This window comes from Rhipicephalus sanguineus, chromosome 1, assembly GCF_013339695.2.
Source record: "Rhipicephalus sanguineus isolate Rsan-2018 chromosome 1, BIME_Rsan_1.4, whole genome shotgun sequence".
NCBI classification, from domain to species: Eukaryota; Metazoa; Arthropoda; class Arachnida; order Ixodida; family Ixodidae; genus Rhipicephalus; species Rhipicephalus sanguineus.
In genome coordinates this window covers 175,515,390-175,659,568 of record NC_051176.1, presented here as the reverse complement: position 1 = coordinate 175,659,568, position 144,179 = coordinate 175,515,390, and the positions used below count along the sequence as shown (strand labels likewise).

Here is a 144,179-nt window from a genome sequence, read left to right as displayed (position 1 = left end):
TTCTGCTCTCTTAACCCGGAAACCACATTTGATCTACATACACACATGATATACATGAGCCAATCGCGCCGATAATCCGATAATTCTTCGATAGATGACATGGCTGGCGTTTAGTCTGCCAGATTTGTTTTTCTCTTGTACGCAAACGCAGCGACAAAAAACTCGCAGGGTCCCTTATGCGTTCGCCTAAGACGACTCGAAGGCGAAAGCCATTTTATTCTTCTTTTTCTTCTCAGTCGATGTATTCATCTTCCACCGCCCCCCTCCGAACGCTTTCTTCACATAACGTGGTTTTGCACTGCCTCCGGATCGCAGGTATTGCAGCCTTTCTGCTCCTCACTTGGTTACCTGGTTTCGCACTGCCTCCGCGATCGGCCCCTCCTTTGACCAAGCGGTGATGTCATGTGATGACGTCATAGTGACGTCATAAAATTTGACAATCTGTGACCTCATGATGACGTCATATGGTGACGTCATCACTTGATGACGATCTTTTGCATCACTCGTGTTGACGCCGTCGACGCCGCCGGTCAATTTTCGCGTTTGATAAGTCGTCTAAGGCTTACGCCTTAATAATAATCGATGAAAGTACTCGCACAAACCCTGAAACCCGAACCATGTACCCTAATGCTTCCTGCAGTGCCAGTCTGCGAAGCCCGAGAAGTGTAGAGGTAAATTTTCGCAGCGCCGCACAATTTGAGACCACAGCTGCGTACGAGTGCCGAGTCGTGTGACATTTCACTATTCGTCGCTCCTCTCGGTAGAGCTGCCGGCAAAGACATTCGATCCGCGCCCGCGTGACGTGCTACGTGACTCGGATGCCTTCCTGGAGCCTTCATACTGCACCCAGTAGATCGCGTGACGTGATGTAATGTGCCAGGCGAATTCAATGCACTTCTTGGCGTTCATGCAAACCAAGCGTGTCTTCGGGTAGTGTGCTGCGTGGAAGCAGAGCTGAAAAACGCTCACGTATCTCCGCACGACACAAGCCGAGCCCAGCGCTTTGAATTTTTCATCTTCGTTAGACGAATACATATCCCAGGCACGTCTGCCGAAAACGCTTTTTTTTTTCTTTGTTACTGTTTATTCGCTCTCAGGTCGCTCCAGAACAAAATAGCGAGTCCAATGCGAATTACTGCACTACGATAACAAGACAGACAGTAATTTTTTTTTCAAAAATTGTTCATTTGTTTGGTGTGTTAAACGCAATGTTTTGACTATTGACAGCAGCGTCTCAAGCGGACTATATACTGCACGCACGCCTGTCTCGATAACACATCGTTGGGTGCTTCGTAACTAAATTCTTGGATTTTGCGTGAGAAACCGACGGCGGCCCCGAGCGGGATCGAATTGGCAACCTCGCGTTGTGCTTGCGCTACACGAGCCCTTATTAAGGCGAACGCCTTAGATGCGTCATTAAACACGCAAGTTGACTGTCTTCAGCATCAACACGAGGGATGCAAAAAATCATCACGTGATGACATCACTCTATGACGTCATCGCCATAACTAAGACGACCGTATGACGTCATCATGACGGCACATAACGTGTCGTCACATGACATCGTAGCCTGGGCAAATGTGGGCCAATCACGGAGGCAGTACAAAACGAGGAGAGGTGCAGATTTCAATGCCTCCGATCCTGGAGGCAGCGCAAAACAGCTTAAGGTTCAGAAAGCTTTCGGAGGGGGGCGTGGGAGGATCAGTATGCCGACTAAGAAGAAAAAGAAGCAGAAGATGGCTTTCGCTTCGTCTTAGGCGAATGCATAAGGGACTCTGTGAGTTGTTGGTCACTGCCGTTTTGGAAGCCACACTGGTGAAATTCTACTTAACTCATCGGAAAAACGAATTGTTGGGTGAGCTGGTACTACATTGTAAAAAAAAATCGAACGCCAAAAACGAAGACAAAAGAGCGTCCTTCAACACGAGCGCTAAAAAGTATGAAAAATCCCGCGCTAAATCCTGCGCTAACGTCGTTCTTGTGTAGCTCTTGGTGTAGTCCTAAATCCTGCGCCTAATGCAGCTCCCCTACCGTGAAACCTGAGGAATTGCGTAGTAAGGGCAACCCGGCGATTCCCTTGGCAATCTCGCGCTTGCCACCACCTCGGCAAGCGCGCGATTGCCGAGGCGGTGGCGCCCTCTCTTGCGCGGCGGGTATCGGCCGGATGTTTCAGAAGCGTTTTTCACGATTGTTGGCCTGGTGTGCGACCGATGGCGGCGCTGCGAACGGCGCCTGTATGACGTCAGAGCGAGGATTCACGCGCTTTCGTCTGCTACGTAGGCCCATCGCCGTGTTGAAACCACCGTTGTGGTAAATGTCAACAAAAAGGCAGTTCAATTGGTTATCTTGCGTATGGTGGCTACTGACGCTGTTCGAACAACCGTGGGTCTGCTTTTAACGTTCATTTAGAACTACAGCTCTTTGTTTCGTAGAACTGCGGCCGCCTGTCTCCGCGGCGAGTGCTGCGCAATGGTGAAGTACTGCTCTGTGCCTCAGTGTACTTCGTCCGCTCTTGAAAAAGGCGTTAGCTTTCACAACTATCCCAAGGACCCGAAGCTGAAGAAGAAGTGGATAGTCAAGCTCAGAATGGGAAAGCGCCCCACGCCTTCATCGACCGTGTGCAGCAAGCACTTCGCGGACAGTGACTTCTGCTACCCACCGTACACGCCACTCTTAGGTAAGCTTGTGACCGCGTTTAAGCGCCTCGCCAATACTTAAGCCGTTTATTGCACGCGGGCTATAAGCATAGACACTAGGCGCGGTGCCGTCCCACAACCTGCCGCGAAGGCCCCTAGACAAGGAGCCGACGACGCGGCCTCCGAATCGCCTCGCAGGAAAGCGCGCCTCGTGAGGTCAGCTGAGCGGCGCAGGATATCTGGGACTACGGCTGCATTTGGATGCTGTACATACGTATTTTACTTATGAAGGCAAACGCGCGCCTAGCGGATTGCTTATCATAAATGCATGTCTAACATATTGCGGCTGTTTGGAGCACATTCTCTAAATGTTTTCACCTGAGGCAGTGCACTTTTTTAAAAGCGGAGCTCTTTAAGCTTTTTGTTAGGCTGCGTGGCGTGAAACTCGATCCAGCTTGCCTATGCCACGGTAATCTTTGTGGCCCTGTGCGTGGTATAATCAGCGATCAACTATTTCTTATATTCTAATACCCATGCGACGGCCCTATATGAACTACGACGTAATATCGTTCTCACTGAACCAACATTACGGGACAAACTGCGGTCATGGGCATCGGCAGGGGAGTGTGCAACAAGGCGGCACTTGCGCACTTGTTTGCAGGACGAGAGCTGCGACGGTGATGCGATCTCCGTTGGCGGCCTCGACCGCGCATTCAACAACGTGGCGTGCGTCGTACACCGCCTCGCCCTCTATTAGGCACAGCGACCTTTCACAAGCTTTATCTACGTACTTGTAGATGCTGGAGAACGGCACGCTTACTGAAATATCGAGAGAGACACCCAAATTATTTTTTTCGTACGGCGGAATAAACAAGATAACGAGCGACAACACTCACACATAGTTTCACTTTCTTACCAGCAATGCGGTCGGTAGCATCGGCGCACTCGTCGGCCATCCGAAGGATTACTTGGCCCTGTCGATTGGGCCGCAGCTAAAACAAGTTCAAGATTACACTCGAAAACATTCGTTGCAGGCGTTAGTTGACCGTCGCGAGGCTGTTCGTTCGACAAAGTTCCCGCCTGAAGCAGACGATCCGCATACAGGAGCAGCGGCTGCTGCAGCGTAGTTGAGAGTGGAGTCCCCGCTCTGACGTCACACGCGAGAGGGCGCCACTCCAAGATCTCGAGGCCAATAGGTAAATTATTGCGATTAATTCTCGGTTATTTCTGTAGTTTATGTTAGTTTAGACCTTGTTAGTACATTGTACGTACTGGCTTTGCTAGCCTTTCTTTAGGCCTGTATTGACCACTGCGTGACCATGCGACATGAGGCAGTGGATGGCCGACAAGCCGGGGCCTTAAGGGGCTGCGCACTTAAAACAAGTATGCAACACAAGTATAACACGGTAAATAATATTGAGCGCGAGTAAAATTGAAGTCGCCATGAAACTTCAAGTGTGCTACCGTTGCGGACCGACGAACCACCGCGTTGCCTACAGCGAGGTATGCGAAGTGAGTGAGTGGAAAGGAAATCTGCACTGCAAAATGGGGCACTTACATGTATTTATGCGACGCATAATACCAGACACGCATACCAGGCACCCTACGGTAGGCAAATAGCGCTTCCGCAGCTTTCATCCAGCCGTCCACGAGAAACTTCTCGCAGGGTTCCTTAATGCATTCACCGAAGGTGACTGGAAGGCGAAAGCCATCTTCTTTTTACTGCCCCCTCCGAAATCTTTCTGCACCTAACGTGGTTTTGCATCGCCTCCAAGATCGGAGACGTTGCAAGCTTTCTGCACCGCATCTGGTTTTGTACTGCCTCCGTGATCGGCCCACTTTTGGCCAAGCGACGATGCCATGTGATGACGTCGTTATGTGACGGCATGAAGACGTCAGAAATTCTGGCGATTTGTAACTTATGATGACGTCATATGGTGGCGTCATCACGTGATGATAATTTTTTGTATCACTCGTGTTGACGCCGGCGACGCGGGACGCCGCCGACGCCGACAGTCAAATTTCGCGTTTGATGAGGCATATTTGAGGCTTTCTTCTTAAAATTTGTCCAGCCGTCCACAAAAAAAGATTATTGGGGTGACGTGTGACAAACTGTAGTAGCTAGGTAAGTACAGGCGCTCTCATAATAATTCGGAACGCCGGACACGCAGCAGCGCGCCGGCGGAGTATGCGCGCAGAAAAGTAGTACCATGGTCTGCGCGTGCGCGGTCTCCCTAGCAAGCAAACGTTGCTCAGTATTGCACCTAGATTCGCATTATGTTGCTACAAAACGGTGCCCTATGTGTCCCTTAGCGTTTTGATGAGGGCAGCTGGGTGGGTGGTGTCTGTGACAAGCCGCGGGTGCTCATGCACGCGCGTTGGAGCAGGAGTCGTCGTGCGTGCGTGTGCCTGGATGACTTTGCTTCCTACTTATCATTTGATCAGATTATTTCCGGTACGCGACTGTGACTAGCGCTCGCAACGGACGGTGGTTTCATCTGATGCAACCGTGAGTATATCGGTGGCCAGGTTGATAAAGAGATACGAATATATTTGAATAATGCCAGTGACACGAAGTTCACCGTTTTCCTATCGAGGCAGCATGCCGAAAAGAGTGCCGATCGATGTGCGGATGAAAATAACTGAGCTCTGGTTACAAGAGAAATCTCAGCGCGAGATATGCCACCTCACAGGAAACTCTGCAAGCGCGGTCAACCGCATTATCCAAGCATACAGGGATGAAGGCGGCTGACTAAAAGATGCACCACGATCCGGAAGACACAGATGCACGTCGGAAGAATGCGACCTTCTCTTTGTTGCTGCAGCAGTCGCCGATCCTTTTAAAAGCACCGGCCAGATGAAGACAGCACTCAACCTGCAAGCCAGTGAGGAGACAATCGGAAGACGCATGCGAGAAGCTGGTTTTCGTGGATTGGGCGCGGCGCAAAAGCCACACCTGACAGATCGATAAAAATACCAACGCCTTCAGTTTGCCAGGGCATATGAGCACTGAACTACGGAAGAATGGACGCAAGTGATATTCTCGGATGAATCGACATTTACGTCGCGGTGGGATCAAGAGCGCCGCGTATGGAGACCATACAACTGCAGGCATTTTCTTTTATTGCGATAGCAATTATATGGACAGTCTCGGCTGGAAAATGTCCGTCCCCGTCGCCGTCATTCACCGTATATGTATAAGTATGTGTATATATAGAAAAGCCACAAAGAAAAATAATTCAGAAATTCTTTCCGACGCGCGGACACGAACGGGCGACCTCTCGCTTTGCAGCCCACCGCGACGACAGCACCGTCTTTCAGCCTGCTAACGGCGAGCTATTTATATACCCCAGGTAATTCAGCATGCTTTCTTAGTGGCCACATAGATGGCGCGACATGCGCGCGTGTGGCGCGCTTTAAAGATCGTCGCCTCGCTCCTGCGAACACCGTTGCTCTTCGCTCTACAGGGCGTGGTCGCTTTCGTGCGCTTATCTCGAGGAAAGAAGGGGCGGCCGGTGGGGTGCTTCGCTTCGCTCGCTGCAGCGGCTGCGTTTGCGAAAGGAGCGCGCTGTTCAAGCAGAAATAAGTAACAACTGTGACAATTAGTTCGCGCTCGTCTTGTGTGTACCTGTTCGTTTCGTGCGTCCTGCTTTATGTTTGAGCAGTGCGCTTCAAGTGTCGAGCTGTGACGCATTAGTTCGCGCTCGTCCTGTGTGCGTTCTTTTCGTGCGTCCTTTGGGCTCGAGCGACGCGCTGGCAATTTCGAGCTGCTTTCCGTTCTTCGCGTTACATTACAATTTATTGCTATCGCATTCATTGCTTCGCCGTTGCGGCGAAACTGACTTTTTTATCTTTTCCACAAAAAATATTAGGGCGCGCAGAAGGGTTTCATCTAGAAAGACCAATATTTATTTTTTTCTCATCATGTAGGTACGAACCCGGGTATGTTTCTGAGACCTACAGTAGCGGCCGCTCTGCTGTCAACGTGTGGGGAGCAGTCAGAAAAGAGGGCCTCGGTCCGCTAGTCTGGCTGTCCCCATCGTTCACAGCTGACGCCTACAGTGAAATTCTGGACTGCCACGTGGACGGGCCATTTAGAGATGGCTAAGACCTGAGCCCGGTGCGCACCGCCAGAGCTGCGCATAATCTGCTTCAAGAGCGTGTTGCTTGTGTCCTTGACTGGCCCCCGAAAGGTGCAGACTTCAATCCGATAGAGAACGCGTGGGGCGCAATGATGGAAAGTTTGTCCCACATGAATCTGGGAGGTGCCAATGATGACGAGCTCTGGCTCGCCATAACCCGAGAGTGGAAGCGCCTTGGTGAGAAGGACTTCGTAGGAGCGCTATACGAGTCTATGCCACGTCGGCTGCAAGCTGCAGTTCGCGTGGACGGCGAATTCACGCGATATTGAAGTTGAGAATAGCAATCCCTTCTTTTGATCCTTTTGTTTTCTATAGGAAAATAAACCCAATGTTCTTCCTGATCTTTAATTCTATTTATTTTGCATTCCGCTCGCGCAGCCTACTCTTTCTGAGCGTTGTGAACTCCCTCTGAGCAAAAGAAATGAGCTGTCTGCGCCAACAAATAAAGACATGTGATCAAAATGTAAGAATACTCGCTACCAAACAGCCAGATTCCGTAATTGATTGGTGCACAAATATACGCAAACATCCTATATATATAATGTGATGCGCAAATAAAAGATTGTGGTGTCGTGTGGAGCTTAGTACCTTTCCGATGGCGACGAAAATGCCCGAGGCCCGTGTGCTTAGATTTAAGTGCACGTCAATGAGCTCAGGTGGTCGAAATTTCCGTAGCCCTCCACTACAGCATCCCTCATAATCATTTCGTGGTTTTGGGATGTTAATCCCGAACAGTTACGATTATAGTATGCAGTCACTTCGTCTGCATGAAAGTGGACTTGACGAACAAGCGGCGTTATTTAATTTCGTGAACTGTTTTATTACCGCGATCGCCGACACACCTGTAAGGGAGCGGTCGTGCCCAAATTGTCCTCTTATTACCAAGCTAGTAAAGCAGGAACGAATACTTCTTAGCAGAACAGCTGAAAAGAAGGCAGGGATGACCTTGTGGCCTTGCCGTTTCAATCGCAAGTAGTATCCCAGAATGGATGCAGATAATGACGAGAAGACGCCGCAATGAATCGACAAGCCTTTATAGATTGCGGTGCGTAGTATGATACAGGGCCTGGTCCGTCCAGCCCACCTTGTCATAATGCTAAAGGGCTATTTATAACTTTTCAACTATTTTTGAAAATAACAAGCTGTTACTATGAGATGATGTAGCATTATACACCTTCCTTGTATCTGTACCGCGTTTTGTGTGCATGCGTCCAAGGTTGCCTGCGCCTGTTTCATGGGTGGCTTGTCCCGGCGTCGTTACTCTCTCGATGCACGAGCCAAGCCAAGTCATCGAAAACGTCACTACGCATATGCGCGGCCACGCCGAGTAGCAGCGCGCGTCATTTCTGAGACGAAGTGTAGGTAGAAAAACTATGTTGCTCCAAAATCTTAGCGACCTGGAAACTGCGTGCATGATTGCATGGGCACGCTGAAAAGTTGCTCAAGACGCGCTGACGAGCATGGGATCATTACGTCACGCGAAGGCAGCGCCACTTTGATTCATACTACTAACTCAGGCCTATATGTGTACCTTTTAGTATAAAGAAACGAACAATATTTCAATACTAACAAAAAAATCGTCGACCGCGTACAGCAATCAACGGTCAAGTGGCCGTCTTCATCGGATCATTCATGTTTTTGCCTCCAGAGGCGTCACAGGTCATTTTTCGCGACTTTCAATTAAGAAATAAAAATATAAATTCATATCTCACGAAAAAAAAACAGGGTTGGTTTGAGTCAATGCGACGGACAATCGTTACATCAGTGGAGTCAACTCATTTCATTTTCTGGGCAGTTGCCTGTCCCTTGCTTAAAGGAGCACTGACATCAAATTTACGCTTGTCAAGATTTTTGCATCCACGAGTAGTTATCGACCCCCCAGTGGCGATTCGCGACCCAAAATGCAACTGAGGGACGAATAACTGTCTGTTTTATTGATTTTTATCACCGCTATCTAGCACGATTCAAAACGGCCGGCAAGCCCGCCATTTTTTAGCGCTGGCAGCGCTTCCTCGCGGTCAATTCCAGACAGTGCCCCAGCTGACCACTTGTCCACAGAAGGGAGTAAGGTGGGGCTCAGCTGCTCAGCTAACATTTCGTCTGCTAGGTGCGCACGTTCAGTCATGCTTTGTCACCAGCGTCGCCGTCGTCGCCGTCAAAAGTGTCGATAGTGTTGAAGACGACATTCTGGAGCTTGGAATAGCCGCGAATCATTTTCGCTTCGACCCTTTGCAAAACAGATTAAAAAATGGAAGCCGTTCCAAGCAGCAACGACGAGGTGCCCGGGGACGCACGCTTAGGCCATGCTCGCTGGTATGTCTCAGTTAGCTGTATCAGAGAATTTTAGCATGCACGGTATTCCGGTATACGCGAAGGGGTCTATGGAATATCGGCATAGCGAATGCACACCAGCGGAGAAATAGAATATGATAGGTTTCTACAATAACAATTCTGTGTCACCATTCCCCTGTCAAGATCGGACGCCGCAAGAGAACTTCGTACGCTAGCTCGTCGCATAACGTTGGACTTGTGGAAGTCATCATCTACATTTACAAGTGCACGACTGCATGCCTTGGACCCTGATCTTGAATTACGCATCCCGTCCACCTTATCACGACGTGACTCTACCCTGCTGGTCCGTCTATGGCTTGGAGTGGCCTTCTCAAATGCCTATTCGTATATTATTGGAATGGCTGAGAGCCCGTCGTGTGAAGTCTGCGGGTGCAGCGAAACAGTCGCGCACCTTCTCTGTGAGTGCACCCGCTTCAGCTCCGAAAGAACGGCCCTCTCAGCTGCATTAGGCCAGCTGGACAACCGCCCTCTCACGGAGAACAAAATCCTAAGGCCCTGGCCTACCCGGTCTTCAGCGCAAGCCGCTCTGAGGGCGTTGTTGAGGTTTCTCCACGCAACCGGACTCAATGTCAAACTGTGACTGCTGGAAGAAAATGGTGCTGTGTAGTACTTGGACTGCGGTTATGACTTCGTTTTGTTTTGTTTCGTTTTGTTGTTGTTGTATTTTGTCGCGTGCTGTCGTCACAAACTCTTCTTCTTCTCTTTCACTCTTTTACATCCCCTTACCCCTTCCCACGTGCAGGGTAGCAAACCGGAGACTGCTTCTGGTTAACCTCCCTGTCTTTCCTTTCTCCCTCTTCTCTCTCTCTGTGCTTGCCAGGTTCTTCTTTGTGCCGCCAGATGGCCCCACCTATCCGGCCTCTCACGGTTTCGGCTGCAGTAACCCGGTATTACGCTAGCGCAAATAAGGCTACGGACGAACCAAAATTCACTATTAACGCTACCTGCGTGTTACATGTTAGCGAAGATATATATTTACACCACTTTGATAGCTTGTGGTCATGTTGGCATGTAATGAAACGACTCACTCATTCCGCGCTTCCAACGACACAACTGCAGCTCACAACGGTTCCCCGACATGAAGAACACACGTCGAATCTTTACTCTCTTTTCTTTTAATTTCATGAAATCATTCAAAGCCGAAGATCAGGAATGAAGAGTGAGATCGTTTCCAGGCACGATAAAAACACTCGAATCGTCGACGTCATCGCTACTAGCGCATCGTCACTCAGGATGGTATGCGCCACACCGAGCACGTCACAATAGTGTCGATGTCGCAGGGTGCTGAAAGCCCCTTTGAGCTTTCGTACGCTCTTTGCCCTCGAAATAAAATAACTTCCATGTGACGGACGCCATTTAGGTGCCCCTTTAAGCCGCTCCCAATTCCAGTGACAGTGCGTCCACCGAACGACAGTTTCCTCGTTAACAATACATAGGCTGACAGCGAACAATGAGGCGTGACAACCACAGTAATTTTTGAAAAACGCATTTGTGGTGTTGGGGTGCCTTCGCTGGAATTAGAAGGGGCAAAAGCCCAACGAGCGAGGAAGGAGGACCGGCGTGGTAATACCGTACCGCAATTCCGCACCGTGTTTCCTTAACTCGCTAAAAAGACTCTAATGTGAATGCGCACAGTCCTCTAGGACCTGTTTGTTGATCATCATCCACCTCGATTGTACGCGAACGGAGCGAGCGCAGGTCAGCGTAACTGCACGTCTTACTCCTACAGGATCTGGCCATGGCTAGGGTTCCTAAACCACCTCCGATAAAATTTTTTAAAGTTTCAAATAAACTCACACATTGAGTTCAGAAGGCCGTGACGATAAACAATGCCAAACGTGGCAGCGCTACGAGACGCGGGCGCCCCACAATTTTCAAGAAACGCTCCCTTCTCCTCTCCGGCACTTTCGGCAATCCTCAGTCCCTTAGCGTTCGCCGTGACGTCAACATTTTCGTCTGCTCGTCATCCACAATACCTGTTTGTCTGCTCGCTGCAGGTACGTACGCTCGCCGCTCTTCCCCCTCGCAAGGTGAGAAGGAGAGACGAGCCGACGAAAGGAGCATAGCGAAGGAAAAAGCGAAACGAGTGAGGGGCTCTTTTTAGGGGCGAAGCTCCTTAGGGTGTGGGTCGTTCCCTCCTCTGTAGTAGTAGTAGTAGTATGTGGCCAGCTCTAGTTTAATTAATTGCTCACTAGATGAGCAATTCACTAGATATCATAATTTACAAGACATCGTAGTGTTCCTTGATTTAATCACATTAAAAGACATACTTTGCGGGCGATATACTCTAGTAAGCTTTCAACTTTTCGTCTTAATGTACATGATAAAGAAATTATTTCTACGAAAAACGCAAAGCACACCTTAAGCAAGATGTTTGGCTAAATGGGACCATGAGGCGATGCGAAGCCGGAGCACTTGCTCGATCGCGTTCCGTTGGCTTTCGTTGGGCACGCTACCGACCTCGCGTCGTAAAACGCGAAGAGGAACGCTGCGCGCGTCGTGTCTTCCCTCTAGCCTTGCCGTTAATTCTCACAGGGCGAGCGGGGAACGCGGTCGCTCTTGGCGCGCTTTCTCTTTCGCTCGGGAGCGGACACTTTCCCTGCATTCCACCGATCACAAAGCGGTGGTAATGAAGGGACCACGTAAGCCAACAGTACAATAAAAGTTTGATGTTTAATATATATACGGCGTTTCACACTCTTTATATGACGTACTGGGCGAATTTGACGGAAGAGTTTCTCGGTTTACCGTTGATTCCCTCCGGAGCTTCGCCCCACTCATCATCATTCACCCCGTGGATATGCTGTGATTTTTTTGTGTCATCAAACGCGTGTAACTCCGCTATTACGGCCCCATTTCGAAAAATTCTCACGGCTACGTGTTCGTTGTAAATTCCTGCACAGCTGCAACACCACAATTAAATTCCGACCTGTGGGTAGTTTTGGGGCTCTTTAAAACCCCCTAAAACCCTTACAGCCTTTAAAACCCTTTAGGCTGACGTGTCCGAACGCGTCGGCGCAAGCGAACGCTGAATGAGGGGAGAGTAGCGGAGGAAGCCGAGGAGGGCTAGGGTGCCTTGATGCCCGCGCTCTCGCGCGCATCGAGGCACTCTGAGGGCGCGATGCGAGCCCCGTGCCGTTACGAGGGAAGAGGAAGTGCCGCACGCTACGAGCAGGTGCAGCGAGTGACGTCACCCTTTCCTTTACCCAAGCGCACTATACTGTAGTCTGATTTTGTGCATGTATACATACGTACGCCCCCAACCCTGTCTTCTAGCACCATTTGCGGCGAAGCTATAGTCTTTCTACGGTCCAATGAAACCGGTATGCTTGGCTAGGATGGCTAGAATAAAATAAAACCGAAGAAGAAAATAAAACGTTCAGATCAATTCACTTATCACTTGCCCGTACTTGTCACACACGCACGTAAAAACTTCTGCAGCACTTGAGCGGACTCAGTAAATTCACAATTGTGTCAAAATGTTCTTTTCACAGATGGCCGAATTCTCCTGTATCGCTCTGTCGGCCTTTGGGATGGCCCGCTTCCAAACTGCAAATCTGTCTGCATGTCGGCGCACGGAAAAGTGACACCTTTTCCGCACATGTCCTGTACCTCGAATTGCAGCGCCTGGCACAAAACACGGTCCTTGTGTATATCTTTTTTGTCTCCGTGCGTTTGCGCGAATCCGTTAAGACGGTCGCTGAGTTTTCTTCTTTTTTTGTACACGCCATTCCTCTCAGGAACACTAACACAAGGAACTCGTAAAACCACGTGGAACGCCAACGAATCTGACAAGCTTCCGTCGCAAGCGGCTTGCACTGCCATCTCTATTCAATAAGAAAACACAATATATACTCGCTACAACTGCACCTCATGATCACTGCGCATGAGCAGAACGGCATAGTATATTCCTTTACACAAAAAACCTAAAAACCTTTAACAGACACGTTGCACTATCACATCTTGTTTAGCAAGACAATTTCGTTGTCATTCAGCGCTGCTAGAGTGTACTAGAACAGGGGAGTGCTCGGAACGAGCTTCGAAAAGTCAAGCCCAAACAGGGTCAATCCGCTTGCAGCACTGCAAGCGAAAGCCTATTGAGGAAAATGAAATCCGTGGGGAAAGAGGTGCAAAGAAGCCAGGATGCTAAGAAAATTTCGGTGATCCCCTACATGCATGGTTTTCTCCATAAACTAAAGAAGGTGGCGGCTAAGTATGGTGTCAAGGCCTTTTGAGTGGGAAGCGGGCATTCTACCCCTGCACCACTTTGGCGGAGCCGCGCGCAACTCTCAAACGACGACACATTGCAGACTACCGATCGCAGCGCCGCAGGTTTATTGACCCTGTTTGGGCTTCACTTTCTGTACATTGGTGCTGCGGTCGTTCCGAGCACTCCCCTTTTCTAGTACACTCTAGCGCTGCGGATGGATGACTGACACACATGCCTTGAAGTCTAGAGATATGCCAAGGTTCTACAATATCTCTTGTTGTCTGATTAGGATGAGCATACAAAACATCGGTTTGGTTACACAAAGGGCTACACAAACCCGAAGAACAACACGCACAATGCATTGCTAAATGCGTTTCCGGTCTTCCCTTCAAATTCGCCAAGTGCTCTTTTAACCTAACATTCAAGCATCGGCCAGTCTGACCGACATAACACCGGCCACACCTTGAACGGAATCTTATAAACTTCATTTCTTTTGCACTCAACCACCCGGTGATCAGTCCGCTTGGAACATTTATTATTGATATCTCTAGGCCTGTCTTCACACAGATTATTTACAGCAGGACACACGCCCCCTACTTTGTTCTTTGCCGAGAAAACTACCTTGACACCATACTTAGCCGCCACCTTCTTTAGTTTATGGGGAAAACCATGCATGTAGGGGATCACCGAAATTTTCTTAGCATCCTGGCTTCTTTGCACCTCTTTCTCCACGGATTTCATTTTCTTCAATAGGCTTTCGCTTGCAGTTAGCAGAATCGTGGTAGGGTATCCAGCCTTTTCAAGCCGTAACTTCTGCTCTAGGAAAGATTCATTTAATTTGTGCTTGCACGTTTTCGTTAGAGCTGAATGAAAACATTCCATTGCGATCTCGTTTTTTATTATTCTTGAATGGGTGGAAACATACTGTAACAAAGGCCCTTCTCCGTTCTTGGGGAATACTTCCAGCACAAATGGTCTTTTTCAAAAATGAGCTTCACGTCTAGGAACTGTAGGAAGTTATCAATGGGCTCTTCATATGTGAAATTCAGGCCTTTGGTTCTTTTTCTGAACGTTTCCATCAGACTTGAGGTGAACGTATCGCATTCCGTGTTAAAGCCCAAAATCAAATTATCATCAACATACCTGAATATTTTTGACACTTTGTTATCCAAATCTGAATTCACAAGTCTGTCAATGTAGCTAAAAAAAACTGTGCTTAGTACAGAGACTACTGTAGATCCTGTGCACACCCCATATTTTTTTTTTGACGGAACATTCTATCTTCAAACTGTACAACCGTGCTTTCCAGGTACACTGTCAATTTTTATGAAAGGGAACACGCGAGCGTGTGGCCCGCGAGCTCCGGCGGCTGCTTGCAGCGCCTTCAGGCGTGCGCGAGAGCAACCACGATCTCTTTTCGCGTCATCTAGTGATGAATAAAACAACCAGTCATGGGTAATATGCAGCCAGCTGCAAGATTGCAACCCCCTCCCCCTTCAAGCCGATTACGCAAGAGGCCGGTCCAGCGGCGTGTCGTCTGCTGCTTGTAAACTGTTTGGCACGCGGGAGCAATCGAAACGCCGAAGCTCTGCCGCTTGGCTTTCGCGCGTTGCACTTCGGCCGATTTAGAGCGATTTAAGCGACAGCGGTGCAGTCAAGTGAACTTTCGTTCCTGGTTTCCGGTTTTCAAATCTCGCATCGAATGCTGTGGAAAACATTTTTCTGAGTAGAATCCCACTTGGCCGAGAACGTGTCACCTGTCGTTAAAAAATGTACTGGCATGTCTGAGCTCGATGCTTTAAAGTCATGCATAGTGACTTACGCTGGGTTCGTGATGAGAGCGCGAAATGGCACTGCACATCAAAGAGAAGTATAAAAGGCTTTGTCATGGTTGTAAAGATTTTGATCGATAATTATCAGTAACATAAATGACGTGAGCATGAAACATGAAAAAAATTTCAATGCGTTTATTGAAACTGGAAAAACGTCGTCTTGCTTTTGACGTCAACATTAAAAGTAAAAACAGATTATGAGAATTGTTAGTACCTGGTGGCGTCACCGTTTGCGGCCCTGACAGCTGCCATTCTAGCTGGTAGGGATTGATAAAGAGCGGCGGTTAGGGACCTGTCTCTTCTCAGCTTCTCCCACTCCTCTTTAATGACAAGCGGCAGAGCTTCGGCGTTTCACCAAAAGCCAAGCGGCAGAGTTTCGGCGTTTCGATTGCTCCCGCGTGCCAAACACAGTTTACAAGCAGCAGACGACACGCCGCTGGCCCGGCCTCTTGCGTAATCGGCTTGAAGGGGGAGGGGGTTGCAATCTTGCAGCTAGTTGCATTTTACCCATGACTGGTTGTTTTATTCGCCACTAGATGACGCGAAAAGCGACCGTGGTTGCTCTCGCGCACGCCTGAAGGCGCTACAAGCAGCCGCCGGAGCTCGCCGGCCACACGCTCGCGTGTTCCCTTTCATAAAAATTGACAGTGTACATGCAGATTAATTCAAGAAGCGTTTCTAGCGACATTATACTGCTATTACGGAAAGACACTTCATCGTTATCCCGTTCAATGCACTCTTTTACTGACTGTAGTAGAGAATCTTGCGGCAAAGAATAGTATAAGTCTTGAATTTCAACACTGAAACCTTTGTAGCTGCCTTCTTTAGGACCAGATACATAAAGTACCACCTCCTCAGAATTGTTCATGAAAAATGAGTCGTTAGGTGTCAAGGACGCCAGTATTTTTATTGCGATAGCAATTATATGGACAGTCTCGGCTGGGAAATGTCCGTCCCCGTCGCCGTCATTCACCGTATATGTATAGTATGTGTATATATAGAAAAGCCATAAAGAAAAATAATTCAGAAATTCTTTCCGACGCGCGGAATCGAACGGGCGACCTCTCGCTTTGCAGCCCGCCGCGTTAGACGTTAGGCCACGACAGCACCGTCTTTGAGCCTGCTAACGGCGAGCTATTTATATACACCATGTAATTCAGCATGCTTTCTTAGTGGCCACATATATGGCGCGACGTGCGCGCGTGTGGCGCGCTTTAAAGGTCGTCGCTTCGCTCCGGCGAACACCGTTGCTAGGGTGGCTAGAAGGGGAGGTGTGATGACCGGGCTGCAAAAGTTGGCCACCATTCGCGTGAATGCCGTGGGGCGGCGCTGTCGTCAGGGGCGCCGTCAGCGAACGTGGCCGTTATCCGTTCTCGGCAGGGAGAATGCTTCAGTAGAAATGCGTTACCAAATTATATAAAACTTTAGCTGATAATGCATTTCCTTGGTCAGCGCATAGCTTGTAGTGCGCTACTGTTATCATGCGGTTTTGAAATACGGGATACAGAGCCGAGTTATGTTCCGACGGAAAGCAAAAAACTACTACTGGGAGAGCGGGGCTTAATTATTCTCCAATGCGCTCTGATCATTTTATTCGTGCGCCTCATTACGTGCGAAAGCAGATAAGATTTGATTTACGCCAACAGAATCAGGATTAGTCCATGGCATACATGGTAATACAACGTTCGGTAGTCTTTTCAGGCTCAATTCAGAAACCAATTAAGTAAATGCAACATATTACTAGGTAAAGAAACTTTATTGTGTAGAACAGAATGCACTTGATCGTTTTCGTGGCTGGTCTCGCATCACGCAAGGCTTTATTAAATGCGAAGCATTTCTTAGCGAACTTTTGGCACTTTGAGCGTTTCTATCTACGTATCTATCTAGCCGCCTACGTCTGGGTGCTCTCATGATCGCCTCATTAACTTGGTGTAGACCAAAATTGGCATGGGAGGGTAAGAGGATTTGACGAATATGACGGTGGGGCCATGATATGAATAACGTGGAAATCCTGTCGAGTGCGTCGTCAAACCCTTTCCTCCAGACACGTGTGGCACATACCCGCTTACCACGGGCCACGGTGTACGGGTATGCGCCACAGGTGATTGACAGTTTATATACCCAGCGGCGGCGAGAACAGACAATGGTAATTTAAATGCGAGAGCATTAAGAAAAACCGACGTCGGCAGCGTTGACCCGACGAATGAAAAGAATAAAAATTAGGATCCCAGCAGGAATCGAACCAAGGTATTTTGCGTGGCAATCAGGTATTCTACCACAGAGCCACGCCAGGTCTATAAACTGGTTTGGAAAAACAGCCTATGCCGGCGTAATGTCGGTGCAACGTCGATTGCGGTTGTGGTGCGGGCTATCTAATTTTACAAGAAAGCAATAAACACTACATATGTACTCCTACGATACATGCGTCATATCAGATTAACGCCGGTGGTTCCAGTGTCGGCTCCGCTATTATAGCAGTCTAATAAACATTACATTTGTATTCCCATGATTAAACAAGCTGTATGAAACATTGTTCGACCCCGGACGAATACATTAACAAAAGTTACGTGTGATATTCACATGACTGCACCATAAAGTGCACTTAATTAGTTTCGATAATGGTGACGTATATGGTCTAACTTGAGGGCTGACGTTACGTCGTACCATAAGTTACCCTTTAAATGCCGACGTATATGGTCTAACGTGAGGGCTGACGTTACGTCGTACCATAAGTTACCCTTTAAATGCCGATGTTGTGGACGTGCCTGGTAAGCCCACGATGTGCACACCGCTACTACACTCGCGAGAACACGTCGATCCATTTCGTAACGCTTGGCTTAAAGCCCATAAAATACAGCATAGAAGTACTCGCTGACTGCTTCGCATGAAACCGATTCCCACAACGCGTGGGATCTGTCGAAACTTTTTCTTTTGACTTTTTTGTCATTCATTCCGCTGTTTCCCGAATGCTTTGCGCAAACAGCGGAATTCTCTTGAAGCGGTTTGTCAGCCCTCGGAATGGTGCGTGCCCATTTAAAGAACAGTTCTTGGCTAGTCGGTGCACGGAAAAGGGACACTGTTTCCGAAAAGATCTGTAGCCGGAATCATACCCTGGCACGAAGCACCAACGCTGAGTTTTTTTCTTTAAGGTAGACGGCATCTTTGCCAGCACACAGCACTCATGAAACAACAGCACACGCCAACAGTTCACATCAAACTACACAACTACAAACCGCCGGCCAGCGGAAACGCTGACGGCGCCCCAGACGGCAGCGCTATGATGTGCCCTAGCGGCGATCACGCGAAAGAGGACCACCCTCTCCTATTGGCCGCGAGATCGAGCGGAGTCGCCGCCTGGCGGCTACTGGCTGAAGCACGCCTAGTGTGGATTGCTCCATGCGTCGTCTGCTATAGCCGCGTTGTGTTTGCATGTGCGCGTACGTCATGCAGGGCCTCAAAAGGCGGTTTGTTCCGTTGCATTGATGCAACTTTAACCGCTCGTACATATGCTTAACACGATGTAAAGAAGCATTTGGCCTTGATCGGCTGTATATGTACTGTAATAAGATCAGTGAGTGCACTTGTCGAGAGTGCTGTGTGTGGTCGTCGTACAGTCCGTTCACGAGAGTCATATCAGTGTAGGTGCCGCTCTGTGGTTCAAGCGCATTGCAAAGTGCACTTGGCGTTGTCCTAAAGGTGAGAAGTATTAAATCTCTTGTGAATATAGCCTTTTAGCGGCTCGGTGGTTAAACAAAAAAGGCTCTCATGCACTTGCGCGTTGTGGTTAGGTGTATAACTTCGGGACTGTCGTTTATAGGTTACGCGACGAGCTTTAGTCGTGTACGGTCCTGGTCCCACTGCAGAGAAATATTTCTGTCAAGTCACGTCTGACACTTCGGTACTTAAATTGTCCCCTAAACAGAACAGAAAATGAAATGACACAAAAATCGCAAAACTGAGTTGCCTTGCGCAATTATAACTTGTGGCGAAATGTATACAAAGACACCCGTGTACTTGCGAGGTAGCTTATGCCTGTCAAATTTGCGCTTTGGCAAGTTCAGGGTCGGACGTGCGTCAGGCCTCAATCTCTTCCGCGAAAACCCTTAAAAAAAGAGAGAGCGAGCGAGAAAAATATATTCATCAAGATTAGCAGTGGCGATAAACTCGCTCACACATTTTCATCGCTTACGTGGCGAGTGAGAGCTCATAAAACGATACCCTTTACTATGCACCAGATCATGCATACACATTTGCCGCGTTTCGGTGCACGTACTTGCCCTGCGGGACACTGAGAACTGTTCTCGCGGCCGTGTAAACACAATGGAACATGCGCGAAATACAAAAGGGCTCGGGGTCTCTCGTTTAAACAGACTCATAGCCAAGCGCGAACAAACTTTGCATTCACAGCGCAGACGGTACATGAATGACACAGAATAAATTCCATGAATTAATTTTCTTCTTTCTCGATTGATTCTCGCTTAATTTTCCTGCGGAAGTGTAGGAAAATCAAAGCACAGGGAAGCTTCCCCGAGCGTTCGCTTACTGCGACCGTCTTCACGCTCGTAGTGCACAGCAGCAACAAGCATATAAATGCACACGTTAGCGAAGTTATCGCTGACTACTCACCATTCTTTCTCGTCTGCGAATGCGAATGCACCGTCGTCGAAGCGCTTGCTGCACACCATCGCGTACTTGGAAGGCGTCTTGCCGTTACGAAGCCTAACGAGCCACAGTCGGCGACGTTCCGCGTCGGTGGGATCATGGGTGGGATAAAAATGGAAGCTTATCCCTGGCTCTGTGCAGTATGTGCGGCATTGTGGCACCGAACAAAACCTCACCATCGATAACGAAGAGTTTTCTGCGGGTACGGAACACAAAATCACGATGTGAAAACAGAAGCCCCGTGCACTTCCACACACACCACAAGAAACCAGTATCCACACTAGCGGGGTGACGGCGGTGACGGTGCTGCCACCCAGGCACGTAGCGAGGATTTTTTTTTCGGGGGGGCCCAAGGCCTAATTATTCGAAAGAAAGTCTTTTCATGGCAAAAATAGAAAAAAAGGTGCCCCGGAATATAAAAGGCTGGACGAATTTCGGGGGGGGGGGGCCTCCCGAAGGCAAGGCCCCCCCCCCCCTTGCCTACATGCCTGCTGCCTATAGGTCGATCTCGCCGCGAATGGCTGGCCGCCGCGCTCAGCACACCTCCCCTTCTAGCCACCTTACCGTTGCTCTTCGCTCTACAGGGCGTGGTGGCTTTCGTGCGCTTATCTCGAGGAAAGAAGGGGCGGCCGGTGGGGTGCTTCGCTTCGCTCGCTGCGGCGGCCGCGGGATTCGCTCGCTGGATTTCAAGCAAGACGGACGTGCCGGCCGCGATGTCCTGGATTACACCTCGTAGCTCTCGCTGACCGGCGCCCCGTGACGGACTCCTCGCCCGCTATGCCGTGCGCCGCTCATCGACGGGGCCTTCGCCGATGTTGTGCACCGTGCCTCTAGCTGTGTTTCGCGGACCCGTCCCTGAACTCCCGTGACCGTTTCCCCATCTTTCCTGTCCTCTTTTCTCTTCGTTGGATGGATGTGCTCCTATCACTTTTCTCTCTATTTTCCTACTATTCTTTTATTCCCTCCTTACCCCCACCCCAACAAGGCACTGCGCCGTGTCGCCTATAGGCAGACAGAAATTAGGTGCCTTTTTCCTTTCCTTAATAACCACAGAAGAAGCGGCCGCGTTTGCGAAAGGAGCGCGCTGTTCAAGCAGAAATAAGTGACAACTGTGACACTTAGTTCGCGCTCGTCTTGTGTGTATCTGTTCGTTCGTTTCGTGCGTCCTGCTTTATGTTTTAGCAGTGCGCTTCAAGTATCGAGCTGTGACGCATTAGTTCGCGCTCATCCTGTGTGCGTTCTTTTCGTGCGTCCTTTGGGCTCGAGCGACGCGCTGGCAATTTCGAGCTGCTTTCCGTTCTTCGCGTTACATTACAATTTATTGCTATCGCATTCATTGCTTCGCCGTTGCGGCGAAACTGGGACCTTTTTTTGAGAAACCAGACACAATTAACTGCCATGAATTGTGTTCCGACGCTATTGCTCTGAACGGTACTTCTAGCTCATGCATATTTGCCGCGAAAAACACTTCCAGTGTGTGATCCTGTGAAAGAAATGTAGTTTATAAGATTCCGTTCAAGTGTGGCCGGTGTTATGTTGGTCACACTGGCCGATGCTTGAATGTTACGTTAAAAGGACACTTGGCCACTTTGAAGGGAAGGCCGGAAACACATTTAGCAATGCATTGTGCGCGTTGTTCTTCGAGTTCGTGTAGTCCTTTGTGTAACCAAACTGATGTTTTGCATGCTCATCCTAATCAGACAACAAGAGAGATTGTATAAGCTTGGCATATCTCTAGACTTCAAGGCATGTGTGTCAGTCATCCATCCGTAGCGCTGAACGACAACGAAATTGACTTGTTAAACGAGATGTGATAGTTCAACGTGTCGGTTAAACGTTTTTTGGGGTTTTTTTATGCAAAGGAATACACTATGCCGTTCTGCTCATGCGCAGTGCTTGTAGCGAGTATATAGTACTGTGTTTTCTTATTGAATGAAGGTCAGTTGATAGTCTGCGCTGGATCCTTGTGAGCTTTTCGTTTGTGTCTTCGTGTTCTGTGCGCAAAAATTTCATTATGCAGCAATAGCCCGCGTTTACGTTTTACTGCCGTCTCCCCCATGATAGCAAGCAGCGCCTCCGACTGTCGCGCGCTATATATCGACCTAGCGGAGGGATCGCGCAACGCGGCACTTTCGGTAGAGTGTACTAGAAAATATTCTAGTACACTCTACTTTCGGGCAAGTGGAACACGGCTCGCTTTTCACACCTCCCCATTCTAGCCACCCTAGACTGGCTGCACGATTCTTGTATTTTTGCTTTACCTCTCCCTGTTTGCAAGCAGTGTGACGTCACTGCGAGTGCCCCACCCTCGGAGCGGGCGCTGGTTGGCAAAAAAGTTGCGCCGGCGGGATCTTTCTGTATGGCCTGGTGTGCGACCGATGGCGGCGCTGCGAACGGCACCTGTATGACGTCAGAACGGGGATTCACGCGCTTTCGTCTGCTACGTAGGCCCAGCGCCGTGTTGAAACCACCGTTGTGGTAAATGTCAACAAAAAAGCAGTTCAATTGGTTACCTTGCGTATGGTGGCTACTGACGCTGTTCGAACAACCGTGGGTCTGCTTTTAACGTTCATTTAGAAGTAGAGTTCTTTGTTTCTTAGAACTGCGGCCGCTTGTCTCCGCGGCGAGTGCTGCGCAATGGTGAAGTACTGCGCTGTGCCTCAGTGTACTTCGTCCGCTAGTGAAAAAAGCATTAGCTTTCACAACTATCCTAAGGACCCGAAGTTGAAGAAGTAGATAGTCAAGCTCACAATGGGAAAGCGCTCCACGCCTTCATCAACAGTGTGCAGCAAGCACTTCGCGGACAGTGACTTCTGCTACCCACCGTACGCGCCACACTTAGGTAAGCTTGTGACCGTGTTTAAGCGCCTCGCCAATACTTAAGCCGTTTATTGCACGCAGGCTATAAGCATAGGCGACTTACACCAGGTGCGGTGCCGTCCCACAACCTGCCGCGAAGGCCCCTAGACAAGGAACCGACGACGCGGCCTCCGAATCGCCTCGCAGGAAAGCGCGCCTCGTGAGCTCAGCTGAGCGGCGCAGGATATCTGAGACTACGGCTGCATTTGTATGGTGTACATACGTATTTTACTTATGAAGGCAAGCGCGCACCTAGCGGACTGCTTATCATAAATTCATAAGCGAAACCTGTTGCCGCTCTTTAGGGCACATTCTCTAAACGTTTTCACCTGAGGCAGTGCAGAAACTTTTTTAAAAGCAGAGCTCTTTTAGCTTTTCGTTAGGCTGCGTGGCGTGAAACTCGACCCAGCTTTCCTTTGCCACGTTAATCTCTGTGGCCCTGTGCGTGGTATAATCAGCGATTAACTATTTGTTATATTCTAATATCCATGCGACGGCCCTGTGCGGTGTTAATATGAACTACGACGCAATGTCGTTCTCACTGAACCAACATTACGGGACAAACTGCGATCATGGGCATCGGCAGGGGGGGGGGGGTGCAACCAACAAGGCGGCACTTGCGCACTAGTTTGCAGGACGAGCGCTGCGACGGTGATGCGATCTCCGTTGCAAGCCTCGACCGCGCATTCAACAACGTGGCCTGCGTCGTACACCGCCTCGCCCTCGATGAGGCACCGCAACCTTTCACAAGCTTTATCTACATACGTGTAGATGCTGGAGAACGGCACCTTTACTCAAATATCAAAACACCCATACTAATTAGTATCGTACGGCGCAAACAATATAACGAGCGAGAACACTCACACATAGTTTCTTACCAGCAATGCGGTCGGTGGCATCGGCGCTCTCGTCGGCCATCCGGGGGCTTTCTTGACCCCGTCGATTGGGCCGCAACTAAAACAAGTGCAAGATTACACTCGAAAACATTCCTTGCAGCCGTTAGTTTGCCGTCGCGAGGCTGTTCGTTCGACATAGTTCCCGCCTGAAGCAGACGATCCGCATACAGGAGCAGCGGCTGCTGCAGCGCGGTTGAGAGCGGAGTCCCCGCTCTGACGTCACACGCGAGAGGGCGCCACTCCAAGATCTCGAGACCAATAGCAGCGCTGCGTGTCTGCACCCCTTCGATAGAAGTTTCTGCAAATTGCTATTTTCTGAAGTCACAGCTTTTAAAGGAAAGAGTCGCTGCCTATAATTACCGATTCTAATAGGTCAACATATGCCGATTTGCTCGTCGTAGATGACAGTCATAAAAAAATCTTATGCTCTTCGAAAGCAAAGGTTGTACATTTTCACGATGACTGGTGTTAGGAGAAATGTCTGCGTTGCATGGATGTGAACGTACTCAATTTCCGTTACGACATCTGCACTGCACTATTAAACGATGATGATGATGATGATGATTGATGATTTCTGTGGCCCTTCCCTTTGTAGCGGGCGATCAACGGTGTTTCCGGATCTTGACCAATTAAAGAAACTAAAAAAAGAACAAAAAAAGTAAAAAAAAGGCCGCGTATCTGCGTGCTTCGCTGCAACTGTCGTCTAAAGACGATAGAAGAGGCGCTGCGTGAGATATGGACGCCATCTGGCAATACGTCGGGAAACATGAGTGCTGTGTTGCGGGCTCGTAGCCCTGGCGCAGCAGCAGGTGAAGACCGGCGGTGACCAACGCGACCGGCGGGGACGCCAGCCAGCCCGAACACGTGGTTTGGCGCGAAGCGCCGAAGCAGAGGAAACATCCGCACTCAACGAGTACTCTCCACACACTCTTTTATTTACACGTCGCCTGGATAAAACAGGAATGCCAGAACGGCACCCCCATAGCATTCGTACAGTGCAATACGGAACCGAAATCGAAACACAACAATGAGCTCGTGCAGAGGGCACGAAGGAAGGCAAGTTTCAGCGCAGTCTCATTTTCAGCGCAGCTTAAGAAACTAGGGTCTTTAGAATTACGTATGTATGCATTTTCTATTAAAGGAACACACCACCTAATACTTACCTAGTGATGTTGCACCTCAGATATGCTTAATATTTGCTTTTTGATCAACAATGTACACAAGTATGAACCTAGTCAGCCGTTCAAGATGGCTGGCCCTTGGGCAAGTGGTTCAACTTTGGCCGGGTGGCTGAATCTTTAGCTGAATCGAGGTACGTGCCGACAAACAGAAAGACAGACCAAAATTTCTGCGTTTAAGTTCCCCAAGAAAGACTATCGTATTTAAAAACCACACGCAGAGTTCTGTTTGGTGTGACTAAAGTGTCTGCATCTAAGGTGTCACTTTTCGCTGCCGCTGCACCATCGAGGCGCTTGCCTGTCACCATCTCTCCAGTCGCCTTTTCGTAGCAGCAACATTGGCGGTAACAAGGTTTTGAGCTGCTGTGCGTGACGTCACGGATTAAGTTCTCACTCACGGCGCAAAATTTTGATCTGAGATGAATGAAAAAAAAAAGAAGTACAAGAAGGAAACACTCGTTGCCGTGCGTTGTGTCGAGGTTAACAAATCCACATGAAAATGAAAGCGAAGTTCTCACCTACAGCGTTCCTCTTAAACCACTGAGCAGCTTTGCGATGTTAAACACGATAATTTAATTATGTACATAATCTATGCACGGTTACTTCGCTGTATCTAATGCTTAGAACGTGTTTGCATGCTTACCTTGCTGATTTAGACTTGATACGCAAACTTGGAAAGTGCATTGTCACTTCATAAAGATCGAATCGTAAAGGTAAGCCAACAAGAATATGACATACCAGAACCTCCACTGTTTCCATTAACACGTATGAGATCTCCGATAAAACGCGATAACTTTAATCGGTTTTCGTATTCACCGAGTCGAAGCGTATACATGCGGCTTCGGCAATGTGAAGACATGCTGGGAGCTCATGCGTAGTCTACCTTTCTGCCTGGAGATTATGCACTTTTTAGAGCGCAGCACTTAGGCGCCCGTTCCTGCGTTGAGCGGCGTCGCCGTTGTTGGCTGGCGTCGACGTAACCGATGGAGCGAACGAGGACAAAAGAGAGCGAACGCGCAGTCTGTAGATATCACGAGCCACTGGCCTCTATAGACTATTTTACGGGAGGGTTTTGGTGCCACCATTCTGGGCTGCTAACCTTTCCGTTTTGTAGCTTTAAGAAATAAACGAACAGGGCTACGGTTGACGTTGGTGCCTTCGACGGTTGAGTTGGTGCCTTCGACATTTTTTGACCTTATCAGCTGACGTCGCAAAATAGAAAAATAAGAAAACATCCATTTAACAGCCCAAGATGGTGGCGCCCACATGTCTTACGTATCGCTTTCTTCCTCCGTCATGCGCGCTGAGCCCTCGGTCGGAGCTCGTGCGCATGCAGGGCTGGCACGTGCACTGTGGCTGGCTCCGCTTGTCTTAACGGGGCTGTCGGCGTTTCGCTTGGTCCGCGACGCCTGCAATGCACAGAGTAGTGTGCGTAGCACTCGAGCGCTGGCAGTTGCTGTGGCAATACGTAACGAATGTTACATTGCTACAACTGCGGATAGCCAAAACTTCAAACACAGTTGGCGTTGCCCCGACACGAAGCTGCGCTCAGAATTCGCATTAGGCAGTGTCGTAATCGTCGGTGATTTTTTTTTTTCTGCACACAGCGCAAACGCTGAAACGTACGCACCCGCCGGTCATCACGTCAAATTCATTTTTACCTTCACTAAAACGTCGAATCCTGATGTTCTGTCGACAACCGGTCACTGCCGCTGGCCCTGCTAGACACAACACGCGCCACTGTTTTGCAAACAAGATGTATCGTTTTCGCAAACAAGATGTAACTCTCACAGTGATGCATTCCTTCTCTCGTTTGTCCTCTGAGCGTAGTTTGGCGCGCAAGCGGAGCTCATCCGCAGTCGAAGCGGCACTCATGTAATGTGAGTGCCCGCAGCATCGAGCGGCCGCTGCTGCGGCTTTGTCAAGCGGCTGATCGCAAAACAAAGCTTGCTGAACCATGACAGCTGGCTGCGCATTTGTTGGTGTGGAGCTGCTGATTTGTGATTATGTCACGTACAAATATATTTGTAGCCACCAACTTGATTGGGGAGCCTCCGGCCCACCTCAATCTTTTTCTTCAGGACTTTTCAATAAAAGTTCTTGTCACTGTCACAAAATGTGCACATGCGTAATAACTTTCTCTCCCTGGCTCTTAAACTTGCGCGTGTATATGCGAATGACATGCGCTCTACCATTACCATTCCACTGCTGTTATAAATCGCTTTACAAATTTCAAATACAAATATATATATATATATATATATATATATATATATATATATATATGTGTGTGTGTGTGTGTGTGTGCGTGTGTAACGTTATTATAACACTGCTGTTATAACAAGCAGTTTTTTCATTATAAAAAACTGCTGATTACTTATACACTACCACTATATGATACAGGGTGCTTCACGTTACAAGAATCAAGGACGCAAACAAAAACGTGGTTAACCCCAACTAAACGAAACCAGCGACATATGGTTAGCCGTCTCGTAGCGCTCATTACGGATTTTTTTTTATATTGCTCTTATATGGTTAATAAATTGAGATCAGTAATGCAATATTTTGAATATTCACTTTAGGGCCAAATGTGTTTCATTACGTTGTAGAGGGCATTCCAAAACGACCGATCCAATTTTTTTATGGCAACGTATATGCTGCGTGGTAATTTTTTTACCCGCGTTTAAAGAAAGCCCGCGAAATATAAAATGAAACCATGTGACTGCGCTCGTGCTCTACCGTGTTGCAGCGCTCTCAATCATACTTCGAGCGACATTACCGTGCACGCGGCGCGTACCACGGCGAAATGAGCGGCTGCGGCTCTAGGCATCGGCTCCACAGCGCGACACCATTTTGACGGCGGCCCACGGCAAGGAAGTCCCTGATAAACGATCGGTTAACGGTCCGCCCCACCGCTTTGACCCCATGCTAACGCACCCTTGGCTCGAAAATGCCCGCATGAATGTCCCTAAGTTATTCTTTATCTTTCAAAGCTTTCAGTTATTTCTCACATTCAGCATTTACTCGAAGCTGTTTTTTATTTAATAAACAGCCGACGCCTCAGTATATTGGTCTAGTACGCTATCGTATGCCAGCTATAACTGCAACCGGTACTGCGAATGTCATTACACCTTTCATTACACGCGCTTTACACCGGATTTCAGCAACGCATGCAGGAAACTCACGCTTCCACTACGTACGTGAATGCGCATCACATAATTTTACCGGTATAATGTACACAATAATCACTAAATGCGATTCTAAGTAGCGAACGCTGGCCTGCGGAGACAGTGCCCAAATCTTTAGCTATAGGAGAACCACAATCGCACACTTACAGGATGCATCGATACGGTGCGACAAAGACACGCGCAGCGCCACACCGACCGCACCCTCAAAAGCGATAGAAACTCGTGAAGCATAGTGACATGTTCGCTGTTACTATTCACCAGCTGTTCATTTTCATTGCAATTCTTGAGCACGACTAATACTTGCACTACCCATTCGTTTTACATTCAGCAGAGTCGTTTCATATGCTTCCACTACGTCAGTTGGCTAAAATCGTGGACTTCCATCGGGGGAGGCAAAAAATCTAGGCGAGGCGCCACCATAGCATTCGGTCAGAACCACAGTCCTACCACTTATAAAGCCGTATCATGCCTTACTGAAACTTTTCACACCAATATTCATTCTACTTTTACACTTCTCCTGCACTGTTATTGTACGCGGAGTGCACTCGCGCATAATGCGATCAGTTCTCTTGGAAATTGACAAAACGCGAATAAAGTGTCACTTTCTGTAATAATTGAAAGCACTTGAGCGAGCGTTCAATACCAAAAAAATGCACTAGGTCCGACAGCGCTGGCGTCGTTTTAGGGAAGTTCTTGCTCGATTCTTTGTCCGGATGAGCGGTCGACTTCCGTTACGCCCGAACGCTGACCAAAGCGCCACGTTTTCCCAGTGAATGAAGGAATTCGTAAAAACTAAGTAATAAGTCCACTCTGAATTAATGCGTTTAACAGAAAAATTGCTGACATAACTTTTGGGAGATCACTACAGTGTTAAATCACCACATTGAGTCGCTGAGACGGTGCGGAATATTCGCACAAAATGAGTGCGGCGCTTGGGTAGCAATCAGACCGCTAGAGCAGCGATTGCAGCGCCAAAATAAATTCTAGTGTGGAGCATAATAACTAAGGCTGTATTCAGTTTGTGCACTGAAAGTGCTCCATTACTGCACTAGGAGCGCTCTTGCATTGAATGTGGTCAGTTGTCTTTGGTTGTGCTCAATCTTGAACGGAGTCGCCACTTTCACGAATAAATGACAGCGCTCGTAAAGACGAGAACCCATTAGAATGCTTAGGTGCAATAGGCGCTGCAGTCGCTTTGGGTACATTTCCGTTCCTCTGCCAGCGGTGGCGAAGCAGAACTGACTATGTTACTTGCATAGGTTGAATGCGCATACACGGTATTGACAGCGAGAGTAATTAACGTACTGTTATTGTTTTTTGTCTTCCCGACACACGGAAAAGCGTTTTTTAAGATAGGTCGTGTTACTCGACGTGTATCAGAAGTGAGGGCCCGGTCGCATAATATTAAAGACTTCAAAGATATTTCAAGGTACGCGTTAAAGATTTGACAAAGGACATGTATCGGTCAATTATTTTGCATAATGACAACTGGAAGCTCGTTGACTCGCCAGCTTGTAAATGGACAGGTGAAAGGTAACCGCAGTTGTGGGCGCTAGGAAACATTGCCGTTCCTCTGCTAGCGGTGGCTAAGTGCATGGACCCCTTTTTCATCATCTGGCTCACGAAATTGTAAGCCCGTATATTCTGCCATAATCAAATATTCGAAGAAATCGAATATCAAGTTGTCGAATCGGGTGCTTGATTTGTAAAAGCGCTCAATTCGTATTGAAACTCACGTATGGTCGCACTCCCTCATTCACTCGCTATCGCTTCGCATGCGGAAGATATCAGGAGTTTAATTACCATTCAAAATTACATTAACCATCATGGTACCCTCATCTAACTCTGGCCTTGTGGCCGCACACTGAAGGATCCGCTTGCGTCCCTACATCACCGAGGTTTTCCGCATTACAGCGAAATGTTTTAAAGCATGTGAAGTTACATTAACTAGTCTGCGGCATAGCACCTACGTATTAACATTTTATAGATTATATGTCATTTCGCCCATCGCGCAAGTTCTACAAAACCCAACCCAATACATTAGAGTTCGGCTGCTAAGTTCCCAAGCAAGCAAAGCAAATTCCCTTGAAGTCTTCAACAGAAAGGTGCAGATGAGAAGAGCACAAAAATATTGTGCGTACGTATAGATGCATTAAAACCCATCGAACCCGGTACAACAGAACAGTAACCACGAACTATGCACCCTTATTCTGCATTGCTTTACGTCCAGTTATACATTGTACAAGCATTAAGAAGAAATCCCTTCTAACATTGTACATCTAGGTTTTTCGGTATAATGGAATCGGTTTGACTCGCACCTATTAACTGCCCATGAGCATAGATCTCCGTGTATAAGCGCCGCTTGGGCCGCTACCAAATCGCCATGCCGTAATTAAAACGGCCCGGGTATGCGTTGATCAAAGCAGTCGAATATTCGAGTAAATCTAATATGCGCGTCTCGTCGTGCACGTAAACTGTGCGTTTAGCCACCATAACGCCGAGTGGTCTTTGCAGACTACAGGAAAACTTACAAAATATTTTTGACACTAGTATACTTACCCTCCTTACCATTTCCAGTACAGCGCACGTCCTCTTGTTGCAAAAGTCAGACATTCCACCGTTTGTAAGTAGAAATCTTTTATTGGTATACTTTTATTGGTAGGGTGTCTGTACCTGCTACTTACCCTATTGCTTACCTTTGCTGCAGCTGAAAAAAAAAATCACACGAGTACGTACACTGCGCTCACCGAATGTCGATACCACGATTCCTTCCGCTGGCGCACGATGCAGTCCAACGCACACGATTAAAATGAACGGAGTGCTAACTTCCAATTAATGTACTTCCAGTTCCACTGCTCGTGGGTCACTATTCACAGCGCCCCACGCACCGCCCACCCAAATCTGCAGAATTCCTCTTCTGCCCTTTCCATGGATGTGTCCCCACATCACAGCACAACAACCGGTTGCAGCACACACAAACTGCTCCACATCCAGCTTGGTCTTCACTTGTCTTGGTTATGAACAGCAACGCAACACTCGCCGTCGATCTCACGGCCAGTCGCTTTCACATGCACTTCTTTTAACAGCTGGTCTCCACTGAACTCAGCACAAAAACAGCACTTGCTATCACGGATTCACTTTCACCACACTTCCACGTAACCACCACATTTTGCACTACACACACACACGTGCCACCACCACAAGTGCACCTCATGCATTGCACATTTCACCACTTTTGCGTTCATCTCGCATCCCTGATGCTACGTGCACGTGTCGAACATGCGTATCACAGGCACACTCGATATATTCTGAAGACACGACGTTGACGACGCACACGTTTCACGGCTCTGTATAGCGGTAAACCTCTTGCGAACACGCACTCGCTAATTGTAGGCCACCACTGATGGTGCAAGCACGTGCTTCTGGTGGACCTCTGCTTGGATTGCGCAGCACAAACCACCAACAACGCAACACGCCTTCTAATAGGTTTACTAAAAAACAGAGAGCGATTTAGCACGCCATTCCTTCATGCGGCACCTCACACTCGCGTATTTTCACAAGCACGACTCCACTGCACACTGCCACTTTTTCACCACTACACTTCACCTATTGTAGCAGCTCACACAAAGCACGCATTGCATACGCCGTGGGAGGGAAGAACACCAGGACGGAGCACACAATGCACTTCTTGAGAACCTGGGCAAGTTTCGCGACACGGTCTCTCCTTCCTGTGGCGTTCCGCGTCGCGAACTCGTCACCGGCTACCACACACCATGCTACACGGCCAATCCATTACACCAACGCATCCCCCAGCACGCCTTTTTAAACACAGTTGACCCAACCACTTCACACCACAATGATCCACTTTCAGGTTCCTCTTTACCACAAATCTTGCAGCAGAAGCATTTCACCACATCACTGCACACAATTAAACGAGGCGACGTCACTACGCCACTTCACATCACGTGCAGATGCCACGACGACCTAATTCACCACCACACCGTCACGCACCATATCACAGCACTTTTTCACATTCCCGCAATCATGGGATTCACACCACACACCATATAAAGTCACTCACTTTTACTTGAAGGCGCTCGAACAATTGATGCACCCCACTTATGCAGGTAACTTCACAGTGCTTTCAAAGCCACGTGACAGCGAGAGATCACCATACAAATTCACCTCACCAGACGTTCCACTCGAAGCCACTTTATAACACACCAGGCCGATGCACATCACAGCGTGAAATCACCGCGCCAATCCACGTCCCATGCACTTATCCTGAAGCCGCTTAATGACGAACCAACAGACGCACATCACTATGCTTTCGCAGCCACGTCACAACACAAAATCAGCACGCTAATTCACATCACCTGACGTTCAACCTTGAGGCCACTTGATAAACCTGACGAACCAAACCGATGCACGACACTTTCCGGCCACGTGACTGCACGAATTAACAACATTCACATCACCCGCGAGCACCAGCCATTCGCTTCACCACACCGAGGCACGTACACCCTGATCGCTTCACAACTTCGCAGAATCACCACACGAGTCACGACAATGGCCCACCTCGCCTGACGTTTCGTCTGAACTGCGATGACACAAGCACTACACGATGGTTTTTATACGAGCCCACACACACGCACGTACACTTCACCAACATTAGTGCACAATAGCCCAACATTTCTTCCTGGCGATGGTTAAAACGCGCACTCCCGTCGACAAAGCGTTGTTCAGGCGCCACCGCTGACACCGATTCTGCAAGGCTGCAGCCCGACGGTCTACAAGACGAATGCCAGCTGCTTGATACATCGTTGCTCTCTGCGACAGTTGCCTCCCGACATCTCGTTTTACGGAAAGAATGCATTCTCCAAATGGTGGTCGTGGGTGGGGGAGTCACTACTTGCCGGCGTAGGTATAGATCAGCATGAACAGGTCCTGACCATTCATTTGCCAAGGCTGTGCGAAGGTAACAGCGGCTGAGAAGTGACGTCGGTGAATTGGCCTCCTTTTTGTAATTATATCAGCGCATACTTATCCTAGGCACTGATCAGAACAATGAAGGTTTCCTTCTTTTGCTTTTTAGTCACTCCGAAAACCTTTCTACACCACCCAAAGCCCGTTGCGACACTACTCGACATTACACGTTACATTGTAAATTGGCATGGCCATCTGAAAAAGAAAGAGAAAAATAATAAATTACCGTAATCTTCACTCAAATGTTACTTTAGGATAATACTGACAGCTTAAGCATTCTGGGCTCGGCTGATAACATCGCGGGCATATAAATCATATTCGCTACATCTGTCCTTAAATAACATCCGCAAATAAAAAGTTCGGAAATGATTTCCTTTACTTTCAATCTTGCTGAAAAATTAGGCGTAATAATAATTTTAAGTTTTCTAACCAGCGGTCATGAACAGTCGTTTGCCGTTTCGTCCTCGCGAACTGAATTATTTTTCTGTCAATCAACACTTCACATTCACCAGAAGCTCTGCGAAGCAACATATTTTTACCTTAACAGACACTATTCGCAACAATAAAACTGCATCATAAAAGTCCCGTGTGGAAGTTTACGCATACACGCAGCAGTACAGAACAATGAGCATGGCCGATCCTCTCGGCAATTCGCGGACACGACGAGCCCAAAGAGCTCACGTGACTAAACATCAGCTGACGGCCACTTTAATCATTCGCTAGAAGAGTCCGACAACTTGTTTTTCAAGCAAACCCATTCTCATTTCCGACTACATAACATGAATGAATGCGTCAGTACCCTCTCGCAGTTTTCCAAAACGGAACGGCACTACACGGAAGTCCTGTCAACTCCACTGACAGCTATGGCGCCAAGCAAGCGTCTAGGCCTAAGCATCCGCTACACTAAGCAGATTCCTACGATTACCAGGTCGAATTTATTTGGCCGCTTGTAAAGGGTATCCGCCTCACTTCTTTATCTATTTCAGTTACGGGCGCTGCGTTTTAATATAGCGCTAAACTTGTACAGTGCCGTCCACTCTTAGGGTGAACACGGCTCAGCGTGGCCGCGCTCTGCGGAGCGCCAGTGCATCCAGCCAACGCCGGTGCTGGCGCGCCCGTGATTGCTTCCCTGTAGTACAGCAAGAGGAGCACGTTCCCAAGCGTCTGCGCCGTTTCGTTTCGATGCGCAGAGCGCGGCCATGCTGATCCGTGTTCACCCTAAGAGTGGACGACACTGTACACGCTGACGCGAGCGCTAACCATTGGCAGACAACGGCGGGCCATTGTAACTGACGCCATTCTTCAATGTTGACTAGAAGACGTTTACAAACATTAGTTTATTGCCAACAAGTTTTCCTTTCTCGTACAACACGCAGACGCACATTTGATACGTCTATCATACATATTTAAGCGCGAAAATTGCATTCAGGTTCACGCGGTTAATAACCCAGCTTCTATGAACTTCCCCCTTGTTGACCGAGAGGAGACGACGCCATTTTGAACCCACTCAACTCCCTACCGATGCACGGGCCAACAAACGAAATCATACAGCACGACGGTGACACTCGATAGGAGGAGTTTATTTCATGGTCACTAAACATTACCGAGGCGAGCCTGACGTTCCAATGCAAACAAGTAGTAATCGTCAACGAAAAAGCAAGCACTAAGGAAACGGTCAACCTACCTGCATCACGTCGTCGCAGCGAATGGTGCAATGGCAGCAATGGCGCATTTGCAACGTCTTTCATACCTCGGATGTCCCCATACTCTACCCAAACTCCGTAAAACTCCCTATCCAGTTCAGATCTCCCCTTGTTTTCCTGGCCTCTGAGGCTCGTTCGCCACACTGTAAACGGTAGACTGCATTTATTGTTTCACTGCAACGTAAGTATGGCTTGTGAATAACTTCTTATCACTCGTCTTCAATGCCTGAGTAAGTTGGTGAGCACAATACTGACCCTCACTATCTTACGCCGTGCCCTCACTGTCCGAGGTACACACACCAACTCTTCCCTATATGTCATAGATGCTTTAGTAATAGGGAACGTTGTGAAGATATGTTTTTAGATGGCCTGTTATTTTGCCAACATAAATCTTGCTGTTTTTAGTGCCTACATATTTCGTTCATTTAGCTTTAGGCATAAACTTCGGCCCGTTGGCGGAAGCCTCCTCGCGTTTCCGAAAACACGACTGGTCTAGCCTAGGGCACTTTCCATTTCTTTTCTTCCCCAGAAACGTCAAGCATTGCTGCCAATGGGTATTTGAGGTTGCTGTTTGCTTCCTTTTTTTTTATGTGAGGAGCAGATTACAAGCGTTTGTTCACCCAAATTGCTGTTAACACGGCTCTGTTTGACCTCTGAAGTATGTGGTCTGTAACGCGACATTGAGATTGGAAAACCGCAATCCAAACTTTCGAGCTTGGATCGCTATCCAACCGCGATTCGAACCAAACAACTGTGCACGCGGACCATCAACCTGCCGCTTATCAGGGACGTCGGCGCTTCCTTGCCGAGTGCGGCCGTCAAAAATGCTGACGCACTAGGAAGCCGATGCCTAAAGCCGCGGCCGCTCATTTCGTCACGGCCCGCGCACAGCATGACGTAGCCAGGGGGAGGGGGGGGGGGAGGTTGGGGGGCTTAAAACGCCTCGAAATTTTAGAAATTTGCACGTATATATTCACGCGCACATATAAACCTACGCACGAACATACACAAAGTATGGTTGGGCTCCCCGCCCCCCTGAAAAAATTCCTGGCCACGCCCCTAGTCAACGCGCCGGTCGTTCCGCTCGAAGCACGTTTGAGAACGCCGCAGTACGGTAGCGCATAGGGTAGAGCCCAGCACGGGCGGTGATTCTTGGCCCGGGCTCGGCCCAGACTCGGCCCGGGCCCGGAACTCGTTCAAGTTTACCCGCCCGAGCCCGGTCCAGTGACTCAAAGCGAGACCCGTGCCCGGCCCGAACCCGAGAAAAATTTTTTTCTACCCGGCCCGGCCCGGCCCGAACGCAGATTGGGCCCGACAGGGGCCCGATTTACTAATCTGGGTGGTGTTGCCCGAGCATGGAATCGACAGCCAGGTGTTTAAGCGGCAAATATCTACGCTTTGTTAGCGCATGTTTCGCTAACAATTATACTTTAACCTACGGTAATTTCTCGTTAAAGGGGCTCACGGTGAAAACAGTTGAGCGGACATACTAGATACAATGAATGTTTGTTCAGCAGTGGTATACTGTACCTATTTTTTCTGCAATTACAATGGGGATCATCAAGGGCGTTTTGTAGCAGATAATATTGTGGCAAGGAAAGTGATTTGCAGCATCAGTTCAGTTTCGATAGGGAGCGCAATAAAAACAGAAGACACAGAAAACAGAACGCCGTTTTCATTTTGTTTTTATTGCACTCTCTGTTGAAATTTAAAGCATGCTCTAACGACAAAGCCGATCGTGCACCCTTCTGGATATGTAGCCTGTCTTCAGCATAGTAGCACCTTGCCACAGGAAGAGAAATAAAGGAAGAAAGCCGAATTTATTACCTTGTTGTAAATACACAAACCTATAGATAAAAATTATAATGAACCGCATGCACCACGTGTACTTTTAGAAATACGTATGAGCAGCCAATAGGAAGAAAAAAAAAACAGAACTGCTAGAATATACAGTCTATAAGCTTTTGTGGCGTGTTTTATAGTTCATTTCTTCACATGTTATTGTGCAAAAAAAAATCTAATTATGAAGAGATTCCGGCTTTAAGCACACCATGCGCTGTTGCATCACATATCCTGCCGCGCTAAAGTTTCTCGCACTGCTTGCGCTAGCCGCAGGGGTGCACCTACCTTGCGAATTCTGAAGGTGTCGTAAGTCGTTGTTCTTCCACCACTGGAGCAAATTTAGAATATCTTTGTGAACCTCTGTAGAATAAACATAGCTGTCCAGCTCATCTCTTCATTTGTCTCGTTCTCGAACGTCGTTCCACTCTTCATTGTCATCTATAAAACTCTTCTTTGAGGGCTTCTCCTTGCCGTTTTCAGCAGTGTATATTATGCACGGTTGCCACCGTGCTCTTTTTTTTTTTTTCATATTATAATGGTGTGTGCCTTCCTAACGATGTTGTACGGGTAGATGGTGGTCATTAGACTCCGCGGGTAAAATTGGCATGAGATGCACGAAGCGATTTCGATCAATTTTCGGGGTTCGTTACCAGTTTGGTAATAAAGGCGTGAATAAGCTTCTCGTCGCTTACTCATTGGATGCATATGGTTCGAGGTAAAGGGACACCACCCGGCACGGAATTCATAATGGTCTTTTTTCAAGCAAGTTATTTCGTCAAGTGAATATACTTTGCCTCACGTCTTGTTTAACGGACCTATGCTATTCCTGCACATTCCAACGCTGTTGCGGCAGTATCATGTAGCTGTCGCACTATATATATAGCGCAGGGGTCTAAAACACGCGGCCCGCGACCCGCACATGACTGTCTTCGTCCCATTTTTTTTCTTTATAACTACGTTTTTAAGCTACACAGGCATGGCAGGGCTAAATGATTTTTTTTTCGTAAGGCACCTCTTGCGGTCACCATGAGTTGATACATAACCGTTAAACAAAACTCTACATTTCAGAACCAGCGTCCAGATTTTAGTCATTTTTGGAGATAGGTATCCCGATGTTGTTTGAATTCCGCCGCCGAATACCCTTCAGAAATGACCCATATAGGAGATATGAAAAAGGTCTTTCAAATGGTGGTGGTAGTGGTTCGAAAGAAAAGGAAAAAGGCACTTATTTCTGCAGCCCAATAGGGAGCACAGCGCAGTGCCTAGCTGGGTAGGGGATGGGGAAAAAAGGAAAAGTAGGAAGAAATAGAAAATGAAGTGATCGGAGGTCGACAGAAGGAGGAGAGATAGGAAAGATGGGGGAGCGGTTTAAGGCAACGTTAGCTGACATTTGGTACGACCAACCCCATCCACCCCCTTCCGCTCTTATCTTCATCACTGTCCTTTCCCCTGGGGGAATAAATTTTCGTGAATGCGGCCCGTTAGCTGAGGTGAGTTTGAGAACCCTCCCACATGAAAATGGGATGTGAATTCCCAGCTGGAAATCGGGTTTCCAGCCTGGTTTTCAGCTGGAAACGGCTCTTCAGGCTGGGAATTTTCCATTCCCAGCTGGAAATGGTATTTCCAGCAGGGAATGAAACCCATTCCAGGCTGGAAATGGTATTTCCAGCATGGATATGGAAATAATTCCCGACTGGAAAGCCATTTCCAGCTTGAAGTTTCCAGTTTCAGTTGGGAAGTTATATTTCAAGCTGGAAATTTTTCCGGCTTCAGTTGGGAAATAATTTGCTCAGCATGCAGTTTTCCTGTTTGAGCGAGGAAGTAGTATAGTTGACAAAAGGAATTCCAGCCGCCCAAAGATTGATCTTCATACAAGCCCAGGTGAAAATTTGCAACTGGGAATGCAACTGGTCCCAACTGGTCCCAGTTCAAATGGTTTATGGAACAATTCCCAGTGGGGACCAGTTGGGTCCCCACTGCAACTGGTCCCAGCTGATCCCAGTTGGGTCCCCACTGCAACTGGTCCCAGTTGCTTCCCCACTGTAGCTGGTCCCAGTTGTTTCCCCACTGCAGCTGGTCCCAGTTGTTTCCCCACTGCAGCTGGTCCCAGCTTGTCATTGTTTTTTGCCCGCTTGTCCTATTGTCCTTTTTTGCCCTATTAGAATTAGCCTTGAGTGTTTCATGGGTGTCCCGTCGTCATGCAGAAGGCCTGCAATATAGCAGCGCCCATGCAATGATAATCACAGTGGATGAATGAGGCATACGTTCAAATATATTTTCATAATCAAAACTACAAATGCTTATGCTGGCCCTTCATGATGTCGGCGACCATTTTGCCAAGGCAACTATGTCTTGTGTCACTTTCTTCTGGGCAGCTGCAGCGGCACTCGAGGAAATGCCTTCAAAATTCTGAAAATAAACAGAGCCATGAAATCAGAAAAACCGTAACACTTCTTTATTGAACTTTAACTTTGATAGCAATGTGTACAAAGTTGGGGGTACAGTGAAAAATTATCCAGACCTGTGATTCACCGCACATGTTCACAATGTTGCGAAAGGCTGAGTGAAATATTACACACCCAACTATGGCTTATTGCGTAAAAGAACACAGCATATCTGCAAAATTTTGCGGCAACCGAGGAAGGAAATTAGAAGAGAGGGCAAAAGAAAAAAAATGAGTGGTGCCTTATCCTGTCTACATGCTTGCGTCCTGTGTTCTTTGAGATTCACCCAAGCATGAACTGCAAACTCGCCCAAGCTTATACATTATGTGGTTAACACTGAATTACTGCAAACTATTTCAATAATCACTTACAATCTGTATGGTTATCTTTTTCGGGATGGTGGTGACTATTATGCATAGAGCATGCCACTAAATGTCAACTTAAAGATGGCATGAAGTAATTAAATTAAGCTATGGTAGATTCACGATGAGGCAGTCAGAAAGATATAACAGACTGTAGTCAAGGCAGCCTAGTTTCCATATCGTTGCAAGCCCAACACAGCAGTCAGGCTGCAATGAGTTGGCTAAAACACGTGCTGCACGTTACATGCTTATGCAATTAAGCCAACAGCATTAATAAACCGCACCAATGAACATATGTTACGCACATTTTGTAACGAATTATATCGTTCTTATGATGTTATGTTGAACAAGTTTGATAAGCCGATTGGTGCGCACGCCAACGCACACACCGCATCGACTAGAGCGTTTTAATTAAGAGGCGATAAACGCGTTTTTGGCTCAACACGCACGCTGAGCATAAAGTACACAAAGGGTTTGCGAGACTTCAACTACACTCACGAGCAGGGCACCGGTCCTTCAGCCCTGATCTACGCTTATGTTTCTTTGTGCATAGAGTCAAACACAACAACAAACTGCAACAATATATGTGTGCAATAATTCAACCTCCATTAAAGCGTCTGAACTGAAGCGTCGCTGGTCTCGCTGTCATCAGATACCAGAGACGGAGGACGGGGGACTTGTTTTCCCGATCTTTCTGCTTCGTCCCACGTTTTTAATACAAAAAATAAGGGCAATATCAAACAGACTAAATAAGAGTAAATACCATGCACTCAACTCACCGAACAATCGGAGCACATGGGCCTTGACGTAAGCTTGTCGTCTTGCCATTATTCTTGGTGCCACTTTGTAGAGTCATAATCCAAGACATTTGTGGCTGAGTTCTTATGGTGCACGTTGAACATAGCCTTCACGTTCTCGTCGCGGAAATACACTAAAGCAAACACCGTGTAAGCAGGCTTACGTGTAGAGATTACACAAAGCGTGCGCCGAGTTAACTATTTGGCTTAGCTTGGCTGGCTTGGCCGCAAGCTCGGCTTGTCTTCGTATCGGGCGAGCGCGGATGGCGCGCCGGACGCACGACGTTTGCACCACATTATTTTCGCCTGTATTTTTATAGCGCTACTTGTCTTGCTTAGCATAAATTGCTGTAAAATTTAAATATTATTCAAAGCTTCTTTTAAAGGTTAGGACATTCTGTAGAAGCAAGGAACGTGAAAAAAAAAAAAGTTCATAACAATTACCACGCAGCATCTCTGGCGCCACGTCGCGCACCGCTTCACTTTTTTGGTCAATCGGCTGTTTCTATGCCGGTTGCGGTCTCATGGCAGTTTCTATGTTATTATTCTATGGTGTTTAACACGCCTTCGCTATTTAGGCGCTGCTGTGTTGTCGATTCATTCGCAAGCATCGTGCGTTTGCACATTTTTCTTTAGCGTGCTTTACCAGTGCCTGTTTACCGCAGGGCAGGTACGGAGACACTGTACTGTCGGTCGACACGCAGTTTTTCTATAACATTATAGCCGCGCGAGTTGCTGACAGCGTACGTTAACGTGATTAGATTATCAAAGTGGCATGATTAGAAAAGCTACGTGCTAACCACGACGGTAAATATTTCCGAACGGTAAAGCGGCGCTGAAAAACCCTTTCGTTGCGCCACGTGTGTCTCGTCACCCTCGCTCGATCATGATCTTGGTTTTAACATGAGAAGCCGATCGAGTGCTCTGCTCAACCGCGGTTAATGAAGCGGAATCACTGTTTATTTGGAGCCTGGATATCAGGCCCGTAGCCAGGAATCTTTTTTTTTTTTTTTGGGGGGGGGGGGCACTTGGTGAAGGCCTGACTATTCGAGAAAGACACCTATTTTCATTATTTTCGGTAAAACACCCCATTAGGCAGCGCACAATTGGGACCACTTGCTTCCAATGTAACTGGTTAGGGTTTCCAACTGGGACCAGCTGCTTCCAGTTCAACTGGTCATGGTTCCCATTGGTGGCCAGTTGAGTTGTAACTGGGACAGCTGCTAACTGGAACCAGTTGCAACTGGAATCAACTGGGACCAGTTGAGTTGTAACTGGGACAGCTGCTAACTGGAACCAGTTGCAACTGGAATCAACTGGAACCAGTTGAGTTGTAACTGGGACCAGCTGCTAACTGGAACCAGTTGCAACTGGAATCAACTGGGACCCATTGGTTTCCAACTGGGGCCAGTTGGACTGCAACTGGGACCATTTGATCCCAGTTAATACCAGTTGAAACCAGTTGGATTCCCAGTTGCACATTTTCACCTGGGAGTGACAGCAGATTAAATGTATAATGCAGACCGTGCATTTAGACATGACTTAGAACAGTGGTTCTCAAATGGGGGTCCGCGAGGTCATTATGGGGGGGGGGGGAGGGGTCTGCAAAACTCAAGTTTGCAAAAAAAAAAAAGTTTTTTGAGGGCACACTATGTCCCATGACAGCGGCCCCTTCTGGCTTTTGGTATGCTTCACCGCATAACGTGTCTGCATTGCGACGTAGCTGACTTATGTTTCTTCCTCATAAGGTGACTGTAAAGTTTCTGTTGCAGTTTTCTGCAACTTATGCGAGCATGATTTTTCCAGGCTTGCATATTTGAAAAGTAAACATCGCGATGAAGAGGTTCAATGTGGCTGCAGGCTAAACAATTTATGGAAACATTGCCACGTAGAAATAAAGGGCACCTGCATATTGCGTATTCACACGCTGCATATTGCGTACACCCCCCCCCCCCTCTCCCACTGACTCATTTTGCAACCGTGATCTTCCGCGCCCCGTACGGCTGGGTTGCAAAATAATTAAAAAATAAACTTTTATTTGACCTTTCCAGTAGTCGTGCGCCCGGTCGACACGGCATTACAACCAGGTGCTTGTTCAGTTGCTCATTGAGCCGTTGCGCCAATAGCTAGTGTTTGAACAATATTAGTTACTTCCTTGTGAAAAGGAGCCTTATTTTCAACATTCGCCATGGACTGTCACGATCGAATAGCAGTGAACTTTGCTAACTTGCTCTGTCCGACACCGCGGCCATGAAAAACGCCGCACTGCCGCGATGTTTGTTGGCATCTCAGGAGCTCTATTCTCGTATCATTTCTCGGTGACTTATGACGTTAATGCTAAATAATAACCTACTCTGTATTATAAATACGGTATACAAAAATTGTATTCCTTTTTAAGGTTAATACCGTTAAAGACAACGGTCCAATAGACCGCATAAATTATTCTGTCGCCGCAGTCAGCCACAGTTTCGAACAGCACATGGCGGCCAGTCGTGGTGATATCTGTACGTGTGTGTGCTCGGTGTTCGCTAGTCTAGGGTGTTTCCTTGATGAATATCTGTGTGACAGTTACATTAAATGGTTATTTTTGGTCAGGTTTATCTCTGGAAAGTGTTACTAGTGATGACCAGCATGTTCGAGCGGTTTTTACTGCCGTACTGTGTGCGATGTCTTGGATACACCAGCGTTGATCAAGGGACAGCGATTTTCTCAGCTCTGATTGTTTCATTTGGAGGTAAGTTGCACTTATATATTTCAAGTGTAAGTGAACATTTGTCCCGAATGTTTGTGGGCTTCGTTATCACAGTGTCATGTTACCTGGCTGTGTGTAATGTTTATATATGCGCGAAGTACACTACAGGCCGGTTTGCGAAAGCAGCCTTTGTCTCCAATGGCCCTGTGCCGTGCACTGCTTGTACCTAATGGTGCGCATGCGTCTATGCAACAAACGCCAATAATTACATATGTTCGAGTGAATTCATTGGACGTCTATTCGGAGTAGTTGAAGGTCGATATAAATAATCGTTACATAGCACCTACAGTATAAACCGCAGTGCTCATCAGATCTTGCTCACCTTTGCTTTGCACTGCATTGACTTTGTATTGTGGTACGGCTTTTGAAAGCGGTATTGATGCTGTTCATGTGATTTGGTAAAACTATACTTTTGCTAGAATTGCGTTTTATGGGTCATTGTGGTTTTGATGTTCCCTCACTATGTATAAATATTCTTTTCAGGTGGTGTACAAGGACTCGTTCCACATCTCGAGATATGTTCCAACATTTGCTACAAGCGTTTAAATAAATGCTGTTAAATTTCACCCCCATGTTCGTTGACTGTGTGCAGTTCACTGGACGAACAGGTCCTGTAGGAACCATGCTAAGACGCATGCGATGTAGCAGCGAGGTGAAATCTGGAAATTCTTCCATTTCTAGCTGGGAATGAAGAATTGCAACTGGAAATTTTGCCATTTCCTGCTGGGAAATATTTGCTGGAAATATTTCCATTTCCAGCTAGATTATGGAACTGGAAATTTTTCCAGCTAGATTTTTTCCCAGCTGCAGCCTTTCTGCTTTCCAGCTAGATTATGGAACTGGAAATGTAATCCAGCTGGATTTTTACCAGCTCCTTTCCCAGCTAGAAAAAGGTCCAGCTGGGCAAAATTTCCGGTTCCATAATCCAGCTGGAAGTAAAAACTTTTTCATGTGGGCTGATATAGCGGAACAAGACGAAAGCTCAGACATTAACAATGCGGGCACACAAAGCAGACTGCACATGTCTATCTCGCGTCACATGACCACTGGGAGCCAAGACGGAACCACGGAAAAAAAAATGTAACGAGGCTCCGTGCAGTCCTTTCGTTTAAGTGGAGGGCTGGAACTTCATGAACGCTTCCCCACTTTGGAGCTCTGTGATCGCTCTTGCAATGATGAGTTAGAGGAATAAATTTATTATATTACATTTAATGCTGCGTATACAGAATAACATTTGGAATATAAAATAATAACGAATGCAAATAAAGCACGGAATAGCGATATGTTAACAATAGAGCGCCTGGTCTGTTTGTTTTAGCTCGCCTGTTCCAGATAAATCAAGTAGCCCTAAATGCAAGGAGCAAGAAATGTTCAGTAGGTACTTGTCCCTCATAAAGGTTCTCCAAATAGCTTGCCCCACATAAAATGAATAAATGAATAAACTTTAAGTCCGGCGGTTCAAAGGCGTTTTTTTTTTCGAGATAAAATGTGAAACATATGAATGCACAATTTATGTGGAACAAACTTAAAGGGACACTGAATTGAAGAACAATTTCACTATTATCAGTAAACTACTCTTTTACAATTCCAAAATCACGACGCCCGCTGTGACAAGACTCTTGTTAAGCGATAAAACACACAAAAAGAAAATGCGGGTGGCGACGCCATCTTGAAGTTCGCGCAGCAGACGCCGTGACGTCATAGATTCTGACAGTGTCTACTGGGGCCTACGTAGTTCCTAATCGGTAAAAATGAAGTACATTGACCTCTCAGGGGGCCACAGACTTAACATACTAGGTCTCAGGAAATTTCGTTGAGCCCAAAGTACCCAAAATACGACAAATACAGTTTGAAATTCGTGACGTCGCGCGCGGAGTGTCGAGGGCGAAATTTAAAAATGAAACTTTGACCTTGATTTTCTCCTCAATTAATAAACTCATGATGGTGAAATGGATGACATTCGAGTTATCAGTCTAAACCAATTCAGCGTTTCACTTTGGTGTCCCTTTAAGAACGGAACAAAGTCCAAGCCCGGCCCGACCCGAGCCTGGCACCTCAAACCCGGGTCCGGCCATAAGCCCGGAGCTTTATACCCGAGCCAGGCCCGGGCCCGCCGTGAAAACTACTTTACCCGGCCCGGCCCGGCCCGTGGTTTTCGGGTAGGCCCGAGCCCGTGCAGTGCTCTATAGCATAGGGCGCCTCGATGATAGCGTTCATTCGCACAGGGTGGTGACACCCATAGAGTTTCCTAAAATTAACTAGAGGGGACTCTGGCGCTGCGATCGTTCAGCCACGGGAATGATGGGTAGTACACGGATTTGCCTAGTCTTCGTGCTTGCGGGCTTCGAACGCACTTGTGGCGTTGTTTATTGTTGTGTTTTGGTTTCCTTTCGGATAAAAGATTGGATCGTTGTGAACTTCGTGACCAGATTTGAATTGGTGAGCCTAAAAGGGTTCAAGTAGTGAAGTGGAACTGCTGACTTTTGCTGAAGTTCGTTTTGCACAAAGCGGATGCAGGCGACGCGGAGCCAAACGGAGCCGAAAGAACGAAGTTTAGACAAATCCGTGTGCTACCCATCATTCCCATGCTGGCTGAATCGCCATGCGTTGCATCTCCCATAGGCACTATAACGCCAGAGTTTCCTCTAATAAGTATTGTAGGAAACTCTATGGTGACAACCATTGACCGCCCCGTCGCCATATTGGATCAAACAGTGGAGCTATCGCGTTGTGTGATGTTGCCATATTGGGCCAAACAGTGGACGATGTCACCACCCTGTACGAAGGAACGCCGGCATCGAGACGCCCTAGTAGCGCCTGAGCGCAGTCACGTGGCTCTTGGAGTGCGGGTCGCTACACACACACACACACACACACACACACACACACACACACACACACATATATATATATATATATATATATATATATATATATATAGATAGATAGATAGATAGATAGATAGATAGATAGATAGATAGATAGATAGATAGATATTAGCACATATGCACACCGCTTTATTCGAAAATTTGTCAGCCTCCACTAGCACTTTATTATGGACAGAGGACACCGGGAACACATAAGGTAAACAAAAGAGTAGTAGCGGTGTGCATATGGATAGCAAACCACTGGCGACCATGAGTAAAAGCTCGTAGTGTGAAGCGGTCACTGCGCCTAAGTATTTCAGCTGACTGCGTGCGTAATTTACTTTTAAGTGCGAATGCACTTTATAAGCGACCCTGAATCCGCCGTCCCATAGCAACGGCGCGAGGAGCGGCGAGGAGCGTCTGTAGCAACGGCGCAGCGACGTCACGCCCCACGTGACTGCGCGCGCTCCGCCCTCCGCTCCGTGGCTGCGCGCGCCCCGCGCATTGCCTGTGGTGACGAAGGCCGGCGGCGAGACGCCGAACGAAAGCGTGCGAAGCGAGCCGAGCACCCCGAAGCCGATCTGGCGCGGGGACGCGCGATGCGTGAGCGAGCGCGGGCCCTCGAATTCGATCGGCCGGACGCGCGCTTCAAGCGAGACTTCCTGGACTGCAGCTTCGGATATAGCTGCGCGGTGTGCGATCGACTGTGGTTCGACAACAACCTGAGCCCCATCTCGGGCGTGCGCAACGCCGCCAACAAGTTGAACGCGTTGCGGGTTCTTTGGAACGAGTTCGGAAGACAGATCCGTGGGTCGGCTGGCGCGTGCTCTCTCGCTGCCGTCTCCTTCGCTCGGCTCTGCAGTTTAGTCGCGCGCGCCCCCTCATAGCATCACCCCGTGCTTCGCACTTCCTCATACTCCCCTTCGGGGAAATGCGGGTTTTTTTTTATTACTCTTAATTCTTGCATGCGTGATGCTATTGCCCGTGCGAATAAGATTTTTCGTTCTTTGCTTGTGCGTGTTCGTTTTGCACGTTTTTACGCGCGTACCAACGTTCTCGAACATATCACTGGAACTAGGCCACGCTGTTGCCGCTTGACACATGATTCTTTGCATTCTGTTGTTGCCCCAGCACTAACACAACGCTTATTAAAGGTGGATAAGCTCCATTTCGCACCGCATTATTAAAGTTAAGTAGACTTCAAGTGCACTGTGTGGAAACTCAGCGCAAAAGAAATTCGCGAAGCTTGCACTAGGCCGCGCAAGGCTTCAAACAGCGTAGCTGGGCGATTCTGGAAACTAATCTGGTTGCTTCTAGGTTGTTTCTAGGTCTTAGAGGTGATGCAGGTTGTTTCTAGGTTGCTTCAAGGTCGTTGCTAGGCTTCGAGCTAGGTGATGCTAGGTTGTTTCTACGTTGATTCTCAGCGTAGAGAGGTTCGAGTTAGACCATAGGCGTATCTACCGGGGGGGGGGGGGGGGGCAAGGGGGTCTCTAGCCTCCCCAACTGAGGAAAGTAGGGGAGGGGAGCGGAGCCCCCCCCCCCCCCGCTTTCGACAGTGGTGACTGTCGCCTGCATACTGGGAAAACCACTGTGGCGAAGTTTTTTTTCAACGCAACGCAGCAATCGCGTCCTTATATTAAGAAATTTGTCCTACGCTTCTGCTGTGAAAATTGTCTTCCGCGTCGCACGACCACGAATTATATATATATATATATATATATATATATATATATATATATATATACACACACACGGCCGATGGTGTGGGGGACGCTGCCCCCCCCCCCCCTTCGCGAACAAGTTGGCACGCCGCTGCCATAGTAACAGACACGACACGGATGTCCAAACTGGACAGACAGAACCTCGCGCGGAAAACAAGCGTGCGTGCGCACCTCTCATAGATCTACGCACACGTCGTCGTCGGCGTAGGCCTTCCATCGCATCAGGTCTTCTAGGAGCCGCCGTTGCCTTTCCCGTTCCCTAGTATTCTATTGTTGTCGCCCCGTCACGGTGGTCTAGTGGTTATGGCGCTCGACTGCTGACCCGAAGGTCGCGGGATCGAATCCCGGCCATCGCGTCTGCATTTTCGATTGAGGCGAAAATGTTTGAGGCCCGTGTACTTAGATTTAGGTGCACGGTTAAAGAGCCCCAGGTGGTCGAAATTTCCGGAGCCCTCCACTACGGCGTCTCTCATAATCATATCGTGGTTTTTGGGACGTTAAACCCCAACAATTATTATTATTCTATTGTTGTACGTACTGGGGGTCTTCGGCTCGCCGCCGTCGCTCGCAGTCATTTGTTGGGCTAACTGTTGCCGTTTTCACTTTTAGTGGACCATATTTACCGAATTTCTGTGCCACAGTTTATGACGATGACAGTTTTTTGGTTCGCCGGACAAGGAACGATTTGCTAAACAGCTTCGCTGTTAAAAACTACAGCGCGTAGCAGACGCCGCGCGCTTCCCGAGCGCGGAAAGCCCACGGATGGATGGATGGATGCTATGAGCGTCCCCTTTATAACGGGGCGTAGAGTCACTGTATATGCTACCTTCATGTAGCAGAGTTGCGCATAGGTCTGGCTAGCAACCGCAGCTATGCGGCGAAGCTGCACTCTCTTTTTGCAGGCGACATGCCTACCGTGTCGCCGATTGACATGCTTGGCGTGTCGAAGACCGGTGATTAACTTGACTGTCGATGGCAAGTGTCAATCCAGTTCACTGCGGCGGTGTCGTCAAAAAATACAAAATTTGGCCCGAGCGTCAGCTTCTCCGCAGCGCATGGTTGCTCGCGGTGTTGGAAGACAGATGCGCAGCTCTGTTACCTAAAGGTAGCATATACAGTAACTCTAACGGGGCGGTGACAAGTGTGCCACCTGGCTCGACAAAAAAATCTCTTTCCTTTTTTTTTATGTTGGCCTAGTGCCTCTACTTCGATAAAATATATCTTACTACAGGAAAAAAAAAAAGAAACGTCAATTCCCAGCCAAGTTCTCTGCCCTTTACGGCAGACTGTTCTTATTTTTTTCCCAATCATTTTATTTTTGTCCTTTCTCTCTAATTTTCTGCCACCAATACTCTAACCGTCTCTTACTTATTTCAATCGCGGGTGTGTTCAGCTTTCCATTGCTGTCCCTAAGACCCAAGGCTTCATGTAGGCTCGTGGCCAAACGTACGCCTGGGTGGATATCTCCACATTCAATCAGAACATGCTCCGCCGTTTCCTTATCTTTCCCGCAGCATGTGTATTGTTCTTTTTCTTCGGCGCAGCAGCGGCGCGGCGCGGCGCGGCAGTTCACCGCAAAAGGGCCGCGCCGGAGCCGGCGCTTTGGACACTCCCCCTGTACTATGTCACTCAAGCTGAGGGGGACGTTGGGGCTGCTTCGATCGCGCGGGGCGGGAACTGCAAACATTGATCAAGCGGGTGCGGGCGCGCGCTATCTCTGCAGGGATCAGCAGACGGCTCATACCTTTGTATGTGCTGTACTCTCTTCGCTTACTTCGTGTTAAAGTTACAGACAGCACGAAAACAGCTTCGCTCGCTGTAGCGGCCGTATTCGCTTGTTTTGTAGAGTTACGCCAGAATGGATCGTAGAATAGTTTCCTGGTCACGAAACTCCCGGCTCAGTTTCAAGTATATCTATATACAAGGCGGCCCAGCTATCATGCAGCATGATTTCAAAAAAAGAGGAACAGCGTTACGCGAAGCAAACCGAGTACATATTGTTCGCAGTAGACTGGAGTAGTCACCATTTTTTCGTTAATGAGGTTTAATTAGTAATAGTTGTACTGATAACTCGACAAGTACTCATGTAATTATCAATATGTCAATGAGGCATATGTAGGCATGCTCAAATGGCATCTAACTGCGCTATTTTCCACAACGTACTAATTGCGTGCTCATTTTTTTCCGGCTGATAAAGAAGGCTCGCGAGATATGAAAAATAACACGTGAATACGCTCCCGCCCGCAAAATAAAGCAGCGCCCTCGAATAAGCACACTTCAAGCGACCGCTTTGCCCATTGTCCGTTGCCAGCTAGGGACAGCGTTTCGCACTTTGGCAAGGTTACAGGTCGGGTGCCAGCATGCATCGCAGTCTTGCGGGGATTCATTCCACTCGATTGTACGCCATTGTGATTATCCGGCTCTCACGGCCGACTGTTCTCACTCATAACATCGTAACGCCATTCCTATTTTTTAAACCGTGCTGCATGATAGTTAGGATAGTGGACATTGCTTGCAGCCACGGTGTAAGAAAAATAATTTAGGTGTGGACACTCTCCGCCCGCCGCGAAGGAGAGCGCGTCCAGATAATGTTCGCCTTTAATACATGCGCCGGCCGCAGTTTCGTGGGGGGCGCTGCGACATGGGGGCTTAAGAAACCTATTGCGACGAGGCGAACGCGCGTTTTTCTTCATTTTTTTTTTCACCTCATTGCATTTTTTCACGGCGAGTTTTCATACGGCCACGGTGTAAACGGCGCACCCGACGCACATAACGTCCCTAACAGCGTTGCGTACGTAAAAGCGCGGCGTCTTGCTTAGAGCGCGTGAGCAGTCTTTCTGCTCGCTGACTTCTCATGTGCGCAACGCCGTTACGGACGCTACGCACGCAGCTCGTCTTCTATAGTACATGCGCCGGCCGCGGTTGCGTGGGAGGCGCTGCGACATGGGGGCCGAGAGGAGGAAAGAGGCGAACATTATGTGGACGCGCCGTCGGCCGGAGTGTCCACACCTAAATTATTTTTCTTACACCGTGCTTGCAGCTAACGAAATACATCTCGACAGACCAGGGTGTCGGAACGAAATGTTTTTCGTTTCGGTTTTAGTTTCGTTCCACCGCAAGGAGTTCCGTTCTGTTTATAGCTGTTCCTGATCGAAAAAAAAAAAAAAAAACGTTCCGTAACGGTTCGTAACGGTTTCTTTTTGTATGCAAAAATTCGAAGGTAATCATAAAAAAACATTGGATTTGTGATGTAGTGCTTGCCCTCCTCTTAAGAAAGTGGGACAAGGGTAAAACACCTTCTTCAGAGGAGTGGAAGTAACTGTACCACGAATTCCAACCAACTAGCGCAAACCAGTATCAATTTCAAAGTCATAGTATTATTTTCTCAACAGACAAATTTTTTTAGTGGGCTCAATGCTTTGTGTCAAGGGAGTGAGCACGATCTCAGAAGCAGCACGTCATTGAGTACTCTCTGATGTGCGAGACCGCTTTTCTGATAGAAAGATAGCCAGGCCTGCGCGGAATACGCAGCACAATCACAGCGAAAGCTGGTAGAGCGGACTTTGTAGAGCCTATTGTAGAGTCTCTTGGGGCAACTAATACAAGTACACATGCAAGGTACCCACAACGCCATAAATCATCGCAATTTTTCTGAAGTAGCGAAGTTCCCACTATACCATTTTTTGTCATTCTTCGGATAATCGTGGTACCCGCTACACATCTGTATGGCATTATGAGCCCTTTGTGCAGTGGCTGATGATGATGAAGTGTTATGGCTGGGCACTTTGCAGTGGGTGGGAAGCAGTGTTGCAGAATGGGCGCCTCCATTCCATTCCAATTCCATTCCGGGGAATTAGAACTTGCCGCGATTCCATTTCTTTCAATTCCTCGGAATGAAAAAAACAGCCCATTCGGACACTGGGAATGGCCGGGCAGCTCAATTCCGTTCCTGCAATTCTTCAACGTAGGAAAGGCATCTTGATAGATTTATCGAATGAACGCCCCATAAAGCTGATGTCATCAGATGCATTAAGAACTGCAAAAATACGCAAAACACGTTACCAAGGCCGAGGGACAGGGGCGTAGCCAGGGGGGGGGGGGTTGAAAACCCCCCCGAAATTTTGCAGTTTTGCTTGCATATATACACACGCACACATACAAATGCACGCACGAACATACATAAAGTATGGTTGAACCCCCACCCCCCCCCCAGAAAAAAATTTCTGACTATGCCCCTGTCGAGGGATAGAAGCTTGGTGACATATCTCGTGTAGTACAACTACCCTACTAATTCCCATAGGGGCAGTTCTCCCACTACCTATAGTATTTGCATGGTCAGCGTGTTTGAACGAATGGTGGTGTTTTAATATTGTTTAAGCTTAAATGTGCTAATGCTGAAATGACAACATAGCGTATTTTTTTGCTGACAAACGTAGTATTCAAGGAGGCTTAGCAGTTTTGCCACGCGTCTGGAGCGGTCGGGAATATGGAATAAACTAAGATTTGGTTAATGGGGAAGAAAACCCTCTAGATCTGCTGGCATTAATTGGAACAGTGCACCGCTCGGGCACCTTGTGTCTTTGCATCGAATACGGAACGCTGGGCCGCACTGCTCGTCAGCACTCATGCTTGTCAAGCGTGCCTCGCAAGCATGGATGGGGTGAAGATAACTTTCTGTGTTCACCTGTACGCAGGTATGCAATGTCTTCCTTGTCGCAAAAGTTATTTACGTGTGTCAGGTCGTGAGATAAAGCTCAGGCTGTGCATAGAGTATTCGCCCCTTTCGTGCAGGGGTATCAATGGGAACCAACGCACAGAAATAATTTGTTTTCTCCCTTACATATCTGCTGGGATAGTGCATTTGTTTGTACACTAACTTATGCCTCGGTTTGTTAGGTGCGTTGCTTAAAAATGCATCGTGCTTGTAATTAGCCAAGCCATTTTAAAAATACTGCTTTATTGTTAATTTCGAGGCTCTGACTTACTAATGTTTGAAGTTTGAAAAACAGGACGTGGAAGAAAACATGCTCTATTTTCGGAAAAAGACTTAATTCTACTCCCATTCCATTCCGTGCAAAAGGCGTTTAATTCCCTTCTCATTCCATTCCTCCAAGTGTTGTCCCCATTCCATTCCGGGATCGGGAAAATGTGGAATGATTCCGGAGTGATTTTAATTCTGGTGGGGCAACTCCGCAACACTAGTGGGAAGCATTAAATCAGGGCTTAAAGTCTCCCTTCATTGGAGGGGGGGGCCCTCAGAGGGCGGCGACCAAATACATACACACACACACACATACAGCCCCTCCTTAACAAACGGAAGGGGGGCCGGGCCCCCCCCCAAGCTCCCCCTGACTTTAAGCCCTTATGCTCTATTAGCATTGTCTGATGACTGGATGTTATTTTCCTCTTCTGCCACGCTATATTACATATGTTAACACGATTCCTTGCCCGACATGACGCCTGTATAGAGTGTTTTTTGAAGGAGCCACATGCCATCCTGTAACCATCACGTACCCCTTACCTCTGCTCCGGCTGCCACCTTCTGACACTGTAGACATTCACAAAGAAAATCTTCGGCGCAACACGCGAGCTCTAATACCTCCGCGTGGTCATGACCTCCCGAGTGGGCTTACTCGTCAAGAGGAGGTATCACTCCGAAGAGTTCGCGTGAGTGCGGCTGTGACACCTTCAATCCGCGCTAAGTGGGGCTACACCGACACAACTTCAAGCTGCCCATTTTGTCCTGCGCCGGTGCGGGACGCAGACCTGAACCACCTCTTATAGACATGCCCTGGGCCACAAGCGGCGCGTCGACGACACCTGCGGCGTGCAGCGCTTCAGTACACCAGGCCACCGGACTTGCAGCGATGGATATACGGTCCGAACCATAGGTCCCTCCTGGACTTCATGGAGGAAACACAACTACACCATTTTGTGTAATGTGTATTGATGCCGCAGGGCAAATAATGCAATTAAAAAAAAAAGTACATATTTTGGAGCCTTTTGTAAAAATTATCCAGCCAAGCAAAGCCATTTTAATTAAACAAGCTGCAATGCACTACAAAGAAAAATAAAGAGAACACTCAACACTCTACAAGTATAAAATGCCACACGATGATGCAGGCATTAGGGATGAAAACTGATGGACAGGAACTTCCATGCAACATTGAACCGGAATCTACCGTAAAATCACCAGCAAGCGCCCCCCCTCCCTTTTTCAGGAAATTTGAAATATGTGCCAATGAACGAGCAAGACCCCCCCCTCCCCTCTAGCCATTTTCACTGTTTCATTCACTGTTTTTATTCGGCCGATGAGGGCGAACAACGACAGTGAATGCATGCATATTCAATAAAGCATTTCACTGAAAGCACGTGCAGCTTTTCCGCCACCATCTTGAATTTTCATCCGTGACCAAGCAAGGGCTCCCCCTCCAAATCTTGTCGGATTATCTTTCACCGCGGGGGGGGGGGCTTGCTCGGAGTTTTATGGTATGCATTTATGGAAAAAAAACTGCACATTTACCTGAAGTGGAGAAATCGACTAACAATTATGAAGGTGCAGATATGACCCATGTGCCCGTGCAATTAAAGTTCAGTTATAATGTCCATGCTCATGGACAAAGGCTTTAGTTTAAAAGTTAAACCACAAATTATAGGTTACTATAATAAACTATAACCTAAAGCTAGGTGCAGGGGATATCCTATGTCAAGCTTGCAATTTTGTTGCCATTGGATTTCAAGGAAAATCTACATTTTGGGTGAGACATATTGCTCCATATTCACCGTCAAAAAAAGATTAATGTATTGTCCATTTCAAATGCACAAGATTACATGGCAATCCAGGAATGAAATGTAAAGGTAAGTAATTGCAGCGTGGTGTTAAACCTGTATTCATCTGTGTAGAATACCAGGGTACACATTTACTAGAATTGGAGAATCATGAAGGAGTGGCTGACAACATCAAATGCGGCAAGCTGGGCAGGTTGGTAAAGATGCACGACTTCAATGAGTAGCGCATGTGCAATGAGTGGCGCTTGTGCTGTCTATGTCTCAGTCTTTTACCTCCGTTTTTTATGCGCTAATGATTCGATGACAATAACAGTTTATAAAAAATGTGCAACTTGGATTTTCCCAGGTGTGAGGAGGTTAAAAGGTTTTGTCACTAAAATTTTGCTGTGTCCGATTAAAGCCATGCACATACACGAGTTGCATGTCTTCGGCTTCACATCACCAGGAACACGAACAATGAACGGTGTATGTACACCCAGGTTAGAGCACTTTTGATGCAGCTAGCAAGCAAGATGAGCGGCTCAAAAATTAATTTCACAAACACTGTTTTGCTGTTCCAAGTACTTGCACCTATTCTTTCTCACTTTAAGGGCTTGCACCACAGGGGAGATGACGGCAGCAAATATTCAAACGCCGAGTAGTGCAGTGCTCTATGAAGTCTTTTCAACACCATGACGACATTGTGTCTTTGGGGGGCATGCATTAGAGTGGGCATGTGAAAAAAATATATATATGTCGCCCTTCCCACACCGCCCGAGGCACAATGGGCTTTTCGGGGGACACATAGGGAGCCACATATGGAAGTAGCTTGTCGCCTTCACACCAGGAAGAGACCTGCTAAGTTTCAAGACTAGCCAGAAAGGTCTGCCATTGCCCAAGATAAACCACCTTTTTCTTTTGTTTGATGCAATACTTCACAAAACGTGCTTATATGTGACATGAATTTTATTCGTGGGCCTGTACCGAAATTATGCCAATAAGGATCTTGGTGGCTGAGGAAGCCAGGACGCACTCAAAGGAAAGACCACCGTTATGACATCTCTTTTGCTTTTGTTTCAGCACCTATAATGTGAGCATACAGATTAGAACAAGAAAAAAAAGATGGAGAAACTATAGAAATCGGCTTTGTATAAGTTTTATAAGCAGGTATATTTAGACATATTCAAGGTATTCACATCTTGCCAGCTGCTTTTGCCTTGGATTGCTGGATCTGTTGTTCTAGCTTGTGGATGGTGTCCCTCTGGGCATCTTGCTTCTTTTCTAATTCCTGGAGCAGGGAATCATGCCTTTTCCTAGGTTAAAGAAAAAGTAAGTTAAAACATGCTGAATAGTCAACATATGCAAATCCTGAGCATAAGTTTTTCATGGTTGGGATAGACATCCCTTTCTGACCATAACAACAGTTCTGTGAAGTAGCCTTGATCAGACACATCCAAACACCAAACTGAACCGCACAGGCACTGTAGAAAGTGAATAGAGCACATGATCAGGGGCCCAACTGCATCTCTAAGCGCTAAAAGCATCACAGCGCAACAGAGCATGTAGAAAGGAAATCTGTGGCACCCTGTGATGCACTTTTTCACCATCTCATCAACAGCTCTGGCAAGGGAGCACTTGTAAAAGTCGACACTGGGGAAACCGTTAGCGCTCGTAACACAGAAAGAAACACCTAGTTGGCTGTGCTATGATGTGGCAATATTTTCACCCATTCTGCAAGAAAAATGTACTAATAAAAAGTGTGCGGTGCAATTGATAATGGTGAGCATCCAATTCCCCATTAAAGAGAAATTGCACAATGATGTGCACTGTGCGCGTATCAAGCCTCAGCTGCATTGAAACACTAAAGTTCCAGCATGGCCGAAGGTAGGCAAATGCTCCTGACAAGAGGCTGTTGCAGCCGATAAATAGTGCCATAAGCAAAGAAAGCTTCCCTAGTGAAGATTGTTGGAAGAAATGTTCCTTTGCCAGTACCTTCGAAGAGACAAGGGAGAAAACAGTATCACACGGCCACTGCCAATTGCCGCACATGCTTTGGACACCACACATGGTCTGCAGTGTGCACTGCAGTCGCTAGTGCTCCAAGATGCATCTTGGTCACTGCTTGTGGGCTGTTTACTTTCTATAGCATCTGTAAAAATTAGCACTTTCTTTTCGGTAAAGTTAAAGCAAATTTCTAGCGAATGAACTACTAGCTTTAACGACAGAGAGAAATAGATGAAAAGGAAGAGGCAGGGAGGTTAACCTGGTGCGAGCGACCGATTTGCTACCCTGCACAGGGGTGGGGATATAGGCACCACACAGGCTATGACATGCTGACAAATGTGCACGTGCGGTATGTAAGGTATGTTTTGGGTAAAAATTTTGCTCAGTTCAACGTCCCCCGAACTACAGTTGATGCCTCAAGAGTGTCCATTTATGTTTTTTTTTCTTTGAATTCTACGTGACTACCATCCAGTACCTGAAAGTGGCATACGTGCCCACTGTCTCTTTGTGAATGTAGGTGTGTGCTCCAGGTCTTACTCAGTCCCTGAAGCTGTGGTAGCAAGGCTCACTGTGTGCCTCCCCAACCATTACCATATATGCATACAGTGGCATGAAAAGGCAGTATAGTGGCCTACCAGTCAGTCTGCTTTGAGAGAAACGGCGCCAAGCTACTCCTGGGAACACAAGCTGTTGACCAGATCAACATTGTCAGCACAAGCATTATCACCGAGGGCCATTCTTTAAGCGTTGTCGTGGTGAATGGACTGCTGCTGCTCCCCGATCAACAAGGTATTGTTCCCAACTTTCGTGATTTTTTTGTAACTACCACATGCAATATAACTTCCCACTTCTTGACCTTATTGCCAAGTTGTCAATTTACAATAGGGGATATTCAAAATGTGCAGCGCCATCTGTCGACAATCCCATAAGCTCAATCCACCATGTTTTGTTGGGCATGAAAATGAAACCAGTCGCATATCGCAGCCTTTAAGGTGCTAGCTACTGGTTTTTCATCTTCGTCGTGCAATGACTTCCCAATGCTTCGTGCGCTGTTCAGGCAACGAGGGAGCCCTGACAATGCCGGGAACAAGGTAACACTATTTTTAATCAAATTTATCAATTACATGAACGAAGACAAAGAATGTACCGACGCGAACTTGTTTCGTCAACAAGATCGGCACTGTGCTTTCGTGTGGAAGTTCTCGGCACACGCAAAAGCGCTCTTCAACCTCCGTTCTTATTTCTCCGTGCAATTTAGTTGCTTGCCTGCAACATAACCTAGACTTGCAGAACAATATATTACGATATATGCATTTTAAAAGAGATGGCAGACCGCACACAAGTGACAGAGCATGATTGTTCAATATTAGCTTGGCCGTGTTACAGATCGACGAAAGCAATGATTTACGTATATAAACATGTGTAGGAAGTGCCACAGACGTTGCTGCGCTTGTCTGTAGTAAATCACTCGATCAGCACAAGACTTGACAAAGACTCGATCGACGAAGAGATTCCAACAGGCATAGTCTGCATGCCACGTCTGCCCTTCACTTTACACCCCATTATCTCTCTCCTTTTATTTTTCTTTTGCTTTGTTCGGTCAGCGCGTGCTGCGAACATGGCGCGAAGAGTTACGGAGCCATACAGTAGATGGAGCTGTTTGTTCAGTAGATCATCGCACTCATCTTTTCGCTGATCGAGGGACCTCGCATGCTGTTCGCAATAGTGCGCGGTTATGAACGCATTCGTGGCATGCGGAAGCAAAGAGCGCAGTATTTTAGAAAGATATGTCAGTAAACGCACACGTATAACATTAAAGAAAACCAAAACGACAATACTAAATCCGCGTGATAGATTACGATCACAAAACATTACAAACAACCAGGGTGCAGTAAAAGAGCATTACTTGGGCCGCTGTCTTTGTATACAGTTGAAACGCGCCATCAAAATTTCTGTTTCATTTGCGGCGCACCACTCATGCACATGTCCATGCCTTGTTTATTTTGAAAAAAAAAAACTACAGCACACGTTACTGTGGAGGGTGTACAGACACTTGTGGCTAAAGAAATGAGCCGACGAAAGCAGCAGTGTTGCACAGGTCATGTAGAAACAATGTGGCGTCGAGTATTTATGACGCATGTATAAAATCGCAGTGGGAAATACGATGGAGATGTATTGTAGCGCAATGTTATCTTAGAAGTTTCGACAGTCACATCTCCTCTGCAACAGACACTTTTCTTGAACGCCTACCTCAGATCGGAAGCGCACGCCACTAGAGAACAGAAGTTCGGCTTTGCGAAGCGGTGCGCCTCTTGCAGCTGCCGTTTGGATGAGTTTTTAAGTGTGCAGAGTTTCGATATTGAGTCCTCGTTGATTTCTGGCAGCACAATGAGGTCCGCTGACCGTTCGGCACTGGATGACAAAAGAAACAGCCGCATTTTCTTGGTCCGAAAGCTTCGCCAACGACTGCGGCTCAGCGTCTTCGTGGCCTCTCTTTATTGAGACGCTAGCAGACGATTCCGCGACAGCGCCCAACAAAAAATGGCGGATGCGCCCAGTGTTGCTGGAGCGCCAAGCATTATGAATATCCCCTATTAGTCTCTGCATTGTCATATACATATGTCTACAGTACATTTGTTGTAGAAACCCACTTTTACTGATTCATATATTCCCTGGTTTCTGTTCCCTTGACACTGACCCATTCACTGTGTTTGCCACCGACCAAATCAAGCATCAAATGTCTACCCCTTGGTCACTTCTTGGTTACGAGCTTGTACCAAACAGAGGGCATGGCACAGGACAAGTCTAGTTCAGCTGCAGTGCATGGCTACAGATATGCTGCAGCAAACTGGTTTGGACATGCTTGCATCGCAGCTAGTCAACAGTGCAGTCAAAAACAGTCTCTTTCCTCTGTGTGAATGTTGGCAAGGAGAGGGTAAAGGTAGCAACAGTGGCTTGCTAGTGTCGGTCATTTGTTCTCAAGCACAGTCAGCTACAGCTTCGAAGCAATCTACGAAACTAGCTCCAGGTGTTCAGGAGCAGCAAGGCTGATGGAGATGCTATAGCAAAGCCATGGTGACTCTTTACAGGTTGGAGATGTTGCTGCATGGCTGCCATGACAGCTGTGTCCCAGTATACATCGTTATTGTAGAGCAGGAAAATCTTTCCATTCACGAGCGAAACTGCCATCGGCCTTCGAATGGCAAACAGCACGCAGCATGTTGCCGTGCCTAATTATACACTGCCAAACATGAATGCATTAGGGAATAATGGTACTTGAAACATGAGCAACGTGAGGCTACAAATTGCAAACCGACACATGCAACCCTTGTGTGTGCAATAAGCAAGCAACAATGAGGAAGAGCAGGCGTGCAATCGACCACATGGAGGCACACTAGCAGGCGAACTGGGACTTGTTGGTTGACCAATTAACTGTGTTTATTCCTAGTGATGTCACCAGGAGCAACAGTCGACAACACGATGAGCGATAAGGCTAATGCAAAGGCCGGGGAAGGAGCACGGGACAGTTCTTAAAAAAAATCTGCGGCATTCCCACAGTATGTATAGTGCACTTCCGCATTCATCAAAAACCGCAGCATTTTATGCACAATGGGAGTCTTTACTTGAAACATGTCAAAAAAACGATGGGGGTGGTTCAGGGTCCCTTCACGTTACACAATCTGCTCTGTTCAAGCCACCAATTGCCATTTGATATGTGCGAATTTGTCAGAGTTAGAGGTAACAGCAGAAGCTACTTTTGATCGGCAATAGTGTTACGGTTTATGGTAGGTGTGGCGACCACTGCGCACAGACCTACGCAGCCTCCGTCACGTCACTGATTAGCCCGGCGTGACACAGCTACTTGCTGCAACACGCTTCCGATAAAAGACAGCGCCACGCAGTTTCACCGGAGGCTTACGTCACCACTGCTGGCTATATAACCCAAGCTACCAAGCTTGGTTTCATGTTTTGTTTCTCTAACCTTCCGAAGTGCAGCATCGGCATGCTTGCCCTGCTGCTGCTACTACTACGTTAATGAACATCGTTTCGTTTTATGTTGGGATCCATCCTTCACCGACTCCGCATCCCACATCTGGTGACCCGAAAATCGAACTAACCGCACCGCCATGGCCGACTCAGAAGACCTCACCGCTCTCCGCCATTAGGTACAACAACTCCAACAGGAACTACTGACCCAGCAACAGCAGCAAGCTCGCAACACTTCCACAAACGAGGCCGTGCCCACCGGCCCCGCTGAGGACGTCAGAAGTCCTACAGAAGCCACCCCGCACGCTGCTTCCTGGCGTGTTGCTGTCAAGCTTCCGCCATTTTGGGCGGACTCACCCGAGGTCTGGTTTGCCCAGGTTGAGGCCCAGTTCTCCCTGGCGGACATCAACCAAGACCGGACCCGCTACGACTACGTCGTCGCCCACTTGGACGCACGTTACGCCAACGAGGTCCGGGATATCCTCGCAAACCCACCAACGGCTAACGCTTACGAACACCTGAAGACCGCACTTATCCGTCGCTTATCACTCTCAGAAGAACAAAAGATACGACAACTGCAGTCCGCTGAGCTCGCTGAGCGCAACCCTTCGCAGCTCCTGCGCCACATGCGTGCGCTCGCGGGCAACATGCACGTACAGGATTCTTTCCTGCGATTGCTGTGGCTCCAACGACTCCCGCCGCACGCCCAGGCAATTCTGCAGGCACAGGTCCGGCTACCTCTCGATGAACTTGCGGAAATTGCTGATCGCATTGTCGAGGCCTCCTTACCACAGTGGTCGCCCACCACCCGCACCGCTGAACACCACAGAGCTTGCGCGCCGTATCGACGACATCGATCGACGGCTCACCTCCATTCAACAACACCTGGGTGAACGTCTTCCGATGCAACAGCGCCGCCATTCGCCAAGCCGCGACCGAAACACCACCCCACTGCCGCAACCTGACATCAACGGTCCGTGGTACTACCACCGACGCTTTGGCGACAAAGCCCGGCAATGTCGTTCACCTTGTTCCATGGGACATGCGGAAAACGACAACGGCAGCTCGTAGAGACGGCCGCAAGCTGCCAACCCGGAGGCCGTCGCATCTTCGTCACCGACCAGATCACGAAGCAGCGTTACCTGGTCTACAGCGGTTCTGACATTTGCTGCTACCCGCGATCTCACCTTCAAGGCCCTCACCCGCCAACATCTTTCGAGCTCAACGCGGCAAACCGGTCCACAATCAAGACGTACGGCTCGCTGCGCCTGCACATCCAGCTCAAGAACTCACGGCGCGACCTTCACTGGAACTTTGTCATCGCCGACGTCGCCAAGCCAATCATCGGCTCAGACTTCCTGGCTCACTGCAACCTCCTTCCGGACTGCCGCAACGATCGGCTCATCGACGCGACAACGGGACACTCCACACCAGGCCAGCGAACGACCGCCCAACAGCTAAGCATCAAGATCCACAGTGTCGATGATCACTCGCCGTACCATGCCATCCTCGCCGAGTTTACCGGCTTGACGCGCCCAAGCGGACTGCCATGCAAAGTGCAGCACACCACCGTGCACTACATCCGGACCTCTCCAGGCCCCCCGGTTTTTTGCCGTGCCCGTCGCCTGGCCCCAGACCGCATGCGCATAGCCAAGGCAGAGTTCGAAGCCATGCTCCGAGAAGGCATCGCCCGTCGCTCCGATGGCCCATGGGCCTCGCCACTTCCCCTTGTCCCGAAGAAGACCACTGGCTGACGACCATGTGGGGACTACCGCACCCTCAACGCACGCACCATCCCGGACAGGTACCCAGTACACCACATACACGACTTCGCCCATCACATTCATGGCTGCCACGTCTTCTCTGTGCTAGACTTGGTGAAGGCTTACACGCAGATACCCGTCAACCCGGACGACGTCACGAAAACTGCAATAATCACCCCGTTTGGCTTGTTCGAGTTTCCCTTCATGAGTTTTGGCCTTAGGAACGCTCGGCAAACCTTTCAGCGCTTCATCGACGAAGTCGTCCGTGGCCTCGACTTCTGCTTCGTCTATCTTGACGACATATTGATCTTTTCACGTGACGCCGAAGAACACCACGGGCACCTTCGTCTGTTGCTCCAACGCCTCGACGACCACGGCCAGCTCGTCAACGTCCAGAAGAGCACGCTCGGCGCTTCCACCGTCCATTTCCTCGGCCACGAAGTTTCGTCAGAGGGAACTCGACCCCTGCCTGATCGCATCTCTGACTTGCAAAAGTACCCTCAACCCACCACCGCTAAAGACCTTCGCCGTTTCCTCGGCATGCTGAAGTTCTATAGACGCTTCTTACCGCACGCCGCCGACTACCAGGCGCCCCTTCATGATGTCCTGGCTGGTCTACGTGGAAACCAACCCGTCACGTGGACACCGACTTTGGTGCAAGTTTTTGAGGAATGCAAGACTGCTCTCTGCACCGCTACGCTCCTCTCCCATCCCGTCCCAGACGCTCCCTTGGGACTCTTCACGGACGCCTCTGGTTTCGCCGTCGGCGCCACCCTGATGCAACGCGTGGACAACACCTGGCACCCCTTGGCATTCTTTTCAAGGAAACTCGCAGCTCGGAAGGTGAGCCCTTCAATGGCCAGTTCCACCGACGAAACCACGACCGCTGCCCGTACGAGTTCGCCAGCTTACTACAGAGAACTTCTGGCGATATACGAAGCAGTGCAGCACTTTCGCCACGTTCTCGAAGCGCAGCACTGCACCATCTATACTGACCACAAACCTCTAACGTACGCCTTCTCTCAACGTCGCGATAAACTCCCGCCTGTTCAGCAGAACCAACTCTCGTTCATTGCACAGTTCACCACCGACATCCAACACATCAGCGGGAAAGGCAACATGGTCGCCGACGCGCTTTCACGTGTGGCCACCATCAGCTCGGTGCAAATACCAGCAGACATCCTCGCCGAGACTCAGACCACGGAGGCCGAGCTGCAGGAATTTCTCAAGGGCACGTCCTCACTTCAGCTAAAAGAAGTCCCCATTCCAGGGTCGGCAAGAACTATCTGCTGCGACATGTCGACAGGACGAAGCAGGCCCTACGTGCCCCTGTGCCATCGCCGTGGTCTTTTCAACCAGCTCCACAACCTCAGCCATCCCGGCATACGTGCCTCTACACGCCTCGTGGCTGACCGCTATGTCTGGCCCTCCATGCAGCGGGATTGTCGCACGTGGGCGCGCTCCTGCATTCACTGCCAACGTGCAAAAATCACCAGGCACGTCACGTCCCGACTCGGAACATTCGCTCAGCCCTCAGGTCGGTTCGAGCACGTCCACCTTGACATCATAGGACCATTTCCCCCGGCAGGACCCTACCACTACTGCCTCACCGCCATCGACCGCTACACTCGATGGCCCGAGGCATGGCCTCTCAAGGGAATCACCGCGGAAGACGTCACCTCGGCCTTCTTCTCCGGCGGGATTGCCCGTTTCGGCGCTCCCTGCCGTGTAACCACCAACCAAGGGCGACAGTTTGAGTCTCACCTATTCAGGCTCCTGGGATTGACCATTGGGTTTGAACGCTTGAGGACCATGAGCTACCATCCCTGCGCCAACAGAATGATCGAGCGTTTTCACCGACAGTTCAAAGCCGCCATTATGTGCCACCCGGACTCAACCTGGCTCGAGGCCATCCCAGCTGTCATCCTCAGTCTTCGCGCCACCTTCAAGCTGGACATCCATGCTACGCCAGCAGAGCTCGTCTACGGGGAACCACTCCGTCTGCCAGGTGAATTTCTCGCAGCTCTTCCATCCAGCACTACGACGTCAGACCCCACCGACTTCGTCGCCCGGCTCAGACACACCATCGCTACCTTACGCCCGTCCTCTGCAGCCCACCATAGCAAGCCCACACCTTTTGTGTTCGAAGAGCTAGCATCGTGCACGCATGCTTTCCTCCGCGACGACATCGTCCGCCGGCCCTTCCAGCCACCCACAGCGGACCCTATCTAGTCGTCCATCGCGACGACAAGAACTTCACCTTGCGCTTGAACGGGAACGACGTCCGCGTCTCGATTGACCGACTCAAGCCCACATACATCGCGGTGAACGAACCTGGCAGCGCCACTCTTTCAACTGGCGTCCTTCCACAGCCACCGACGTCGCAGCCCGCTCCTTTCACGACACGCTCCGGACGTTTGGTAGGCCTCCCAGATTTCTACAGACCCTGAGGGCTCTGCACTCCGCGGGGGGGTGATGTGGCGACCACTGCACACAGACCTACACAGCCTCCGTCTCGTCACTGATTAGCCCGGCGTGACACAGCTACTTGCTGCAACACACTTCCGATAAAAGACAGCGCCACGCAGTTTCTCCGGAGGCTTACGTCACCACCGCTGGCTATATAACCCAAGCTACCAAGCTTGGTTTCATGTTTTGTTTCTCTAACCTTCCGAAGCGCAGCATCGGCATGCTTGCCCTGCTGCTGCTACTACGTTAATAAACATCGTTTCCTTTTATGTTGGGATCCGTCCTTCACCGACTCCGCATCCCACATAGGCATCTAAAGGATAAGGCAAAATGAAAATTAGCTACAGTTTGCCATAAATCTAGGCATCGTACACTGTGAAATCCCATTACAACGAATTTGCAGGACGTGTGAAAAGGTTCATTGTTGCAGAATTTCGTTGCAGTGAAATTTCATGTATAGACCACAAAACTTAAAATATGATGATTGTGACTTGTCCTCTGGTCCCGGCAAGCATATGCATTATTTTTTGTATAGAACTCTCGCTAACTCAGATATATTTGGCCACACACAGTTATTCAGATGACCCTTGGAGCATGATGAGTGCAATGAGCTGTGTGAAATGTGTGCGTTAAAGCTTTGCTACATGCTGAAGTATGCATCACCACAGTCACAAGCGAACAGGAAAGCGGATACGCTTTGTGCCTTTACACGACTTTACTGCCTTTAATCTTGTGCTGTGTTAGCTGCTTGCCTTTGGAGCTGCGCAGTTGCTATGGATGATCATGACAATGGTGACCACCGTTTAATGAGCAGCACTTGCAGCGAACAGTAGCTCCGTTTTCAGTAAGTGTGCACTGGCTGGACACATGCCTTCAGAACTGAGTCGTTGCTATCTATAATGATCGCGTCTACTGCAGTTTTGTCCGTAGCGGTTGTGGCAAGCATCATTGCCTTGACCCGGTGAGTGCTGGATTTTTATGTACTTATGGAGTTTTGTTGTCGCTATGCATGGTCGTGGCGACAGTGACCGCGGGTTCCTTCGCAGTAGTTCTGGCTAACAGTAAGCTCAGTTTTCGCTCTGTGTGCGTCGGCCGCACATGTACTTCCAGAGCTGCGTTGTTGCCATTCATGGTCGTGGCAACCATGCTTCTGTCTACAGTGGCTGCGGCAAGCAAAGTATCGATTTTACAATCTGCGCATTAAATGCGTGCATATTTTCAGACTTCCGTGGTCACCTATGATCACGTCGACACGACTGTGATTCTGTTTGCAGTGGCTGCAGCACAACGTAGTCTCGCTTGGACTAAGCGCACACTGGCCATGCTGTGCCTTCATAATGCTGCGGTCGTCATCCACGATTGCAGGACTAGTGACGACGAGCAGAAGCTTCATATTGAGCGCTATGTCACAAACATAGTGGGAGTCCCGAAGAATGATTCTACTGTGGCCTGCACATGCATCAAACCCGCTGGCTGCATCGGGGTGGATAGACAATCTCTCGCTGAGCATCTCAATGGCGAAAAATTCATGAAGATGTGTGTGTGCTAGCAGAAAGAGTGTCTCAGATGAAGACACAGGTCTTGCAATGCAGTTGCACTGCTCTGGAAGCCACAAGCCAACGAAAAATAGTCAAGTTGCCATTGGTGTGTTTTCCTTATGCGGTAGCACTCACGAAAGCTTTGCTGAAGTGAAGTACCCAGGAAAATTATTCGTCGTGATGAGACACTTTTTGCGTTGTTTTCTCTGGACGGCTGATAAAGATTTGAAAAATTTTAGTTGTGGTTGAAATTTTGTTGTAGTAGCGTTTGTTACAGCGGATTTGACTGTATTAAATTATAATCATACAAATACATGCAGAACCTCTTTTAGAGTATCTTTTCTTTCCACCTTGTAAAATTTTTTTTTTGCACTCTGTTATAAATAGTAAAAGAAGCAAAACTGTTATACTAACAATTCTGTGCTGATGTATTCCAGCCTTTTTTCAACATTTTGTTTGGCCTCTTCAAGACCCTGCTTGATAAGTACAGGGCCAATTAACTTGTACACCCCTGCATCTGCTTCTAGAAGAGCCAGCTCCTGCATAGAAAAAAGAAAATCTTGAATGTGTCAATTCTATGAGCACCTGTACTAAGTTAACAAAAAGGGATTTCAAGTTCTATGCCTACAGACAAAAAAGAAAGGAATATACACAAACTCACTATAGTGCTAAATGATCAACTCATCATTTATGCACGCATCACTTTATTATATACTTCAATTCCTGGCCATGGCGATTCCATCAAGAAGCTGAACAGGGTTGACAACAATGGCATGCTCACTTCCACTAATGCCTTACTGCTACTGATACCACATAATGTTGTTGGGAAAGTGAAATGCTGCATCTAGAACCATGAAAATTCAAGTTTAGGAAAACTCATTTTGCTTGTGTTTTGAAATTTGTGACCAATAGCTTGGGTTTGCGTGCATTGGTTCTAAACAGGTGCCCTTGCATTTCAGCCCCACTAAAATGTGGTGCTGTGGCCAAGGATCGAACACGCATCCTCGAGATCAGCAGTATGCCACTTTACCTGCCAAGCTACCATGGCAGGTTCTTACAATTCCTTCTGCTTTTTGTTCTTGTACATGCTGGGAAGGAACCTAAAGAAAATGTGGTGGCATGGCCCCTTTACCAAGCTTTACGGCAAAATGCATCCTGACATTCGCAACAGTGATCCTTCTTTCCCTTTCATCAGTGAGAAGTGCAACAGACCTTTTTCAAGCACACAAGTGCCACCAACAGGCGCCCAAGCGCTCATGGGAAAAGTGTGTACGCCGCGCAGCCGTCGCGACAAGCGCGCGGGCACGTGGGCCCTCACGCTTTAGCTTTCCGCCTACACCATGCCAGCACTGCTCAGATCAAGTGCATCTGATAAGGTGGAACATATTACTGTGCAATTCAATTATGAAGTTCTTCTGTGTTTAGCTACGACGACCTCTCTACGATTTGTGTTCCCGCGTGCCACAGTTGGAGCAGCTGAGCGGTTCCAAAGCGTCATTTTTTTGTTGTTGATGTTGTTTTGGCGCCAGTATGCCCTACAGCATAAATAAAACAAAAGGATACAACTCAGTTTCGTAGACGAATTTCACGTGCGGTCAATGCAATTCGTGTTGATCCATTTGGAATCAGTGTCCGCCGACACTGTTGACGAGCACAAAGTGAGGCTCTGAGATTTAACGATTACGCGAGAGAGTACAGTCGGCCTTTAGTAAAATAAGATATACTGCTTAGACAGCGTTCGCGTGGCTCGCACCGCAGGTAACAAAGGATGAGCTTTTATCACTATTCGTTGATACTAACTGCAGATGTTACATTTGACAAACCCAAATTTTGATTTAGCGTGTTGGCTCACATGTGAACACACTGTAGATATGTATAGTCGTACTCGTGAGCAATACGAGATTACATTTTAAAGCTAACATTGGTTTGAGCAGCGGAACTTAAAAACGAGGGAGAAGAAGAAGAAAGACACGGACGTCGCTGTCCTAACAACTGAAATTTTATAATCTATGCGCGCAGCTAAATAAATAAGTAAAACACGCACAGTCACCAACAGGTGACCTTTTAAAGATGACAACAGGTGACATTTTAAAGGCCATAGTGGCTAAACACAGTTGGCAAGCGCAGGAGTGTTCTTGACACTAAATGCTATCTCTCACATTTCGGTATGTCACATTCTTATCATTACGTGCATTACAAATAATCGTTGAATGAACATGAATTCACTGTTCCAGCTCATATTGCTGTATGCCTTGACGGCGTCGGCATGCGATACTGTACATGCTGCTTAACTGCTGTATTCAATACATATCCACTCGGTAATACATACACTGCACTGCGTTAATAGTCTTAGCAAGTTACTGAAATACTGCACGGTATTACGGTACTGCTCCTCCTTTCCCACTCGTTGTGCTTTTGCCGCTCCTAATTCCAGTGAAGGCACCCCGACACCACAAAACCTTTTAAAAATTACTGTGGGGTAATTGTCACGCCTCATTTGTACCTGTCAGCCTACGCATTGTTAATGAGGAACCTGTCGTTCGGGGGACTGACTGTTACTGGAACTGGGAGGAGGCGAGAAAGGAGGAACGCTGTGGTAATACCATAGCGTATTTCCGTAACTTGCTAAAAGGCTCTAATCCTTTCACATTTCATGCGTAGAGATAAGTGCAGATGCGTTTGGATTTACGATGTAAGGATGCTCAAGAAATGGCGACGTGTTCTTTTTGTTTGGTGCTTCCACAGCGCCAATGAGCAGCCGGTGACCGAACAGCTGGCTTGCTCGGAGTATACACTTTCCCCACAGAGCTCCGCGCGCCCATGGGGCATTCTGGGATTGCTTGAAAAAGGTCTATTATTGTTCTGTGTGATGTACCTTTTCTTTGATTTTTTTTTCTCGTGTTAACTTGGCCTTGAACGCTTTCCTACTTGCCACAAGCCCGCGTGTTTCAGTTACCTAAGTAACTGAAACACACGCTCATCCTTTCTGTGCACAGGCTCGTCCTTTCTGTGGTTCATTCATTTTCCACTAGACATGTAAACAGTTTACCCTGAATCATGGTTTCAGAGGTCTAGCCTGAATGACAAATGAGTATGTCATCCGACATGAATCTCTCTTTCACAGCAGGTATCCACAGTAACACAGTTTTCCCTAAATTGCTTTGACTTTAAAAGTTTGGCTTTCTATTTTGTAAGCACTCACTACTAAAGAAAGACAAGTAGAAATAACACTGCCTTGACTTCAACCCATCTTGTGGTACTGTAGTTGCTTGTGGCTTTTCTTTTTCAATTTTAACGTTTTACTATGATTCAGTATACCATGTTTACTCGCATGACGCATGCACCCCTGTCTTTAGTCAAAACATTTTTTTTTCTCTCCCGCATAACCTACTTTAAACCTCTGCAGTTTCATGAAAGGTCGCACTGTAGCTTTCTTACTTCACTTGATCCGGCTGATGTCATGGCAACAGGAGCAGCAGCCGCGCAGCGCCTCCTCTTCCTAGCACTCTTTTTTTGTATTATGTCAACCCCCTCCCTCCAATGGCTTCAAGCAACCCCCTCCCTATCACTTTCCTATGGCTTCAAGCAAACTTCGCAATGATAGCGCAACACGTACAAAGCTATGAGCCATCTGCTGACCCGCTCTAAAAATACGGGGTACAGCACGAGACCACGTGTGACAGCGGTCAGTTAAAGTATGCATTTCCTGCCAGACACGCGTACAGACCCCTTCCCCCCACCCTGTCTCCCATCTCCATGCGTCTTTTGCATGATGTAGACAGCAGCACTTGTGCGCTTTCACTCCCACATAAAACATATGACGTGTGGAGCAATGTCATCGATTTGGACTTTATACGGAGCATGAAGGCGACGATGATTGCAAAAATGTGCCTGGAGGGTCCAAAGTGGTTTGAAAATTGTGTATGCACAAAAAAAGAACAAGCTTTCATTACACAAGTAAATACGGTACAATTTATTTAAGAAGTCATTATAGCAGCACAAGAAGATATGGCACAATATTTTCACTACCTCAGGGATGCAACAGCCAAAATAGGATTTGGAGCAATTTTTGGAGCAGCAAAATGTTGCTTTTGGAGCACAGAAATCTAAACTTGGAGCAGGTTACGAAAAAGAAACCTGAATTCTTTAGCCCGAACTCCCAAGTTTGGAGCAGCATAACAAAAAAGGCTTATTTTTAGAAAAGAAAACAAAAATATGTAAAAACTATTCAACATCAGCTAACTCGTGCACAGTGCACGAATTTCAATAAAAGCAGTGTGTTGAGCCACCCCACAGTGTGAACAATGACTAAGTCCACGTTAGCATTTGCAGGACCTGTCAAATAATTCGACAGGCACTGGAAATGCTAATGTGGACCTGCGAACCTGGCAACCTGGAAATTTGGGAGATTCGTAAAGCAGAAGTAAGTGGGGGTAGCGAAAAAAGAAAACTGGCATACGCTTTTGTCTATTGTTTCTGAAGGCCGCAGAAACGCCATACACAGCAGCTCCAAATGATTGCCAACAATTTTTTAGACGTCAGCGATCATACCAGTACTCGTAATTACACGGCGCGTGCACGAATGAGTAATTATGGAACAAAATGCGCTGTGTCCCTGGCAGCTAGTACTGATAGCCCCTTCTAAAACTCAGTATGTTTTTCCGCAGGACACCAGTGTACTGCGGTAAAAGTGGCTTAAAAAGCGTTCTCCACGCAATAAAACAAGCATCAGGAAATCTGAGAACTATACTGTCCTTTTCTATTGCGATAGCAACTATATGGACACTCTCGACGAGTTTTTGCCGTCATATCCCGTATAAAGTCCAAACTGATAACATATTTCTGCAGGCACGTAGGCAATAAGGGGGGGGGGGGGCAAAGGGTGCCCGCCCCACCCCCCGAATTTGTCCAGTTTTCTATATTCCCGGGCAGCTTTTTTCTTTATGCCATGGAAAGACTTTCTTTCGGACAGTTAAGCCTTGCCCCCCCCCCCCGGAAAAAATCCTGGCTACGTGCCTGTATCCCTGTGCATAGTATTTTCTACCGCGGGTAAAAGTGCGCGAATGCGGGCGACGAACACGGCTGAAGCAGATATCAAACGAGCCAGCCTATCTCCGTCACTCGGAGGGCGCATGCGGTAACACCACTCCGCTCGGGAAGCCTGCCATCAAAGCATAGAGGAAACGCCCCGCCCGTCTTGAACGAGCATGGAAAGATGCGAGAGGGGGCGGGGGAGCTGTCGCTCGAGTAGCAACTTTGAACATTAATTCTAAGGCCACGGTCGCGATCGCTGGCGTGCGCGCTATCCCGGCAGCCATCAGCGGGCTGCTCGTATATCCTGCTACATGCTGCGCTCTCAATGCAAAGACACTGTGCAGAAAGAGCATCTTTCCCTGAAGCAGCCGTATTCTCTTACACCAACGTTTTGTAGAGTTACGCGAGATCGGATACAAGAGTTTGCTGCCAGCCTCACTTCGTATAACGTTACAATTTGCTGCATTCATCGCATTCATTGCTTCGTCCTTGCGGTGAAACTGACTTTTTTTTCTTTCGCGAGGGGTTAGGGTCTGCGCGTCTGTATTGGATGCCGATGCACACACTGCAGATGACCAACGCGGCCTCCATTTCTTGCTCAAATTTGCGCAACTGAGAAAATTTTAAGCTGGTCGGGCGTTTTGGCGCAGCGTCGCACAATTTTAATTAATTTCACGGTTTTGGCTCAGTTTGGAGCAAAAATAAGAAATTGTATCAAATTGGCGCAATTGGCGCAGCTGTTGCATCCCTGCTACCTGCAAGTGAGGGAGTAAACAGCAGTACAAAACACACATGAAACAAATGAGGGGAGTGTTGTTGCTTCATACCCAACCACCAATAATAAAAAAGTAAACAACTTAAAAAAGCCTAACAAAAAATTCAATGTTCACAGAATTAAGCAATGACATTACCTCTTTGACAACAGTGTTCTCATTCAACTGGGAGTCCAGCTTTTGCCGCAAGCTGTATGTCTTCTGGAAGTCTGCAGGTAATGAAATATTATTAAATATGGCAATTTTCACTTATACAGAATTGATGATACCCAGTGAAGCATATTACAATAGGCAAACTCAATATTTTTGTGCATGTTCCCTTCTGTATAGCTCATTTAGCCAAAAAATTATGATGGACTGTCAATAAATGTATTACATTTATTTAACCTTATTTCAAGGAACTCATTACACAGTGATGTAATTGTTTTTTAGTGCATTTACCAATGAGTCATCTTAAACAGAGAGTAATTCGACATCTATTTATTGTGCCCTCAGGAATTCTCCCACTTCAATAAAATTGTTTGTATCACAGTTTTGTACCTGCACAAATTATTGTCTGAATGCATAAAAATAAAATACAAACATTTTATACATTGCTACCAGAACCCATCTGTAGCAGAGTTGTGGAGTGGCCCCCTCCATTCTACTCCTACTCAATTCGGGGGAGCAGAAATTTATATATTTTAACTCTTCAGAATCATAGAAGTTGGACCATTGACGCTCCTGGAGAGGCTCAGCTAATCTGTTTCATTCCTCCTATTCCCCACATATTGCAGTGAATTCCTTTAATTCCCCACACGGCACAGTTCAATTCCAAATCACATTTTGTCAACTGTCAGCTCTGCAGCCTGCCGGCTGGCTGACTAAAATATGCTGTTTTCAAAAGAAGCCTTTTCCAATCTTGATTTAGGTGAAAATTGATATGCCTTTGAGCAGTGATAACCTTTAGCCCTCAGAAGAAACAGTGCATAAAGACTCCAGTGGCAAAGCAAATGGATGATAAATAGGGCATCTATACTTAATCAACTCTAACAATTTTCAAGCTGTCAATTTTTATTTGTGGGTTGTGCGTGCACTGGACAGATAAATAGTACAGCAAGAGTGACTGTGATAGGGGCGCAGAGTCCAAAGTTATTCAGCTAAGAAAATTCAAAATACAAGGACAAAAATGTCCACCCTAGGCTTAAATCTTTAGCTCACCCACTATCATGCAGCGCTGCCAATAGAATGAGCAGGAAGTGGCTATGCAGGGTACGTTTGCACTCCATGGTTGCCTACAGCAGTGACCAAATGCAAGAGCAGTGGCAAAACAGCAGCCAATACCTTTGCCATTTTTCGTAGTTGTCGTGAACTTTTAGTTACAATCGCGTTTGTTTGGTGTTCAATTACAAGGTACACAAGAGACAAAGAAAACCTAATAATATTCCCTGTCTGATGTAATGCCGTGATTACCTATAATATTACTTTTAACCAATTAAAGGCTCGGTGTTGTCATTTCTGTCAAATTGTCCTGGTGAGCAGCACTATGCAAGGATGAGGTCGGCAACGATATAGTGATTTTTTAGGACGATTAAAGTAGCATATCTATTGAAACCAGCGCTTTGACTCATGCTAAAGGTATCCCCAGCCACCAGTCTATGCAATCCGTGAATGAGGGCTCTTTAAGGAACTTAATTTTCCTGATGCATGTATGAGTTCCAGGACCAGACAAAATACATGAAACTGAACACAAAAGACAAGCATAACTATTCTCACCAAAAATAAGGCCAGCAATAACAGACATGAAAGCCCTATTGTGCTCTCATTATTACTGATAAGTATTTCAAAGACTGCATACTCAAGGACCGCTGTGTAATTTTAGCGCAAACTACACAAGTCAATAATGATGGCGCTATTGGTGTACAAGCAGTGCCCTGCAGAAAAGAACCACAATGTGTTGACGTACCAAATACCACACTTTACTAAGCCAATAAAAAAAGCATTGTAAATAGCTGTAGAAGAAATGAAAATAGGACAGCCTAAAGTTATAACTGTGGCACTTCAATACCATCAACCACTTGAAACAGACATCTCAAAGATGACCTTTTTGTAGTCTGGCTATGTGAAATCCCATAGAAAAGGCACGCTCTATACCATCGTACTAACTGAAAAAAAAAAAAAACTTTTGCGCGATTCAGGAGAGTAATGAGAAACCTAAAAATATTGAACATACAGTGGTTTCACATGAAAAAATAAACTATAGTTATGAGACATGTACTCTGGGTTTTGGGAAAATTTTGACCACCTGGGGTTCTTTTAACGAGCATCGAAATTAAGTATACAGATGTTTTTGCACTTCACCCCCATGAGGATGCAGCCACCGTGGCCGGGAATGGAACTCGTATCCTTGTGCTTAGCACCGCAACACCATAGCTGCTAGGCTACTACACCAGGTGCCATGGGAAACCATGGATGGACTTTAAAACAATGATGCCACCTCATCACCATTTGTAGGTTGGAACAAATAAAAAGAAAGTTCTCTTCCCTGCACTGGTGTCAATGCCAGGACGAATAGATTCCATGTCTCTGACTCACCTAAAAATTAGTCTACTAACACACTTGCAAACACAAAACTGAAAAGCACTAGTGTGAGATTGCAAGGCAATCTTTTTATGATGAAAAGTGAGAGCTACTTACTGTTCTTCATAATCATTTTAACAAATTTGAGACACTTCAGACTGCGTTAAACCAGCTAGATCGTTGAGCTTTTTAGAGAGAAAAGATTCTTGATAGCAACTTGTGATGCAGGCTTACAAAACAATGCGGGCATTACCACTGCTTTTGAAAACTGGCTTCTGTAGGCGCAATGGCACCTATGAGATTGCCGTGCTAGCTAATGCTGCTCCATTTATTTTCATTTCTAAACCCCGTTCTCCCTTCATGAAGTGGCAAACTATACTCGGGGACAACTTTCTGTGGCAATGAAGGGAAAGCTACAGAGCCACAATGCACGTATCCTACCGCTAATGAATGTAGTCCCACAATTCCGTCCGTATTTTTTTGTGAGAGATACATAAAATACTCCTTCATTTTCTACATGTAGCTTTTTGAGACGGAACGCAGTGCACACAAGCGAGATATTTGTATTTCTTTTACTTTATACGTTATCACTTTGTGTTTCTGCGTGCTTGAAAAAGTCGCACCTTATACCCGTACCTTAGACGCTAAGCAGTGTTTGCGTCGAAATGCAACGCTAGCCATCACTTTCCACAGCGTTACGAGACGCGTGCCAAACCGGACTACTTCGCTCAGCAGTACATGTGCAGACGCTCTGCTCCCGTAGCTTTCCCTTCATTGCCACAGAAAGTTGTCCCCAAGTATAGAGGCGCATCTGCTAGACCTGGCTAGCCTTCTTCCTCAATAATGAAAATTATCAGTACGAGTAAAAATGTGTACGTAATGCAGCAGGAAAATAGACATTGACTTATTCCAAATTATCATCTCAATAAGCTACTATATCTACTGCAGTTACTCATATAATTTGTGCCCTCACATAATTTTCGCACCCCTAACAATTAGCCAGGTTTACAGGGGCAAAAAGTTGGCTGCATATTTCGCACTTCGCCTTAAGCAGCTGCGCGCGTGCGCATGAACAAGCAGATTTTGGACGATCGCACTGTCATTCATGAAACAGGTTGCGAGTGCATAGTCCTTTTTACGAATCAAGCAGTGATGGAGCTCGACACTGTCTGGACCATGGCCTTTGCTGCAACTGCCATTGCTGAATCAGAGGCTGGGTCCAAGCTAGTTGGTACAGTGACATTATGAAACCAGTAAACGCACGAAGATGGGCACGAGACTGTTTGTACTGAATCAGAGGCTGGGTCCAAGCTAGTTGGCACCGCGACATTATGAAACCGGCAAATGCACGAAGATGGGCATGAGACTGTTTGTACTCGCCCAACAGTTTCAAAGGCCATCTCATGGACAGCATGAAGAAAAAGTTGCGATGATGTGAGGACCCATTCGGCTGTTCTGCAGTCCTTGGGTGTGGACATCTCGTTAAATAAACCCTTTAAGTCTGCACGTGGATACTCTCAGCGTGGGATCTGGCTTCTCCCAGCATAGTAGAGAAGAGGTTCAAGTAAACGGGGCCATCGAACACGCACGATGAAACCGAGAAAGATGCCCTCTGGGAGGTCAGTGACAGCGGCCACGACATTGATCCTGAGACGGACTTTTCATTCAATGATTCTGACTAGACCGAAACCGGATATAGATAGTGCAAGTGCGTGTTCTGTAAATAAACAAGCACCCTTCGTTCGTGCTATGATACATCATTTTGTTCTTAACGTATATTCCGCGTTATGACTATATACTGCACGTTATTTCATGTGTTCGAGAAATCTCCATGTAATATGCACACCCCCGTTTTCTTGAAGCCCTAAATTCGCGAAAAAAAAAAAAAAAGAATGTGCAAATTAGGCGAGTAAATATGGTACTCTCGCAGAGAGGCATCCCAATGGCTTACAACTGCGTAGCACGCAAATGATTCCATTCTTGACGCAATACACAGGTTTAGTTTAGCAGAGCTAATGCAATATTTTTCTGTTTTTTATCTCTATAACAAACAGACAGCTGCTCACGTCATTTTTAGCAGACTAACCGACTTTCTCACAACCTTGAGTCACCCGTTAATTGTGCAGCAGAAAAAAAAAATACATACATATTCTCTGCAACTTATGAGGCCGTGGGAAAGTTCCTTATACAACAGAGTTAACATAAAAGGTGCATCATACTGGAAGAAGTCAAGCCACCTGTTAAAGCGCGTGGCAACTTGTGCATGAAACCTATGCGCGCGTTTTTAACGTCCCCGAGAGAATAAGAAAGAAAAGCGATGCGTTACACTTCAAGGCTGATTTCCGGACGCCTCCATGTTTCGTGAAGCGATTAATACTGACGGATGGCATGCCGACTACACCAAAGCTGCCAAAGTGCATGGTATGTCATTTCCCTTTTTACAACCATGTCATTCCATACGTGAGAAAGGTTATATTATTTTGCAGCAAATTACGTTACCCGTGTGTAGTTCAGGCAGGTAAAACACTGGCCACAACAAGAGGCAACAAAAGTGGCCTGTTCCAAGCATCACTACAGGACACTGACATCGCGAGTGGGTGGTCACTAATTAGTGTGCCCGTCCAGTGACGTCTAATGAGCCAGTAAGCCGCCCGTAACCAAGTACGCTGTTGTGTGAGACAGAATACTGCATTCCACTACTTTCCAAGCGGTACTATCACCAAAAAAAAAAAAAAATCTGGATCTCTCATGGAGCTATTTTTGTTAGCTTTCGATTACCACGCCCCGACAAGAAGGCTATTTGCTGTATTTATCGGGTGTTGTGAATATGATTGAGAACAATCTTGTTAAGCTTGATACTGGGAAGTATTTTCGGTTATACATAAATTCACACATTTTAGGCATAATTTTAGGCATGTCCCACTTTCAGTGCAATGCAGAGCCAGGCGCGTGCAGGAGTAGTCAGCGGTAAACGAGCAAGACTATACAAATGCTGAATTTAGAATACTGCAGTATTTTGTCGTTAATCTGCTCAAGCAAGAGTCCCAGGGGAGCTTACCTTTCTGAACAGCCTTGTATTTTTCGACTTCTTGCACCAAATTTTTGTGGAGCGCTTCCATTTTGACTCACTCTGCGATTGATGCTGATAGCGATGGCGTTTCCGTCTCTTGCGCTTCACGTCAACAAGTGAACCATTTTCTACTCTACGCGTCGTTATTTGCGTTATACATCATATCTGTTAATTATTACTTGTCTTAAATACTTTACAACTGACATTCTTTCTCATAACTTGCACTTATCTACAGAATATATACCAATCTTCTTTAAGTAGTTTGCGTCCCACTCAGACGAGTTTTGTTTTGCTTTTGCCAACACAAGCACTTTCAAAATGGCGTTCGGGCGGTATACGCATGCGATCGTCTGTCGAGTTCCCAACAGCATCAAGCAGTGTGCGTCGGGTGTTATAGGCGACATAAACGTGGAATTGGCGAGAAAAGAACATGAAGAATTTTGTAAAACACTTCGCAGCCTCGACCTTGATGTCATCGAACTGCAGGCCGACGAGTCAACTCCGGACTGCGCGTTCGTTGATGACACGGCGATCATTTGCAACGGCGCTGCCTTGATCTGCAGGCCAGCCAGCGGACAGCGCCAGAAGGAAGTAAGAGAGCCGGACAGTTGTATATGCATGTAATTGTTGTCACTTAATATAGGTGAGTGCCGATCACCGTACGGCTTCGGAGCTGTCGCGTCGCTTAGCACCTGCTCAGTTCTACGTCACCGGATCTATGTGCTAACGCTGTTCAGATTACAGTAACTCCTGTACCGTTAACTTAATTGTGACTTTCTTTCTTGGAGATTTATTGCGCGTTGCAGCGATATCGACAACATCGGCACGAGATATTAGTACTTTAAATACTAAGACATCTCATGAAGGATCCAGGTGACACACCCATTCATCCATCTCGAAAGTCGCGCGCATCTACATTCCCATCGTGTTTACTTGGGTGTGGCGAATCACGCTTGCACGACCCCCTGTTTTCCATATACGCTGACGCTATAGGTCGTGATGTTATCGCAGCAGCTGTAATGTCACGGTTGTTGCGTGCTTGCGTGATTCGAAGACTTCGACGCAACTGCGGGGGCTGCTAGACGCGCAAATGCTACTTCGTTGGTTGGAATGCCTCTTTATCTTTCCCGGAGTGGAATGTTATCGGGGCTGTTATCAGTGAATGTCTCCCACCGTCTTGAAGGTGCTTCATACAGGCGTTGGGGAAAGCAGAACGATTATATTGTTTATTTTGACGTGAGCTCATTTTGTCCGATAATAAACGGGAAACAATGACCTGCAGCATTTTTTTTTTTTCGCTAAAGGAGGAAATTAAATCAAGCTAGGTGCCAGTACAGCGTGGTAGATGAATACAAATTACTCGTTGGACTTGTCAAACTTGAAAGCCTAGAAGTCCAAGCTGTGTGCGCAGAGTTTCAGCGAAGCAGTCGACAAATCCCAAATAGCTCTTGCGGACTGAAACATTTGTTCATTTAGCACTGGGAATCGAAGCTAAACATTTTAGGTAATTGGTATTCACAAATTCGCTCGTACGTCAACTAATTGTAGCAGACCCGTAGCCAGGAATTTTTTTCGGGGGAGGGAGGGAGGGGGAACTACGGGCCTGAATCGTAGTAGCGAATACGTCAGACGAGAAGTTCTCGCCAACGGAGATCTTTTTGAACACTGTTCATGTTCATAAAGCTCTTCGTACCCAGCTTTGCGATTGCAATGGCACTGTTCGGTTGTGACAGTGACGATTGCATGAAAAAAATGTTCTTATAGAAGAAAACATTGTCAATCAATTCGGTCCTTGATTAGCAGAATTATGTCACTTGCCAGCGGTCTGCTTGTCGTCCCGTTCCCTCATAACTTGTTATCTATTGGCGAGCGCGTCAGCCACTCTTCAAGCTCATTTACGTTAGAAGATATGTGTGAATCTGCTGTCCATATTCATAAAACATATCTACATGAAGGAGCTTCCTGAATGGCCGGAGTTCGAGCGCCCGCAATCGTGATGGCGGGATCGCCGCAGTGATAGCCTTAGGCAGTTTTAGAATATGGTAAGCAAAGCTTTGCGTACGCAATCCGCCTTGGGTTGTCGTCAATGCACCTGCGTCAAACGCGAACCTGTGCACGCATGCGTTTTTTTTTTTTTTTAATATAGCGCGCGTACACAAGGAACGCAAGCCCTGCGGGTACCCAATTATAAAATCCTCTAATAGCCATACGGCGCTTGCGTAAGATAACTCGTGATTTCTGGCTTTCACCAAAACGTTTTGTAGGCGACAATTGTTCGCAGGAGCAGATAAGAGCTAAGCGCAGTATCAGATCGATATATTATTAGCGTAGACGACGGTTCAGTACCAAAAGCTACGCTTGAGAATTCGGCCCCTGCACCTTATTTCATTAACGTAAGTACATAGCAGATGTCAGCCACCACACCGATCGGCTGGTCGTAGCGGTAATGTAGACAGAGCCTGGCTCGGGAATCAATAAAATCCTGGAAACGTAGTTTGGGTGCGGTTTGAATACATTCATTGTATCATTTCTGGACTATTTAATACGCGATTATTGTATTCCGGTACCATGGATGCGACCATGGCACCCATGTTTCTTTGTGATTTCACTGTTGACGTAGCAGATGAAAGAAAGAAGCAATGAAAGCGATCATTCTCGATTGCGGTTACTACACAATACGTTTCCAGAGCACAGCGCTGCACAAAACAAGACACACACTGTTGAAGGTCCGTGTCCGCGACATGAGAACTGGCTAATGAACTCTAAGCGCAAATGAACAAAGAATGAGGACAGGAGGGGCAAAGGCAAGCGCTAGTCTGAATCTGATCTGCGAGAAATATGGATAGTGGGATAACCAGATATTTTTGTGCTGTCCATTTGCGTCGTGGCTGCTAAGAAGCGTGGAAGAGTAGTGTCAAGTTGTGACTTTAGTCGCTCCATTTGGTGTTTTGTCAAACGTTACGGTGGCGTCGAAGTTGCGTAGTTGTGTTTCCGGTGGTACGGAATTTGCAGAATAGAGGATGTATGAAGTCAGGTCCCGTCTACAACGAGAGATCACTTTGTTCTCACTCTAATTTTGTAACAAAATTGAATTAGTTTTTCCTTTGGCATATGCTAAACGTTTGTTGTTGTTTGTTGGATTTGTCATGAATTTTTTGTTGGTACGAAACAAACAGGCTAGACCGCATCTCTTGCGGTGGTGAGATGCGAATACGACGTTTATTTTCTCTTCATTTTCTGTATATTGGGAGGGGGGGGGGGTGAATTAAGGAAGCAGATATGCCATATGATATTGAACGATGCGGAGCAAAAAATGAAAACATTACATGCTCTCTTGTTGCGAAATTTGAGTGAATACGAACAGAGTCTTTTCAATCGTGCAAACAACAACGCAGCACCACTGTAGTGCGCTGCACTTGGGAGTGCCCGAAAAGATGCCTCGAGTTGCAAGCAGTCAGCTTCACCGCCTCGCAGACTACGCCGCGGCGCGGCCCCGCCCCACGCTGTCTAGCGCGAAAGGCAGACTCTCACACAGCCCCTCTTGGCCGCGCCAAAAGGACGGCGTGTCTCTGCCGAGGGTCGTGCGGGGGGTCCCACCCCCTGTTCGTTGAGCCACGGATAGAGCGCCCGCGGCCTTGCGCGCTGATCAGGGCTCGTTGCGCCCGTCGACAACGCGGCAGCTTGTCGATGAACGGGCTGCGACCCTGAACATTGGAGGAGGCTGCGCGGAAACATCACCAGTCACGTACCGTGTGGTCGGGGAAGAGCTGCGCGGCAGCGCAGGAGGCGGATACTTGTCGCCGGCTGCATGGAAGTCGCCTATGAGAACGTTGTTCACGCCACTCGTTTAGCGTCGCTTTCGTCTTTCGTATGCCTGACTGGAGTGTATGCGCGGTCGCGTCTTCGATTTCAGCCATGTCTTCGATGTTGCCGAACACGAGGCGGAGGCATCGAATCCCGTGGAACTAAATTACGTATTTGTAATTCAGGTAGGCAAGCCATGAGGACAAATTAAGTATAGAGCTTCTTGGCTCAAAGGTCACCGACCCATTCTAGAGGGGACGTTCGTAGTAACAGACCATGCTACAGCTGACGTGCTCTTTGGAGTGGGACGTAAATAGGATGCAAATACAACGGCGGAATGCAGGAACGTCCTTGCATTCGTGCAACGTGCCTATCTGAACAACGATATAACGGAGATGCGCATTTGTGGCGTCCACTTCGTAGAACGTAAGCCTGAGCAATACACACAGCTGCAGGACGTATGTACCGTCCGAATCGCGCGTCGAGCGGCCGGCTACGGACGTTTGTGCATACTGTAGCCGCTACCTCGTGGGGGCTGCAAGGTTCCAATAATTTTATGCTTGCATCAGAGCGCATAAAACTAGCATTGGGTATGACCACACGCTTTGCAATTGCGACGTGGCCCGCTTGGTATTTTCCTAAAGCACTGCGGCTGAATCGGCCGATTGGCCTCGTAAGGCAAGTGTGAGAGAGATAGAGATAATTATCTTTAATGAAAATCTCGGAGAGGTTAGCCTGGTTTGATTCAGGCTGCACAAGTATACAGGGTGTTTTTTTTTTTTCGACAATGCAATTTTTTTATAAAAATGCTATGACAGTCGGGCCCCTGTCGTCTTCGCAAAAGAACTCTACGCCGAGGCGGAAAAACTTTGCCGCACCTAGTTACTTTCAAATATAATTAAGAAAATTCGCTAAATAACTTTCCAATTATTAACTTTAGGGCCGTTGTTTATATGGAAGAGTTGTAGGACGTGACAATTTATATACCTATTTAAAAATCGCGAAAAACGCACGTAATTTGAGATAATAATCACCCAAATTCAAGTGCCCGATCTAGGCAAAACCGAAACTGAGCGCACCGAGGGCGCAGGAAATCCGTCATCCCTGTCATGTCAAACCGGTAGATCACGTGACAATTTTTGAAAAGGGCGCTTTGCAGTAGAATATTCTCAGGAAAAACGGCAAGTCGTCCCAGATACCCAAATAAACCTCTTATTCTCTGCGTGTGGTGTGTAGTGGTTATCTGTTTCTTTCGCGATGTAACCAGAAAAACCGCAATTTCCGCTTTTTCTTTCACTGTACAGCTGAATACTAGGCGGGAGCTACTGCGGCGCTAGTTCTCGCAGACAAACAAACGAGTCCTTTGCACTTCTTTCAGTCTTAAAGGGGCCCTGCAACACTTTTTCAGCATGGTCAGAAAACGCTGCCGATCAGTAGTCGAGGCTCCCGAGAACACGCGAGCCAAACATTATAGCGCAGCACGCGGCCTTGGATTTACAATAAATTCGCAAAGTCGGCTAAAAAGCGCTTCCTCTTCTCTCGACAAAAAATGATGCTTACGGCGTCACAGGCAGATTCCACGCCATTGGCTGATTTGAACATGACGCGCTCGGTAGTTTCTGTGGCCGCCGCGAGAGGGCGCCACTCGCCCACGCGCGTCTTAGGCCAAGCCGTCAAGAGCCTAGAAAGTGTACTGCGAAGCGTGTGTGCACGCTGAAAAAGTAATTACAGTATGTTTTTAAAAGCTAGTTTCGGTTCGTACTGTACCCTGACGTCACAACACGGTATGAGCGTCTCGTCACGTGCGGCCTCTCCGCACCGTGGCTCCGTTGGTGACGCCATGGAGGTGACGCACATGCAGCTTGTTGCGTCACGGCTCGTACGCGCCACTGTAGCCCGTCTATCGGCCTAGGCCGCTCGCGTGTTTATGAAAATAACCAATTATAAATTAAGTTTACGACCAAATGCGCTAAAATTTCTCCAGATTGTTTGTGAACGCACAAGGATTAACTTACACAACACATATGATAGAAAATTAGGTGTCATGGCCCCTTTAAAGGCCAACTCCGGCGATTTTTCGAGGTCGATGGATCTCAATGAAATTCGCTGGGTACGTTCCTTTGCACGTTTCCGTCCTTTATGCCAAATTACAGGCTTGAGACGTGCGCAGATTGTTTGCAAATGAATTTTAAAGATTGTCTGCAAACGCACTCCTGGCTTCCCACAATTATTGGCAGCATTGCGTCTGTGACGTCAGTATTGGTAAGGCGGCGGAAGTGACGCAGCCAAGGGCACCGCTAACTTCGGCGCTTCGGCCGCTACAACGAGCGTCTGCTGTGCACAAGGCGACAGACAACGTTGGTTTGTCCGGCGCTTCGCTGGTCGTCCCGGCTGTCACAGTTTTCATACGCCGCGCCGGCGTGACCGGAATGCCTTGCACGACTTCCGGTTCGTTCGTAACAACGTCTACGTCATACGTAGACAGTACACTCGGTTGGGTTTCGGTTTCGGTGTTGCGCTTTTTTGCTTATTTAAAATTATTCTCCAATTTGCACTTAGCACTTGTGGTGCCAAGCCTGAAGGAACTGCGGAACTGGGCGGCGTTCTTTGCTTCTGTCTATTTTTCTCTTTCTTTCTTCCCCTCTTTCTCTCTGTTTTTTATATCTCTTTTTCATTCTATTTATCTATCTTTCTCGCTTTATAGCTTTTTTTTTTGTCCTCTCTCTCTCTCTCGCTCCATTTCTCGCTTCCTCTCTCTTTCTTTGATTTTATCTTTTTCTCTTTGTTTCTCCTCCTGTCTTTCTTCCCTTTCTTTATCTATATTTATATATTTCTTTCGAGGATATGCTTTACTCTCTCCACTCCTTCCCCTCATGCTCACCCGCACTTCCCTATGTTTTGCTCTGCTAGTGTGCCTGAATAGCCTAGTGGTTACGCTGCTCCCCTTCTGATCGTGGGTGCGCGGGTTCGAATCCCGCCTCGTCAAGAGATTCTTTTTTCGCCAAGAATTTTTCTTTCTCTTTCTGTCTCTCTCTCTGTACTCGTTCTCTCACCCATCAGGTTTATCAGGATCGTGCGGCGCACAAATCGGCGCTCGTGTTCTGTGAACGAAGCAGAAGATGGAGAGGAGGAGGACGAAAATAGCGCCTGCCGGGTCATGATGATGGTGATAGTTTTCTGTTCGCGGATGACCACCAGCGGCTGACATAAACAGCTCCGCCGTTAAAAGGAATGACACCTGCAGTCATCGGTCATCCGAAGTCGTCAAAGTACGGGAAGAAACGGGAGTCTAGCCTGACAGTTTGTAGATAGTTTTATTTACTTAGTAAATACACATTTCTTAATGACATGTATGTATATAAACATGATTTCTTTCTCTGTTTGTTACAGGAACAAAAAAAAAAAAACTGTTGCTTAACTCCGCCAGCAGAAGAACCTTGCCATCTGGCAGCAGTTTTGCCGAGAGACCGTCGACCCAACCGATAGTAAAATAATTACGCGTCTCCGTCGGCATTTCCGTATGGCTGAATTCACAAAGCTTTTCTTTCGTCGGTGCTCATTGTCATTGGTCAGCAGCCGTTGCTTATGTCCAACACCATCACTGAATGAAAATTTCAGTTTACTAACAATTTATTTATTTTATTTATTTATACATACTGCAGCCCTATTCAGGGCTATAGTAGGAATGGGACGTTATATAATACTAGGCAACAGAGAAAAAAATACAAAGAAATAATGCAAACAAATAATACAAATTGTCAAGCAAGCACACACGTAACAAAGCAAAAATGAAAATGAAGTTGATTACACGTTAGTAAGATGTTCATCGGCTGCAACTATGAAGTCTTTTAGTGGTAAGGAGCGAATGTTACCAGGCAGGGAATTCCACAGTTCTATTGCACGCGGAAAAAAACGATTTAAAGGTATTAGTACGAGCAAAGAAAGGTGTCACGTTCAAAGCGTGGGAACTGCGGGCACAACTTTCATCAGTGAATGTGATGATGTTACCGTCACAAAGGCCGGAGGAGGAGTTAATAATTCCGTATAAAAATTTTAAAGCTTCGTTTTGGTATCGCGAGAGTTGTGATGGAATGTTTAATGATTGAAGGGCAGTGGTCGGGGGGGAGAAGTTGCGGCTATAGTTATTAAAAATGAAACGGATATATTTTCGCTGAATGTTATCTAGCAAGCTTATTTCACAGTGTTTATAAGGAAACCAGACTACGGATGCATATTCGAGAACATTCTGGCCTACGACGTTTTTATTAATGCGGGCCGGGAAAGTTAGCGGCGAAAACAAGCTAATTAGCGATGCCCTCGTAAGCGTAATTAAAAGGGAACTTTTGCGAAGGTTTCCAGTATTCTTATGCGCATGTCGGTTGGAGTGCCTCTTCAGGTCCGTGAAGGCTTGTCGATTAGAAGCTGCGGTGTGTGTGAACATGGCCAACAAACATGCGCAGAATTCACACGCGCATCGCCTGACAGACGTCACCTCCGCGAAAGTGGCCGTTGTCCCACCGCATGGGTGACCAACCACCGTTTCAGCCGTCAAATTAACGTTAAGTTATATGGTGCCATTATCTCCGAAACTCGCTGTCAACTCGCGCCGACAGAGCTCGCGGCTTTGATGAGGTCGAGGTGGCGAGTAATGCCGGGGCGGCCCCTTTGCAGCGGCATCTGATCGATGATGCATGGATGTAGTACGATACGCGATCCCTTGGGAACACGCACGGTTCGCAATTCACACGGCACCTTTGAAGCCGGGCAGCGCGTGATTCCACTGGGACTGATCGGCGCCGATTTCGTATTTTGATCCTTTCCTCCGATTCATCGAAGTGTTGATGCGTTCTTGGCCGGATCACAATGCAGATTTCGCAAAGCAAATATTTCTTACGAAATAATTGCTTCGTAAATTTTCTCGATTCCTGTAGCCTTAACCGCGAACGTTCGCCGGAAGAAAACGCTGCAGCTTCTAATACGAGCTATCAGCCTCTAATTTCGTCGGCTTTCTCAACTGAGCTAACGGAGGCGGTGAAGCACTGGCGAACGGTAACCCCGTTAGCGTTAACTGCAGTTAACCCTGTAAACCACGGTTAAGCATAACCGCATTTAAAGCTTTCCGTGTGAGTTGGGTAATAGCCGTGGTTGGCTGTGAGGTGCATGAAATATTTTGAGAGTATACCGCATGCTTTACAGCAACCAGAGACGTGCCGGAAGTGACATGCGTGTCCCTTCTTCGACCCGGCGAGGCTTTCTTTCCAGCTCTCCAGCGCGCTGCCGAGGCACAGAGAGAGGACGCAGTTTCAGGAAAACGAGAAGCAGAGAAAAACATGGACGAGGAAGCGCGACGCGTCTCGTGACGTCTTGGGCGACAACGTTGCCCTGTGCGTAAAAAGCGCGAGGGACGAGGCGGTGGGCGATGTCGATTGTTTTCTATTTGACAACACATTTGGATGCACGGAGAGGGCTTGCCCCGCTCTGCTTGTGTAAACGTAGTACATCTTGCACGTTCGTCAAATTTCAACAACTTGCTAAAAACAATATACAAGATATTGAAGAGAGGCCAAGGCACCCTGAATGACCTTTTTTTTTTTTTTGCTATAGCATGCAGTTTTTGAGATGATTGCGTGTAGATATGTGTACATTTTACGTCTGTTTTAAATCACGGTTAATGAAAGACAGTAATATTATTGGGATTTTACGTCCCGAAACCACGATATGATTATGAGGGACGCCGATGACTCCGGAAATTTCGACCACCCGGGCTTCTTTAACGGGCACCTCACGGGCCTCGAGCATTTTCGCCTCCATCAAAAATGCGGCCGTCGCGGCCGGGATTCGATCTCGCGACCTGCGGGTATACTGTTAATGAAAGGGAATCCCTGTGCCTGTTTAGGATGCGCTTTGCCTTACACCTCGTTGCCTTGACAGTAGCACAGATTTTATTTTATTTTTGCTTTAGAGGTTTGCTGCTGGTAGCCAACTGCAGCATATTGTCACGGGGTCGTGACGTCGACGAAGGCAGCAGTCGGCGTGTCCAAGATGAAACTCTTTATTTGACCGAACTTGTGGCCGGGAAAAGGAAAGTCAAACTACAGCCACGGCCGCTGGATAAACAGCGGCCGTGCTACAGCAATACACACTGTACACTGAAGCGGCGAACAGAGCGTCGGCCGTCGATAGAACTGATCTGCGGTAACGCGCGTCGGCATTTATAAACGCGACATCGAACATTCCAGCCTTATCGCTGGTGGCCGCGTTAGTTCCAGAATAGACTCAGCTGTTCGCGTTTCCACGCTCAAGCCCAAAAAATAATCTGGAACGTTCCCAGACATTCTGGCGCGGTTTGCGCAAGGCAGTAGTAACGCGTGTGAGGGCGCGCTAACATAAAACGTGGAAAGGAAGGAGCGCGTGTGGCATTATGATCGGTGGCGTCACAGGCAGTGGGAATTAACGTTTTGTCTTATAAATTACGACTCCGAGACTGTAATAAAGGAAAAGCCGAGGGTTTGATATTACGCCCAGTTTACTCCTTTGGTAATGTGTGTATAAGCAGATGCGGACATCGAAGGTTCTGAACGATGACCAGTTGTGCTAAGATTCGTGTCAATCGCCCATCTCACGCTCTTTCGGGTTGTTCGGAGCCTTGCGCCGAATAAGGGCCGACGTGCAAGTCGAAATCACTTACGCTTTGCCTCAAGAATACATTTGTGCAACTCTAGCCGCTATATTCGCAATGCCCACGAACTATAGGTGGCGCGCCGTGCTTTTCAAGATGGCGCCAGGAGGAGGGTCAACCCGATTGTTAGCATAGGAACAGATAGGACGTGCGGACGTACGGACCATGCCACTTTCACCGCATGAAGTTATGAGCTGCGCTGACATGGATATGAGACTAAAATACTTTCCCAAACCATGGAAAGTGCTAAGTACTCGCCACCTAATTATTTGCTGCGAAGTGAAAGGTTATATTTCAGCTCCGTTACCGTGCATAACGATGCTTTGCGAAATCCTGTGCGTGCTACATAAACCTGTATGAGCTAGAATTGACATGAGCTGAACGGCACTCCGAGGTAGTACGTACCGAGCCTGCCTGACGGATTTGCCGCAGTAGTAGGCCGCCAGCGAGTAGCGCCATCGCTGCTGCGCGTGATGATGGCTTGCAAACATAAAAGTGTTCTGCGATAATACCCCTTCGTCATTACTTGCGCAGTCGGAAACGCGGAGTTACGTCTTCAACGGAACACAAGCATTTAACATGCCATTCAGTAGCGCTTGTGTCACAGCCATGCTGAGACTCTAGCCGTGTGTACTTCACTCGCATGTTGCAGGTTCGATCAGCACGATCGAAACATGAATATCGAAAAGAATGCACACGTGTGCTTTTCGCAACGTCGAAGAAGTTCGCCGAGAGGCGTGGATTGTGGCCGTGACTGCACGCTCCATCGCTCTAACCATTTCGCTTCGCTGGTCGAGCTCGAGCGTGTTGGCGGCATGCGGCGCTCCATAATATCCACAATTGTGATACATGCAATGCACAAGAGGAACTATGCTTTTATTTTGATCTCGCTCAAGGATATTATACATTAAATACAACCAAAGTGACTTACGAGTTACGAGCGTGAAAGAACATTAACGAACGAGGGGACGTGAAGTGCAACTCGCTCGTCGTCAGTTAGCAGCTGGTGGTTCATCGTCGCTATCTCTCGGTGCTTTCACAGTCTTCTACGTCCAGTGAAAAATCCTCGTCGTCGAGATGGTTTCTTTCAACATCACTGCTGAAAGCAATCTGAAGAATTTCCTCCGCCGAACGACTTCGACCACTCCGCGTCACCACGTTTACAATTAGAGAGACGTCTGGGCACGGAGAACGTTTTGCTCTCAGACCGGTCAACAAGCAAATCGCTTGCAGTGTGCTGCCACCTATCAACAAACGTACAAAAACAAGCGGCGCAGCGGTGGCTATGAAACCCAACACCACCAACACACTGGCGAAGGACGGCGTGGATGGAAAGCGTTCGCTCCACGAAAAGCGTCGAGCAGACGCGTCCTCGAATGATTCAAACGTCGCTCGCACGATTCCTAACAGCGCTTTGCTGACAAAGGATAGAGGCCCTATTTTAATGTATCGCCAACATGAGATCGCTCAGTTATACATGAGCACATCGCGAGCCCGCGCGACCTCCCTCCCGCGTACAGTGTTTGGGACTCATGCACTACAAGAAACACTGACCAATTATATATATATAAGTAAAACAGGATGAGCTTCAACTGAATATGTCAGACGATAACATTTAACTTACCTACGTGGCTACAGTAAGCCTCGCGAAGCTGATAGTATGTGTACACCGTGAGCTAGCATTGAAAGCGCGAGTTGCCACGTATTTTCACGAAAACTTCGCTTCTCGCAAGAACGAATTAGATTTCTCGTGTCACGGAGGGCCCGGTTTGTTCACTGACGCAGGGAACATGCAAAGTCGTAGTGTTCCTTTCTTGCCAACGCGTTAACACTGAGCCTAGCACAGCCGAACAAGGGAGCGACTGCATAGTGCCGCCATTTTGTCGTCTACTAACCCTCCTCGAGAGGACGCTCCTCGATTCCGCTCGGTGGCGCGACAGTCTATGGGCATTGCGAATATAAGTAGAGTTGCACACTTGGAGGCGCTCAGCTTGTGTTCAGCCATGCGTCTCTCATAATCATATCGTAGTTTTGGGACGTTAAACCCCAACAATTATTATGTGTTGAACCATGACTCGAAGCAGACGCAGATCACGCGTCTCGTTTACCCGCTGCGGCTACCGCACGCACAGTGTTTGGGAGCAGTGTTACCGTGAAACGTTGTGACAGCGCTGAGGAAGATAAATCACAGAATGCACAGGACTTGTACGTGTGTTTCGTCTATTTAGCGATGTAGCCACTTTCGAAATTCCAGTAACCAGCTCGCTCAGCTTACAGTAATAGTATCAGCTAGGCGAAAAAGTCGGTACGAATGAGCGGTGCGCTATTGTTTTCAACAGGCGGCGATATGACCGAACCGTTACGGCTACTCGTTTTCTTGCTACTCTGCCTTCGCGTGTCTGCTATAGAAGGTTATATCAGAAACAGCTTGCTGTGGTTTGTTCAGTAATGTTTCTGTCTGGGCTTGTTGGTACAACGCATTGTTGAATGGCAGCGCATATGAAGACACAGGGACAGAAAGGACTCTATAGAGGACAGACGAGCGCTTGCCTTTCCTCTCGTTTCTTCTGCCCCTTTGTCTTTCTTCATTGCAGTTCAGCTTCACCACCTCGTTAATACTACTGCTGAGTTCGTGTGGGCAATGGCAACTTTTAATTAATTTGGAGACTAGTCAAAGGCATGCCACAGCTGCGACGTGCCGTACAACGTGGACGATAACGTAAACTTGCGAAGGACGAGCGTGCATGCCTTCGATAAAAGTTAAATGGTGTTCGTCAGGTTAAAGGGGACGTTTGTGCGAGAGCATTTCTGCTGTGGCAGAGGCCTAGCAGTGATACCAAAGGTACCTCGCATACAACCACTTATCGGTTATATGGAGTTGTGCTGCAAAGGTCACGAGATCGAATTCGGTGCTGGCTAAATACAAAAACCTAGATTTGGGCTAAACTTCAGAAACTTAGATTTAGGTAGACGATAAAGAACAAAAGCTGGTCGACATTGATACGGAGTTCACTACGGTGCGTCTCATAATCAGACCGTCGTTTGAGCACGATAAATACCGGAATATAATTCGTTTTTAAATAACTTGGGTATGCTATAGGCGGCGGTTGTCGCCTCTTTCGAAAAGTTAGGTGGGCGTAAAGGAGCGAGGCAACATTTTTTGCAAGTACTAATTACCGAACTATGTCACTATCGAAGTTGATTGTCCCACGAGTAGATTGCCGCAAAAAAAATTTCGAATCCATCAAGTACGAGCGGAGTTACAGGGATTAGTCGCACGCTTTAAGCGCTTTCTATCTCCTTTCGTCTAGCGCGCTCAAATCTACCGGGGGCTGATAATAATAATAATAATAATAATAATAATAATAATAATAATAATAATAATAATAATATTTGGGGTTTAACGCCCCAAAACCACGGTATGATTATAAGGGACGCCGTAGTGGGGGGCACCGGAAATTTCGACCGCCTGGGGTTCTTTAACGTGCACCTAAATCTAAGTACACGGGCCTCAAGCATTTTCGCCTCCATCGAAAATGCAGCCGCCGCGGCCGAGATCCGATCCCGCGACCTTCGGGTCAGCAGTCGAGCGCCATAACCACTAGACTAAAGCCCCTCCATGATAAAGCGGCAGTAGACGCGATGGAGGGGCTTTACACTAGACCACCGTGGCGGGGCGACTGGGGGGGGGGGGGGTGACAAAAAGGCAAGAAGTTACGTAAGTTACGACCTTGAGCACTTTTCCTTTTGTTTCATTTGAACATGTCGGCGCACTTTTTCTGTGATTAAAGGGAAGCTGAAGGGGTTATAAAACTTCGTGGTTAGCAAGGACATTGTCGACGATGTCGTAATTTTTTCCGCGGTTGTTGCAGCAGGAGCTTTAGAATACGCGAAAGAAAACTTAGTCTTGCTCCACCCACGTGAGCGCGCCGACCCCATGTCGGATCAAGGACGCTGGGGCTGGCGTCCTTGATCCGACATGGGGTCCGGGCAGATAAGTGTGGTCGAGCGTCATTTTGTGCCCTGTATCCCATGGGGGAAAAAATTCGGAGGGGGGGGGGGGGCACGGGCCCGGTGTGCCACCCCCTGGCCACGCCACTGTGCAGGAGCGCTCTTTATGTGACGAAGCCTCAAGTACGCATAGCGACGCTGAAAGTTCTGCGGCTGAATTACGATAAACAGCCGAGCGCAACGTGAACAAGCGTCTCCCGTATCTTCAACCGTGGCCTCCGTGACTAACTCGTGACGTGCCTTTGCCGGAGCTAATCGAGGAGGCCACGCTTCAGCAGTGCTGCTGTTGCAGATAACGCGGTATACCGAGGTTGACGTCAGCGCGTTCGCTCAGCATCTCAAGCCCTGCAGCCACAGCCTCTGTATTTTGCCAAAAAGTGCCATTTGCGTTCACTTTTGACAACTCTCACATTGCTTTTCGAATTCAGCAGGGACGAAACTGTCCTTACACGCTCCGAAGTCATTTTTTTTTAAGTGCTTTAGCGTCCTTTTAAGAGCGCGCTTGTGTAATGCCACACCGTGGCGGCCAAGGAGGTTAAAATAAAAGTATTATTTAAACCTCCTTGGTGGCGGCCGTGCAACACAAGAATGCTCAAATCAGCCAATGGCCACGTCCTTCCCTCGGTGAAGCAGTCAGGACCACGACGACGTAATTTGTCCAGGGAAGAGAGACTGATATTTAACTTTATTTGAAACGTAATTGTAAATCTCCTGCCGCGTGCAGTGCTATAATAATTGGCTCTCATGTTCACAGAAGCCTCGACTACCGATCGACAGTGTTTTCTGGCCATGTTCAAAAAGTGTTGCAGGGCCCCTTTAATGTATGGGTGGGCTGGGCCTGTAGCCGAAAATGGGCATTTGTGCGCTTTTGCGACCGCTGGCGGTAGGTCGTTGTGAATATCTGGGCCACCGTCGACTACCTCAGAGCTCCGTGGGTGGTTGGCGCTGTAATTGCGTCGGCGCTCATCTGTCATTAGACGAATCCGCACCGCAACTTGTATAGGAGTATCCGACCAGCCCTTGAAATGCCGTCAGGGAGTGCATGGGTTCGAGTCTCCAGTGGAATGTTGGCGAGGAGAGCACATTTCCTCCGCATCGCGCCGTTTCGTAGTGTACGATGTGGGTTGCACTAGTTGCGTACGTCTGGCATGCATGAAGGGGAAGAAGGTGCGACTGCTCGGGTTCGGATTTCTGCGCGAGTTCTCATAGCACTGCCCTCGTGGCCTGGTACCCCGTTAAGAATGAGCTGATCCCAGCGCTTTCGACTGCGCCGCAGGCTCGTTTTGCGGCAGTTGCTGTTGAGCTGGTACTGGGAGCGGAGACATTCTCGGACAGCAGCTTGGTGGCCTTAGTGTACAGGTGTCGGTGTGAAAGTTACACGCATTGTGCATCCCTGTGCACTGTTTTATAAAAAAAAAGAAAGCTTAACTTATCTCAAGAAAGATTCACTCACAGGAGCTCAGAGCTGCTGTTTTTTTTTTTTTTTCTTACGCAACAGCGTTAAATCCATTGTTGCGACTGTCATATATTTATCAGATAATTTTAAATGGAGTCACCACCGTACATTGCAACGATAAACTGATTTTTTTTTCTCTTTATTGCAGCTGGACATAATACGAGCGACCATCAAGAAAGAACTGGGCATTGCAGTAATGGAAATCCGGGACCCGAAGGCAATTATAGAAGGCGGAAACGTGCTTTTCACAGGTACGCGCCTTCGCCACTGCAATATATTAGTTTACTTCCTCTTAAAAATTGGAAACAGTACATTGTGCAATTGTTCGTCACAGTTTCTTACCTGCAAATTCGTTTTCTGACTTGAGCTTCATTACCTCTTGCTAAGACTAAGCAAAGTATACTTATTTTTAATTTTCTGTTTTGTAATTAATTCTGCAATGCAGGATGATGCAAGGGAAGTTATAATTCCTCCTAATCAACCTTGACTCCCTGCAATGAGTGGATCTTGGGGCTGTGGCGCAGGTCGCGAGTTCTTTGTTGGCATATCACCTCGGACGAACGAGGCAGGAGCGCGGGCACTAGCTGCTGCATTCCCGGAATTTCCTGTTACACCTGTCAAACTGCCCAAGCGAAACCATCTCAAGGATCTCCTGTCCATGGCTGGCCCTGATGTCATCTGCCTGTCCGACAGCCCGGAGTCACAGGCTGTCAAAAGGGTACGATTTCTAATTATAATATATTATATATATATATATATATATATATATATATATGCTAATAAATGATAGAGAGCTTTAGCGTGTGTATTGTTCCGGTGCACGAAACTGTATACCGCGGAATTTTTTTTTCTTTGCGCGCGCGCGCGCGTGTGTGTGTGTGTGTGTGTGTGTGTGTGTGTGTGTGTGTGTGTGTGTGTGCGCGCGCGCGCCTTTGCGACTCCGGTAACACGCCAGCGCCAACTTTGTGCACGAACTTAAAGCTCTCCAAATACAAAAACAACTATTGTATTTTACTGTGCGGTGCGATGTGGCAAACTAATATGAGGTTTGACTAGTAGGATAATTGTCCGTGTTTTACGTCCAAAACGACGATGACTGAGAGACGCCGTAGTGGAGGACTAAGTTTCGACCACCAGGGGTTCTTTAACGTGCACCTAAATCTAAGCACACGGGCCTCTAGCATTTTTCCTCCATCAAAATGCGGCCGCCGCGGCGGGGATTCGATCCCGCGACCTTCGCAATATAACCACTAGACCACCGCGGCGGCTGTTTTCGCCATGAAGATTACTCATACCCGCTATGGTGATCGGCCAAGAGACGATGTTATTATGGGTGTGTCTGTGTCGGCTCTTCAGGAATGTGTGAATGTGTGTGCAGGGCAGTGACAAGCTCACAGTGCTGAACTCGTGCACAAGTATGCACTTCCTAACGTGGCTTCTTTGTCAACTGATTCCAGCGTTGGTCGACTCTTAGTGTTGTCAATCCAAGAGGGAATGGCAAGCAGCTACTGACCGGAAAAAATATCGGCGCATCGTTTATATATTTTACCTATATTACAGCAGCGGCACATATCACAGCAAAATATTCGCACTGCGGAAGAGCACATTACTACGCAATGACTACTTCAAAAATATGTGTAGGCAATAAATGCTTTGTCTATAAGAAAGTTGTCCCGGAAAAGTTAAAACGTAAAAACCTGCACTTTATGGCACACTATGTAGCTGTACATACTAGTTTTTCTTGTTTATTTTCCAGGCTGTAAGCATTGGTGAACACTTCATTTCGAAATATTTTCCGATTGCATGCACTTTAAAATAAGAAGCATTGCAAGTATTTAATGTATTGCGAACACGGAAGCAGGTAACGGGAAACCTTTTATAGATGGGCGATACACAGTGGAAGACAGAGCCAGCAATACTTACTGCTATGGAAAAAAATATCACCCTGAGTATCGACCAAGCTTATCTCGTGACATCAATTAAAAACAAAGACCAGCGCATACCTACGAACGGTGTGCGAGTCCAACTATCATTCAATAGAAAACGTGCGATGTTGAGAGTCTACCAAAAAAGAGTTAATGCAAAAAAAAAAAAAGAAAAACTAGTAGCACAAGGCAAATTATAGGTTCTCGACTGGAACTGGATCTTCTTCCTTGCCTTTTCCTTCATCAAGCGAGTCGGTACTTCTGTGTGGAGAGTGCTCCTCTTCGACACTTCTGCTGAAAGCAGAAAAGCAGGCCAACATGAACGTATGGACATCTTGCAGAAAAGTTCAGCACTTGTTTTTGGTTCGTTTTTAGTATATGTTGCCGTAAGCAAAAACTAGTGTTTGCGGTAGAACGATTTTCACGCACGTGTGTCTAAGACAGTCAATTCCGACACATCGCGATGGTGGGTCGAAATAACAAGCAAGTTTAGCCTGTCGACCTACTACTGTCATGCAGATACTGCAAACTAATTGGAAAACTGTAGTTACACATTGTCGGACATTTCTATTTGCTAGAGGTAAAATAACAAGGGATGAGCGCTTCAGTTCGGCTGGCACTGGTTACGTGCTGCGCCTGTATAATAAATATTTGCAGTGCACCGCAGTAGTTTCCTCGGAGTGCATCAATCCCCCTGCTGAACGGCTCAAGTAAATGTGAGGTTAGGCTTCATTTGAAGATAGGCGTCCAAAAACTTAAGCTGCAGGGAACCTTATTAAATCTGTGGTCACTGAAGCTACCTACCCCCCGAGCTGATACGACCATAGAGTAAATAGTTTCCTTTTCCAAATAAATTACACAACATTACTAACGTTCTCTCTCCCCATCCAAAACGAGACGAACCTCATGTCGCAACTTCGACAGGCAAGCTACTACGACCATATACATATAGGATGGCGATTGTAGTGTTGGTAAATTATGCCCAAGCATGTCAAATCTTCAGAAATTCGAGACTTCAGTGAACGAAAGGGGCAACTGGTACATCCACTCTTGAACTCCTTGATCTACTAACACAAACTGAAACTAATGACATGCTGTTAACATTTGGTGCAGTCTCGCATTATACTAATTAGATCCTTTTAGCAGTGCCTGTTTACCGTACGGCAATTACGCAACATCCGTAACGTCACGGTCGGCACGTCGCTCGCTATTTTAATCTGAAAGACTTTTATTAGCCACTCTCTATCTCACGTTACCGTGAGCATCGAGCTACTCGCGCGGCTAGAACTTTTTCAGATCGTCGTGCACATTACACGGAACGGTAATACAGCAGCGTAAATGACACGGCATTACAGTCACTGCTAAAACGCCCTATTATGAAGAAAGGAAGTGATGAGCACCTGACAGGTGCTTATCACTGTTGAACAGGTCCTGTTTAACAGCTATCGGTCACTCGCTGTTACTTCTGTGCTATACAGACTTCTGCTGTATTGTGAGGCAACACATGGAGACCCGGGCAGAAGGGGTTCTAGGGGTTCATGCAAAACGGTTTCCGGCTTGCACTATGCCTGGAAGATTAACTTCTTTGTTGTGACGCAAGCCATCGAGATCGCAGCAAGAGAGAAGAGGGATCTAATGCTGGCCTTTCTCGATATATCGCGTGCTCATGACTGTGGAGCACCGGGCAGGGTCTTCCCGCAAACATGTGGCAAATCGTAGAGCACGGTGCAGGAAATACTTTAGGTGAGCGAACGCCAAAACTATCCGTTGCGCAACTATGTTCTGCTTCGCAAGCAGCCCGAGAGATGGCGCTACCAACTTCGACCCCGTAGGCTGCCTTGACGACAGTGTTGTATATACGGAACGGCGTTCCAAGGAACGACGTTCCAGGAACTAGTTCCTATTTGGAGGAACGGAGGAACGCCGCCGTTCCCTTACGGATAGGTGGAAATGTAACGGTAACTCGTTACGTTTACGAAGTGGCAAAGGGAACGGCGTTCCATCGGCAAACGATCCACTGCATTGAGCAGGTGCACGCATGCAACACACCATGCAGAGCAGGGTGGTTGGGCGAGCGCGTGAGGTTTGAGAAACTACTGTTAGCCTGTGAGATGACTATGCTGTATCATGGTTTTCCCTTCAAGGCGCCCGCCGGGGGCGCAGGGAAGCGCGCGGCGCCTTGAGCGACAACGTGCGGAAAATAGTTTATTTCCTTTTTTCTTTTTTCGTTTTGTCTCAGCCAGTCTGACATCAACCAATGGGCCGTGCTAGAGTCTGGACACACCGTGGAGAGATTTCACTTCACATTCGAACTTCATTGTAAGGCCGCCTCACCGAAAGGGCGCGCTTTTTCTTACAGTTTTTCCTTAATGGATCAGATTCTGCTGACCAGATTCTGCTGCGACGCGCCTTTTCTTAAAGTTCGTCACGTGAAGTTCCGGTCTGACGTAACACAGCAGCGGCATTTCCTGCGCGCCCGGCGCGCTCAGTTTTGATATCGCCTGGATCGGGGCCTTCAGTTTAGAGGATTAACACGTCAAGTTACGTATGTTTCTTGTATTTATAAAAACTGGGTATGCAACTGCTGTATATCAACAATTGTCCCGAAATGAATATTTAAAGGGCTGATCAACGAGGTTTTGTTAATTGCTCATTTCAATGCAACTTTAGGTGCGGCGAAGTATTTCCGCCTCGAAGTAAAGATCATGTGCAGGGGTGCAACAGCCGAAATAGGATTTGGAGCAATTTTCGGAGCAGCAAAATGTTGCTTTTGGAGCACAAAAATCCAAATTTGGAGCAGGTTACGAAAAAAAAAAACCTGAATTTCTTAGCCCGAAATCCCATATTTGGAGCTGTATAACAAAGAACCGGGCTTACTTTTAGAAAAGAAAACAAAAATATGTAAAAACCACCCAACATCAGCTAATTCGTGCACAGTGCACATGAACACTGCTATTTCAATAAAAGCAGTGTGTTGAGCCACCCCACAGTGCGAACAATGGCTAAGTCCACATTAGCATTTGCAGGACCGGTCAAATAATTCGACAGGCATTGGAAATGCTATAGTGGACCTGCGAACCTGCACTGTAAACCACTTTACACCCGTATGGGTGTAACTTGGTGTCTATAACTCACACCCCTACACCCCAAAAAATAGGTGTACCAAGCAGGATTACACCTATACAATGGGTGTAATTTCAAACTTTCACCCAATGGGTGTAAAAGCATATTACACCCAAATGAAAAAAAAGGTGTAGGGTGTAAAAGCACATTACACCCAAACGAGAAAAAGGGCGTTAGGGTGTTTATGCACAATTACACCCAAACACCCAGGCAAAAATTTCCATAATTCGAGTGGTTCCCCCCTCCCAGTTGGCTCCCATTGAAACGCTAGAAAGCTTACCCTTTAGCTAGTCCTTTCCAGGGCGCACGACCTATTATAGTGGCTCCTGCCACAGAGGGAAAGTCCTGGCAGCAGCACAGATTTTATAATGCGTATGAAGCACGGCATATATGGCCCTTACGTATACAGTGCAATCGTGACTGAATACAAAGTTATTACCTAAAATGTGTTGACACATATTGCAAGATGCTCACACAGTTATCCAATAGTACAAAATAAAGTCAAGCTTTAATAAACACAGAGCTCGTACATTCGAGACAAATTCTACGGTATTCAATGACCTTTCTCGAGTGTGCGGGGCGGCATCGCGTATGCCGCCAAACAAGGAGCACAAATGACATGGAGCACAAATGACCAAGGCGTTTGTGTCAAAATATGAAGCAAGGGCGTTATTTCCACTTCATAATGAGGAATTCAATTTAACATGCTTCATTGTAACACAGCCGTATAGTGCAGTATGGGCCTTAGAACAAGCTACACCCGTGCGAGTGGGGTGTAATAGATGAAACCGCCCTCGAAAGGATAGCAGTTACAGGGAGAAGCACAAACGAACCTTCTCTGTCAGCCCCCTTGGGGCACTACAGACACTTGGTCCCTGTGGGCACACCCCAGAATGAATTTTCCCACCGTAGTTGCCCTTCCCAAGAAGGGAAATATTGGTGCCACTTCTTATACCTGCACTTATGCAGTTGATAAAATAAGGTGCCATCGTCTTAAATGGGCTGCATAACATCAGTGTATGTGTTTGAAATCAACTGGAACACACAAGGTACGTTCTGGTCGTTCTCCTGTTAAGGAGATAGTTCAGAAATGTGCAATCTTTTGATGAGAAAGTGGATTGATAAAGTTTCAAAATTCCAGCAGTGCCCACACCATTGTGCCTGTTGTCGACTTTCTTAGTAGGGTAAACACTGCCATCACACAGCTGTAGCTGATACACGAGCAGGGTATCAATGCTCCGTGACAACTCACGCAACATTATAAGGACTCAGAACGTCGTTTTCCACAGCAGGCCTCCATATTATCTCTTTTCTGGGAAAGTACATGAGTGAAGTAGAAAACTGTGCACATTGCTGGAATTATGAAATATTTCCCACTTTCTCAAGAGCAATAGATTGTGGCTCCAACACAAAAAAGTGAGCAATCGGGCCATGACGCGCACGTTGCAGCGCATGCTAAATGCGGTAATATGCAGGAAATGCATGGGAATAGGGACGTTATGACAACGACAGCCCTGCAGAAGCATTACCTACATAACAAAAGTGGAATCAAATTTTACACGGGCATGTTCAGAGAAATTTAAAGATTATCCCTTTCCAAGCAAAGACAACAGAATCATTGGTAATTGAATAAAACGAGTATTTATTTCTTTAAAAAAATATTGACAAAACTTAAAGCTTGTCATATAGCTCAAAAATAAATTTTAAAACAATATTCGATGCACTGATTTCACTGACAAGTACTGGCAGTTTTGTTAAGCTAAAGTTTCAATAGCAAAAGATCTCAATTTTAAAACTACTGCAAAAAAGTCACAAAGTAGTTTGAATATAAAAACTAAGCCAATAACCACAAAGTGGAATGACCTGCGAGAACATGTTGAAATCGGCAGACAAAATGGCTTGTATTAAAATGTCACAAGAAAATGAGCAAGAAATTGAAATGAAATACTAGTACCGCCATAGTATTCGTTTCTGTATAATGTAAAACAAATAACTACTCGTTACCATATGAAAATATAACTTTATGGCTTAAGCTCGAGTTAATCACAGGTGGCGACATACTTTAAGCAGAAGCTAAGGCCTATTTTCTAGGCTTTCTTGAAAATGTTCAGAAGCTTTACTACTTGTGTCCTCGGAGTCATTACCCACTGGCCAAGAAGGAGCCATTCAACAGCGACGAGAACGTTGAGCACCTTGTGATGGCAGTCGATATTTAACAGCCAATGTGCTGCCATGAGTGCAGCTACTCATTCTTCGGCATTGGACACGCTGAAGAGCAGTTCTTTGTCCACAGGGAGGAAAAGCTTGCTTGCATGGGGAAGATCGGGGCCGTCGTACACAATGCAAGGTGTTATTGGAACGCTCTCTCCCTGCATGATAAAAAATAAAAAGATCATTGTCTGGAAAGCGCTACGCAGACTTCAATTATTTGTTTCAGTAAATAACAGTTTCTGTACCGTGTACCATCATGAGTAATATGGGCTCGAACATGCGAGCACGTGGAAAATAGCCTTAAAACTGAGATAGGATGATACGTGGATGGCGTTGCCGAAACTGGAGGGGATAGGGGGGGGGGGGCGCTGTTCCGCTGACTGTTGGTACTCCCGCCTCGCTAGCGTTGCTGCGAGATGTCGGCTGATTGCGTGCCAATGACCGCTAGCAATGATAACAAAATAAATAAATGAGGCGCGGCAAAATCCTCAGCCGACACCACCGAGATAACGATGCGCAAGCATGGCCTGCGCATCGTGGCAGGCTACGTCACAGCCGATATCTCAGCAGCTACCTAGTCTGATGTGGCTGTTCGCGTTGATGGGAATTCATATCACCGCTAGCGGCCTCTGACACTCTCTAAGATGCTGTTTCGCATCAATATCGAAGCGGGAGGGTCAACAGCTAGTGGAAGCGCGGCGCCCTTTCCGCGTTGTTTCCGACAGCCGCCGCTGCGAATCAGCCGACGTAAGGTTCAAGGCTGTTCGCCACGCGCTCGCATGTTCGAGCTCATATTGCTCACGATAGTACCATCCAAATATCAAGCTCATAAGATGCCCCATATGGAACTGGAGAGAATTAACAGCTTTTCTACGTGCAATTAGCTTGTTTGGGAAAGAGAAAGTACTATTTGACAAATATCATCCGCATTTTTAAAGAAAAAGGAGCATTCTTTAGTGGCATGAAGGATTCCTGCACACCGATAAAAAGCATATAAAACAAAACTATGCACAAGGAGTTCTCTTCAAGGCTGCAAGTTGCAGCCTTGAAGATGCTTGGAGAATTTAAAATCTCTTATAAATCATTAGGCTTGTCTTTTACCAAATAATATCATTGGAGGTGGTCGTGCAAACTGCGTTTTTTAATGTTTGTACACGTAAAAGTATTTAGCGAAGTTACAACGCCAAAGCGAGGCGAGGCGCATATAACTCTTAATAACCACAACAAAATAATGAAAGCTAGACATAATGGAAACAAACAGAATAAAATAAATTGTGCTCGAACGCGGGCACTCATACGTACGCACGAAGGGGGGAGGGTGCGCCCCCCCTAGTCAATTCAGACAGAGGGGGGGGGGGGGCGCAATGTCTGCCACCATACTTTGACTTTTTAGTAAGGCGGGGGAAGGGGGGCAGCGATTAACCTTCCTACTTCCCTCCCCCCTGATGGGGAACCCTGCGCACGTCTAAGTGCACACTGATGCTCGAGCACAGTTCAGGTATTTAAGGCGATTCGGCCACACATAGACATGAAAAATTCATTCGAACACAAGTCAAGTTTAACGAACGGCTCCCCGTGCACGGGTGCCGGCATTATCAGGAAACCTATGTTACGGATGAATTAAAACATCGGTACGAATTTAACGAAACGGAATGTATTAGCACTTAGGCGAGCTTCGCGCGGCGTACCTAAAACGAAGCAACATGCTGCGTTAAAATGACCCACACACATCAACCCGAGCATCACGGTAGTTTTAGCGCACAAAACGAACACGGACGGAAAAGAACGACGCGGACACCACGTCGTTGTTTCCTGTCCTGTTTCTTTTTTTTTTTTTCTTGTGCGACAAAAAATGCACTTGAATTACCAACAGGCCGAAGCATACGCGCCTTAGACACGCTTGACGCTTAGAGGTAAGAAGCGCCGTCACAACCCAACTATTGTTAAATCAAAATAGTGGTTCATCGAGACCGGGGCCCCTTTCCAACACCACCGCCGACAGGCGGGCACCGCCACAACTGCGTTCAAATCCCCCTCCGAATCACAGCCGCGCATGCGCACACTGCTTTCAACACCAAACAAAGCAAAGCCTGTCCGCGCTTAATGTCACACAACTTTGCCTTCATCCCGATGAAACAATGCACTCACATATGCTCGCTACGTTAACAAATGCTCACCGATCGTCAACCAGTTAAGAAAAGCTTAGTTAACGGCATTAGATCGCGCTCTCGGAGTTAACAAAGCGCTGGCCGTAGCAACGTGATAGTGGTACATACCGTTTCAGTTCGAGTGCTCCACGACATGAAGCTGCAGGTCTCCCTTTGAGTATAGTGCATCTTCGTAATAAGCAGCACTGGCAGAAGGTAAAGGACGAGCACACAGAACAGGCACACTTCAAACAACCGAAACACCGACTGCAAAACTCGACCGATCGGGAGGCGACGCACAACACACGCAGAAAACGATGGAGTCCGGCGGCGTGTCTGAGCGCGTTGCATAAGTCACGTGGTGATAGAGCTGTTGCGCGCGCTGCGCACGCGCGGCGGCCGCGGCGGCTGCGCCGGCCGAGGAGGTGGCGCCCCGGCCGTTGTTGGGTCGCGTGGGCGCAGCTTTCTTCGGCAGTGTTATGTTTTGTTATGCTTTACACAGTGTATTCGAATCGCAGTAAGCATTGCGACGAAGGGCTGCATGACTACAAGCAGGGCTTAAAGTCTCGCTTCACTGGACGGGGGGCCCTCACAAAGCGGCAATATATATGTATATATATAATCTCAAAGAAAAGATGATCTTTTCGCCGCTAAACTGATGCTGCTGTGGTCTCAGCGACTCTGCTACGCGCAGATCGTGAGTTGTTGGAACGCGGTGGGAGCTGTCATAGCGAAGAATAAACGCAGGATTTCTCGATATATCGGTCAAGATCCACTTTCGCGGTCGTATTATCCAGTTTTGGCAAAAGTGTGATGGTATTAAACACATGAAAATGCAATATTTTCAAGGGATGTTGGCAGGAAATAAAAGGAGAACGTATTAGGCTGAAAAACGTATTATGCAGAATCGTGTCAACGAGATTTCACTGTATATGTATGCGTTAGGAGAGGTGTTTGCGATGATCACAGTGCAGTGAAGCCAACTATCTCTAAACTGAACAAATGCTTATGAATGCTAAACAAATACATATATTATTCCGAATGTATTTCGGGCATTAATTCAACGTGTCAATCCAATCAAGCAATAAATAAAATTATTTTGGAAACGATTTAAATATATAAATATATACTATATATATATATACTATATATATAAATATATATATATAATACTTAAATATATGTGAGCTCAAAATAAGTAACATCAGTTGACTCAATGCATTCAGAACCTCAGGCACGACAATGCTATATTTTATTTTCACTACCACTTGCCTAATAAAGTAGGCAAAATACATGCGTCTTTGTAATTACAGCAGACTTCTGATGCACTACTAAATGAATGAAAATTTAGTGGCAAGCTTAGCAAACCAATGTGAACCATTACTGATTCACGAGCAGGTAGCTTCACACTCAGGTGCCTCGTGATACAGTATCCTGTGCCAAGACGCTCTGTCGAACAGGGTGGTGACCCGTGGTTTCAGGAGGCGTTGCCCGTGGTGTTCAGTGTCTCAGTTAATTGCATTCAGCAGTACAACGATACCTGTTTACACCTATGGGTCAATTCAATGCGTGAATTGACCCATAGGTGTAAAATTCAAAGAACACCCATGGGTGTTTAACAGAACATACACCCATTGTACACCCAAAAATAAGAAAAGGGTGTGCGAAGGGTGTGCAAAGAAGACATTACACCCTTCCGGATAATATTGACAGAAAAAAAGGGTGTACGATAGGTGTTTTATCGCAAATACACCTATAAGGGTGTGAAACGGTTTGCAGTGTGGCAACCTGGAAATTTGGGAGATTCATAAAGCAGGAGCAAGTGGGGGTAGCAAAGAAAGAAAACTGGCATACGCTTTTGTCTATTGTTCCTCAAGGCCGCAGAAACGCCATACACAACAGCTCCAAATGATTGCCAATAATTTTTTATACATCAGCGATCATGCTAGTACTTGTAATTACACGGCGCATACACGAATGAGTAATTAAGGAACAAAATGTGCTGTGTCCCTGACAGCTAGCACTAATAGCCCCTTCTAAATCTCAGTATGCTTTTCCGTAGGACACCGTTGTACTGCGGCAAAAGTGGCTTAAAAAGCGTTATGCACGCAATAAAACAAGCATCAGGAAATTTGAGAACTACTGTCCTTTTCTATTGCGATAGCAACTATATGGACACTCTCGACAAGTTTTTGCCGTCATCTCCCGTATAAAGTCCAAATTGATAACATACCCCTGTGCATAGTATGTTCTACCGCGGGTAAAAGCGCGCGAATGCAGGCGACGAACGTGGCTGAAGCAGATATCAAACGAGCCAGCCCATCTCCGCGCTCGGAGGGCGCATGCGATAACACCACTCCGCTCAGGAAGCCTGCTACCGAAGCATAGAGGAAACTCCCCGCCCGTCTTGAACGAGCATGAAAAGACGTGAGAGGGGGGCAGGGGGGGGGGGGGGCTGTCGCTCGAGCACCAACTTTGAGCTTTGATTCTAAGGGCGCGGTTGCGATCGCTGGCGCGCGCGCTATCTCGGCAGCCATCAGCGGGCGGCTCGTATATTCTGCTACGTACTAAGCTCTCAATGCGAAGACACTGTGCAGCAAAAGCATCTTTCCCTGGAGCAGCCGTATTATCTTACACAAACGTTTTGTAGAGTTACGCGAGATCGGATACAAAACAGTTTGCTGCCAGCCTCACTTCGTATGCCATTACAATTTGTTGCTATCGCATTCATTGCTTCGTCCTTGCGGAGAGTTTTTTTATTTTTCCAAAGGTGTTAGGGTTAGGGTCTGCGCGTCTGTATTGGATGACGATGCCCACACTGTAGATGACCAACGCCGCCTCCATTTCTCGCTCAAATTTGCGCAACTGAGAAAATTTTAAGCTGGTCGGGCATTTTGGCGCAGCGTGGCGTAATTTTAACAAATTTCACGGTTTTGGCGCAGCTGTTGCATCCCTGCTTGTGCGAAAACGACAGCAGCCTTACTGTCGTAGAACTAAAACACGATCGTCTTTCGGACCCCGACACTGAGATGCACCTCTCGCCGAGTTCGATCAGGGAGGTTATTAAGCAGCGAATATGTATCCTGGACATTATTTTCCGCTAATACTGGAACATTGAATCAGTACTGATTGAACGCCTACGTGTGGTCCCTTTCGATGTGGTTTCATGTCCAAGAACTTTAATTATACTGGTGCATCTGAGGAAATTTCTTTGAACATATGAAGCGTAGTATATTGACTCTGCACTTGAACGACGTGAAGAGTGGCCCATGTGTTGCACTTGTAATAGGCGAGCACCAGAGTTGCAGTTATATATGTCTGGAGTATATCCGGCGATTTCTAAAAAAAATCGTCTTTAGGTTTTTTTGATCTTCATATAACCTGCTGCCGGCGATGTTCAAGATCGTGTAATATATGTAGTTCTATGTGAGCTTTAAATTGCTCACTCATTTCGCCTCATTATTATCAGACACTATGTTTTAATTAAAAAAAATCAAATGTAACGTAAAAGTAACGACACGTTCCAATGTTCAAAGTGTAACTGGAACGCGTTCCTTTCGCATTAAGGGAACTTGTAACGGTCGTTCCTGTTTTAGAGGAACGTGTACAACATTGCTTGACGACCGCGCGCATCGAGGCACTCTACGACCCGTTCAAGCGGATGCAACGTCACCCTGTGCACAGCGGCCGGAGCCTGCGCCTACTGTTGAAGCTCTTCCAGTTAACCAGTGTGCATATAGCGAATATGACGAATGCAACGGTGCCTGAAGTATTTAGTACAGGAAATAGCACCCTCTTATCACGTTCAGTCCACTGATACGGTCGCCGAGGCGAAGCATGTCCGTTTGTCAAACGTTCGCTACCGCGGCGATTACGAAACGAGCGGTATGCAGGAATATCCAGTTTCTTTTGATTTCTCGCGCACCTCAGAATCCCAGGTAATCAAAATTAATTCAGCATCTCAAAATGCCGCACCGGATCTTAAACTTTGTAGTCCTGTGACATTAAACTTCGCAACTAGAATTAAACAAACGCATGCCATTGTTGGTTTCACTTTATTAAAGGAGCGTCCCGGTCCTATGGGTCTTTTTTTTTTTTTTAAGAATTTAAGTAAATCTCGGGTAAAACTTTTCTATCACTGAGAAGCTACGCGACCTAGCGTCCAAGCTCGAGAGGACTGTGTGCGATTCGGTGTTGCACGATAACTTGTCACATTTAAGGTAAATAAGCAGGCGTTGTCTACTAATAAGACGCGATCTTTTCGTGGTATCGCACGCCTCCATGCCTGAAGCCTTTCTTCACTTCTCTTTGCAAAATTTGTAGCCACTGTTGCAAAAGGGCACAACAGCGCAAAAACACTTGGCCACTATGACGTTTTCAAAAACGAGCTCAAAAAGCAACGGCAGCAACAAGAAAAAGTGCATGCACTGCACGGCTAACGTAGCACGTGAACTGTGAAGGCCAAACCCCATATGCGCGAAAGTGCACTGCGCAGCGACGAGCGACGAAACGGGCCGTCGTTATCGCGCGATAACTCGGTTTTTCAGATTTGGAAACCGTCGCCCACGTGCCGGAGGTGCTTTGCGGAATTTGCCAGCAGCCGACCACGGTCCTCAGTCCGGCGCGCCATCTCTCGGCACGCGGAAAACGAGAACATAATCCGCCTCTCTCCAACAAGCGCTCCCTCTGCGTCGTTCGCTCACCTGAAGTATTTCTTGCACCGTGTCCTAGAGGCACTGTACAGAAGTAATAAATCGGCGATCGGGGCAACTTGACAACTGGTAAGGATATCTAAGCTGCGTCAGTATGATGCCCTAGCTCGCCTGTGTTTTTTATGCTCCTTGTTACTGGCATGGAGAGGAAATTGACAGAAAGCGACACGAGATTCAACCTAAGAAGAGTGTCGCCTGCCAGCCCTGTTCGATATGCCGACGACGTTGTGCTGCTGGCCGACAATGCAAAGGACCTGTACTAGCTGGTAAACGTATGTTTAGGGGAAGCACGAGCGCTTGGTAGTGATGCAGAACTATCGGTAAATTGACTATCGATAGTATCGATAGTTTTTTTGAAACTATCGATAGTGTAAACAAACTATCGATAGTGCTACTATCGACAAACTATCGATAGTGCAATCGGTAGTTCCATCGTTATTATTACTAGCGATATTACTGCCACGCGTGTTTGTTGCTTTGTTTTGACGTATTCGGGTTCAGTCACCCACAAAGAGTGTTAGCAACGTTTGGCGCAGACCGCGCCGTAATGTTTGAGAAGCTTCACAATAAGATGCTTCGCATCTAATTGAAACCATTCTGTTAAGATTACGCGCCGGACGCGAATAGTCAAGTTTATTCGAGAGCTTACGCGAGCACCAGCGATAACGCTGGAAGGATTGATGAGTGATGTATAAAGGCCGACGCGTTCCACCGATGATCAGATTACCCAACGGCTGACGACTGCTCCCGCCGCTATCAGTGCGCAGCACGTATCGCTTGTATTCTGAGTTTTCATTTTCTGGGCACAAGTTCGGCTAAATAAAGGGCTCTGTATTTCCCAGTCTTGCTGCAGCATTCTTCACCGTAACAACCACGTGACAATACTATAGCTAGTGGTGTAAATAATGATGCGGTTTCTGGCCGGCCATATTGCCCAAATATTTGCGATAGCCTACTACCAGCTTCGCTTTATTTGTGAGCAATTTTTGGCAACGAAATAATTTCCGCCGTGAAAATGGCGTAATATATCCATCGATAAACTCGTATCCAAAAGCAACCAGTTACACTTTACAAAACTCTTCTTGATATTTTTTCAATTTTGAAATCATAAAATGCAATGTCACTTTGAAGCCGCGCAGTCCCACCACATGTAAAGGCGTCCTTTCCGCTACAGCTGAACAGTTTGACTTTATGATCATGCATCTGCAAAGCACTCGGGCGAAGAACACAATCATGTCAACTTTCTTGCCCGTTAACCTGCTCCTATGGCTCCACTATGTACAAGGCGCGAGGAGAACCAAGTTTATTCTGTAGTCAGTCTGTGCTGTTTATTTTATACTATCGAGAGTACCATCAAATTTTTTACTATCGATAGCGCTATCGATAGTATTTTTCACTATAATAATAATATATGGGGTTTAACGTCCCAAAACCACCATATGATTATGAGAGACGCCGTAGTGGAGGGCTCCGGAAATTTCGACCACCTGGGGTTCTTTAACGTGCACCTAAATCTAAGTACACGGGCCTCAAACATTTTCGCCTCCATCGAAAATGCAGCCGCCGCGGCCGGGATTCGATCCCGCGACCTTCGGGTCAGCAGTCGAGCGTCATAACCACTAGACCACCGTGGCGGGGTTATTTTTCACTATCGATAGTTCTATAGTGACTCAGCTATCGATAGTACCATCGATAGTTCTGCATCTTGGACCTACGCTTCAACTCTGTAAAAACGGCCTGCATGGATGTGTTGAGCCAAAAGGGGTCCAGTCAATGCACTCAAACCAGGCTCACGGCCCAGGGAGACCCTGTAGAATAGGCAACCATCTACAGATACCTGGGAATGACGTTGTCTGCAGCAGCAAAATACACACCACTATGAGGCCGAACTGAGGCCCAAGGCGCTGAAAAAGAGCGCCTTTTCTTAAGCTCCAGAGCACTTTTCAGACGCTAAACGTATTTGAAATCGCCAGAGAACTATGGAAATAAGTTTCGGTCCTGGCCCTGACGTTCGCAAGCAGTGTACTATGTCTGTCGTCCAAGATACGCCAGTCGCTGAAAATGTAGAGGGTTATTAAGTGGGTAGTACAGTACGGGGGGTCCACGGCGTACCTAACTATGCAGGGCGACATGTGGGCTGGTCATCCTTTGAGGCTCTAGAGGCTGTTACCAAACTCGTCTACGAGTGACGGTTGAGCCAGCTACTGGACGGATGCCGGGCCCGTGAGATGTTCAAATACATCAACCTGAAATGCACCACCAAATGCATGATTCGCACGAAACGCCGTGCCGAGCGGTGCGGGGTCGAATCATGCCGCCGAAATTATATAGGCGAAGCAAAGTCAGGAAAGAATTCCAAGAGGTCGAAAAGGAAAGCTGGGATGCAAGGATGAAACTTGCTTTGAGTCCCAAAGGAAGATATCTACGAAAAAGAGCCACTATACAAGAACTCAGACAGGCCACTTCCTATGCGAAGCCAGATCCGGCATGCTGCGAACACGACTGCTTCGATAGAGGTGCGCGCCCAACCTCGATATAACGTGCCCGCTTTGCGCCCTGGATGAAGAATCTATACAGCATATTTTGCTTCACTGCAGTGCCTTCACTACGCCGCTCGATGGAAAGCAGCAGCAGCGACTGTTGGCGATGGCGCTGCAGTTTTCCGGGGTTCCGCAAGAACAACCTTAGTTGGAGACGGTGGAGACAACTAAACGACGTTTGGAGCACTGGTGGGATGCGAGCTACCTGTAGGATAGATTACAACCGACAGCGAGTACCTCGCCTCAGTGGCAAACTTTTATTCAGATTTTCCTTTCGATCGCGCTCTACAAAGGGCAAGGCAGCAATTATCGTTATAATCAAATTGATTAAATGTAAAGCTAGGTGGACATAACACCTGACCAGTTCGGGTTTATCGCATTCTTGCGCTCTTAATTTGGAGCAAAGCACATCGCCCGAGTGCTACGTCTCTTTCGTTCAACCTCCGCAGATAACGAGTATATGACTTTCACGACACATCACGCAGAGCCCCGTAGGGCAGGTATATCGCACCTGTTACCGGAAGAAGGCTCCAACGCCAGCTTGCTCTGCACTGGCGACGTATTGCGCGATGGCACTGACTCCACTGTGGGGATGATCTTCCCCGTGGGGCTCTGGAGGATAGTGGGGATACTTGGGGCCACCTGCAGAACCGCTTTCCTGGTTTTGTCCTTAGCCATGTAATAGTCTCCGGAGTCGAAATACATTTGCTGCGCACATGCAATAAGAAGCAGCAATAACTTAATGTCAGAAGGTGGCTCCTTTGTATATTTGAAGTGTGCACTTTTAGCACCGATATCACGATATGGTTACGAAGCACGCCGTCGGGGAAAGCTCCTAATTTCGACCACCTTGGATTTTTAAAAATGTTCACGTGCACCTATAACATGGCCTTTTTTTTTTGTTTAATACGAAAGTGGTTTATGCCGGGCTCCACCAAGCCTTCACTGACGTATTTCCCTCAAGGATATGACGTTGTAAAGTATACACTAACAGGCGACAAAGGAAAAACTAGAAGGGAAAGTGCCGTCGCCGGGACTCGAACAGACAACCCCTCGCTCTGCAGCGCGAAACGACTCGGCCACAAAGCCTACGTTCTTCAGCATACTAACGGCGAGCTGTTTACATACACCATTTACCGCTGGCGGTACGCAGAGCTGGGAGGCAGTTATTCGTTATCACCAGCGAGATGGAGCGAAGGGCGTGCCTTGAAGGTCGTCGCCCCGCTCGTTGCGATGCGCGCGTGCCCCCATCTGTACTTTGCACTAAAGGGCGTGGTCGCCCGTGCGCGCGCGCTTATCTCTTGATGGGGGCGGTTTGTACGTCTTATGTTTTCACCGCAAGTTTACGTTGAAGTTAGAGTGCACGAAGGTCACTTCGCTCGCTGCAGCGGCCGCTTTTGCTAAAGGAGCGCGCTGCCCAAACACGAAGAAGTAACAACTGTGACAGTTGTTAGTTCGCGCTCGTCCTGTGTATGTTCTTTTCGTATGTCCTTTGTGCAAGTTTCGAGCTGCTTGCCGTTCTTCGCGTTACATTCCAATTTGTTGCGATCGCGTTCATTGCTTCGCCGTTGCGGCGAAATAGTGCACAATAAACGCTTAACTACCCTTGTGAAGACACGTTTCACTTTCGTGTGATACCGATTCCTATGACGGAGGGATCAGCCATGTTTTTTTTTTACATTTCGCCCCTATCTAAATGGAGTTGTCGTGGCCGGTAATCGAACCTGCGACTTCATGCTTAGGGAGCAACACCATCGCCGCTAAGCCAATGTACGGCCTATGCAGAAAGGTATATAACTGATCTGAGCATAACTTAGCATTTTTGAGGCATTTAATGTCTGATCAGGCACTACTAAAATTTTACGACGTCACAGGGAGCCAGCACGGGAACTGCAAACCTGCCTTTCATATTTGCATATTTTTTAGCGTTCCTCGTAAGTTATAAAGGACTACGTGCATATACCAGCATAGATGAAAGCATGTAACCAAAGTGCGAAAGAACCGAAACTTTAGCGCTTAAACGACTGTTTGACACGTAAGATGGATATGTTGGGCGGGGTGGTATAGCTTTATAGTAGCTACAGCGCGACAGACACAGACGAAAGGCAAAGAAACGGACGCAACATGGCGCTGACTATCAGCTAAAGTTTAGTGGATCAACCACACATATATAACGCACACAAACGTGACAAAACCCAGCCCTAGGCGAACACAACATATCAATAATTCAAGAAGGTAAAATGCGCAGATGTCATGGGAGGAGATGACAACGCCATCATCCAGGTGAAACTTTGATACTAAATAACCAAGGATGAACATTATATTGCACACGCAGACAAATTCACTGGCATGATGCAATACATAATATTTACCCAAAATGTAATTAGGCAACATCGTTATCAAGTAACTAAATAGAGGGCTGGCGAGGAAGATGAGGGTGTTCTGAATAAAGAACATGGCTGAAACCATAGCCTAGCCCTACGTGTATTATTACAAATTGGCGGGCCAATTTGTAATAATGCACGTTGGGCTAGGCTATAGTGTCAGCCATGTTCTTTATTCAGAACACCTCATCCTCCTCACTGTTCCTTTAGCAATTAAATCACCTGGAGTGAACTTCGTTTTAGTGCTTATGTAGGAGACAAATGCGTCAGTGCTCACTGCTTCCGGAAGAGCTTGTTCCTCTTCATCTTGAGGCGTTGCAGCCAAGATCCGGATGTCACCGCGTTGATTTGCTCGAATGGTGAAGTCCACCCACATCTTTTTGTAATAATATACACGTTGGGCTAGGCTATGGTGTCAGTCATGTTCTTTGTTCAGAACACCCGCTTTATTCAGCTTTTTGTCACGTCATCTAGCTCCTCATTACGGTCCGAGTCTCCCTGGTCGGTTAAAAACGACACACGCGTTGCGGTAGACTTCCAGTTTGCAAGGGGGCGTCTTTCATCAGCTCGTGTGGGACCCTGTACACCTTGCAGCAGTTGTCATGGTTTTACGCTGGGTTCCTAGGTCCTGGAGGTAGATGTTTCGCATTCCCCGCAGAAGGTCTTCAACCGTCTTTGGTCCTCTCACTTATATCTGCTTCTGGGGGTCCGGACTCAAACCATGGATGATAAGCGGAACCACAGACGTCTCAGGCAAGGATGAGTCAGCCAGCCGGAGCAACCGCCTTTTCTCATAAAAATAGCAAAGTGCGGATCCAGACGTGTACTTGAATGCGATCGCTTTGTCCCATAGCAACACCTTGCTCTCGCCAAAAGAGCGGATAAAACTTTCTTTCCACTCTGTCCATGGCTTGTTGCTGTGAGCGGTGACACGCAACTCGTACCAACTCTTCGCTATTCCCGAGAGGAATAATCGCATGTTTTTTCGCTTTATCCTCGTCAATGTGCCATTAGTTTTCATTGCATGCATATTCGTAAAATGTTAGCCAGGACTCGGGACTGCGAGACTCTCCGTCAAACATGTTCGAGACTCGGTCCGCTTATTCGTTCGGTCACGTTTACAAGCAACCGCATTAAATCATTTTGCTGCCTGTTCTGTTCCCGTTGCATTTCAAGAAACTTGTTGATCAGCTCGACGAAACTGTCAGGCGAAGCAACGGTAGCAGGCTTCGCGTAGTTTCCAACTGGAGTCAGAACAAAATTCTCATAACCTTGAAGTTTCATATTGGTCCTCACTGTTCCTTTGGCAATTAAATCACCTGGAGTGAGCCTCGTTTTAGTGCTTATATATGTAGGAGACAAATGCGTCAGTGCTCACTGCTTCCGGATGATGATGAGCCTCTACACATGGCTCATACCCACACTGGGGGATTGGCCAAGAGCTTGTTCCTCTTAATCTTGAGGCGTTGCAGCCAAGATCCGGATGCCACCGCGTTGATTTGCTCCAGTGGTGGAGTCCACCCACATCTTGACTTGAATGTCCACACAGGAACTATACGTGGCTGCGCCAATTTGTAATAATACACGTTGGGCTAGACTATGGTGTCAGCCACGTTCTTTATTTAGAACACCCTCATCTTCCTCGTCTTCCCTCAGTCCTCCTCTAACTTCTTCACAACGTCCGCGTACAAGTTTAGTGGATCAACCACGCATATATAACGCACACAAACGTGACCAAACCCAGCCCTAGGCGAACACAACAGATCAATAATTCAAGAAGGTAAAATGCGCAGATGTCATGGGAAGATATGACAAAGCCATCATCCAGGTGGAACTCGGGTACTAAAAAAAAATCAAGGATGAACATTATGTTGCACACGCAGACAAATTCGCTGGCACGAGGCAGTCCTAATATTTACCCAAAATAAGGCAACTTCGTTATCAAGTAACTAAATAGAGGGCTGGCTCACACAATCGTGTCCCTTCTTTATCGCGTAGGCGTAGTAAGCCTCCATTAATTCGCGCGATAACTTTTCACGATGTCTGAAGAGCAGTCGTACTATGAAACACCGGAGGACAGAAACCACAATCGCGACAGTGCTAGGCAAGGTACGAATGCGCGAATCCCTTCAAAGAAGTATGATGCTCTCTTAACCTAATGTTCAAGCATCGCCCCGTCTGGTAAGTATAAAGACCGCATGTGAGCGCCGTGTTGCGTCCGTTTGTTTGACAGGTGTTAACGTCTGCAGGGGTGGTTATCGCTAGACAATTTCATTGTTCATCACTATTTGTTGTTTTACATACACTGGTAGCCCTGTGGATTGCATACGATTGTCCACGTATTAATATTATTATTATTATTATCATTATTCGAAAGCCTGCCTTTAGGCGTAATAAGTTCACAGAGGTATTCAAAAAGATCCGTTTAGTATATCGGTGGTCCAGTAAGACAAATATCAAAGCAGACTGCTTGTCATTGTTCCTGCGCAGAACAGCGTCATACAGTTAGCGAGATTTATTGACTAGATGAGGTACAAAAGAGGTCACCTTTATGGCCATAATTTTATTACCGTATTGAGTAAGAAATAGTAACTTTGTACATTTACTCATATATAGTTCATGAAAGCTTTTATTGATAAATTACCGAATCATTGGCTATGAATTGCTATTATGGTATGTCAAGTGTATTTATTGTAACTTGCTCACTTAAAGGGGTGGTGCCATCAAATTTCGAGGCTATAACAAGCCTGTTGTGGGTTTCCTCTGTATGCAAGGACACTCCACACGAAGGGTCGGACACAGCAAACGTTTAGAATATATTTTAATTCACTTCCAAAGTGTGCCTAAATGCCCATTCTCCCGACCGAGACCCATCGCTAGCGCGCTAACACTGACGTAGCTCTGTAGGATGGGCAACGAAAGTTGTAGTGACGTCACACCAGATCTGCTGTAGTGACGTGAGCGACTGCCGGACCTCCGCCACCTCCGCAACGTATGTACCGGCTGTAGTGAACTAGAATATATTAGTTCACTATAGTATCAGCAAAGCATCGGTTGCTACATCACTCGCCGAGTTTCGATCGCTTCCTGGTTAAGTGCGTCACAGCCTTGTGTGGTAACGTGACCAAGCTCCTACACTTCTACGTCACTGCCCAACCTCGGCGCCCAGAAACTGAAACCGAAAGTTGTCCACATCAAAAGGTGATATTAAATTATTTAGCGCGAATACATGAATCTTGGTGCGTGTATCATGCTTTCTGGAGCTATAGGAAACGTTTACAGCAAAGAACGCGCAATCCCCAAATTTGGTGGCACCACCCCTTTAAACACAAATACATACTCGCCCAAGCATCCACTTTAGCTAATAATTGGTCATTTTTCTTATTAAATGTCTTTATATTGCAGCTGAGCTGACAGCGCTTGTACCTTGTGGTTAGCGGACGTGACGCGAACCCCATACCACAGCGTGCAGATGTTTTGAGCGCGCCGCGAGATTTGAACACACTCGGAAATCATGCAGCTTATTAATGTTCTATGTTCTGACCCATTCCCCGCAGCTGATTTTTTTTTTTTTTTTAGTTTCAACATTACAATCGGTGAAGCTTCTTTGCAGTTTGCTTTTAAATCATTTCTTTTGGATGTGTTATCCCCAAAAGGCCACATTATAAAAGATGTCATGCTTGGATTTCACGTACCCGTCAGTTATCTCTTCTAGTAACCAGCTATAGCTCTTGGTCATTCGGGCTTGCCTTGTCTCTCTTGTACTACTGTGTTTCAGTCATGCTCCCGCTTACAAAACGCTCAAACTCGGTCTCATTAATTATCTTCTACGCCAGCTTTGTATTCATCGGACCTATTCTATCTTTGGCATTATATTATCCCAGTTGAAACTGCGTCATCAAGACCTTGAACAACCATTATGCATATCTTTAGACCCTCGACTACTACAAATATTACCTACGTAAGTAAACTCTTTACGTTCTCCCATAGAGACTACGTTAAACTGCCGATGTGAGCGTGGTACGAGGGCGTAAGTGCTCGTCCCAGTAAATGTATGTAGTGCCAGACGAGATCTGCCGACACTCTAAAACACTAAGCCCCTGACCGACCGAATAATTTATTGTTTTTGCGACACTCCGCCGATTGACAAAGTACGAAACCTTCTCTTGAGATTTGATCGTATGTTTTAGGACCAGACAAAATGAACCGGTACACAACGAACACGGCTTATACAGGGCGTTTTTTTTTTTTTTTGTAGAAATACAGACTTTTCATGAAAATTCTATGACAGTCAGGCTCTTGTAGTTTTCGCACACAAACTCTATGTCAGGCGGAAATACTTTGCCGCAACTAAAATGACATTGACACGACTAATTGACAAAAGGTCGTTAATTAACTTTTCACTTATTCACTTGAAGGCAGTCATTCAAATTAGAAAGTCTTAGTGCATGCCAATTTATGGCATACCCATTTTTTTTAGAAATCACAAAAGTTCCACGTAAGTCCAGATTTTCATCATCGAATATTAAAGGCGATATCGAAACTGACGGCGCCCGGCGAGCAAGGGACACGGCCTCTTTGTTATGTAAGAGCGGAACTGCACGTGACAAGGAAGTGACGAAATTTTAATCAAGGCACGCCAAAGCAGAATCTGGTCAGGAAAATCGGCAAGCATTCTGAAATACACAAGTAGACAGCTTATTCATTGGGTGCGATGGGTGATGCTTGTCTCTTAAATTTAAGCAGGCGCGAAAAACTATTCCGCTTGTCTGCTAGAAGAAGCGCCGCAGCTGCTGGCCCTGAGTTTTATGCTGCACAGGGTAGAGCACTGCACGGGCCCGCTTTATGTAGCCCGAGCCCAGCCCAGGCCCGTGGTTCCAAGCATGGGCCCGGCCCGGGCGTGCATTACTAAACTTATCCAGGGCGCGCATGTATTTACTTTAATCGTACGATTTTGCCCTATCAGGTGGTCATTTAGCATACGAATATATATATACACACACACACACACACACACACACACACACACACACACACACACACACACACACACAGGTAAATTCATGAGAATACAGCATAAAATAAATGCACCAGAATAGATATAATCTATTATACTGGCGAAAAAAATAAATAAATGGAACTTCAACTGTTTTTCCATTTTCTTTGCTAAGCTTTACACTCTTAAAAAAAAGGTAGTGGTACTTGCTAACTTTGGGGTTGTAACGGCTTGTCACATATGTTACAACCCTGTTAGTAAGTGCAGTTAGTAACGGCAAGGGTGGTAACTGCTACTACCTTTGCCGTTACTAACAGCAATTAGTAACTGTTACTACCCTAGCTGTTACTAACCATAGGTAGTAAAATAAAGGTTGTAAAAAAAAGTAGTAACTGACACTAACGTGTTCATTTTGCCACATTATTAACAGTGATCAAATTCATAATGCCACACTACGAAACAACATCGGCTAATCTTGCGTGGAGTGTCATGAACTAGAAGAATACACCGACTCAACAAGTTCACTACGCGACAGTACTTACTAAGCGACTCGTATTTATGGCCCCTACATTCGAGATGCACGACTGGTACCGGTGAGCACCTGTGTTTCACGATGAATTATAAAAAAGTGTGACCCTAAAGTACCCTACCCTATCACCGGATTATGTGCGCTTGGGGACGTAGCACAAGACTTTTAATCAACCGTATTAAAAGAAACAATATGTCATGTCTATTTGCTATAAAACTGCCGCAAAAAAATATTATGTACAGCGGCCGAGACAAGGTACTAAGCCCACTAACATAGCCTCAGTGCATTTAAATGAATTCATGTGCTAGTATACATAGACAGTAAAAAGCTAATAATAATCATTCCTGGGATTTCACGTGCCGAAACCACAATATGATTATGAGACGCGCCGTATAGTGAGGGACTCCGAATTAATTTTAACCACCTGTGGTTCTTTCACATCCGCCTGTCATGCTAGCTTGTTGGAATTTATATTGTGTACTAAAACGCATATAGCACTTGCTTACACTTCATTAACTTTTGCTCCTCCGTTTTCAGAATAGGAGAATGATGCTTAGAAATCGCGGTTGGGTAATTTTAAAAAGAAAATTTATATTTTTTTCTTGATCCACGGACATTTTCTTCACCAGTTTTCGATTTAAAATGATGTGTCGAGACTATTACAGTTATAAATTAACACAATAGTTATTAACTACAATTTTAGATTAAGTATAGTTAACGGCCAGGTAGGAAAAAGGTAGTAACAGTCCATGAAAGTTAGTAACGGCTGCAGTTACTACCTATTTGCTTGCAGTTACTAACGTAGGTAGTAAACAGGTAGGAAAAAGTTAGCAACGGTTGCAGGTAGTAACTGTTTACTAACGTAGGTAGTAAACAGGTAGCAAAAGGTTAGTAACGGTCCAAGAAAGTTAGTAACCGCTGCAGTTACTACCTATCTGCTTGCAGTTACAACCTTTTTACTAACTTTTTTTTAAGAGTGTACTAAGAGCCAGCTATTTGCACGTGTCACTTCAGCTTGGCACAGAATGCATAACGTTCGCGTGCGCTCGACGGCCCGACTTAGGCCTTTTAATGAGCGGGCCGAGTCCGGCCCGGCCCGTAGCCTCAAGCCCGGGCCCGGCCCAGGCCCGCCGGAAAATGCTTCAGACGACCCGGCCCGGCCCGCGGGCCGGGCCCGCGCAGTGCTCTGGCACAGGGAAAGAAAAGGTTGATATTGCGGTTTTCTTGCGCACAGCTCGAAAGAAACATAAGCACCAAACACCACTCGCAAAGGCGATCTGCTGGCACAAGTGAGATGACTTGCCATTTTCACGAAAAGATACGGCCACGACGCGCCTTCATTCAATTTTCGTCACTTCCTTGTCACGGGTACTTCGTCTGACGTAATGGAGTTGTCGCGTTTTGTGCGTACCGAGCGCGTTCAGTTTCGATATCGCCCTTAACATTCGATTATGGATATCTCGAATTACGTGCAACTTTTGCGATTTCTCAAAACTGGGTATGCCGTAAATTGTGATGTACTACTACTTTCTAATATAAGCAACTGCCCTCAAGTAAATAATTAAGTTAAATAACGAGTTTTTATTAATCAGTCACAACAGTGTCATTTCATGTGGGCAAAGTACTCCCGCCTCAACGTAATCCCGGCCGCGGCGGCTGCATTTTCGATGGAGGCGAAAATGTTTGAGGCCCGTGTACTTGGATTTAGGTGCACGTTAAAGAACCCCAGGTGGTCGAAATTTCCGGAGCCCTCCACTACGGCGTCTCTCATAATCATATGGTGGTTTTGGGACGTTAAACCCCAGATATTATTATCCCGCCTCAACGTATATAGGGTTCGTACGAGAAAACGACAGGAGACTTACTGTCGGACGATTTTTACAAAAAGTTTGTATTGCCTAAAACGAAACAAAAAAACACCCCGTATACTCTGTAGCAGTACGAAGACTATTTGGGAGCCTTTGGCTAGTGGAAATGTAAAACCTCCCAGTTGCCCTGACTTTCTGATGTGACTGCCATGCGGGTCTCACTCCTTTCTGCAGTCGTTTCCGAAAGAGTAGGGGTCCCCCGGGCCTTGTGCTCGTCGGATACTTGGACTTGAACTTCGATTCTTCCACCTTCGCTGCTGCTTCCGTTGTTTGCTGCCGACGAATAAGAACATAGGCGAAGTGTTAGGCACCACGGCTGTACAATGAGGCGCTCCGCGCAAGAGAAATTCCACGCTATTAGCTCGAGTTCACAGCCCAGAACTCAGAACGAAAGCCGGAATAAAAGGACGAAAACTTTGCTATTTAGACACGCAATGCACTATATTTGTTTGATCGACTCCACCTGTCGTTACAATGTTCCGCGGTGCTAATAAAATTAAGAGTACGTCGCGTAGGTGGACACTTCCTGTTTATATGGCCTCGTGCGCACTTCCGAAGGCGTTGCTGTGAACGGTGCTCTGGGGACGTCATCTGGGGGACGGCTTTGTCATCTGCTGATTTCCAGCTGGAAATGCTGCGATTTCGAGTGTGGAACGGAAACTTTAATGCATGAGCATTGAACACTCATTGTGCAGGAAGCGGCACCTTCCGTCGTATATACAGACCTCACCAAAGAGCTAAGCGTAAACAGTCAGGGGAGACGGAAAAAAAAAATTCACAGCATATCCACGGGTGAATGATGAAGAGCTTGGGCGAAGCTCCTGAAGCAATCATGGTTACACCGTGAAATCTTCAGTGGTTTCGCCCAGCAGTAAACAAAGCGATAGCCCAGTACATCATCAAAGACGTGACAAACACTGTATATATTTATACAAGAAATTTTGTTAATCGTAAGTGGTAGCTAGACGTGGCTTCCGTTCCCCCTTTATTATAACGGCTTTATGGTCGGTGAAGTGATGGATCGGTCATTGATCGTAGTGGGATGTTTGCAAAGGCGAAGTAGTGGGCAGTTTGCAAAGGATCGGTGATTGGTCGTAGTGGGATGTTTGCAAAGACGAAGTAGTGGGCAGTTTGCAAAGGTGGTTACGCCGGACAACGGAGACGTGACAAGGTTAGACTAAGAGGAGCTTCGCCCCTAAAAGAAAAGTGATAGAGGAAAGAAAACAAATTTTCCGACAGTTTTGCGGAATATAAAAAAAACACAGCTTTGGTGACCAAGTGTGCGTTAGTCGCAAAACATAGTTTGTACGGTCTTGCAAGCGAAGCAATAGCAAAATAGCGCTTCGACTATGAACTGTATAGCATACGTCAAGGGCCGGCCACGCCTTGAACTGCGTGTGGTCGGCCACGTCACGCTTTCAGTGCCGCTGCACGACCTTATTTCACATTTGAGGTCTTAACAGCGGGTGTATTTATCCGGAGTTTTCTTTTTTTTTTTAATGTGCGCAATATATCCCAATTTCAAGCTGCAGACGAGCAGGATATAGCGTTGGCACAGGTTGCGTCAACTTAGTTTTATTTTGCCGTTGTTCGAAGCAGCAGAAATATTGTGCAGGCCTGGAAAGGTTACAAGTATTAGTGTGCACATATTTTTAGCTCTATTAACCTTTTTAATATGCAGTCTCTATTTGCACAGAATGGAAGAGTAATTTCAATATGATGGCCTCACCGACCTGCCTTTCTTGCCGCCGAGGCAAATGATCAGGGCCGTAGCCAGAAATTTTTTTCAGGGGGGGGGAGGGGCGGTTATGTTTGTTGTGTGCGTGTATATGCACATGCAAACTTGAAAATTTTTATTTTGAGGGGGGGGGGGTGCAGTTGCGATGTGCTGGCAACATGCGGCTAAAGTCGTGTGCACGCGTCGTATACGACACCATCGAAGAATTAGGGAGCTGGCATCACGTGTGCCGACGCTGTTATGAACTTGTGTATAAACTGCATATTGTCACGGGGTCGTGACGTGGACGAAGGCAGCAGTCTGCTTGTTCAAGACTAACTTTTATTTGGGCGAACCTGTGTCCGGCAAACGAGAAGTCAAACTGCAAGCGATGCACGCTTACAGTGATAGCGGCGAACAGAGCGTCGGCCGTCGATAATCTGATTTGCGGTAAGGCGCGTCGGCATTTGTACATGGGGCATCAAACACTCGCGCCTTATTGCTCGTGGCCGCGTGAGCTCCAGAATAAGCTCAACAGTTCTTGTTTGCGCGCTCAAGCCTATCAGAATATTCCCAAAATAATCTGGAAGGTTCCTATACATTTGGGCGCGGCTTGCGGCTACGCGTGAAACGGACTAGTTACGTAAAAGTAACAAAATAAGCGCGCGTGGCAATATATTTGCCGGCACCCAGAACAGTACTGTGTATCTTCCGACATGACCTCGACTACAAATACTATGCTTACGGAAACTTGCTCTCAGACAGGAAAGAGCATTGTTGATGTATATAGCGGAAGCCGGCCTCTACCTGTATATTTAACTATGTATGCCGTTGGGCAAACTCTCGAAATTTAAAAAAAAAAAGAAAACGTAGTAGAAAGAGCTAAAAGAAGTCGCAGATAATTTACTGTTAAAAAAAAAGCGAAGTCAGAAAAAAAAAAAAAAATGACGGCTCTGCGAAGCGCGGTTGAAGCGCACACACAGGCATGGTGTGTGCGAGAAAAACGCGCATGCGCAGTATATGGGCAGGCCGCAGAGTGCAGCGATGCAGTTTTTCCACCGTTCCCATGGTGCGTACGCTTTGGCTTTCGATAGTACACGCCGCACACTTTCTTTTTAGTCTAGGCAGCTACACCCGATGTTAAGAATTGAAATATGGGAAAAGTTGGTGCACAGGGACGTGGCCGACCGCAGCAGCAAATAATTAGCCCAGCGCGTTGCAGTGCTTGCTTGTCATGAAAAAAAAATGGAAAAAGAAACCCGAGAGACGGCGGGAGAGTACAACTGCTAAAAACCGAAAGAGTAAAAAGACTTAAAATGAAAACAAAAGTCAGTTGACACAGCAAGGTACGAGTCTACCGCGGAATGCAGCGTTGCAGCTACGCGTTCCGTGTCTGATATCCGCTTGATGGGGCCGGTTAGACTACGACACCCATCACTTCTGCACCGTGCGAAAGAGGGCCAACAAACGTTGAACGTTGAGAGGACACGCGTGAGCAGCGCGAAATCACCTCAGGATAAGTAAAATAGCGACGCTCTCACCTGTTCATTTTTGTCTGTGGTTTTGGCGTCTGCAGAACATCCTGCGCCTTGACTGTCGTCTGTGTCCATGACTTTTAACAAACGCTGAGCGGAAAACTTGGTAAAAATACACTCTTGCAGCTCGGGCAACTAAGCGGCTCGGCTCGTTAAATGGCGATGCAACAGGCAACTACTGCTTTATGCAGCCCAACGCGGGCACTCTCACGTGACCTTAAGACCGCAAAATTTATTTAGCTCGATTCCCGCTTGGTTTGCTGCACCAGTGCGAAATAATGACGATGCAGATTTCACGCACCGTGGAAATCAGTCACCCTATACGAGAGTCATTTAAATGAAAACCCTGAACTCGTCATAATATTTCAATATTTCATGCCACTCACCTGTAAGTTGACGGAACTGATTCTACTAATGTAAAATATGTTCGCTAGATGGCAGAACTGCACGTGTAGCTGAAGATCACAGTGTCGGTGTAAAGTGTCAGCTTCAGTTGAGAAATGCGCGTAATAGAATAACTTCTATTTGTCACAGCAGCAGCTGCACGGATGAGAATTCGCCATCGATGTGACATACTTGAAAGATGGTCGTCACCTGATCAGGTTTACGAGTTACGACACCACGAGTTTGACCACGGCCTCCCAACGTGTTTTCCATTGAGCTGTCACATGACAGTGGTCGTCCTCAGAGGCGTCAAGGAGCTCGCCACCGCCCCCCTTCTCAAGGCCGCATACCTTAATAAGATTTTTTTTATAAACGCGCTATAAAGGTAAGACCCCTTTCGTCTTCTCACATGAATTCTGCGTCGAAGCGGAAATACTTTTTTCGCAGCTAAAGTGACTAATTAACAAGTAATCGGTAATGAACGTTTTATTTATTGACTTGATGGCAGTTATTTATATGGAAAAGTTGTAGGCCGTCACAATTTGCGGCATATTATACATTTTTTTAAAAGAAAGCACTAAAGTTGCTCGCAATTTGAGACATTCATCATGGAATATTAATGGCGATATCAAAACTGAGTGCGCCCGGCGCGCAGGCAACGCGGCCGCTCTGTTACGTCAGACCGGAACTTCTCGTGACGAGTAGGGACGAAATTTGAATCAAGGCGCGTCCTGGTGGTGTCTTGGCGTGGAACGCAGCAAGTCATCTCGCTTGCACCGTGGGATCCCTTATTTTTGCGTGTGATGTGTGGTGCTTGTCTGTTTCTTTCGCGCTGTGCGCAAGAAAACCGCAATATCTATACCTTTGCTTTCTCTGCACAGCGTAAAACTCAGGGCCAGACATTGGGGCGCTTCTTCTTGCAGAGGGCGAAAGATTTTTTTTTTTTTCGCCTGTTTATAGACCAGGATTTTCATCGCTTGCTGGGGGCAGCCATCTTTGCTAGGGGGCTGATGATTACGTGGAACGGACGACTACGCTAGCACCTAGCCTTTTCTTATCACATGATGGCCGCCAGTAATCGCTCGCCATCAGCTGTGACGTAACTATCCCGGAGCCCCTTCGGCCTCTCGCCGACAGATGAAAACTGGGGTCAAGATTACGTATGCTTGCTCTAAACGTGGGTGCGAGAGTAAAAATAATCCGGTCTATAGTTTAAGAAAGAAATATATATGCACCACACATTGCACGCAATGAATAAGCGGTCTATTTATGTATTTCAGACGACTTGCCGTTTTTTATGATCAGATTCCGCGTCGACGCGCCTTGATTAAAATTTCGTCTCTTCCTCGTCACGGGTAGTTGCGGTTTAATGCAAAAGAGTGGCCGCGTTTCTTGCGCGCCGGGCGAGCTCACTTTCGATATTGCCATTGAAATTCAATCATATGATAAATGATAAATTACGTGCTATTTTTGTGATTTAAAAAAAAAAAAGTGGATATGTTATAAATTGTCACGGACTGCAACTTTCCTATTTAGACTGCCCTCGTGTCAATAATAAAAATAATTAACGAGTTTTTGTTAATTTTTGTTAATTAGTCACTTCAATCTAGCTTTAGCTGCGTTAAAGTATTTCCGCCTCGACGTAGAGTTCGTGTGCAAAGACGACAGGTGCCTGAAATCTAGCTTTAGCTTCGTCAAAGTATTTCCGCCTCGACGTAGAGTTCGTGTGCAAAGACGACAGGTGCCTGACTGTTATAGCGCTTTTATAAAAAATCTGTATTGTCTAAAAAAACACACACACTCGCCGTGTAGACACGTAGTATAATTCTGTAATGAACCTTGCACAAGGAAACTTCCAAATTTTGGTTTCAACCATAACCGATTTATTTTATGTGCACCTCATTATTAAAGGGGTCGTGAAACGTTTTCCGAAAATTAAATTTTGAACTACGTGTGTATTCGGAATCCTGGCCGTCCATTCAAAAATGTACCTTGACTGTTTCATCGTCCTAGTTGATTTATTATCTGTGAAAGCACAATTTCGATTTCCCAGCGCGTGTATCCCTCAACTCTACAGCTCACGTCATCTTAGTCAGCCAATCAAATATTTCTGTCGTCGACAAAGCATGGCGACGCAGCGAGGCCTGCTGAGCCATAGTTGACTGAGGTTCGGAGCATCATACCATTTCGAGTGCGGCGCCGTAATGACGTCACGCACACTAACCGACCTGCAGCGTCGCGTATGCTAGGGGGATATAAAAAAATACTTTTTCTCCTCCTAGGTCGTATGCCGACCTTCCCGACCTGCAGCAACGGATGTTAGAACCACGGTGAAGAAATATGATAGGCAACGGCAGCGTTTCGCCATGCCTGCAACCATAGAGATGTGTTCGGTGGCACATTGGTCACCGCCCCGTTATAAAGGGGACGCTCATAGCATCCACCCATCCATCCATCCAGCCCAAGGAGGTTTCTCTCTACCATGGATGAGCCTTAAAGGAGCACTGAGACGTGCGTATTGCCGCAGTCCGGCTATGGTGGCCAGAAGGAGAGCTGTCAGCATCGGCGCGCCGGAGAGGGAGCGAGAATTCATCCAGATGCGGCGGCGCTGCTGTCGGCTCAGAGATGCCTGCGCTCGCGCCCGCGCGTGCGTAGCAGCCGCTTTTCGTTGCAACTATTTCACGTTACCATGCTGATTATAACAAAAGCTAGCTGGCACATTTCTGGCGGCTCGCTGCAAAGCGTGTATTGGCACTGAAAACTAATGTTTGCAATTTACTTCCTTGTATATCAGATCACGTTTGCCACTTGCACCTCGAAGCGCTCGAAGATAGGGAATCAAATGAATGACTTGCCGTGAGCTTGACACAAAAACAACGTCCGTGCAGTTTTCACTTTGATACCACGGTGTTCTCCGTGACGTCTCAATGCAGGTAAAGGTAAAGCAACCATACTTGAATGCGTTATTTAGTAGGGGTGTGCGAATAGTGAAATTTCATCTCGAATCGAATTCGAATCGAATAGTACGTATATTTACATGTAACTAGTACCGCCATTTGCTGCAAGACAAAGGAAAATTCAGGGACGCTACGGGTTGGTGGCAGCTTCATTACGCGCTTGTTCGGAAGAGTATTTTTATTCTGCTTTTCTGGGCGCGCAGGCATGTTGATAGAAGAACCGTCACTCCAGTTAGCAGGGGCCCTCTCAACGGCTAAAAAAAAGGGGGGTACGGTAGCTAGTTTTTTTCCCTACGGTCGCGGAATACGGCTTCAATTGTGCTCCATCTGTGGTCGCGCAATACTGCTTTATCTCGATGCACACTCGGGGCTCAACAATCTTCGGGCGCTCGTTCACAGCAGTGTTTCAACTACGCGCCGAAGCGCTGGGAGTTCTTGAACGAGTGGTGCGGTGCGGCAGTGACGACTGCACAGCGGGAACAAATTTTCATATAAGAATCCAATCACCGAGGGTTTCGCGGGCCGAAGTCGTCGCCTGCGGCATACGCGACCGAACTAGGCAAGGAAAGTGCATGCCTTCGTTTGAGAGGCGAAGTTGTGAAGAGCTTGACAGTTTTCTCATGTTTCTTTTTTTTTTTTTTACGTGTGCAAATACATGATCGCCTTTGAAATAAACATGCGGTCGCTTTTGTACCAGGATATCGGTGAAAGTTTTAACGAAAGGCCTACTGTACCGATGTTAGCGTTAGTTTTATCCACTCCACCCTAGCCAAGTTGCACCTTTGTCGCGTTTTAGATATTCGTCCTGTCGAGTTATTCGAGACTTTGAATACCAGCTATTCGAAAGTCGAATCGAATTATTCGGTTAGGTATTATTCGATTGGAATTCGAAACTCGAATATTCGCACACCCCTAACTTTTATGACTTGCGCATCGAAAACGAAGGTCTATTTGTACAAGCAAGACATTTATTTTGACACACTCTTACAATGCATCAAGGTGCAAAGCAGTGTCTTTGCTGTTTACACACCACTGTCGTCACTGTGGCATGGTCAGATCGGTACGTACCGATACCGAACAAGTTCAAATTGGCACACCGCAGACCAGGGGCGTAGCCAGAAACTTTTTCGGGAGTGTTCAACCATACATATGTTCGTGCGTGCGTTTTATGTGTGCGTGTATATATACACATGCAAAATTGAAAAACTTCGGGGGGGGGGGGGGTTGAACCCCCCCTTGGCTACGCCCCTGCCGCAGACGTTGCGAGAACACGTGCAAGCGAGGAAACGTGCGGCTTCGGCGGTTGGCGGGTGTTCTCGACAGATCTCAGTACTGACGTGCGCGCCGCCCCGCGGCGGCATGAAATACCAGCACGCCTCCTTTCACGGCGCGGCCGAGACGATCTGCTGACACCTCTCCTTCTAGCCACCATAGTCCGGCTCCCACCGCGAACAATAGATGACGTCACTGCCACGTGACCTAATGCTATGACGTCTGCTTGCTGTGTGCCGCCACGAAGTGCCTAGTATGTCACGCGCTTGATGAAGTTCCTCCCTAGTGCCATTTTCACCTCGCCGCAGATATGGAGGTGCCATCGCGCAGTGTCATTGACGTGTCTCTATGCCGTGCCTAGGATTACAATGCCGCAAGAAAATCTACAAATATGCAGCTGTGTTCGTTCTTGATATTTTCCTGTTGCTCAGTGAAGGCCCTGTGCGCCCTTCGGGCGCGGAAAACTAATCATGGCTTCGCCCTCGCTTCGCGAGTGCGGCCATTTCGCTAACGCTCAATGGCCGGTTGGCAGGGTCTCCGTCACGCGCTACTGGCCGCTGTCGCGGCCACGCGCTGTTTAGCCCGCGCGCCTGCCCCTTCGAGGCAGGCGCCCGTCCGTGCCAGCGTCCGGGTGTGCCCGTGTCACTGGGGCGCACGTAACCCACGAGCCGCTTCGCGCTTCTCAGTCTGGTAACAGACTAATGCAACACCAAACAATACGCTGCTGAAAAAAAAAAAAAAAAGAAGACGAGACAGCAGCGAGGTTCGAACCAACGACCTCGCAGTTTCAAGCACGACACGTTAACCGTTGCGCCACTAGGGCCAATCGGCTCAGTAGGTTTAACCAAGGAGCTTTAAATTGGGTTTAACGGGCTGCATTTGTATTTGACGGCAAAGGCTGGGGACAAGGCCGAGGAATCGTCGGATCGTTCCCTAGCTACAGTAGTGCCTGTCTAGGGGCAGGGAATACCTCCCTAAGGTCACGTCATATCCGGTTTCGAGCCAAACCGGGGAGAGCCAGACTCCGGCGATACGCTTTTGTACTGAGTACTCAACTGACACAAAATTTCGCGGCTGAGATAGCCTGCGGGATCGATTCCCGTGAACATGCGTATATCATCTGCAAAATATCAACAGCAAATATAGCTTGAAAGGTATTTTAAATTAATTTTGAAGTTTGCGTGAGCCCTACTTCCCTCACGTGACCACGCTGCAACAAGTTATGATGACGTCATAGCCGCCATTTTTTTTTTGCAACATTCGCTCCAGCAGCCTACTTCTCCGCGGCTAGCCACCCTACCGCGGCTGCTCGCGAACCGCGCGGAAGTGCGTCACAGTTCTTTGTGTTCTGACGTGATCGAGCGCTGCGCCCGTTAGGTGGTGATAGTTGCACCCGGAGGCTTGTCGTTCTTGAAACCGAAACTGACACTGGTCGGTAATGAGGAGCCTGTAATTAATTATCTGTCACGCGCTGCAGCTAATGATGTGCCGTGTTATGACTAGTTATGACTAACAGGCCCCCAGCAACACATTGCAGTAAAAAAACGCGAGGCCAAAATGTTTGTGTCAGTACCCCTTTGAAGGGGCCCTCCAATACCAGGGGCGGCGCCACAATTTTTTTTACAGGGGGAGGGGGGCACCCACGACAAGCGAGTTCCTTCGGGGGGCAGCAAGGCTGGGAACTTATGCGTTGTGTTTTGAATATATTTGCTCTTGTGGGGGCAAAGGAGGGGCAGGCGGTAATTTTTTTCGGGGGGGGGGGGGGGCGCCAGCTGCCCCCGCGCCCCCCGCTGGTGCCATCCCTGTCCAACACTTTTCAAGACCTCATTGTTTTGCATTTTTTACTTGCGGGTTGCATAGACTGAAGGCTGAAGAGATTAGTGCAGCAAGAACGGCAGCGATAGGGGCACGCTGTCCGAAGTTATTCAGCCTAGAAAATTCAAAATACAATAAAATGGACGCCTACCCTCAACTTGACCTTCGCGGGGTCACCTGACTGCACTTCACTCGCCCTGTGACTTTTCATAGTGCCCCATTGAAATGAACTGAAAGCTCCTACGCACGGGAAGCTTACATGCCATTTTGCCGTTGCAACAGTAACAAACACTGTATAGCTTGAAGAGTGAACCACACGTGCAAAACGATGCAGCTCGCGAACGCCTCTTTCATGTTTTAATGAAGGAAGGGAATTTTTCGAGGGCTCGTTTTCTTTGTTTGACACAACCTTAATAAAAACCTGCAGATAATGAAGCCAAGGAAGGTGTAGGGAATGCTAATTGTACTGTTTTTAGTGTATTGTAATACTTGTGATATAGACGTGAAGAAAGTAAAGTGGACGAAAAGACAACTTGCCACTGGCAGGGACCGAACCTGCGACCTTCGGATTATGTGCCCGATTTTTTGTAGTTTTAGTGACCTTTCTTCTTGCAACGACGTCTATATCAACACATTTATACATTTTTTTTTCCTTCACTTTCTTCAAACAACGGCGCCTGGAGCGTCCCCCGCGCATTTCTTCCAGCACCGTGGTGTTCAACACATTCTTTGCCCGGCGCTTGAGTTTTCAAGCTGAAAAAGTCAAAGAGCGTTAGTCTATTCAGTGTTCAGTGAAAAAGCGTGCTAAAGAAAAACGAAACCCAATAATAATCCCTTTTTTGATGCAACACTGCGATCGCTTCTAACGTTACATTTATCCAATCACAGACCTGTGCTCTGCGTCGTCATTTCTGCCCTCAATAGTTCTGGTGAGTGCCACTATGCATTGATGCAGCCAGCACCGATGTAGGCGCTTCAGAAAAAGTGTTGGAGGGCCACATTAATGAAGCCTAAAGTCCCGTTTCAGTGACCTTAATGGAGCCCAGACGAGCACTTCTAGAAGCTTGGACAGGTGCAATTGAGACGCCTGTAATATTCCTCCACTGGGGTTAGAACATAGTCGGCTTTTGGGCTTTGAGCGCTACTGCGGGCTAAAAAACTGCCGTATTATTTTATTACTTCCTAGCTTTCATATCAATCTATTATTTAAGAGCAAACAGTGGGTACCAATGTGTTCACGATTTCAAATGTCTTAACATGACGTCACCTGATTAGTGACTATGGCGGCCGATGGTGCCGCATTGTCGTTTTAGGAGCGCAAGAAGGCTCGGATTTGAAACAGGCGTTATTAAATATAGACTGAATATTGCGCCGAAATATTTAGGAATCGGCATGCCCGATGCTTATGGAAGCAGTGAAAATTACAACTGGGTAGCTTCATTTTCTTTTCATGACCCCTTTAATGATGACCGAATAGCCCGGCAGTCCTACGCGACCATGGATGCCAGACACGTACACCAGCCGAAACTGAGGTGTTTCGACGATGGCGTAAGGGCGGGCGGGCGCTTGCTGCTGGTCACTTTATGTAAATTGGTCTGAAGGATTTCAGTGACGAAACAGCGGAAGTAGTTACACTGTATGTGCTAACATCCATCCTGTTCGATAACCTGCATCGTATTTGTCATATGAAAGCATCATTAAAATGTTATGAGTGAATAACCAATCGAAGCAAATTGCGTTTTTTTTTATCGATTAACCACGGTAATCAAAAAGAAGTTATATTTCCAGAAGATAGTGATGGCTCATCTTAAAGGGAAGCTGAAGCACTTTTTAAAGGGACTGACAAGTGGCCAGAACATGTGATTAGATCCTGGTAGAAATAAAATACCATGAAATATAGTGAGGGATTCCAGCATCCTTTTCACGTTGTGAGTAGGATTTATATTTTTCAAATCGTGTTTAAAAGTAACAAAAACCGGTATGTCGTGTAGCCTAGCGGAAGGGCCTTGAAGCTCGATTATGCAGTCGATCGCTTTGCTGTATGTAGTCACGTAGTCTGATGCTGTCATGTGCGCCATAATTAGTCCTGAAAATTGCAGTATGTATGCTATTATCCATTCCCGTTCTATTTTGTGCTGCCTACGAGGTGAAAGGAGTTGCACGGTGAGAAGCGGCACTGCCTTCGCGGTAGCCAGTGGAACATGTTGAGCCGCGGCGGATGCACGCGGAGTGCACACATGCTTGAACACAAACCGCTCTCGCGCTCACTGTTTGCAGCATGTGTTGTCACTTGTGTATACGACTTCATATTTGCCGCAGATATAAAAATTCTGATTACAAATATTTGACGGCATTTTTCACGTTAACATCCATAATTAGACACTCTCACCGGTAAGCTGTCCGATACGCTAAACAAAATAGGCACCTTAAAAATTTGTTGTCGGTCCCTTTAAAAAAAAAGAAAAAGACTTTGCAATGTGTAATCATAGTTTGATCCCTGCTGAATTCAAAAACCAATGTAAGGGTTCACAGAAGTGAACGCAAATAGCATTTCTTGGCAAATAGCATTTCTTGGCTGCAGCCGCAGGGCTTCTTGAGCTGCTGAGCGAAGGCGGTGACGTCATCTTCGATGTGCCACGTCATCGGCGCCATCAGCTCTGTTAAAGCGCGCGCAGCCGAAACTAGTCACGGAGGCCACAGTTGGAGATACAACAGTGCTGCGCGGCTCCACCAACACTACCGACTATGGCGTAGTTCTGGTTAGTTCGTTTCCACGCCCACACTTTCGGCGCGTTCGCGTGGGCGGAGCAAGACGAACTTTTCTTTCGCATATTTTAAAGCTCCTGCTGCCACAACAGCGAAAAAAATTACGCCATCGTCGACAATAATGTTGGTCCTTGTTAACAACAAAGTTTTACCGAATTCTCAAACCACTTCAGCTTCCCTTTAAGCAAATTATTTTGTATGAGTATAGATGCGAAATGAACCCATTGCAAAAGAATTCATTTGCCTGCACAGTGTCGGAAAGAATTGTGTGGTGCACAGGTGTTTCAGCTCCAAAAGCTGGAATAAGTGCTATTTGCAGTTTCTCATTATATCATGGCGGAGTCACCTGCTGCAAGGTGACTGCTTTCTCTGATGACACGCAGTGTGGTCATCATAGGCACCATTAACAGTTGATAACATGTTGGCGGCATAGTGTTAGCGTTTTTGGATGGAAATGGGAAGGAAAGTAACATACAGGAAGATAATATATTTGACCTCGTGGAAACTAATGGTAGCTTCGACAAATTGCATCGGTGCGCCCAGGTGCTAGGATGACTGGATGAAACGGCTCACCAGGGCATCCCGATGCACACCGGGGATTTGTTGAAGATGTCATAAATGAAACCACTGATGCGAAGCATAGAAGAAAACATAACATACAGGAACGTATTGAAAAGGTGCTACTGTATTGCATTCAAATAATTACAGGAGTATTGTTACATGGACTATTCATTATTGTACAAAATACAAGTGCTTCTTCATTGCATTTAAACACCATGAATGTCTAACATTAGTTCTTGCACAGATTTGCCAGTTCATCTTTTGATGTGTTATTCATACATTAAGACTGCAATTAGCTGACTGGTTTTTCTGCTTATTGCTGCAGCAAGTGGAGAGAGAGGCAACATTCCAGTATCAGACAGTGACTTTGCCTGAAGAGAGGGCAGCAGGCTGTTTATACATCAATGGGCGCTTGCTGCACAGGCATGAGTTTCCAGCTGCTAATCAGGTAAGCTGGTAGTTTCGTAATAGTCAGTGCATTATGTCTGTGATGTTTCATTGTTTGCGATATCTTACTGGATGAACTCTGTATTGTCAAAGGCAGTAGGTAGCACTTAGGTGCCTATTAATGGACTTTGACAGCCAGTCTGCCAAAGTGCACTATCCCTAACTGTTCTTTAACACATGTTGCAAGACAAATTACATTGGATTTCTCACTACACCAAGAAAGTATCAAGGTTTTAAAAAATGCACAAAGGGAGTTTTAATTTTTTTTCCCCTTCTTCTGTACTGAAGTTGTTAGTTATCTGATGCATCTGGCCAGGAATAAAACCAAGTGAAAAAGACAAGCTACAATGCAATCCGTAACTGTGTTGCATACGTCAGATGGTTTATAAAGTTGAAGGGATATTGCTGTAAAAGTTATTCTTTAATTTAGTTGAAGCATATGCAAGCTACTCTCACTCTCAGTGAAGCTTCCTCACTTCTAGAAGCAAATAAATGCAAACAACATTTTCTTCTATTTTTTTTTTTTTATTGGAGCAACCATTTGTCACCCATTTGTTGTTGGCACAATGCTGTTGATGACAACATTGCACCAACGAATGAGTGATAAATCATGACCCCACCTTGTCTCAGTTGATCATTTTTCATGCTGAAACAAAGGTGTGCACTGAAAAAGTAAGGCTGGTTCAATTATGTGGAGAAATTACACTGTTATGTAAAAATTTTGATGAAATCAAGCAATATTGGGGACCCCTATCTGACTGTCTGAGGCAGAAGTGATGCGATATTCTTTTGCATAATGTCTTCCATCAAATATTGAGTGAAATAAATGCTTAAATTAGGAGTAGAATCATATTGCTTGAGGGATATCCTTGTGTTCCTGTGCTTTTGGTAAATATTATTGCAATAGATACATCCTTTTCAGAAGATGTTCTGTTATACAATGTGCGTCTGAAAGTTTGGTGAATGGCCCCATACATTAAAAACTACGCTGGTTTGGATGAAGTGCCTGCGTATACGCATTGAGAGACATGTCAACGAGTGCCCCTTATCGTGCAAATCAGCAAAGTGAAACAGTGGTGCACGCTGCAACCAACAGAATCAGTTTGAGTATTCATGTCATTACAGAATGGAGCACAAAATGGAGCAACATGTAAACATGAAGTTTTGCTTCAAGTTAGGCAAATTGGTGCTGGAGGCTCACAGAATGTTATTGCAAGTGTACAGTGTTGAAGCAGTGAGTAAAGTGTGTTTCAGTAGTGTAAACGCTTTAGAGATAGAAAGGAAGGTGTCAAGGAGACGTTGCGGATATCCAACAATGCATTACGACAGTGCTTCGAGCAATTCCACAAGAAACATTTTATGACAGTTTCCAACAGCTTTACGACTGAGGTCAGAATTGTGTTGTAGCTAATGGCGATTACTGTGAAGGGCAATAAACGTATTTTAACGCGATAGTGTTAGAGAGCTCGTGTCGCAGAAATTCCGCCGTCGGCGTCGGCACCGTTGGTTGTGAGCGAAAAATCGAGAAAGAAGCAAATAAAATAAAGAATAAAATTTTCGGTCCCACTGAGGATCGAACCCGGGCCGTTCGCGTGGCAAGCAGGTGTCCTACCACAAAGCCACGATGGTACTTGGAGCTACTTCGGAAAAAAACACTACATAAATGTCATGTAGTGAGTCTCCTCAACGCATTTTGTTTGACAGGTGTCACGACGAAAACGAGCCCATTCGGCGATTTGTAGGCGCATTTGGGAGGCCATCAAACTACGTCGAAAAAGGCCGGTATAGCGCAGCCATCGCCGCTAAAAACACACACTAACTTTCAAACAGCTCTAAAAATGGACAACTATGTCCATCTAGCAGAAAACATATCAAGCCAACGCGGGCTTTCCAGAGGAGGCGTTGATCGAGCAAACAACAAACGCTAGATAATGTGCTGCTATCTGTTAGGCATTGTGAGACTCTTCATGGCCTCCGAGATGGCGAGCGCGCGGCGTATATCTTGGAGGCCATGCGACTCTTGCTTCAGATCAAAAACCTGTATGTACCACTCGAGGGCGCGCGCGTGTGTGTAACAATACACATTAATAAGCATGCACTTAGTGGTTGAAAGCGCACTAGGGGCCGGATTTCGCTATTGCGTTCAACTCTTAAAGGCGAAGCTTAAGGGTCCCCCAATTTTTGTTTGTAACTTTCGTTTCCTTTATTTTCTAAGAGCAATCACCAAACTTTTTAGGTGCACCTTGTATTTGTAAATTTATTATCATTACTGATTCCGTTATATACTTTTACTGCTTTCAAAAGATGGCTACTTAATCTTGCGCTACTGAAAATAATGTAAATATGCTAAAGTTACTTTTTTTTCTTGAAATGTTGCGTGCAGATATTTATCTCATTATTTATTTGGTGTGTCAAGCATAAATGGGCAGCATAAATGGATAATTTAATGGAATGTGATAGTTTAAACATGTGAGACTTGCTGTCTTCTACTTTGAAGCATGGTGGAAAATGTGCAATTCTCTGAGAACGCAAGTACAGCGCACCCATTGTATGAAAGGCCAAGTGAGAAAGGCAAAGTTTGTACACACCTGAGAGTAGTTCAGAGCTTACAAAGCCTTCAAGGCTATGTGCTTTCCTGTTTTTTTTGTGTGTGTAATAATAATTGCTGGGGTGTTACATGCCAAAACCATGATATGATTATGAGGCACGCTGCAATAGAGGACTACAGATTAATTTCAACCACCTGGGGTTCTTTAATGTGCAACAGAATCTAATTACACAGGTGTTCTTGTGTTTTGCCCCCATCAAAATGTGGCTACCGTGGCTGGGAATTAAACCCTGTTTGCTGAAACTGACTTATCACTGCTGTCACTGTTTGTTGAAATCAACTTATCCATTTTTTTTTGACCAGGAGTTTGCCCAGAAGATTGACTATGGACGTGTCACACTTTCGGTAATGGAGCTGAGTAAAGCCAGCACGGGCCTTCCCAGCCTGGCTCTTTTGGTGCGAAAGAGCAGGCACCATTGAAACCAGGACCACATCCAGCTTTTAAGCGTTTGCACCCCCCACCGTTCCATTTTGCCAACTCTGGTTAGGCACTGTTCAAACAAGTATTACGTGCAGGTCATGTGTTACCAGTGCACAAGATAAATGACAGCTTGATGTAGTGCAAAGAAAGAACACTTGTTCCTCCCAAAGCATTTTTTCAAGCTTTTTGTCAAAGTATCTGCGGTTTAACAATTGATTGGTACGTAGAGGACTCCTGCAGCCCAACTTTTTTTCACTTATATAGTAAGTGCGCACGTGCTTGTTGCTTAATGAGCATGACAGTGCTGCAGTGCTGATCTCTTAGTCCCATCCAGCTTTAGTTCTTGGTTGCAACTGTGGATTTTGCCTTTGACAACTCTTTCTAAAGCATCAATGCCTTTCTCGTATGTTGTGAGCAGCAAAGCACAAGTTATGTGTTTATAATGCTTTGTTTTTTCTTGCAATATTTGGTTACGCAGACATGACACTGGTGCTGCGTTGTTGAACATTTAGAACCATGTCTTTGGCGGGTTGTAAATGTTCTAACTCTGACGGTCACATGTAGAATGTTTTTCCTTCAGTGAGCATTATTTTTGTACTGCTTCATGCTCAACTGTGTGCATAGTGAAGACTATGTTAGCTAGAGCTAAAGATTGCTTATTATTTCTTGAGGCAAACTTCTTGATTTGTGATAGCGTGCCATCGGCTTTCATTATTGTTTGCAAAAATGTTTCATTGTTTTCAACAGACAGTAAGAGTAACAAAATTTAAAGTGTTCCTATAAATCCGAATGTAGGTACTAGCACCACACTAGAAAGGATTAGTCATACATTCTCATTAGCTTGTTTAGCCGTTTTCGTTCATTGCCATTGACGTTTTCTTCTTTCAGTCAATCTTAATTTCATCAGCTTTCAAGAACAAATAACATGGCACTTACCAAATGCCAGAGTGGATTTTCTGTGCCTTTCTTAAGTTTTTCACCCATTGTCCATTAATATCAGATGGCAGCAGATAGTGTCACACTGATTTAATGCTGATGTAGATTTCTGTTGTGTTGCATAGTGCGAGGAAGTTCTGCACCAAGTAGTATTCCCTTACTGAATGTGTGCCTTGGAAGCTATACGTCTGCTCATATATGTAATTATAATTCATTGTTGCATCATTACTACTCTCAGCAGCTTGTTTATACTAAGCACAAGGAGGTATCATCATAAAACTTTGCTAAAATTTTACTTTACAATAAGCATTACACTTCATTGTTAAAGGCTTTACATCTACGCACAAATGATGATGTCTGAAAAAAAGAAAGAAAGCTTTGGTATAGCACTGAACAGCTAGAGTTGTGAAATTGGGCAGAAAAAGATTGTGTGTACACTAGTTAAGAGGTTTCCTCTTGCTTATTCATTTCCATGTGAACAGTTATGAGATGTATGGTGTGACAACGGCTTTAGTAGACCTTGAAGGGGCCCTGTAACACTTTTTGAACTTGGGAAACGCTGCCAATCAGTAGTCGAGGCTCCTCTGAACGTGTGAGCCAAATATTATAGCACTGCATGTGGCAGGGAACTAACTGTTAAGTTTCAAAGGCAGCTAAAAATTGCTCACTCTTTTGTCAGTTAATTACGTCAATGAGGTGCCTGACTACGTCACTCAGGGATTGAAGGACACAGCTAATGGCTGATTTGAGAATTCTGGTGCTGCATAGTTACTGTGGCTGCCACGGGGTGCCACCACGTCGTGGCACCGCGCTCTATAGTGTGCTAGAATTATATGGTAGTGACAGTAGCGTGCTTGTGATGACACCGAAAGTGAGCCGGTGGGTTCGAATGAAAAGATGTAGCTTCTTGCCCCTTTGTCACCGCCCCCCCCCCTCCCCGTGTAGTTTTTATCGCGCTCGTCAGGACAAAAGGAGAGAAAAAGCGCTTTAAATTGTGCAACAAATCTCAGTAACTTTGCTTGTATTTGATGCATTCGAAAAACTTTTGTGGCGCTCTGTTTGTGGGGCAGTAAACTTCGCTAGTGAGATAGTTCAATAATTAGTACTTGGAGATGTGTTGCAGGGCCCCTTTAAAAAGGTGTGTTGATAATTGTGGCGGCACTGTTTTTATTTAGACATAGAGATGTATGGACTCTCGAGGCATGTTCTCTGAAGCTCTTGAGGTGGCTCTGTGGTGTGCAGCTTTTAAGATTTTGAACAACTGCTGTTGATGTATGGATGAAAGATGGAAAACTTTGCACATAACAAATAGCTGGAAGTCCCACTGCTTGCATAGGTGCACTGACTGTGTGTACCTGTAGTGAGCTAACTATAGTTTTGAATAACCTTGAGTAGATTGGGAGCACTCATAAAGGCTGAAATCGTGAAATGTTTCAAAGCTATGCGGATAATTTTTTTAGCCAGCCAGGAAGCATTCTTTAGAGCAATGAACACCAGTCAAGTGCATTAATTTCCAACTAAAATGATTGCCATGAGCTGTTTCTTTTTCCCAGAGTGTTCACCTTATTTTTGCAGTCACACTTTAAAATTTATGAAATGAGGATTGATACTATTTGGATGGCTGATATTTCTTGTGGCAACAGTGCAGTGTCTGAAATACGTATTCTAGCAACTCTCGAAATCTCTGCTAGCAGCAAACAACTAGAAGTAGCTCCTTTTTCCACGTAGCTGTCCAGATCCTCACTGTGCCAAAAATATGCTAATTTTATGTAGTTGCATTCTGTTGTGCCTATTGTGCCCAGTGCCTTGTAGAGCTGATGAGGAAGTAAAAACTAAACTGTGTTTTGGGCTGCCGTGCTGTTTAGGTGGTTAAAGCCTTGTGTATTCGTAATTACTGCATATTTAATGCCAAGAAAGCAGCACAATGTTTGCAAGATTGTGTACATTATGTTGCAATCTACTGAGTGCAGTCCTATCTTTGTAGCATGCACAAGTTCCTTCATTAGAGCCATCCCAGGCAAGGCCACTTTGACGCACTGATTATTATTTTTAAGCTTTCTTTTTATAACTCTTTTTACTTAGGCATCATCTGTACATGCAAAGTTGCGGGCAAATGACAGCTTGTCTGAGCTGGCCTTCTTTTGATTTTGTTACATAAGGGCCCCTGGTGTATGCATGGTGTGCATCAGGGGTTCATTACATCGAAACTGAAATGTACAATTCTTTCATTAAACAATGATAAATGGTGCATGGCCTTTGATGCAGCTAAGATTAAGAAAGCACAAAATATGTTATTCGGTTTGGGTTCATTACAGTACCAAACTTCAGCTGTAGTTGTATGGAGACTTGCGATAAAGGAGAATCATATATGTGCTGCACTATAAATGGTAGTAATGCTTGCTGAATGTTTCTCACTGTTTTTCTGTCACAGATAATTATTTGGCCACCTGAGCCATAATTTGTCACTGTTGTGGGAAAATATGGCATTACATATGGTCAGCAGAAGTAGGGCAGTCGTGTTTTCAGTGGTCATTATTACAGGTTCATATATTATCGTCTGGAGCAAAAATAAAACGCTGATGTACAATATTTTCGCATAAATATATTGAGGAAATATATATACATCAGCGGACAGTATTGTACTTTAAACACATCTATGTTCTTATGCTGCATAAGCCAGACATTAATTAGAAACAATTACTGCACATGAAACAGTAGAGTCAAGAGCAGAGTCAAAGACAATTTTATCTTTGCCTTAAGCACTGTGAGTCCACTGCACAGCAGTGTACAGTTTCAAAGGTCTGAACTAACTAACGATTTATAAAAGTATTATGAAAGAAAAAAATGTCAGAGGGGAGAGCAAAGTGTCATAAAGGGCTGTTGAGAAATTTTGTAGTTTTCAAGTTATTTTAAACATGTTCTGCTATGGTTCTTGCAAGGTGATTTTCTTGAAGTTAGTAGTTGATATTTGCTGTGTCAACATAGTTACTGTATTGGTGTATCGCTTGGTTCATTTTTGCTGTAGTTGCCACACATACATTCCAACCATTCTTTTTTGTAAATCACTCTGTGTTTGTTTCCCTATTCAAGGAAAGGTTGTGGATAGTAATGTTCCTTGCTTTATTGTGATCATAAATCTGAGCCCTATGATATTTATGGTTCTGTGGTCCAGCTAGTCAGAGGTCTTGCTGACACTGAAATACTAGCATTGTCAAGCAGTGCTTTCTTGGAGCTGTTTTTCATGTTACTTCTAGTGTGTCACTACAGTAGTTGTTGTGTTCTTGTTACTATGTTATGCACTTTCACTGGTCCAAATGCACATCCTTTTTTTTTTCTTTTTTGTTGACAGAATGCCGTGTGTTCATAGGATTTACAGTTGTATTTCCTAATTGTAGCAGCTTTTTCTGCACAAGGCCTTCTACCAACTGTCAACTGTCTACTACAACACAGAGCTTTTCTTACATCAGCATCAAAAGTAGAGAATCTGAGAGCATTCACTTAAATGCCACTATAGGCACAGTGACAGAAAACAGCCTACATCACTGAAGATTCCAAAACAGTACAGTGCATATGTGATATAAACATGACTGCTGTGCAAGTTGTAGCACAGTGTTCTGCAAACACTGTTTGTCACTTGTTTACATTCTGATAACTTCTCATACAGCTATATGGTGCATGATTGCTAGCAAAAAACAAACAGAAGGACAAAAAACATAGACAAACGACAGGAGCACTGTTTTTACTGTTAACACTCTCATTCTTGATTTTCTAAGCAGTTCATGGACAAGAAAATAAAACATATGACTGCTTAAGTAAGAAAAAACACTCTCTGTGCAGCTATACAGTTCACACCACTCCGAAAATAACCTTAAAATTTCATTCTCTCTAAATCGGCCTGACCAAGTTGCATCACAACATCACTTTGAAACAGGGTCCACTTTACTAAGTCCTAGTATCCTCATGATTTCTTTTTACATTTAAGGCTTATTCACTTTGTGTATTCACTATCTGCCCACGAATTTGTGTGTGCAGCTTGTTTGTTATGTGGATTATATTATTGTGATGTCTGGTAACAGTCCAAATTGAATGTATGCGCCACTTGCCGTTGATGCTCTAATGTGCCTGTAATGCAGCTTTTGTTTCCTGGGCATAGGTCTTGTAAAGAAAATATATCACTTGCACTCGTTTTCATCGTATTGTTCTGATGTAAGCAGTGGTAGCAGCTTCTAAAATAAATGTTATTTTCAGTACAAATGGTTGAGCATAAATCATCTTGGAGGCTGACATTGTTGCCTGTGTCACAAACAAATGGAAAGCACAATAAAAATCATCACAGTGATGTCACTGCAAAGTGTGCTTTAGATTACACATTGGATGACTGGCCAGACTTGGCTAAAGAAGTGCCTGAAGGCTCTGCATAGCTTTCTTTGAATTGGGACAGATGGAGAAAGTGTGGTGACACGTATGATGTCTAGTAATTTCTAACTCCAAGTGTGTGCGTGTGTGTGTATCAGACTTGCATGTAATCCATTACATGTAATCGATCACATGTAATCAATTACATTCTTTTGTATTTTTTTAATTGACCAATTACTTTTTGACTTGATAAAAGCCACTGTAATTCGGTTACTAATTTTGTTCTGTAATCACGTACATGCAACCGTTACTTTATTCGCATGACAGGCTTGTGACAGGAGATCTCGCTTTTTATCATTTGTATTCGGCACGAACAACCGTAGCATACCTGCAGCCAGGAGCAAGGCAGCCTGATGAATGCACATGTTTTGACAGGCAAACCTGAGCACTTTGTATTTGTTTTACCATCTTAAGAACAGGTTTTGTGCCTGTATTGCCAGCACAACATTTGGCATCTCACAATGGTTTTGCTTTTCTGTTTTTTTTTTTATAGCTCCTAGCCTTTGTTCTACCCATTCACTGTCTGTGCCCTGGCATTTGTGACATTAGTGAAAGCTCGTTGCGTAATGGAAGGACATGGTGTGGAGACTATGTATGCATGCAGCCCATGACACGACATAATCACGCCTGCACATTTTAGACGAAGCTGCTATGAGATGCTACATAACTGCAACTGCACTTAGGCCTCTTACAAGCGCCTCGTGCATATGGTTGAGGTTTATATTCATACATTAAACAACTGTGCAAGTAGCATAAAGTTAAAGGGACCCTGAAACAGTGTTGACAATTTTGTATAAACGCACTGAGCCGGTAAATCAATCCTAAGAATCATTTGCAGACCGATTCAAAGGGACACTAAAGGCAAATATTAAGTCGACACTGATTGTTGAAATAGCATTCCAGAAACCTCGTAGTGCTTGTTTCATGCCAAGGAAATGCTTATTTTGAAAGAAAATCACGTTTTAGTGGTCCGCGCGGCGTTAGCGCACTTCACATCACCTGCCCGAAACGGACCTTCTGACGTAGCAGTTGCCGTGCCCAAGGTTGCCCGCCTTTACTGCCCGGCCGCCGACGCTATGGTTTCTTGCGCAACAGCGGCCATTATCCTTGCCAAGACACAACCACGGGCCACTCCGAAACTGTATAGTTCACTGTACGGAGCTTAGTTGGCCAGCAGCAGCAGTAGAGTAGCAACAGTGCGAAAATAGCGAGAGCCAAGCACAGCTCGGCAAAAACAGAACTTTTGAACCACTCGCGCCGTTCCGCATTATAATGCCAAGAGGTTCTTTTTTCCATGGTTCGAACAGAAACGAACAAGCAGCATTTTGTTGTCTTGATACACGGAAGGTTCTTTTTTTTATCGCAACTAGTTTGATTACTAGTGTTTAATTATACTCGGGACTCTTGACGTCATCAGGATCATTTCCAAAATGTCCCACTCGTGGAGCACATCGTGTCCTATATCGACCTTAATTTCTCGATTATTAGAAGACTGCTGTTGTTAATATTGACGTTTTAGATGTTCTCACAAATTCACCTTTCACTTTGATATAAATTATTTGCCTTTATTGTCCCTTTAAGCTCTCTGCCTCAACTGTGTAATTTATTACAATACTTTAAACATGCGAATCGCTACTGATTGTAGCGGCTCAGCCGAATGAGTTTTCAACTTCCCGCGTCCTTTCTATGTAGCATTGTTCCATGTTACATAGCAATGGTGATAACCTGATTGGATATGTCCAGTGTATGTCACTGAACCTCCGGTGGATAGCAAGGGTCGTCTGCCTCTGTTTCAACGTGCTCCGTATTGACTTGAGCTGTGCGACAAACATTATCTCGAGCTTTCTTTTCTCGGACATCATGAATTGGCCTAGCTGAGTTTTGTGCTGCAAATCTAGCGATTGGCGACTTGTAAAGCTGTGACATTGTGTAAGGCTTGTAAGGCATCTGGTGAGCGAAGTCCCTTCAGCTTGTCACTGCAGTGAGCGTCATGCTTTCGCTATCTGATCAATGCCAGGATCCACGCATCTGCGGCTGTAACTTCACCCCTGAAGACACAACCACATTGCCATCTTATCAGTGATTGTTCTCAAATACTTTTTGTTTGTCCGCATGCCTTTGCAAATTGTTGCTGTACAGGAGAATTAAATAAGAATGGCTGGTAGTGTGGCAGCACCTGGCGGAGCATACCTCAACCACTCCGCGCGCTTTGTCTCTGTTGCCCAACAGGGCGTTGCCAGGTGCACTCGACGGAGCTCAACCCATAGAGTCCGCTGCCATTGCCAGCGATAGCTGGGTGTTCAATGAGTTGAGGGGGCAGGGCAATGGTGAGGAGGGCATGTGTGTGTGTGTGTGTGTGTGTGTGTGTGTGTGTGTGTGTGTGTGTGTGTGTGTGTGTGTGTGTATATATAGCTGTCTTGGTACACGGTGCATCGCTTAATTTGTGGTGTGAATGATTTCCTGTAGCCTAAACGCTGACAAAATTTCAAAAACCGTTTCAGGGTCCCTTTAAGAGACTCTGCTCTTCGGTGCAAAGTCCCAGGTACTGTGCGTGGCACTACGAAA

At 46.7% G+C, this 144,179-nt stretch overlaps 3 protein-coding genes and 1 long non-coding RNA gene across 6 annotated transcripts; 1 reads left to right on the top strand and 3 right to left on the bottom strand.

Annotated features, from left to right (window-relative positions):
• Nucleotides 1-38,740: 38,740 nt before the first annotated feature.
• LOC125759358 (uncharacterized) lies at nt 38,741-40,319 on the bottom strand. Its single transcript, XR_007416953.1, has 2 exons — nt 40,072-40,319; nt 38,741-38,895 (listed from the first exon to the last, which is right to left on the bottom strand). It is a non-coding gene; the product is annotated as an uncharacterized LOC125759358 (long non-coding RNA).
• A 15,018-nt stretch (nt 40,320-55,337) lies between these two features.
• LOC119402776 (prefoldin subunit 6) lies at nt 55,338-77,533 on the bottom strand. Its single transcript, XM_037669858.2, has 4 exons — nt 77,383-77,533; nt 71,904-71,974; nt 66,373-66,497; nt 55,338-55,510 (listed from the first exon to the last, which is right to left on the bottom strand). The coding sequence occupies exons 1-4, from the start codon at nt 77,441-77,443 to the stop codon at nt 55,390-55,392; spliced, it is 378 nt and encodes a 125-aa protein (XP_037525786.1). The 5' UTR covers nt 77,444-77,533; the 3' UTR covers nt 55,338-55,389.
• A 20-nt stretch (nt 77,534-77,553) lies between these two features.
• Nucleotides 77,554-141,524, top strand: LOC119402717 (N(G),N(G)-dimethylarginine dimethylaminohydrolase 1). Its single transcript, XM_037669816.2, has 5 exons — nt 77,554-77,985; nt 93,493-93,595; nt 93,869-94,062; nt 133,112-133,234; nt 136,145-141,524. Exons 1-5 carry the CDS (start codon nt 77,713-77,715, stop codon nt 136,259-136,261), a joined length of 810 nt encoding a protein of 269 aa, XP_037525744.1. The 5' UTR covers nt 77,554-77,712; the 3' UTR covers nt 136,262-141,524.
• On the bottom strand, nt 95,024-123,267 carry LOC119402757 (cAMP-regulated phosphoprotein 19). Of its 3 annotated transcripts, none has more exons than XM_037669839.2 (4): nt 123,038-123,267; nt 119,942-120,052; nt 110,521-110,710; nt 95,049-95,563 (listed from the first exon to the last, which is right to left on the bottom strand). In XM_037669839.2, exons 1-4 carry the CDS (start codon nt 123,104-123,106, stop codon nt 95,406-95,408), a joined length of 528 nt encoding a protein of 175 aa, XP_037525767.1. In that variant the 5' UTR covers nt 123,107-123,267; the 3' UTR covers nt 95,049-95,405. The 3 variants fall into 3 exon arrangements, with proteins under 3 accessions (XP_049273869.1, XP_037525767.1, XP_037525772.1); XM_037669844.2 differs by having other exon boundaries at nt 95,411-95,563; nt 110,514-110,710; nt 123,038-123,260; XM_049417912.1 differs by lacking the exon at nt 119,942-120,052 and having other exon boundaries at nt 95,024-95,563.
• Nucleotides 141,525-144,179: the final 2,655 nt, after the last annotated feature.

Bases quoted from the DNA above. Each gene is read 5' to 3' on its own strand.
- LOC119402757 (XM_037669839.2), bottom strand. From the start codon at position 123,106: ATGGACACAGACGACAGTCAAGGCGCAGGATGTTCTGCAGACGCCAAA. The intron at 110,711-119,941 runs GTGAGACCCGCA...GCATGTGCGCAG, and splicing joins GGAAACGACTGCAGAAAGGA to CAAATGTATTTCGACTCCGG. The intron at 95,564-110,520 runs GTAACAGGTGCG...TTCTGCTTTCAG, and splicing joins GGCGTTGGAGCCTTCTTCCG to CAGAAGTGTCGAAGAGGAGC.
- LOC119402717 (XM_037669816.2), top strand. From the start codon at position 77,713: ATGGCGTTCGGGCGGTATACGCATGCGATCGTCTGTCGAGTTCCCAAC. The intron at 93,596-93,868 runs GTACGCGCCTTC...GCTGTGGCGCAG, and splicing joins CGGAAACGTGCTTTTCACAG to GTCGCGAGTTCTTTGTTGGC. The intron at 94,063-133,111 runs GTACGATTTCTA...TTATTGCTGCAG, and splicing joins AGTCACAGGCTGTCAAAAGG to CAAGTGGAGAGAGAGGCAAC.
- LOC119402776 (XM_037669858.2), bottom strand. From the start codon at position 77,443: ATGGAAGCGCTCCACAAAAATTTGGTGCAAGAAGTCGAAAAATACAAG. The intron at 66,498-71,903 runs GTAATGTCATTG...TTTTCTATGCAG, and splicing joins AGAACACTGTTGTCAAAGAG to GAGCTGGCTCTTCTAGAAGC. The intron at 55,511-66,372 runs GTTAGTATAACA...TCTTTAACCTAG, and splicing joins GAATACATCAGCACAGAATT to GAAAAGGCATGATTCCCTGC.